The sequence below is a fragment of the Zea mays genome, chromosome 9 (assembly GCF_902167145.1).
Source record: "Zea mays cultivar B73 chromosome 9, Zm-B73-REFERENCE-NAM-5.0, whole genome shotgun sequence".
Classification (NCBI taxonomy): Eukaryota; Viridiplantae; Streptophyta; class Magnoliopsida; order Poales; family Poaceae; genus Zea; species Zea mays.
Genome location: NC_050104.1, coordinates 139979539 through 140122982, shown reverse-complemented (window position 1 = coordinate 140122982; position 143444 = coordinate 139979539). Strand labels below are relative to the sequence as shown.

The 143444-nt window shown below is 50.9% G+C and overlaps 3 protein-coding genes, 2 long non-coding RNA genes, 1 other non-coding gene and 3 pseudogenes across 12 annotated transcripts; 5 read left to right on the top strand and 4 right to left on the bottom strand.

Annotated features, from left to right (window-relative positions):
* The first annotated feature begins 4586 nt into the window (after positions 1 to 4586).
* LOC103639202 (uncharacterized) lies at positions 4587 to 5569 on the top strand. Its single transcript, NM_001369597.1, has 3 exons — positions 4587 to 4781; positions 4880 to 5032; positions 5100 to 5569. Exons 1-3 carry the CDS (start codon positions 4688 to 4690, stop codon positions 5384 to 5386), a joined length of 534 nt encoding a protein of 177 aa, NP_001356526.1. The 5' UTR covers positions 4587 to 4687; the 3' UTR covers positions 5387 to 5569.
* Positions 5570 to 5863: 294 nt separating this feature from the next.
* Positions 5864 to 7049, top strand: LOC109942426 (uncharacterized; annotated as a pseudogene). The gene is made up of 3 exons (NR_161413.1): positions 5864 to 5942; positions 6035 to 6677; positions 6773 to 7049. The product of NR_161413.1 is annotated as an uncharacterized protein (transcript).
* A 117-nt stretch (positions 7050 to 7166) lies between these two features.
* On the top strand, positions 7167 to 9219 carry LOC118473405 (uncharacterized). The gene is made up of 2 exons (XM_035962694.1): positions 7167 to 7435; positions 7541 to 9219. The coding sequence occupies exons 1-2, from the start codon at positions 7352 to 7354 to the stop codon at positions 8258 to 8260; spliced, it is 804 nt and encodes a 267-aa protein (XP_035818587.1). The 5' UTR covers positions 7167 to 7351; the 3' UTR covers positions 8261 to 9219.
* A 1512-nt stretch (positions 9220 to 10731) lies between these two features.
* Positions 10732 to 12453, top strand: LOC103639201 (BTB/POZ domain protein pseudogene; annotated as a pseudogene). 2 transcript variants are annotated; one of them, NR_161414.1, is made up of 3 exons: positions 10732 to 10832; positions 11046 to 11153; positions 11490 to 12453. The product of NR_161414.1 is annotated as a BTB/POZ domain protein pseudogene, transcript variant 1 (transcript). The 2 variants fall into 2 exon arrangements; NR_161415.1 differs by having other exon boundaries at positions 10750 to 10832; positions 11046 to 11369; positions 11490 to 12450.
* A 2720-nt stretch (positions 12454 to 15173) lies between these two features.
* On the top strand, positions 15174 to 43130 carry LOC103639200 (2-oxoglutarate dehydrogenase pseudogene; annotated as a pseudogene). 2 transcript variants are annotated; one of them, NR_163183.1, is made up of 12 exons: positions 15198 to 15710; positions 15786 to 15904; positions 15992 to 16118; positions 16447 to 16673; positions 16751 to 17083; positions 17212 to 17292; positions 17399 to 17532; positions 17653 to 17825; positions 18567 to 18632; positions 19365 to 19436; positions 42594 to 42665; positions 42934 to 43130. The product of NR_163183.1 is annotated as a 2-oxoglutarate dehydrogenase pseudogene, transcript variant 1 (transcript). The 2 variants fall into 2 exon arrangements; NR_163184.1 differs by lacking the exons at positions 42594 to 42665; positions 42934 to 43130 and having other exon boundaries at positions 15174 to 15710; positions 17212 to 17825; positions 19365 to 19555.
* A 50076-nt stretch (positions 43131 to 93206) lies between these two features.
* On the bottom strand, positions 93207 to 93674 carry LOC103639198 (uncharacterized). Of its 2 annotated transcripts, none has more exons than XR_559295.2 (3): positions 93558 to 93674; positions 93369 to 93461; positions 93207 to 93279 (listed from the first exon to the last, which is right to left on the bottom strand). It is a non-coding gene; the product is annotated as an uncharacterized lncRNA (long non-coding RNA). The 2 variants fall into 2 exon arrangements; XR_559296.2 differs by having other exon boundaries at positions 93272 to 93290.
* Positions 93675 to 94117: 443 nt separating this feature from the next.
* Positions 94118 to 95286, bottom strand: LOC103640333 (ribonuclease J). The gene is made up of 2 exons (XM_020544201.2): positions 94836 to 95286; positions 94118 to 94587 (listed from the first exon to the last, which is right to left on the bottom strand). Exons 1-2 carry the CDS (start codon positions 95266 to 95268, stop codon positions 94118 to 94120), a joined length of 903 nt encoding a protein of 300 aa, XP_020399790.1. The 5' UTR covers positions 95269 to 95286.
* A 2128-nt stretch (positions 95287 to 97414) lies between these two features.
* LOC103639197 (uncharacterized) lies at positions 97415 to 113935 on the bottom strand. The gene is made up of 3 exons (XR_559294.1): positions 113924 to 113935; positions 111059 to 111062; positions 97415 to 97642 (listed from the first exon to the last, which is right to left on the bottom strand). It is a non-coding gene; the product is annotated as an uncharacterized lncRNA (long non-coding RNA).
* Positions 113936 to 135848: 21913 nt separating this feature from the next.
* Positions 135849 to 135921, bottom strand: TRNAA-CGC (transfer RNA alanine (anticodon CGC)). Its single transcript has one exon. It is a non-coding gene; the product is annotated as a tRNA-Ala (tRNA).
* Between the last annotated feature and the right edge of the window lie 7523 nt (positions 135922 to 143444).

The window sequence follows — 143444 nt, the reverse complement described above, 5'->3', positions numbered from 1 at the left end:
GCATTAGCCCTACTAACTAGATTAGATGGTGTGTCATATAAGTTCGTTTTTCAAATTTAATGAAGTAGTATTATGTTTCATATGTTGTATTATAAGTGTAATTATCGAATTTAATAAAATAATTTATTTTTTATAATAAAACTAGTTGTAAATCTATGAGAAATAAAGTAACCATCCAAACAAAGATCTAAAAAATAATGGTGAATTATCACATTTTACAAACCAAACATTCCATAGAAGATCGACTTTGAGTCATTGAGTGGACATCTGATGGCAAATAAGAGCGATTTAAAATAGTCAATCTGAGATGCTTTCCAAACCATAATAACAATATGAGTAATTGTGATTATACCCTTTTCTAGCATTGTAATTGTGATTTTCCCCTTTGTTTTTCAATTTTATGATTTTACCCCTAAAACGAAGCTATCGTTTGCCCTTCCCTCTTAACCACTGCACGTTAGTGAAAATCAGAATTAGTAATTAAAAATAACAAATAAGGGGTAAAATCATAATTGCAAGTGAGAGAATGGTATATCATAATTAACCCTAAAAAATGTTGATTTTTTGGGTTAATTGTGATTATACCCTTCTCTCACTTTGCATTTATAATTTTACCCCTCGTTTTTTTAACGGTGTTAAGGGGGAGCAAATGGGGGCTTCTTTTTTCAAAACTGGCGGAGCAAATGGGGGCTTCTTTTTTTTCAAAACAGGTGGGTAAAATCATAAAGTTGAAAAACAATGGATAAAATCACAATTGCAAGGTCAGAGAATGGTATAATCACAATTGTCCCTAACAATGTATACCCCTATTTAGAAGTAATATTATGAATATTCTCTCTATATGTTTTTTCGTGTCTTTGATAGTCTTGTAAGATTTGTTTTCTAGACTTTAGTAATTTATCATAATTTCATTTGCATGAAGAAAAATCATTCATAATAGAACTACCATATCTTGAATTGTAGAGAGCAATGTGGTCTCTCTATTAATATAGAGAGCAAGAAAGATAATTTTTGATAGTGAAATAAACCAAGAGTGGTTTATTAAATCTATTGGGGCTTTATTTCTGGTCTATTTTCTAATTGTATGATAAAAAGTCTTATAGAGAGTATCCTGAAGAGGCTCTTATAGCTCAAGAAAACTTGTAAGTTTGATTAGTTATTTGGATTAGTTTATCAATATGCAGATATGTAGGTTTGACTTTAAATTAGTTGCCTCAACCCTCAAGTAGCATTTGGGCTTGGATTGTGTTGTGGACTATCCTAGGTATGAGGGTGATGATGCAAGAGGAGCACATGAGTGAGTCAACCAAATAGTTTATCTCTATGGTCTAACTAGATGAAAGCAAACAATTAATTACATTGTTTTGCACCCATTGATTCTAGCTAGAGGAGGGTTGATTTACTAGTACGACCAAGCTAAATGGGACAAGCAAATCAATTGTGCTATTAAGGATTATCTTGTGAAGACAAATTAGTTTCGTTAAAACTTAGACAAATGCTTGGTTTTGTGATCAAGCCAATAACTAATTTGTCTATTATATGGGGCCACATATATTATAAAGATTTGTATATTGAAATATACTTATGTAAAATATTGTTTTGTAACAAAACTTAAATAGAACACATATTTTAAAAAATAAATCACACCGAAAAACTGTAAACTCAAAAGTGCAACATCTGAAGCAATCAATCACAATATGTCACCTTAGCAATATTGTTAGGGATAACAAAACCAAAAATGTCATAACTATTTTAATCACTAGAACCAAGTTGATGACTAGTTAGACATGCCATTTTCAGACATGGCCAAAGTTTTACCACAAACCAAACGAGAGAAAAATTTTAAGGGCGGTGCAAAAAACTTGGCCACCTAGAATCCTAAACCCAATAACCTTTCAATTTGGTTCACATCCCTTCAATCCAACACATGCTAGATTGAGTTATGCATTTTAGCTCTCATGTATTCACGTATTGCTTTCTAGATATCTCTAGATTATATGTGCTTTTGTATAACTCTACATCTCTTCTTTCGACCTAATAACTACAGCTATGAGTCAGGGGAAGAATGACTAGTGATGTTGGATGAGTGGCACCGGTGGAGATATTCATCTTTTCTCTATTCGGAAGGCCAATGATTTGGTTTCAATACCATCCAAAAAACCGTCAAACTGGGAGACACACACACTTTGTTTCTTAGAAAATCAATATGAATAGTTTTTGTTGGCTTAGATGCCTTTTTAATGATGACTATGCTCCATCTATGGTTCGAGTCTTCTTAATCAGCTGTTGTTAGCACTAGAGGCCAAAGACATCAAGATCAAGAACTCCCCTATTCCCATCGAGATTTCCCATGGTTCGGTAGTTACCTCTAAAGCTTGTGTTTGGTTTTGGTAATTAAGAAAACTAGTAGACTAACCTATATTATTAGTGGTGTGATTAAGATATGTTAAATCCACACCATGAAAGAAATAGGCTTGAAGGTGGATAAATTGATATTTTTAAAAATGGAGCAAGCTCTTACATGGAAACAAGAATCAAAGAAACAAAAATCAAGTTGTGAAGGCAAAGGTATAAATAGAAATTTAATTTTACTAGTTAAGATGTAATAGAGCATGTGATCAGGTTCAGGATAGATAACCATACTATTAATTGGGAAACTCTAATTAACAAACATGATTATCTAGTCTCTACCCCTTAAACCCACCAGTTAAAAACTAAGCTACGTACACCACACAAATTATCCCACACACTCATGCCCTAGCTAAATACACCCAACGTATTAACTCCAAAATAATCCCACTGTCAAAACCAACATACTGGATCATTTAATTTTTCTAATCTCTCTTACTGAAACGCATCAGACGGCCAGCCTTTAGTGGATCATCTCAACGCACGCACTCTCACGCAGAAACGCACTCGCACTCGCTCGTGCCTTTCTCCCCAGCCTGGCCCCGTGAAACCGCCCCATCAGCCGCCAACAACGACGGTTCTGCCGCTGCCAAATCCTCCACAGACGCGCTCGCAGGCCTCAGCACCTGCCCACCCCGCTTGAACGCGCCTACATCACGGCGACCGCCGCCGCCGAGGCCGGCAAAACCTAATCCCAGGAGCTTCCCACCCCGCCCACGCCTTCGACAGCTCACGCTCGCGCTGCTCCACAGCCTGACGCCGGACTACGACGACGAGGACCTTGCGCCAGTGAGATGGGGATGCGAAAGTACCCCAGCCGGCACCGTGTCCACTGCCGCAAGCTGCCGGCACTGGTGCTTCCATTGCTGACGATCTAGAAGTACAAGCACGGTATGACCCTTTTCTGTGTATTGTTCTAGCACGACTGGTTGTGTGATTTATTCCATTTACCTGGTGAAGTAGTCCCATGAATCCCTTAATTACTTTGTTTGGTGTTCGTAAGTGATTGAAAATGTATAGAGATGCAAGCAACTCATGGTATTCTATTGTAATAGAGTTACTGTCTAATTTTTTATTTCATATTTATTTACTCAATTGTGTGCATTTGCTTTTACAGTACGATGTAAAGATCTTCAGCCTGAGATTATTCAGAGACAAATGTTACATTGAGATTTTTCCTGTTGTTGAGAAATCTATAATAGGTAATGTTTATTTTTCTAATTTAATTATTATCAATTTAATTCTGAGTAGCCATAATATCTGCTAGCATGATGTCTCTGTTTAAAGGCCTAGAATTATCTGATGAATGTGCTACTGTTTGTTTCCAATGGGTCACAAATATTCATTTTTATTGAAGGTAGGAAAAATCTGTGTCTGTCATGTTTATATTGAATACTAGGCATATGCTTGGTTCATTTATATCTGCTAATCTTGGCTCAATGTTGTGTACTGTTGACCGGCACTTTATTCTTGCATTTAACGTGGTTTGCGAAGAAAACATGGCTTTAGTGACACTTCTGCATTTTTAGCATGTTCTTTAGATTCCAAGATATAAGATTTCTTTGCCATATACATTCACTTCGTTGATCTTACAACGCACTGTATATGCAAGGGTGCGCCAGCCGGATGCATTATGACTAACGGTTGATGCATTTATTCTTAACATTTAGCTTTTCAGGTTACAGGAACATTTCATATTATTACTGTTGATTAACAAACAAAGTGTGATCTGTTGATCGTGATTCGGAATTTCTAACGACTTACCTGTTGTAAGGTTCCAAATAATTGTGATCGCCAAACAAAATGGGACGGAGTACACTTACAAATATAACTAATGAGAATAACAAAGGTTCATACTGCTATGTTTTCGTTTAATACTAATAATATCGAGCTATTTAATTATGAAATCTGCGCCCACAAACAGTGCGATCTGATGACGAAGAACGTAAGAGGGATGAGAGGAACAGAAAACAAAGAGAATACTATGCACGAAGAAAGGTTGATGAAACCACAGAAGAAAGAGATGCAAGAAATAAAATGATGCGTGATTATCGCGCGAGGAAGAAGGCTGAGACAGGTATCCCCTATGAATAATATATTCTATCGTTTTTTTTGCTCGCCCGGACAGTCCCAACTTTATTGTTTTGGATCTTCGATCGTAATGCAAGCTCCTGGAGGGGACAACACACATGTGGCACGGGCTGAGACACCGTATACTACGAGATTCTTGTTGCAGACACCATGTTCAACAATTTCTCAGGCATCCGGATTGCAATACATGGACTCGACTGGTCCCAGTGATCCTATGGAGTACACAATGGGAACAAGACGACAGACTGCGCTTACTAATATATCTAACCAAATTATCACAGGTTCATGCATAATCAAACCAAGTAGCATAATGTTTTCATTTATTATTTATTATTACTGATGTCGAACCTTTTTTGCAAATATATGTTCCCACAACCAGGTCCGTCCGATGAACATGAGCGTCATCGGGAGGAGAGGAATAGAAAACAACGAGAATACCGTGCAAGAAGAAAGGCTGAAGAAACCAACGAAGAAAGGGAGGCGAGGAATAAAAGAATGTGTGATTATCGAGCGATGAAGAAGGCTGACACAGGTACTTCCTGCCCATAATTAACATTGTCCTATTTTTTAGTTACTAATACTCATTCTTCCTGTTGTAGTACTATACTCGCCTAGACAGACACAGGCTTATGCTACTGGATCTTCGATCGTAATACAAACCAACACACAGATGGCAGAGCCGGTAACGCCTGTTGTTGCGAGGGGCTCTTTGCACCAACTGCCAACATCAGTGGAACCATTTTCAACCAACTCACAGGTGACAGAGCCGGTAACGCCTGTTGTTGCGAGGGGCTCTTTGCACCAACTGCCAATATCAGTGGAACCATTTTCAACCATTTCTCAACCTTCAACCTATAATCAATCCGGTAGGTATTCGTTGTTATAATTACTATTTACATAATTTATTAATTTGATTTCATTTTGTCTTCAGCAATTACTGCATCTACCATGGGCAATCTCATAATGAACCGAGCGAGGTACATCAATATGGATGATGCAGATAGAGAAATTCTACTGCATAAGCGACGTGAATACAAAAGGTTGAGACAATGTGTACAAGACGACACGATAACTGGTGAGTACAAGTGAATCATTCAAAAAATTAATGTGTCTCCTCTTAAGGCTTACCATGGCTTTCTATGATGCCAGACACTCTATCAGGTGCTCCATTATCAATCCATACACAGCAACATATTGTTCATGACACACCTACCCATGAACCTGAATTGAGAGATTATAATACTGTATTAATTGAGCCTACACAACCAAGCCTAGAAGGCCATATGGGTATAATATTCGATCTGCACATTCGTTATTTACCTTTACATCATTAACACATTTCTAATGTTTGGTTTACACATCAGAGCATCCAATAACACCACATGATTTCAATATTGCTCAACATAATGAATATACTAGAAGTCGGGAATTTCATGGAGAAGGTAACCATAAATTATGATTTATATTATTTTACCCAGAAATGTTCATTTCTGTTTTTAATAACTGCAAATAGTGTATTTGTTTTTTAACACAGATGATGCATTTGAATCATATCGTCTGCTTGGGTACTCCAGTCATACCGAAGATCCATATGACTATGTCTACCATAAGTTGCCAGATAGACACCATGTTCTGCGAAAAATACCTGATTGTTGTTATTGCGGAGCCATGAAATTTGAATTTGAGCCACACGGAATGTGTTGCAGAAAGGGAAAGATTAAAGTGCACATACCTGATGTTCCTACTGAGTTGAAAAGGTTGTTCACCAGTCAGGGAGATGACGATGCAAAATATTTTAGAAAAAACATACGGTACTTCAACTCTCATTTCTCCTTCATCAGTCTTGGAGTTACATTGGACCGATGAGTTAGCACAGCAGCTAATACGGGTATATATACATTTCGTGTCCAAGGTGCCTTGTATCATCGTCTCGACCATTTAGTGCCCGGTTCTCAAGGCCCTCGTCATTTGCAACTTTACTTCTATGATACAGAAGATGCTACATTGGCCCACAGGACACGGAGATCACCAGACCTTGATATTAATATCATTAAAAATATCTTGACAATATTAGAGGGAAATCCATATGTACAAACTTTCAATAGACTTGGATCCATTCCAAATCTAGATGACTATGTTATTGAACTCAACACTAATGTAACGCCTGACCAACGAAGGTACTTGACTATGCATCACATTTCTTTGTTGTTTACTTGCAGCACATTTCTTTTTGTAATACATGATTTTAACATGTTTATTCTACATAAATAAGGTACAATGCGCCCACTGCCTCACAAGTTGCTGCTATTTGGTTCGAAGGAAATGACCCACAAAGAAGTTTTGATAGAAGTGTGATCATATATGCTACAGGAGATCGCCCTACATGTATCAAAGCATACCATGGTTGTTACGACCCATTGGCATATCCATTATTTTTTCCTCGGGGCCAAACTGGCTGGAATCGGTTTATGCCATACAATGAAACCCCTACAGTAAATGCTACATTCAATGCTCCTGACCACAATGATACTCGATCTGTTAATAATGAACATACAAGTACGTAAATAATTGTCTTTGCACATGTCATGGATCAGGGAGGAAGTATATAGCAGTCTATAAACGTTCATGGATTATTTGGATAATGGCTAATATAATTTACAATCATGCAGCTCATTATTATTTGGATGAAGACAACCAACAAGATGACTACGACATTTCGAATGGAGGAGTGATTCAATCTGCAAGGTTTGTGACAGCAAGGGAGTATTACTGTTTCTTAATACAAGCTAGAGAGGGGGTTTTTAATATCTTGTTATTTGGAGGGTGACTTTTCCAACAATGGGTCGTTGACATGTATATCAAGATTGAGTCTATGAGGCTTGACTGGTACTCTAACCCTGTTAACCAGGAAATTATACGGGCTGAACTATACCAGGTGAGTGATACTTATGACTACAACTTTTATTGTTTGGAGGGCTACTCTTCTCATATTTTTTGTTTATGCTTTATTATAATTTTATATTGTGTTGCACCCTCATAGGGTCTTGTGGATGTAATTTCTGCCGGGGAGAATAGAGCTTCAGAGGTTGGCAAGAGAATTGTTTTGCCTCGTACATTCCAAGGGGGTGATCGTGATATGCAGCAAAGATTTCTTAATGCAATGGCTATTGTCCAACGTCTTGGGAAACCAGATTACTTCATCACAATGACTTGCAATCCATACTGGGAGGAGATTACAAACAATCTTCTACCTGGCCAGACACCACAAGATAGACCAGAGCTGGTTACAATGGTATACAGGGCCAAATTACGAGACATGAAAGATCTATTGATCAAAAAAGCATATTTTGGCCAAGTTGCGGGCTATGTGCATGTTACCGAGTTTCAGAAAAGGGGATTGCCACATGAACATATTCTATTGATAATGAACCTACACAATAAGTTGACAAGCCCAGATGCATATGACAAAGTGATTTGTGCAGAGATACCAGAGAAGGATAAATACCATGTTTTGCATAATCTGGTCATCAAGCATATGCTACATGGACCTTGTGGAGTTTTAAATAAAAAGTGTCCTTGTATGGTCAATGAAGAGTGTCGTTTTCGCTATCCTCGACAATTCTGTGCTGCAACTCAACAAGGAAAGGATTCATACCCTTTGTATAGGAGGAGAGATGATGGGCGTCGTGTAAAGGTAAGAGGATGTGTGTTAGATAACAGGTGGGTGGTTCCATACAATCCTGGATTGCTTATGAGGTAATAACTGCCACATAAATGTTGAAGCTTGCTCAAGCATCAAAGCCATTAAGTACATGTGCAAATATGTTTACAAAGGCCACGATCGTGCATCATTCTCAGTTGACCCTGCTCATAAGGAAGATGGAGTAATCAATGAGATTCGGCAGTACAGGGATGCCAGATACATATCCCCACCTGAAGTTGTACATAGGATTCTTGGTTTTCCATTGTTTGGTGTCAATCCATCTGTTTTGCAACTCCAATGCCATTTACCAGGTATGCAGTCTGTTATTATTGACGAGACAACTAAACTACAAGACATTGTCAATGAGCCAACTTCTTCTATGACAACACTCACAGAGTACTTCACTAAGAATCGTGCTGATAGTTTTGCAAGGACATTATTGTATAAAGATTTTCCAGAATACTACAGGTGGATTCATGGTAGCAAGCGCTGGCAGAGATGAAAACAAAGGGGACAGATTGGTCGAATTGTGTATGCACACCCTGCTGAAGGGGAGAGATATTTCTTGAGAGTACTTCTAAATCATGTTAGAGGTGCATACTCATTTGAGGATTTAAGAACATTGGGTGACATCACATGCTCAACTTTCAGAGAAGCATGCGAAAAAAGAGGACTCATAGAGGCTGACATGTCCCTTGATGACTGCTTGAGTGAGGCTGCAACCTTTCAAATGCCACCTGCTCTGCGAAGGTTATTTGCAACAATTCTTGTATTTTGTGAGGCCACTAATGTACGTGGACTGTGGGACAAACACAATGACTCAATGTCTGAAGATTATAACCGAGACAATCCTAAATTGACATGCGTACAACAAATGGTCCTTAAAGACATTCGGGAGTTGGTTCGGTCGATGGGGAAGGATATCAAATCTTATGATCTTCCTGAGATTAATGATACAGGTACTTTCCTCCATTGTAAGCAAATGATTGTACTTATTGCAAATTAAGGGGTATATAAATAACTGTTTCTGAACTTGGTGCCTTTAGCAAAGTTCAACTTGGTGTGCTATATAGATCAATATTCATATAATTTTTTCAATTAACCATTAAGTTTTATTATGAGTACCTATTCCTTTATGATAATTAGGTGAATTTTGCAATGATATAATGAGAGAGCTCAGAGAGGAACTTGGTATTGGTGTGGATCAAGAACATTTGGATATATATACATGTCTTAACAATGAACAGCGTGTAGGATTTGATGAAATCATAGATCACGTACTTAATAAAAAAACCAGTTGTTTTTTGTGGATGGTCCAGGAGGAACGGGTAAGACCTTCCTATATAAGGCACTACTTGCTAGAGTACGTTCAGAGGGATTAATAGCAATTGCTACTGCAACTTCGGGTATAGCAGCGTCCATATTGCCCGGAGGACGCACAGCACACTCAAGATTCAAAATCCCTATTAAACTCGCTGACAATAGCACATGCAACTTCACAAAGCAAAGTGGCACTGCGGAATTACTTCGCACAGCGTCCCTAATTATCTGGGATGAAGTTGCGATGACAAAGCGTCAAGCAGTTGAGTGCCTTGATAGGTCCCTACAAGATATTATGACATGTTCTTTGCCATTTGGTGGAAAGGTTATAGTATTTGGTGGAGATTTTCACCAGGTGCTTCCTGTAGTGACACGTGGTACAAGAGCACAAACAACGGATGCCACATTGCAGAGATCTTATTTGTGGGATAGTATAAGGAAGATACGTTTGACTATGAACATGAGGGCTCAATCCGATAAATGGTTTTCGGAATACCTCCTTAGAATTGGTAATGGAACTGAGGAGACTATTGGATCTGATTATGTGCGTCTTCCAGAAGAAATTGTGATTGGCTATACAGACACTGAAGATTCAATAAACAAGCTCATTGTAGATGTCTTCCCGTCACTTGAGGAAAATGCAAGATCAATAGCTTATATGAGCACGCGTGCCATCCTTTCAACCAAAAATCAGCATGTGGACCAACTCAATGCAAAGATGATTGATAAATTTTTGGGCAATGGAAAAGTTTATCATAGCTTTGACTGTGTCGATGATGATTCTAGAAATAACTATCCTATTGAGTTTTTGAACTCCATGACTCCAAATGGTTTGCCCCCACATGTGCTCAAAGTAAAAATCAATAGTCCAGTGATTCTTCTCCGCAATCTTGATACTAATAATGGCTTGTGCAATGGAACAAGACTCATGGTTAGAGCATTGCAAGACAATGCAATTGATGCTGAAATTGTTGGTGGTCACAATGCGGGTACAAGGGTGTTCATTCCTCGGATTCCAATGTGTCCATCAGATGATATTTCTCTTCCGTTTAAGTTGAAGAGGAAACAATTCCCTATCCGCTTGAGTTTTGCTATGACCATAAATAAAGCACAGGGGCAAACCATCCCAAATGTTGGCATCTACCTGCCAGAGCCTGTGTTCTCGCATGGACAACTTTATGTGGCATTGTTGAGGGGTGTGTCAAGACAAACTACTAGAATTCTGGCTAGGCCAAAGAAGGAATTAGATCCCACAGGGAAGAGCACCAAGAATATTGTGTATAAAGATGTCCTCAACTGCTGACAATTGGTAAGTCCATGCAAATAGCACATATGTTTCCTATGTTTGAATAATCCGCGTGTTATATTTTTCGATGAATATTTGTGTGTTCCTGCCAATACTGACAATATTACTTTCATGGTGTCTCCACGTGTTAGCTGCATCATTTTTACATGTTATTTGGCCTTTTCTTGTGGAGCTCCAGCTGCAGGGTCTAATTGGTGCTCCTTTTCCTCTCTATAGTGCAGATTACGATGTCCATACCAAGATCAGCTGGGAATGCTGAAAGATGTGCTTACATTATTGCACTCTGAAAGTTATGCATACATGTCTCATGGTACAATTATATAGGTATACATATTAATCTCATGCTTTGTAACCTCTATGATTGATATAATAATTTTCACTTATTTTTTACTGTTCATCGAATAACCTGCAGCTACTTAATAACTAGTATTGCTATGTATGAGATACACTCGGATATCTAGCAGTACATTGCGACAATGAGCATTTTTCGGTAGGGAAATGTCAGAATAATTTCTTGCAGGGACTGATATCATGTGCTTGGTAGGTAGTAGGTTCTATCCTGTTGGAGTGCAATTTGTCTGGAATATATGTTCAGTGCCATAAGGAACTTTATATTCATGTTAAGATCTAAATTTGTCTACCTCATGCTTCTTTGTGCAGCTCGCTAGCAACAGATTTAACTCTGAAAAAAATCCCCTCAAATTGTCTAAGGAGGAGCAGGAGCCGGCTTTGAGGGCAGTTCTTATGATGCTTCTCTCTCCTAGCCAATTCATTTTCTCTGAGGCAAGTTCTAAATTTCTGGAAGCTGTTCTACCATTAGGCAATGAATATATGAACATGTTCATGTCATCACTAGAATCGAATGTTACCAGAAATCTTACGACATCTTTTGACTGTGTCAAGATCATGACCAACCTCATGAACATAGCATGCTTGTTGGTAGTACAATCTAATTATAGTCTCAACAAAAGGAGTGCTGTAGATGTATTATCCAACATTATCAAGGAATGTCTGCACGATCATTTGTACATTACGAGATCAAACTTTGCTTCACATCTGCAATTTTGTTTTGATGGAAGTTCATGCTGCTATCTCTCTGAAGAGTGGGAGGGTGAAAATATTGTTTTATTTTATGGTCTCGTAGTATTGTTTAATCTGCTGAAGAGTGACAACTTTATTTGTTTCCACTGTAAAAGAAAGTTAGATGCGGGGATTGTGTGCCATGAATGTAGAGATCATTACAACGAAGGTTTGGTTGGAGTCCTTAAACAAGCCTTGTGTCAGAACAAGAGCCCAGGGCCCAAGTCTTATATTGCACATATACTGAGTATGTTTGGCCTCTGTGGTTTTCCAAGCAAGCTAGGAGGAAATATGAGAAATGTTTTGTGTGACAGTGAGTTAGTTGATCTGGAACTGTTGCTTGCAGATGGTGAATCTCTAAGTGCTCATGCGGCTATCCTATCAGCAAGATGTCCTAAATTATTACCATCTGAAAAAACTTTTGTCCGTGCTACAAGATGCAATATGCTCTGCTTGTTCTAAGTCCACACAATTAAGAATGAGGTTATGTTGATTATTTAATTAGCGTTATCAAATTAGGCCGTGGAGACTCATGCAAGATATAATTCTTCTCTTCTTTTTGTTGTTGAACACATAATTATTATCTCATTTTCACGCACTAAGAAGTTTTGGTTGTTTTCAATTATAATATGTCAGGTATTTAATTAGCATTACCAAATTAGGCCGTAGCGTTAGCACGGGTAACTAACTAGTACCATTAGGTGTTTGGTCTAATGCATTTACACTTAAGCCTAAGTGACATGGCGATGAGCCAGCAAAAATGATTCTAAAAACAATTAAAAATGCTAACTCAGTGTTTACATATTTGGCAAAACATCTGAGACTTGGCATGCTTGCAAAGAGGGAGTGAAAGGATCAATATGCAAGAGGGAATTAGACTTCTCTAAAATTTCTTCAATAGATTAAGTTTATTAATGAGTCCACTTCACCCCTTGTGTATAGAAGCATTTGTATCTAACAATCAATAGTTTTATATCCTAAATTCCAATCCTATACTAGCACGGTATTTATAGACATGCAAATACTTGAACATAATTGATCATAAGTAAATGCTTAAAGTAAAGTAAGGATAAAAATGTTTCAATATTTTCCCAAGATATCAAAGAGTCAAACTAACCAAAACCAATTGCACAAAATATGAAAATTAAGATCTCTACTTCTATAGCATTGCTCGGGAATCTGCAGTGGTTTAAGCTCTCTACTTCTGAAAATTAAGCTTTCTACTTATATAGGAATTAAGAAAGAGATCAAACTAAAAACATAAAAAACAACTAGTAGCTCTATGCTTTGGAAAAGTTCCTATATATAGTATACAAGAACAAAAATTAGATAAAATAGACACTCAAAACTTCAAAAAGTAATTAAAATGGTGAACTGCCTAAGTGAGCACAATAGTGCAGCGTTCACTATCAGCACTACTAGGCGGATCCCAGCATTGCACGGTTGTGGCATTGATGCTCCACACGAGCTTGTGCTACGCTATATGCCTACATGCCAGCTGCCAACTGTCCAAACCAAAGCTATAAATAATGAGCCAAATGAACTCCAATCGTGTTTAAATTTTGCATACACTTGCACATGTAAGTTTCAAAAGTGTTTATAAAATTTAAGCTACAATGCTTCAATCGTAGATTAAAAAATACGCTCTTAACGTGAGGTTTTCTCAAAATTGGTCAAGAGGTTGAATTCTTATGTTTTAGATGCATCTCCTAAAACCACTTGGTGGAAATAATCCTTATAGGCCCTTGCATATTTCTGTCCAACCCAAAAGTCCTGAAGAATCTATATTCAAAAGACCCAACAAAAGATCGAAGAGAGGAGGAAATGAAGAGAAAATCCAAAGAAAAACTTCAAGATCTCAATGGAGCACGGAAATATATCTCAGTTCATCATGAACCACCATGGTAATGGGCCACTCTTTGTAGATCTCAAGTTACACAGCTAAAACATATGCATATCTTTGTAGTAGTCTAGAGGGAGAGACCTACAAGAGAGAGCCTAATAAGTAAAGCACTAGATAGATGCTAGAGAGTTGACTAGTTGGAGGTACCACTCCTTTTATTTATAGAGGCTATTATACATTCCTGATATACCTCTAGATTTTTAGTGCTAAACCACTTAGCCAAAGGTATAATGGTCCAACTCTCAAATTTGCTTCGCCTCGATGCAACTTTCATAATAGCTCCACGTGTAGTATCTGATTCTCATCATAACCGTACCCTAGGTTTTGAGGCCAAAACCACGAACCCGTAGTCTGATGGTTTTGAGGCTCAACCATAAAATCGCCAAGACGGAGTACTCCATACACGCCCCACGTCCTATACACGTGTCATGTCAATCCTTGATCATATCGGTGACACGATTCGCTCTGTCATATATGTTCTCATGTCTGTCGGTATCCCTAGGTATATACCACCGCAAGTAGTCACCTAGTTTCTTTAGTCCCTCATCCTCCACCACTCCTAGTCTATCTGTACGAAGTCGCATAACCTTCATCTGTGCACCCAGCGGTGGGTCCAGAAATAGATGAAAATGGGGGCTGAATTATGTATTGGAGAGACTAAACATGGCCCCACAATATGAATTAATGGAACCATTGTGGAGAGGATGCGCGAATTACATGGACATGTAGCTTGTTACCATCATGGATTAGCAATTATGGAGCTTTCTTTCAATGACTATGCTAATAAAATTACTATAAAATAGTATAGAGTAACAACTTTGTCAAGATATAAAACTAAAATTCTAATAGAAAAGGGGCTAAAAAATCATCACTGCAACGTCGACTGCGTGGCGACTGAAAACGATAAACGGTGCCATGTGTGCTTCTTCTTCACCTTCTTAGCACACTGCAGGGAGCGGCGCCACCTCGAGTTCGACTGCGTAGACGCAAAACAAAGATCAAATAGATGTGCGTACGTAGCGGGCTAACGGCTACTCACATAGAGGACATGTTCACTTTATAGATCATCTTTGTGATATGGCAGATTAGTTGGTCGGACAGAAATGGCAGAAGTTGAAAGAGCAGAGTTCTGAGTAGACACGGTCTGTTGGACCGGGGCTGGAGCCCCGGCAGCCCCGGTCCTGGATCCGCATCTGTGTGCACCACAAACTAAGAGACATGTTGCACATACTCAGGGTCGTCCCGAGCCTAGTGCAAATGGAGCGACGGCACGGGGCCCCTAAATTTTTAGGGCCTCAGTTTTTTAAATTTTCTGAATATCTCTACTACTACTTATGTGAGTAGTGTAGGCGTCCACACAATCGCGGTTCTACCGCTCCGCTCATGCCCGCGGCCGAACCCTCCCCCGCATCCCACAGCCGCCGACGCTCACCTTCCATCCTCCCCGCAGCCCGCAGCCGCCAACGCTCACCTTCCATCCCCGCGGATCCCACGCTCCCTCGGGCGCTCCTTCCGCGCCCGCCCACAGATCTCCCATCGACGTCGATGCTCTGCGATTAAGCCCAGCTAAACTCGCGCGGTTTGGCTTTGGCGCAGCGCTGGAGCTCTCGAGACGCTCGCTTGGCGCCGAAGCGGACGAGGAGCAGTTGTCGGCGTCCGCTGCCGTGTCCTCAGCTCCGCCATCTCCTTCTCCAGCTCGACGATCCTCTGCTTCCTGCTCGTGAACTCCAGCGCGGCAGCGTCGAGCTCGGCGCACAGCCACCCGTTCTCGGCTTCCACCCGCTCTGCGGTGTCCCTGCACCTCTGGAGCTCGGTCTTCTTGGCCGCGAGCTCGGCCTCCAGGACTGCGCCAAAGCCAAACTGCTACTGCTACAACTCCGCCGTGCTCTCCATGGAAGGTTCGCCCAAATCGACAGAATCTATGGTCTCCAGTTTCTAAAAGTTGGAATCTCAGCTTCTAGAGCCTGTTGCAGCTTCTGCGCCTAGATCAACAGCGTTCGGCCGCTGGTGCCCGGCGCTAAGCTCCACGCCGTCATCGAGCGTGGCACAGTGATTCCGTCCTCGACCTCCCCTTCCTCTGCAACATGTCCAGGTAATTTGGAAGCTCATCGTCCGGTGCTGGAAATCCCTGTGCCCGTACATCTAAAACATATCTCTATTCCTCTCTCTGTCTGTCTAGGACCGGGAACTAGTAGTGGGAGGATCACCGTCCACCGTCGAGCGTCTGCAAGGCAAATCAGATCAACCACCACATCGGAGTGAAAAGTCTGCGCCACTCTGCCTCACACAGCCAAAAAATGTATCAGGTAACCCTATCACTATTGGTTTATATTGTTTTTGTATGTTATTTTTACATTTTCCCATAAGTTGGTACTTGACACATTTGCAGCTCTTAATTCACTCTTATTTTTTATAAGCTGGCTGCGCTTGTGCATATATTTCTGCTAACTCATTGTCCAATTTCTTATGCTGTTCTGTTTTGTTGTTTCTTGGAGGAAAGCTAATTAAGTTGGTTGTTTTAGAACTAACAAAAGAAATAAAAACATATCTTGTTCTCTCTATCTCCCCCCTCCATTCTCACTGTGTTTAGCGCGTTGCTGAACCCTGATGACCGATGAGCATTATCTGTGACAGGTGATTAAGAACCATCCCAGCTCATTGAAGCTTTATGAGCAGAAACTGCTAGGAACGAGTGAAGTCATGAAAGAAGATGTCCAGAGGATCCATGACAAGGTGAACCGAATCTTGAACGAAGAGTTTGCTAAGAGCAAAGACTACGTTCCCAACAAGAGGGATTGGCTCTCAGCTTACTGGACTGGCTTTAAGTCACCAGAGCAAATATCACGTGTTCGCAACACTGGGTAAGAACACTGTCTTTGTTGATTTCACTTTAGCGTCTCCTAATCAACTATTGGATGTTGAAATGCCATTTATGCAGAGTGAAGCCTAAAATACTGAAACGTGTAGGTCAGGCAATTACTACACTGCCTGAAAACTTCAAACCACATAGAGCAGTGAAGAAGATTTTTGAGCTGCGTGCAGCTATGATAGAGAGTGCTCAAGGAATTGATTGGGCTGTTGCCGAAGCCCTGGCCTTTGCAACACTTATAGTGGAAGGCAATCATGTTAGGCTAAGTGGACAGGATGTGGAAAGAGGAACTTTCAGCCATCAGCATGCAGTTCTGCATGATCAGGAAACTGGAGCAAAGTACTGCCCACTTGACCATGTTGCAATGAATTAAAATGAGGAGCTATTTATTGTTAGCAACAGGTAAGTTTGCTTATGGATCTACCAAATCCCTTTGACAGAGACTAGTTGTCTCTTTGACACTGTAGGATAAAGGTTTACCTATCTAGGAAGTGTTCTATTGTTGATCCTTACTGTATTGATTTTAACAGAGACTAGTTGGAGCTTCATTGTTGATTTTTGCAAATAAGCAAGACATGCAAGGAGCTCTAAAACCAACTGGAATCACGAAGGTAAGCGAACTTCAGTCATTTATTATATGCATTAGAGACATGTTTTCCTATCTATGACATCATTTTTAACTTGTACTATGTTTTTCCGGTCCTCATGGTTGCCAAGATTTTACTTAGTTCGATGTGGGAGCAAAAGGATATGCCAAATTGAATGTAGTTTCATCAATTATGCTCAATTATGGATGTTCAGAGGCATCCAATTTCAGTGTGTACTGCAATACTTGGGTCCACCTGTACTTGGTAGATGTTCTGCATTTTGTTTTCTTATAAATTAGATTTGGCTTCCATTATGTTGTTCTCTTTCGGAACAGTCACTCTCTGATAGCTCATCGCCGCCTGGTTCTCCCGCCGGTACACAAGGTTTAAGAAGCGCTCCGCGGACTTCCACGGCCGCGCCGCCGATCTCGTCCACGGCCTCCGGGGCACGGCGATGCCCAGGAGACAGGCCCTCAAGGAAGAGCAGTGCAGAGAAGAGAAAGGTATCTCGACTATTCCAAAGCACAAGTATGCATCCAAAGCCTGTTCCCCAAAAGGTGCGTGAACTTTGTTCTTGATTTTGTCAGACTAAATGTGGGTGAACTTTGTACTACAGTTTTTGTTTAAATAAACTTTGGACTGTTTAAATTACGGATGCATCCAACCACTGTTTTTGTTTAAATATATCTGACAAAATGTTTATTTACTGTTTGTTGATACACGACCAGATGCCCAGTTGAGTTCACCCAAAAGGTTTATTACAACACGGAAAAATCTCAGATAAAATGATTTTTATTTAAATTTACAACACGAAAAAATCTGAGATAAAATTATTTTTATTTAAATGAACTTTGTACTGCAGTATTTACAGACATATTTTGGCACCTGGTCGTTTACTGTTTTTGTTTTACTGGTAGCTACTGCTATTACTATCTTTTGGGTGAAGTGAATCAGATTTTTGTTTAAATGAACTTTGTACCGTTTAAATTACTGATGCATAGTTTTGCAAACTTAAACAATATGTATCTTGGATTTAAATGAACTTTGTACTGCAGTTTTAACAGACATATTTTGGCACCTGGTAATGCAGTTTCTGTTTTACTAATAGCAACTCCTATTAGTATATGAATCAGTGACCAAAACATGTGATTTGAGCAACTAATGTGATGATTATAGTTGTTGTCTGCAGATTTCCCCATGTTAAACTAATTTGCAGAAAACAACTATATGATACCTATTGTTTTTATTGTTATGATTTCTTCTTATTTGTTGTCCAATTACAAATAGAAATTGTGCAGGATCGAAAGGAACTTCAACCTGAACCAGCGAGAGTATCGATACAAAGACTGTTTGAAATCTTCTAGGTAACATAAATCATGACTTCGAATATATTGTATTGTAACTTTTCAAATTTTCTTGTTTTTTTAATGGTACCGCAATTATTGTGCTATTGTGAATAAACCACTTGTGATGTTGTTTTGCTCAGTTTTTTCGTGTTGTAAATAAATCATTTTATATTATAATGTGTCACAATAATTTACTGATAACTACTATGATATTGCTTTACTGAAGGAATTTAGTTACCTTCAGATGAAGCTTTGTTATTACAAAATGCATTGCAGAGATGGCAACTAGGTTATTTAAAACCAAAAGATTTCCCCATGTAAACTGAGTTCCTCCAGGTACTGTTTTGGAGACATGCACATTGGGGTTCAGTATGAGCCTTCTATGTTTGCATGTGCCTCAATCGAAACAGTATAATACCTATGTCTGCAGAACACTGAATTCAACATTGCAACTAAGATTAAGCTCATAAAATAGAAATATATTGTGTTCTTTGTTATCCAATTTATTTTACTGTTATGTTTAGAAAAATTCTATGTTGAGAAGATGATTTGCCACGAGGATGCTATCACTTAACTTTTAATGAGGCTTTGTTTTTTTTACAAAAGCCATTACTTACCTTCAGATGAGGCTTTGTTCATTCTTTTATTTCCCCATGTTAATCTAATTTGCACATCACTAAACAATATGATACCTATTGTTTTTTATTGTTACTGATTTCTTCTTATTTTTTTTTGTCCAATTACCTATAGAAATGACATCGAATGGAACTTCAAGCTGAACAAGCGAAAGCATCTATACAAAGACTGTCTGAAATCTTCTAGGTAACAACAGCCATGACTTCGAACATATTGTATTCTACCTTTTCAGATTTTCTTGTTTTTAATGGTATCACAATTATTGTGCTATTGTGAATAAACCACTTGTAATGCTGTTTTGCTCAGTTTTTTCGTGTTGTACATAAATCATTTTATATTTATACTGCGTCACAATAATTTACTGATGTGCAAATATGATATTGCTTTACTGAAGGGACTCCTGTTAGTTTACTGATAACTACTATGTTCTTGCTTTACTGAAGCAACTCCTGTTAGTTTACTGATAATGTCGGGGACCATAATTAGGGGTACCCCCAAGACTCCTAAACTCGGCTGGTAACCGCCATCAGCACAAGCTGCAGAGGCCTGATGGGCGCAATTCAGGTCAAGGCTCCGTCCACTCAAGGGACACGATCTCGCCTCGCCTGAGCCCAGCCTCGGGCAGGAACAGTAGACCCAGGCAGATTCACGCCTCGCCCGAGGGCCTCCTCAAGCAACGGGCGCACCCTCGACTCGCCCGAGGCCCAGTTCGGGCAGGCTTCGCAGTGAAGCAACCTTGGCCAGATCGCCTCGCCAACCGACCGTATCGCAGGAGCATTCAATGCAAGGATCGCCAGACACCTTATCCTGACGCGCGCTCCTCAGTCGGCAGGACCGAAGTGACCGCAGTCACTTCACCCCTCCACTGACTGACCTGACAGGAAAACAGCGTTGCTTGCCCCGCTCCGACTGCTGTGCCACCCGCCAGAGTGAGGTTGACAGCAGCCGAGTCTAGCCTCAGTCGCCATAGGAAGCTCTGTCTCGCCCGACCCCAGGGCTCAGCCTCAACCTCGACCTCGGAAGACGGTCTCCGCCTCGCCTGACCCCAGGGCTCGGCCTCGACCTCGACCTCGGAGGAGTCACCGCCTCGTCCGACCTTGGGCTCGGGCTGACCACGCCACAGGGGGGTACATCAATACCCTACCCCTAGCTAGCTCAGGCTACGGGGAACAAGACCGGTGTCTCATCTGGCTCGCCCCAGTAAAACAAGTAATGATGACACCCCGTGTGCTCCCGTGACGACGGCGGTTCTCAGTCCCCTACGGAAGCAAGGAGACGTCAGCAAGGTCCCGTCAGCCCCAACAGCTGTGCTTCTACAGGGCTCAAGCACTCCTCCGATGGCCACGACGCCACATGCACAGGGCACTAGCACCTCTCCGACAGCCACGTCGGCATGTACATAGGACTCTGGCTCCTCTCTGCTGGACACGTTAGCATATTGCTACACCCCCATTGTACACCTGGACCCTCTCCTTACATCTATAAAAGGAAGGTCCAAGGCCCTCGTACGAGTGGGTGGCCACGCGGGAGGACGGGCTGACGAGCAGGCTCTCCCCCTCCCTCACGAACGCTTGTAACCCCGTACTGCAAGCACATCCGCCCTGGGCGCAGGATAACACGAGCCGCGGTTCCCTTTTCCCCCCTTGTGTTCCATCTCGCGCCGACCCATCTAGGCTGGGACACGCAGCGACAATTTACTCATCGGTCCAGGGACCCCCTGGGGTCGAAACGCCGACAGTTGGCGCGCCAGGTAGGGGCCTGCTGCGTGTTGACGAACAGCTTCCCGTCAAGCTCCAGATGGGTAGTCTCCAGCAACCTCTCCAGCCCGGGACGTTGCTCCGTTTCGGGAGTCTCGAGTTCATGTCCCTCGACGGCAGCTACGACATGGTACTCCTTCCTCCGCCTCGCGACAGCGACAATGGTGGTCGTCAACCCGCCCGGCGGCGGCGGACTCGATGACGTCTTCCCCCCATGGCGGAAGAGCAACATCCAGGTCTGTCCCGCCACCCTCCTCGCCGCAGGAGAAGGAGGCGGGGCAACCGTGGCCAAGCAGGAGGTGGCATCTCATCGGCCGTCAAGCGAGTCAACGGCGCCGGCGCCCCCGCGGGGGACACGTCTGGCGTTGACCTCGCGCCTGCGACGACGACGAGCACCGTTTCCCCGCAACACGCTAACCCCAAGCGGACAGATGACGCCAGCACTCTCGTGGAGGACTTGCTGGGTGTTAGCCTCGTACCTGAGATAACGGTGCAGTCCGTCTCCAATGCGACTTCGTCACCGTCCATCGATCGAGAGGTACCGTCCGTTTTCCACCCTGTGCCTTTTAGATTTAGCTTCAACCCACCAAGCGACCCCGCTTCGGTGGACGCTTTCATAAAGGCATATCCAAACCTTTCGGGGTACCATATGTGGTCAACCTGGGACCGACCGACGACCGTCTCGACCTATAGGCCCCCGGGTTCCGAGGAAGATGACGAGCCTGACTCCGGTTGGGATTTCTCCGGGCTCCGTGCTCCTAGTGCCATGCGGGACTTCATGACCACATGTGACTACTGCCTCTCCGATTGCTCCGATGATGGACACAGCCTTGACGACGAGGGCTGTGGCCCAAGTCACGAATGTTTCCACGTCGATCTAGGGGGTCTCGACGAAGGCAACCACCTTGGTATGCCGGAGGACGACGATCCCCCTAGGCCTGCGTCTCGCGTAGACATCCTTCGAGAGCTAGCTGTGGTCCCAGTCCCTGCGGGGGGTCAGGACACACAACTCGAGCAAATCCGCGAGATGTAGGCCAAGCTCGACAAGGAAGCAGGACAACTTGTGCAGCTCCGACAAAACATCGGGCAGGAGTGGGCAGGCCGAGCGCTAGCCGGAGAAGCGCGTCATCAGGCCCAGGACGTCCAGCACCGCATCGCCGACGATGCCAGGGCAAGGCTGCCCCCGGCTTCCAGTGGGGTCGGCCAGAACCTAGCTGCAGCGGCAATACTACTCCGGGCGATGCTGGAGCCATCCACCACCGAGGGGCGGCGTATCCAGGGAGAACTCAAGAATCTCCTGGAGGATGGCGCGGTCCGACGGGTCGAAAGCTCTGCCTCCTGAAGGCAGGGGTACCCCCCGGAGCATCGCGCTGCGACTTCCCGATTCATGCGGGAAGCCTCGGTCCACACCGGGCGCACGCAGGACGGAACGCCTGCAGCCCCAGGTCGCCTCGGCAACGAGCACCACCGCCGCGACCGTCGAGCCCACCTCGATGATAAGGTGCGCCGAGGCTACCACCCCAGGCGTGGGGGACGCTACGACAGCGGGGAGGATCGGAGCCCCTCGTCCGAACCACCCGGTCCGCAAGCTTTCAGCCGGGCCATACGATGGGCACCGTTCCCGACCCGGTTCCGGGCCCCGACTACCATCACTAAGTACTCGGGGGAAACAAGGCCGAAACTGTGGCTCGCGGACTACCGGCTGGCCGGCCAGCTGGGTGGAACGGACGATGACAACCTCATCATTCGCAACCTCCCCCTGTTCCTCTCCGACGCCGCCCGGGCCTGGCTGGAGCATCTGCCTCCTGTGCAGATCTCCAACTGGGACGACCTGGTCAAAGCCTTCGCTGGAAACTTCCAAGGCACATATGTGCGCCCTGGGAACTCCTGGGATCTCCGAAGCTGCCGCCAGCAGCCGGGGGAATCCCTGCGGGACTACATCCGGCGATTTTCGAAGCAGCGCACCGAGCTGCCCAACATCACCGACTCAAATGTCATCGGTGCGTTCCTCGCCGGTACTACTTGTCACGACCTGGTGAGCAAGCTAGGTCGCAAGACTCCCACCAGGGCGAGCGAGCTGATGGACATCGCCACCAAGTTCGCCTCTGGTCAGGAGGCGATTGAGGCTATCTTCCGGAAGGACAAGCAGCCTCAGGGACGCCAACAGGAGGACGTCCCCGAGGCGTCCGCCCAGCGCGGCACGAAGAAGAAGGCCAAGAAGAAGTCGCAAGCGAAACGCGACGCCGCCGACGCAGATCTTGTCGCCGTCGTCGAGCACAGGAACCGTCGGAAGCCTCCCGGAGGGCCAACCTGTTCGACAAGATGCTCAAGGAGTCATGCCCCTATCACCAGGGTCCCGTCAAGCACACCCTTGAGGAATGCATCATGCTTCGGCGCTACTTCCACAAGGCCGGGCCTCCGGTGGAAGGTGGCAAAGGCCATGACAATGACAAGAAGGAGGGCAACAAAGCAGAGGAGTTCCCCGAGGTCCATGACTGCTTCATGATCTACGGTGGGCAGGTGGCGAACGCCTCGGCTCGGCACCGCAAGCAGGAGCGCCGGGAGGTCTGCTTGGTGAAGGTGGCGGTGCCAGTCTACCTAGACTGGTCCGACAAGCCCATCACCTTCGACCAAGACGACCACCCCGACTGCGTGCCGAGTCCAGGAAAGTACCCGCTTGTTGTCGACCCCGTCATCGGCAACGTCAGGCTCACCAAGGTCCTCATGGACGGAGGCAGCAGCCTCAACATCATCTACGCCGAGACCCTCATGCTCTTGTAGATCGATCTGTCCATGATCCAGGCCGGTGCGGCGCCCTTTCACGGGATCATCCCCGGGAAGCGCGTCCAGCCCCTAGGACAACTCGATCTGTCCGTCTGCTTCGGGACTCCCTCCAACTTCCGAAAGGAAACCCTCATGTTCGAGGTGGTCGGGTTCCGAGGAACCTACCATGTCGTACTGGGAAGACCATGCTACGCCAAGTTCATGGCCGTCCCCAACTATACCTACCTCAAGCTCAAGATGTCGGACCCCAACGGGGTCATCACTATCGGATCCACATACCGACACGCGTACGAATGCGACGTGGAGTGTGTGGAATACATTGAGGCCCTCATCGCCGACCTGGAGAGCCTATCCAAGGAGGTGCCAGATGCGAAGCGCCACGCCGGCAACTTCTCGCCAGCAGAGGCGGTTAAGTCCATCCCTCTCGACCCCAGCAACGACGCCTGCAAGCAAGTCCGGATCGGCTCCGAGCTCGACCCCAAATAGGAAGCAGTGCTCGTTGACTTTCTCTGCGCAAACGCTGAGGTGTTTGCATGGAGTCCCTCGGACATGCCCGGCATACCGAGGGATGTCGCCGAGCACTCGTTGGATATCCGAGCTGGAGCCCGACCCGTGAAGCAGCCTCTGCGTCGATTCGACGAAGAAAAGCGCAGAGCCATAGGCGAGGAGATCCACAAGCTGATGGCTGCAGGGTTCATCAAAGAGGTATTCCATCCCGAATGGCTAGCCAACCCTATGCTTGTGAAAAAGAAAGGTGGGAAATGGAGGATGTGTGTAGACTACACTGGTCCAAACAAAGCATGTCCGAAGGTTCCCTACCCTCTGCCTTGCATCGATCAAATCGTGGATTCCACTGCTGGGTGCGAAACCATGTCATTCCTCGATGCCTATTCAGGGTATCACCAAATCAGGATGAAAGAGTCCAATCAGCTTGCGACTTCTTTCATCACATCTTTTGGCATGTACTGCTATATTACTATGCCATTTGGTTTGAGGAATGCAGGCGCGACATACCAAAGGTGCATGAACCATGTGTTCGGAGAGCACATCGGCCGAACGGTCGAGGCTTACGTCGATGACATCGTAGTCAAGACGAGGAAAGCCTCCGACCTCCTCTCTGACCTTGAAACAACATTCAAGTGTTTGAGAGCGAAGGGCGTGAAACTCAATCCCGAGAAGTGTGTCTTCGGAGTCCCCCGAGGCATGCTCCTGGGGTTCATCGTCTCCCAGCGGGGCATCGAGGCCAACCCGGAGAAAATCGTGGCCATCATCAACATGGGGCATATCAAGGACTTGAAAGGAGTACAGAGGGTCATGGGATGCCTGGCGGCTCTGAGCCGCTTCATCTCGTGCCTCGGCGAAAGAGGCCTACCCTTGTACCGCCTCTTAAGGAAGACCGAGCGCTTCACTTGGACCCCCGAGGCCGAGGAAGCCCTCGGGAACTTAAAGGCGCTCCTTACAAGCGCGCCCATCCTGGTACCCCCCGCTGCGGGAGAAGCCCTCTTGATCTACGTAGCCGCAACCACTCAGGTGGTCAGCGCCGCGATCGTAGTCGAGAGACGAGAAGAAGGGCATGAATTGCTCGTCCAGAGGCCGGTCTACTTCATCAGTGAAGTGCTATCCGAGACCAAGATCCGCTACCCACAAATTCAGAAGCTACTGTACGCAGTAATTCTGACGCGGCGAAAGTTGTGGCACTACTTCGAGTCTCATCCGGTGACTGTGGTGTCATCCTTCCCCCTGGGAGAGATCATCCAGTGCCGAGAGGCCTCGGGTAGGATCGCAAAGTGGGCAGTGGAGATCATGGGCGAGACGATCTCGTTCGCTCCTCGGAAGGCCATCAAGTCCCAAGTCTTGGCGGACTTTGTGGCTGAATGGGTCGACACCCAGCTTCTAGCAGCTTCGATCCAACCGAAACTCTGGACCATGTATTTCGATGGGTCGCTGATGAAAACAGGAGCGGGCCTGCTCTTCATCTCACCCCTCGGAAAGCGCCTCCACTACGTGTTGCGCCTCCATTTCCCGGCGTCAAACAATATGGCCGAGTATGAGGCACTGGTTAACGGGTTGCGCATCGCCATCGAGCTAGGGGTTCGGCGCCTCGACGCTCGTGGCAACTCGCAGCTCGTCATCGACCAAGTCATGAAGAACTCCCACTACCATGACCCAAAGATGGAGGCTTACTGCGACGAGGTTCGGTGCCTGGAAGACAAGTTCTACGGGCTCGAGCTCAACCACGTCGCCCGACGGTACAACGAGACTGCGGATGAGCTCGCTAAAATAGCCTCGGGGCGGACAACAGTTCCCCCGGACGTCTTCTCCCGAGACCTACATCAACCCTCCGTCAAGACAAACGACACGCCTGAGCCTGAGGAGGCCTCGGCCCAGCCCGAGGCACCCTCGGCCCCCGAGGGTGAGGCACTGCGCGTCGAGGAAGAGCGGAATGGGGTCGCGCCTAATCGAAACTGGTAGACCCCGTACCTGCAATATCTCCACCGAGGAGAGCTACCCCTCGACAGAGCCAAGGCTCGGCGACTGACGCGGCGCGCCAAGTCGTTCGTCTTACTGGGTGACGAAAAGGAGCTCTACCATCGCAGCCCCTCAGGCATCCTCCAACGATGCATATCCATCGCCGAAGGTCAGGAGCTATTGCAAGAAATACACTCGGGGGCTTGCGGTCACCACACGGCACCTCGAGCCCTCGTTGGAAACGCCTTCCGACAAGGTTTCTACTAGCCCACCGCGGTGGCCGACGCAACTAGGATTATACGCTCCTGTCGGGGTGTCAATTCTACACAAGACAGACACACCTGCCCGCTCAGGCCCTGCAAACAATACCCATCACCTGGTCGTTTGCTGTCTGGGGTCTGGACCTCGTTGGTCCCTTGCAGAAGGCACCCAGGGGCTTCACGCACCTGCTGGTCGCTATCGACAAATTCTCCAAGTGGATCGAGGTCCGACCCCTAAACAGCATCAGGTCCGAGCAGGCGGTGGCATTCTTCACCAACATCATCCATCGCTTTGGGGTCCCGAACTCCATCATCACCGACAATGGCACCCAGTTCACTGGCAGGAAGTTCCTGGACTTCTGCGAGGACCACCACATCCGTGTGGACTGGGCCGCCGTAGCTCACCCCGTGATGAATGGGCAGGTGGAGCGTGCCAACGGCATGATTCTGCAGGGACTCAAGCCGAGGATCTACAACGATCTCAACAAGTTCGGCAAGCCATGGATGAAGGAACTCCCCTCGGTGGTCTGGAGACTGAGGACGACGCCATGCTGAGCCACGGGCTTCACGCCGTTTTTTCTAGTCTATGGGGTCGGGGCTATCTTGCCCAAAGACTTAGAATACGGTTCCCCGAGGATGAGGGCGTACGATGACCGAAGCAACCAGACCAGCCGAGAAGACTCACTGGACCAGCTGGAGGAGGCTCGGGACATGGCCTTACTACACTCGGCGCGGTATCAGCAGTCTCTGCGACGCTACCACGCCCGAGGGGTTCGGTCCCGAGACCTCCAGGTGGGGGACTTGGTACTTCGGCTGTGGCAAGACGCCCGAGGGCGTCATAAGCTCACTCCTCCCTGGGAAGGGCCATTCATCATCACCAAGATTTTGAAGCCTAGAACATACAAGCTGGCCAACAGTCAAGGCGAGGTCTACAGCAACGCTTGGAACATCCGACATCTACGTTGCTTTTACCCTTAAGATGTTTTCAAGTCGTTCATATACCTCGTTCTCTTTACATACACAAAAAGAGTCTAACCATCAAGGAAGGGTCAGCCTTGCCTCGGCAAAGCCCGACCCTCCCTCGCGGGCTAGAAGGGGGGAACCCCCTCTGCGTCAAAATTTTCCTCAGAAAAAGTCTTTCTGCCAGAACATCTTTTCGCGCTCTTCGACTACTTCGATAGCGGGATCCTGAAAACGACGGAGTACACGTAAGCGGCAAGGCCGACCGAGCCGTGGGACTCCTACGCCTCCGGGATACGGATACCTCACTCATCACCTTCTGTGATAAGTAACTCACGCTCGGATAAGCGATTCTGCTGACCGAACAAGTCTTAACGCTCGAAAACTTTTTTGCCAGAACGATTTTTCGTGCCTTCTCGACTATATCGATAACAGAATCCTTCGGACGAGTAAGAGTACACGTAAGCGGCGAGGCTGACCGAGCCGAGGGACTCCTATGCCTCCGGGATACGGATACCTCACTCATCACCTTCCATGATAAGTAACTCTCGCTCGGACAAGTAATTCTGCTACCGACAAACAAGTCCTGATACTCGAAACAAGAGGAAAAGAAACGCAGCTTTATAACACGACAATGATATGTTTGGGCCTCGGCGGCTGCAAAAGACATACGCAAGCTACAGATGAACTGTTCCTACAGGTTCAGTCATCAACAGAGGGAACAACAGCACCCTCGGCGTTGTTTCCACCTTCGGCGGGATCTGGCCCAGCCTCGGACGGCGACACGGGCAGAAGGACCTCCACCTCGAAGCAAGATGTCAGCACCGCGCCTGGGCCATCGCCGCCAGGGTCTCCTCTAGGGTCCTGGCCCAGGCAAACACCTCGACCGGCTGCTCCGTAACCTCGGCCGGCTGTCCCCCGAGGACATCAGCCCGGCTCATGGCCTCGGCAGCATAACTCCGAGGATGGTCTCGCTCACGGATGACCCGGCCAGGCTCCGGCCTCCGCTGCTGCACCTCCTCGGCCTGGGAAGTCGCCTGCTCCTGGGCCGACGAAGCCCCTTTTCGAGCCGACTCCGCCTCTGTCCATGCTGACACCGCTACCTCCGGATCCGGCTCATCGCAGAGCAGCCGAGGGTTCCTTAACTGAGCAAGAGAAGCCTTGAGTGGCAAGGCCGACCGAGTCGAGGGACTCCTACGCCTCCGGGATACGGCTACCTCACTCGTCACCTTCCGCGCAAAGCAACTCACACTCGGTTAAGCGGCTCAGCTAGTCGACAGGCGAGTCCCAATACTCGAAACAAGGGGAAGACACGGCTTCACGCCCGAATACACAGATGTTCAGGCCCCGACAGCCGCAATGAACAAACACCGGCACTCAAGGTGCCATTACAAACGGAACTCCGGTTCCACTCCCGCAGGTATGAACAACCCCCCACATCGGAGGGCCTGCGGGACGACAAATTCCAGGTGGCTCGCCGCCGCCCGCTCCGTCAGCAGCGACAACGACCTCCGCTCCGGGCGGCTAAACAGCAGCAGCGATGACCTCAGGGCAGACGCTGCTACGACAAAGCCCTCACCTGCATCCCCACTCGGGGGCGAGGACAAGCTATCAAAGCCAAAGAGCCGGAGGTCAGTCCGCGGGGGGGGGGGGGCGACGGTCTCGTTGGCGGAGAAGCCTTCTCCGGCTGCCACCACCTCAGCACCGACGACGGCAGCCACCTGCCCACCGGCAGATCCCCACTCAAGTCCTCTCGAGCGGGCGAGCATCGACCTCCACACGGAGGCGTCGTGCCAGAGTGAGGGCAGGACAACCCAAGAACACGAACGCCGCCCTAGCGGTGTGCGACGTCTTGGGCGGTCCCCCGGTGCGCGCGGCGCAACAGCCGCCCGTACGGCGGGCAGATAGCCACGCTCCGCCCAGTGGTGGGAGATGGCACCGGAAGCTGAGCCAGCGAGCCAAACACGCTGGAGCTGACGACGCTTGCGGCCGACCGGCCCCGCGTTGTCGAAGTCTGCCCCCTCCGCTAGGCTGGTGAGAGCCCTCTCCTCTGAATGCTGAAGGAAGAGGTGGCCCGCCGGCCCGTACGGGAGGTAGAGCTCCGGCTCAGCTCGCCCCCCGCCCCAGCAAGGATGATGAAGATCCTTGAAGCTGAGGGCGGGGCAGAGGCCGCAGCCCGGCTTGCTTCTCCCCACCATCGAACTGGTGGTCACCGTCTTGGGTGACCATTGGTGAGGGGATGCAGCCGGGCTGCCTGATGAAAATCCTTGAAGCCGAGCAATGGCTGAAAGGTGCCAACCTCCGCGAAGTTGCGCTCCTCCAACAGCAGCAAGGCGAAAGCAACGCGGGTGCTCCCCATCTGGGGGCTTGGAAGGAGGAAGGGCACAATGCATGAGGGGAGTGCGAAGGCGTGGCTACCACCCAGGAGGTCGATCCCTTTTTAAAGGCGACTCTCCCCACTCGTGTCCTCAGGCGTCACGGACTAAGTCTTCACCAACGCGCTCTAGGGTCCTCCCCCTACGACACGGGGGCTGGGTCCCACGCATCATGCGAGCTGGCCCGGGACAGAAGAAGCCAAACCGCCGTGCGCGGAGCATGTAACCGCCCAGCGGTTACAAGCACTCCTCCATTTTCGCCTAAACCAGCGGGTGAAAGGGCGGACCGCCATGCAGGTGGCATGCAACTACACCATGGAGACGCACCCCTTCGACTTTGACGCATCCAGCATGGAGTCCTAGGCCCACACGTCATGTAACCGGCGCACCGGTTACTACGTGCGAAAAACTGCACCGCCACTTACGCCAATGCCGCGCCTTCTCGACTGCGGAACCGGTGCCGCAACTCGAGGCAACCCCGCGCATGGACCAACAGTGCCAGCCGAGCACGTCGGTCACGGGTCAGTCAGCCGCGAGAGAAGGCGCGACGGTCGATATGGCCAAAAGTGGGCCGATAGTCGTGGCGGCAGCAGGCGAGCGGAAGCGGCGGTCAAACCATCTGCAGGCTCACGTCCCCTCCTGGAGCAGCAGGGGAGCCCTCTCCCAAGGCGTGAAGACGACACGCCCATGTTCCGTCCCTCGAACGGCTTGTGCAACGACTGCCTAGCGAACCACCCGTCCCGTCGCATTAACTTCGCGGCAGGGCAGGCGACACCTTTGGCAGGCGAAGCGGGTGACGCTTCACCTCCGCCATGATGACCGCGTCAAAAAAGGTGCGCCACGCCGTTTAATTTCGTATCCTTTTCCTCTTCCCCTTTCTCTCTCTTGCTATAGGGACCGGGAAAGGGGATACCCCGAAAGGGATCCTTCTCCGCGAAGGAAACGGGCCCCGAGCCCTCTTACTGATCAGGGGTTCGAAGGCTAGCGCCTCGGAAGGGTTCGACAGCCGCCCCAGAGCACTCCGGCTTCAGGCTCAGTACTGATCAGAGGTTCGAAGGCTGGCCCCTCGGAAGGGTTCGACAGCCGCCTCAGACCACTTGGGCTCCGCGCCCACTACTGATCAGGGGTTCGAAGGCTGGCCCCCCAAAGGGTTCGACAACCGCCCTAGAACACGCAGAGCGAGGGATGACTCTGGGTACGTCCGATACATGGCCAAGGCTCGGGCTACGCTCCCGAGGTACCCTAGGACATTTCCGAGACCAGCAGGAGCGATTCTTTAAAGGAATCCCATCAGAGGGAGGCATCGAGCCCTCGGACCCTATCAAACGGGACCGGGTCTGGCAAATCACCTGCAGGTACTTTTGGAGCGAGCCTCTGGGCCACTAGCCGACCCTTATCGAACGGGGCATGGGCGTCCACTCGGATCACCCGTTAGCAACTCACTGGAGACACCATGTTTGGCGCCCTCTGAGGGCAACATGGCGCTTTCCCCCCTCCTCCTTGCGGAAAGGCGACGAAGGGGCGTATGATAAAAGCCGAGTCAGTCCTTGACCGTCCTCTCGCTCTATGCAGAGGCTCGGGGCTGCTCTCGCAAACCCAGCTCTGGCCAAACCGTTGACAGCGTCAACATACCAGCCCGAGAACTCGGAACCTGACCATGCACCCGGGCTACGGTAAGATCGCATGAGGGAACAACCAGACCGGCCGAGGCATCACGAAAGGCATTAAGACCTCGGAGGAGTCAAACCACTCCTTCGAGGCCTCGGGGGCTACACCCGGCGGGTGCGCTCGCGCGCACCCACCGGAACAAAATGTAACCGAGAAAGGCCGGTCCCCTTGCAAAAAATGCTACAAAGCCTCCAAGCAAGTACCAACAGTCCCTTTGAGGATCGGGGGCTACTGTCGGGGACCATAATTAGGGGTACCCCCAAGACTCCTAAACTCGGTTGGTAACCACCATCAGCACAAGCTGCAGAGGCCTGATGGGCGCAATTCAGGTCAAGGCTCCGTCCACTCAAGGGACACGATCTCGCCTCGCCCGAGCCCAGCCTCGGGCAGGAACAGTAGACCCAGGCAGATTCACGCCTCGCCCGAGGGCCTCCTCAAGCAACGGGCGTAGCCTCGACTCGCCCGAGGCCCAGTTCAGGCAGGCTTCGCAGTGAAGCAACCTTGGCCAGATCGCCTCGCCAACCGACCATATCGCAGAAGCATTTAATGCAAGGATCGCCTGACACCTTATCCTGACGCGCGCTCCTCAGTCGGCAGGACCAAAGTGACCGCAGTCACTTCGCCCCTCCACTTACTGACCTGACAGGAAAACAGCGCCGCTTGCCCCGCTCCGATTGCTGTGCCACTCGCCAGGGTGAGGCTGACAGCAGCCGAGTCCAGCCTCAGGCGCCATAGGAAGCTCCGCCTCGCCCGACCCCAGGGCTCGGCCCCCGCCTTGGCCTCGAAAGACGGTCTCCGCCTTGCCCGACCCCAGGGCTCAGCCTCAACCTCGACCTCAGAAGACGGTCTCCGCCTCGCCCGACCCTAGGGCTCAGCCTCGACCTCGACCTCGGAGGAGTCACCGCCTCACCCGACCTTGGGCTCGGGCTGACCACACAACAGGGGGGGTACATCATTACCCTACCCCTAGCTAGCTCAGGCTACGGGGAACAAGACCGGCGTCCCATCTGGCTCGCCCCGGTAAAACAAGTAATGATGACACCCCGCGTGCTCCCGTGACGATGGCGGTTCTCAGCCCCCTACGGAAGCAAGGAGACGTCAGCAAGGTCCCGTCAGCCCCGACAGTTGTGCTTCTACAGGGCTCAAGCGCTCCTCCGACGGCCACGACGCCACATGCACAGGGCACTAGCACCTCTCCGACAGCCACGTCGGCATGTACATAGGGCTCTGGCTCCTCTCTGCTGGACACGTTAGCATATTGCTACACCCCTCATTGTACACCTGGACCCTCTCCTTACATCTATAAAAGGAAGGTCCAGGGTCCTCGTACGAGTGGGTGGCCGCGCGGGAGGACGGGCTGACGAGCAGGCTCTCCCCCTCCTTCGCGAACGCTTATAAACCCCTACTGCAAGCGCATCTTCCCTGGGCGCAGGATAACACGAGTTGCGGTTCCCTTTTTTCCCCCTTGTGTTCCATCTTGCGCCGACCCATCTGGGCTGGGACACGCAACGACAATTTACTCATCGGTCCAGGGACCCCCCGGGGTCGAAACGCCGACAGATAACACCTGCTCAGAAAAACCTAAACCCTATCGGGAATGGAGACGCTCTCGGCGAAGCAAGAGGGCACGGTGGACGTGAAGCTGAAGCCGACTTCTAACCAATCCAACTCGTAGGCGGGCGGGGAGCGGATGTGCCAACTAGAAGAGTGTTCTCTCTCGGCGCTTGCTTGACAAACGTGTGTTATTAACCGTTGTATATAATGTTATTAATTAACGTCCTTTATTCCCTGATGCTTCTGTTGTGGCTCACGTTCTCAACTTTGTATCTGATGATGAAAGACCAGATGTTTTCTTGCAGTTTTCGAAAAAGTCTTCTAGAGACAACTTAATTTTGATTAACAACACAACACATGGCCATACATGATATTGTTGCACTATTTTTCCGGTTGCAACACACTTGTATCTACCTAGGATTCTTTTGTCCTTGTCTTACATATTTATATCGTTAATATAATTTTAGTGTTACGGTGATATTTTGTCACTCGGAATTTGCATATCATAGCAATGTTTGTCGTTCTGTATCTATGTTTTATACTAATTTTTAACTTTCGTGGCAACGCACGGGCACATACTGTCGGCGTTTCGACCCCGGGGGGTCCCTGGACCGATGAGTAAATTGTCGCCGCGTGTCCCAGCCCAAATGGGTCGGCGCGAGACGGAGCACGAAGGGGGGGTGAGAAACAGCAAAAGGGGAAACCCGCGGCCTTCGTGTTGCCCTGCGCCCAGGTCGGGTGCGCTTGCAGTAGGGGGGTTACAAGCGTCCGCGAGGGAGAGTGAGAGAGACTGTCCGCCAGCCCGTCCTACCACGTGGCCAACCTTCTCGTACGAGAGCCCTGGACCTTCCTTTTATAGGCGTAAGGAGAGGGCCCAGGTGTACAACGGGGGGTGTAGCAGTGTGCTAACGTGTCTAGCAGGGAGGAGCTAGAGCCCTAAGTACATGCCGTCGTGGCAGTCGGAGAGGTTTTGGCACCCTGTTCATGTGATGTCGTGGCCGTCGGAGGAGCGCTTGAGCCTTGTGGAAGTACAGCTGTCGGGGCTGTCAGATCCTTGCTAACGTCTCCTTGCTTCCGTAAGGGGCTGAGAGCCGCCGTCGTCATGGAGCACGTGGGGTGCCATCATTACTTGTTTACCGGGGCGAGCCAGATGGGACGCCGGTCTTGTTCCCCGTAGCCTGAGCTAGCTAGGGGTAGGGTAATGATGGCCTTCCCTATGACGTGGCGGGTCCGAGCCCGAGGTCGGGCGAGGCGGAGGCTCCTCCGAGGTCGAGGTCGAGTCTGGGCCCGGGGGTCGGGCGAGGCGGAGTTCATCTTCCGATGTCGAGGCTGAGTTCGGGCGAGGCGGAGTTCGTCTTTGCCCGAGGTAGGGCTCGGGCGAGGCGGGATCGTGTCCTTTGAGCGGAGGCTTGGCCTGAAGCGCGCCCATCAGGCCTTCGCAGCTTTGTGCTGATGGGGTTTACGAGCTGAGATTAGGAGTCTTGGGGGTACCCCTAATTATGGTCCCCGACAGTAGCCCCCGAGCCTCAAAGGGAGTGTTGATACTCGCTTGGAGGCTTTTGTCACACTTTTTTGCAAGGGGACCGGCCTTTCTCGGTTGCGTTTCGTTCCGGTGGGTGCGCGCGAGCCCACCCGCCGGGTGTAGTCCCCGAGGCCTCGGAGGAGTGGTTTGACTCCTTCGAGGTCTTAGCGTGTTTCGTGATGCTTCGGCTGGTCTGGTTGTTCCCTCATGCGAACTGGTCGTAGCCCGGTTGCATAGTCAGGTTCCAAGTTCTCGGGCTGGTATGTTGACGCTGTCAACGGTTTGGCCGGAGCCGGGTTTGCGAGAGCAGCCCCCGAGCCTCCACACAGAGCGAGAGGACGGTCAAGGACAAATTCGGCTTTTTTCATACGCCCCTGCGTCGCCTTTTCGCAAGGAGGAGGGGCGGAAAGCGCCATGTTGCCCTCGGAGGGCGCCGAACATGGTGTCTCCAGTGAGTTGCTAGCGGGTGATCCGAGTGGACGCCTGTGCCCCATTCGATAAGGGTCGTCTAGTGGCCCAGAGGCGTGCTCCAAAAGTACCTGCAGGTGATTTGCCGGACCTGGTCCCGTTTGATAGGGTCAGGGGGCTCGATGCCTCCCTCTGATGGGATTCCGTTACAAAATCACTCCCGCTGGTCTCGGAAATGTCCTAGGGTACCTCGGGAGCGTAGCCCGAGCCTTGGTTGTGTATCGAACGTACCCAGAGTCATCCCTCGCTCTGTGTGCTCTGAGGCGGCTGTCAAACCCTTCGGGGCCAGCCTACGAACCCCTGATCAATAGTGGGCGCGGAGCCCGAGTGGCTTGAGGCGGCTGTCAAACCCCTCCGAGGGGCCAGCCTTCGAACCTCTAACCAGTGGTGGGCGCGGAGCCCGAGTGCTCTGAGGCGGCTGTCGAACCCTTCCAAGGGGCCAGCCTTCGAACCTCTGATCAGTAGGGGGCTCGGAGCCCGAGTGCTCTCAGGCGGTTGTTGAACCCTTCCGAGGGGCCAGCCTTCGAACCTCTGATCAGTAGGGGGCTCGGGGCCCGCTTCCTTCGTGGAGAAGGATCCCTTTCGGAGTATCCCCTTTCCCGGTCCCTGTAGCAAGAGAGAGAAAGAGGAAGAGGAAAAGGATACGAAATCGAACGTCGTGGCGCACCTTTTTTGACGCGGTCATTATGGCGGAGGTGAAGCGTCGCCTGCTTCGCCTGCCAAAGGTGCCGCCTGTCCTGCCGCAGAGTTAATGCGACGGGACGAGTGGTTCGCGGGGCAGCCGTTGTGCGTGCGCGAGCCGTTCGAGGAACGGAACACGAGTGTGTCGTCTTCACGCCGTGGGAGAGGGCTCTCTCGCTGTCCCAGGAGGGGACGTGAGCCTGCAGACGACTTGACCGCTGCTTCCGCCCGCCTGCCGCCGCCATTACTGCCGGCCCACTTTTGGCCATATTGACCATCGCGCCTTCTCCCGCGGCTGACTGACCCGTGATCGATGCGCTCGGTTAGCACTGTTGGGTCATGCACAGGGTTGCCTCAAGTCGCGGCACCGGTTCCGCAGTCGAGAAGGCGCGGTATTGGCGCAAGTGGCGGTGCAGCTTCTCGCACGTAGTAACCGGCACGCCAGTTACATGACGTGTGGGCCTGGGCCTCCACGCTGGATGCGTCGGAGTCGAAAGGGTGTGCCCCCTTGGTGCGGTTGCATGCCGCCTACATGGCGGTCCGCCTTTTCACCCGCTGGTCTGGGCAAAAGTGGAGGAGTGCTTGTAACCGCTGGGCAGTTGTACGCTCCGCGCGCGGCGGTTTGGCTCCTTCTGTCCTGGGCCAGCTTGCATGACGTGTGGGACCCAGCCCCCGTGTCGTAGGGGGAGGACCTTGGAGCGCGTTGGTGAAGACTCAGCCCGCGACGGCTGAGGACGCAAGTGGGGAGAGTCGCCTTTAAAAGGAGGGTGACCCCCTTGGATGGCAACCATGTCTTCGCACTCCCTTCATGCATCGTGTCCTTCCACCTTCCGAGCCCCCGGATGGGGAGCGCCCGCGGTTCTTCCGTCTTGTCGTCGTTGGAGGAATGCAGCTTCGCGGAAGTTGGTACCTTTCAGCCATCGGTCGGCTTCAAGGATTTTCATCAGGCAGCCCGGCTGCATCCCCTCGCCGGTGGTCACCCAAGACGGTGACCACCAGTTTGATGGTGGGGAGAAGCGAGCCGGGTTGCGGCCTCCGCCCCGCCCTCAGCTTCAAGGATCTTCGTCATCCTTGCTGAGGCGGAGAGCGAGGCGAGCCAGAGCTCTACCTCCTGCACGGGTCGGCTAGCCACCTCTTCTTCCAGCTCCTGGGGGTGGAAACCGTCCTCCAGCTCCGCGGAGGAGGCGCCCTCCAGCCATGCCGGGGAAGGCAAACTGTTGCTGCCCAGCCAGGGTGCAACATTCCGTCCTCTGTCCTCGCTCTCGTGGCGAGGACGGGAGTGAGGACCTGCCCGTGCGCTTTGGGGCGGCCGGCGCTCGCTGGTGCGATGTTGGCGGACAGGTGGTCGCCGCCTTCGGTGCTGAGGTGGTGGCAGCTGGAGAAAGCTTGCACACCGTCTAGACCGTCAGTGCCACCTACGGACCGGCCTCCGGCTCTCTGGCTTTAATATCTGGTTCTCGTCCCTTGAGTGGGGACGCAAACGAGAGCCTTCCGGCAGCAGCGCCCGTCCTGGGACCATCGCTGCTGCTGCAGAGGTCGCCGACGAGTCACCAGGAGTTTGTCGCCCCGCAGGCTCTCCGATGTGGAGGTTGTTCGTACCCGCGGGGCGGAACCGAAGTTCCGTTTGTAATGGCACCTTGAGTGATGGTGTCTGTTCATTGTGGTTGTCGGGGCCTAAACATGTATTTTGGCGTGAAGCCATGGTTCGTCCTCATTTCGAGCACTAGGACTCGCCTGTCGGCTAGCTGAACCGCTTAACTAAGTGTGAGTTGCCTCGTGCTAAGGTGACGAGTGAGGTATCCGTATCCCGGAGGCGTAGGAGTCCCTCGGCTCGGTCAGCCTTGCCGCCCGAGACTTCTCTTGCTTAGTTAAAGGAACCCTCGGCCGCTCTGCGATGAGCCGGAGCCGGAGGCAGCGGTGCCAGCATGGACAGAGGCAGAGTTGGCTCGAAAAGAGGCTTCGTCGGCCGGAGCTTGGCCGGGCCGTCCACTGGCGGGACCGACGCCGGAGTCGGGTTGCCGAGGCCACGAGCCGGGCTGATGTCCTCGGGGGATAGCTGGCTGAGGCTATGGAGCGACCGGTCGAGCCGTCTGCTCGGGCCGGGTTCCTGGAGGAGACCTCGGCGACGATGGCCCAGGCGTGGTGCCAATAGGTTCCTTCGGGGTGGAGATCCTTCGACCGTGTTGTCGTTCGAGGCTGGGTCGGATTCCGCCGAAGGTGGAGTCGACGCCGAGGGTGCTGCTGCTCCCCCACTGATGTCTGATCCTGCAGGAACAGTTTATCTTGTAGTGTGCGTATGTTTTTTGCGGACGCAAAGGCCCAAACGTATCGTCGTCGTGTTGTAAAGCTGTGTTTCTTTTCCCCTTGTTTCTAGTATCTGGACTTATTTGTCGGTAACAGAATTGTTTGTCCGAGCGAGAGTTGCTTTTCACGGAAGGTGATGAGTGAGGTATCTGTATCCCGGAGGCGTAGGAGTCCCTCGGCTCGGTCGGCCTTGCCGCTTACGCGTACTCTTACTCGTCCGTAGGATTCTGTTATCGATATAGTCGAGAAGGCACGAAAAATCATTTCGGCAGAAAAGTTTTCGAGCCTTAAGACTTGTTCGGTCAGTGGAATCACTTATCCGAGCGTGAGTTACTTATCACAGAAGGTGATGAGTGAGGTATCCGTATCCCGGAGGCGTAGGAGTCCCTCGGCTCGGTCGGCCTTGCCTGCTTACGTGTACTCCATCGTTTTCAGGATCCCACTTTCGAAGTAGTCGAAAAGCACGAAAGATGTTCTAGCAGAAAGACTTTTTCCGAGGAAAATTTTGACGCAGAGGGGGTTCGCCCCTTCTAGCCCCCGAGCGAGGGTCGGGCTTTGCCAAGGCAAGGCTGACCCTTCCTTGATGGTTAGACTTTATTGGGGTATGTAAACGAGGTGTATGAACAACTTGAAAACATCTTAAGGGTAGAAGCGACATAGCTGTCAGATGTTCCAAGCGTTGCTGTAGACCTCGCCTTGACTGTTGGCCAGCTTGTATGTTCCGAGCTTCAAAATCTTGGCGATGATGAATGGCCCTTCCCAGGGAGGCGTGAGCTTGTGGCGCCCTCGGGCGTCTTGTCGCAGCCGAAGCACCAAGTCGCCCACCTGGAGGTATCGGGACCGAACCCCTCGGGCGTGGTAGCGTCGCAGGGACTGCTGATACCGCGCCGAGTGTAGTAAGGCCATGTCCCGAGCCTCTTCCAGCTGGTCCAGTGAGTCTTCTCGGTTGGTTCGATTGCCTTGGTCGTCGTACGCCCTCGTCCTCGGGGAACCGTATTCTAAGTCTATGGGCAAGATGGCCTCGACCCCATAGACTAGAAAGAACGGCGTGAAGCCCGTGGCTCAGCTTGGCATTGTCCTCAGACTCCAGACCACCGAGGGGAGTTCCTTCATCCATCGCTTGCCGAACTTGTTGAGGTCGTTGTAGATCCGCGGCTTGAGCCCTTGCAGAATCATGTCGTTGGCACGCTCTACTTGCCCATTCGTCATGGGGTGAGCTACGGCGGCCCAGTCCACCCGAATGTGGTGATCCTCGCAGAAGTCCAGGAACTTTCTGCCGGTGAACTGGGTGCCGTTGTCGGTGATGATGAAGTTCGGGACCCCAAAGCGATGGATGATGTTGGTGAAGAACGCCACCGCCTGTTCAGACCTGATGCTGTTTAGGGGTCGGACCTTGATCCACTTGGAGAATTTGTCGATGGCGACCAGCAGGTGCATGTAGCCCTCGGGTGCCTTCTGCAAGGGACCGACGAGGTCCAGACCCCACACAGCAAACGGCCAGGTGATGGGTATTGTCTGCAGAGCCTGAGCAGGCAGGTGGGTCTGCTTCGCATAGAATTGACACCCTTGGCAAGTGCGTACAATCCTAGTGGCATCGGCCACCGCGATTGGCCAGTAGAAACCCTGTTGGAAGGCGTTTCCAACAAGGGCCCAAGGTGCTGCGTGGTGACCGCAAGCCCCCGAGTGTATTTCTTGTAATAACTCCTGACCTTCGGCGATGGATATGCATCGCTGGAGGATGCCTGAGGGGCTGCGGTGGTAGAGCTCCTTTCCGTCCCCCAGCAAGACGAACGACTTGGCGCACCGCGCCAGTCGCCGAGCTTCGGCTCGGTCGAGGGGCAGCTCTCCTCGGTGGAGATATTGCAGGTATGGAGTCTGCCAGTCTCGATTAGGCGGGACCCCATTCTGCTCTTCCTCGACGCGCAGTGCCTCACCCTCGGGGGCCGAGGGTGCCTCGGGCTGAGCCGAGGGCGCCTCGGGCTGAGCCAAGGGCGCCTCGGGCTGAGCCAAGGGCGCCTCGGGCTGAGCCGAGGGCACCTCAGGCAGGGCCGAGGCCTTCTCGGGCTCAGGCGTGTCGTCGGTCTTGACTGAGGGTTGATGTAGGTCTCGGGAGAAGACGTCCGGGGGAGCAGTTGTCCGCCCCGAGGCTATCTTAGCCAGCTCGTCCGCAGTCTCGTTGTATCATCGGGCGATGTGGTTGAGCTTGAGCCCGTAGAACTTGTCCTCCAGGCACTGAACCTCATCGCAGTAGGCTTCCATCTTCGGGTCGCGGCAATGGGAGTTCTTCATGACTTGGTCGATGACAAGCTGCGAGTCGCCACGAGCGTCGAGGCGTCGGACCCCTAGCTCGATGGCGATGCACAACCCGTTAACCAGAGCCTCGTACTCGGCCACATTGTTGGACGCCGGGAAATGGAGGCGCAGCACGTAGCGGAGGTGCTTCCCGAGGGGTGAGATGAAGAGCAGGCCCGCGCCCGCTCCTGTTTTCATCAGCGACCCGTCGAAAAACATGGTCCAGAGTTCCGGCTGGATCAGAGCCGCTGGAAGCTGGGTGTCGACCCATTCAGCCACAAAGTCCGCCAAGACTTGAGACCTGATGGCCTTCCGAGGGGCGAACGAGGTTGTCTCACCCATGATCTCCACTGCCCACTTTGCAATCCTACCTGAGGCCTCTCGGCACTGGATGATCTCCACCAGGGGGAAGGATGACACCACAGTCACCAGATGAGACTCGAAGTAGTGTCGCAACTTTCGCCGCGTCAGAATTACCGCGTACAATAGCTTCTGGATTTGCGGGTAGCGGATTTTGGTCTCGGACAGTACTTCACTGATGAAGTAGACCGGCCTCTGGACGGGCAATGCATGCCCCTCTTCTTGTCTCTCAACCACGATCGCAGCGCTGACCACCTGAGTGGTAGCGGCGACGTAGATCAAGAGGGCTTCTCCGGCAGCGGGGGGCACCAAGATGGGCGCGCTGGTAAGGCGTTTGACCAATGTGCTCTCCGAACACGTGGTTCATGCACCTTTGGTATGTCGCACCCGCATTCCTCAAACCGAATGGCATAGTAACGTAGCAGTACATGCCAAAGGGTGTGATGAAAGAAGTCACGAGCTGGTCAGACTCTTCCATCCTGATTTGGTGGTACCCTGAGTAGGCATCGAGGAAAGACAGGGTTTTGCACCCAGCAGTGGAATCCATGATTTTATCGATGCGAGGCAGAGGGTAGGGAACCTTCGGACATGCTTTGTTCAGACCAGTGTAGTCTACACACATCCGCCATTTCCCCCCTTTCTTTCTCACAAGCACAGGGTTGGCAAGCCATTCGGGATAGAATACCTATTTGATGAACCCTGCAGCCATCAGCTTGTGGACCTCCTCGCCCATGGCTCTGCGCTTTTCTTCGTCGAATCAGCGCAGAGGCTGCTTCATGGGTCGGGCTCCAGCTTGGATATCCAGCGAGTGCTCGGCGACATCCCTCGGTATGCCAGGCATGTCCGAGGGACTCCACACAAAAAATTCGGCATTCGCGCGGAGAAAGTCGACGAGCACTGCTTCCTATTTGGGGTCGAGCTCGGAGCCGATCCGTATCTGCTTGGAGGCGTCGTTGCTGGGGTCGAGAGGGATGGATTTGACCGTCTCAGCTGGCTCGAAGTTGCCGGTGTGGCGCTTCGCATCTGGCGCCTCCTTGGAGAGGCTCTCCAGGTCGGCGATGAGGGCCTCGGATTCGGCGAGGGCCTCGGCGTACTCCACGCACTCCACGTCGCATTCGTACGCGTGTCGGTACGTGGAGCCGACGGTGATGACCCCGTTGGGGCCCGGCATCTTGAGCTTGAGGTAGGTGTAGTTGGGGACGGCCATGATCTTGGCGAAGCATGGCCTCCCGGCACTGCATGGTAGGTTCCTCGGAACCCGACCACCTCGAACGTGAGGGTTTCCTTTCGGAAGTTGGAGGGAGTCCCGAAGCAGACGGGCAGATCGAGTTGCCCAAGGGGTTGGACGCGTTTCCCGGGGATGATCCCGTGAAAAGGCGTCGCGCTGGCCCGGATCGAGGACAGATCGATCTGCAGGAGCACGAGGGTCTCGGTGTAGATGATGTTGAGGCTGCTGCCTCCGTCCATGAGGACCTTGGTAAGCCTGATGTTGCTAATGACGGGATCGACAACGAGCGGGTACTTCCCTGGGCTCGGCACGCGGTCGGGGTGGTCGCCCTGGTCGAAGGTGATGAGCTTGTCGGACTAGTCTAGGTAGACTGGCGCCGCCACCTTTACCGAGCAGACCTCCCGGCGCTCTTGCTTGCGGTGCCGAGCCGAGGCATTCGCCACATGCCCACCGTAGATCATGAAGCAGTCGTGGACCTCGGGGAACTCCTCTGCCTTGTGATCCTCCTTGTCGTTGTTGTGGGCTCGGCCACCTTCCGTCGGTTATTGTTCATTCTTTTATTTCCCCATGTTAATCTAATTTGCACATCACTAAACAATATGATACCTATTGTTTTTTATTGTTACTGATTTCTTCTTATTTTTTGTCCAATTACCTATAGAAACGACATCGAAAGGAACTTCAAGCTGAACAAGCGAAAGCATCTATACAAAGACTGTCTGAAATCTTCTAGGTAACAACAACCATAACTTCGAACATATTGTATTCTACCTTTTCAGATTTTCTTGTTTTTAATGGTATCGCAATTATTGTGCTATTGTGAATAAACCACTTGTAATGCTGTTTTGCTCAGTTTTTTCGTGTTGTACATAAATCATTTTATATTTATACCGCGTCACAATAATTTACTGATGTGCAAATATGATATTTCTTTACTGAAGGGACTTGTTAGTTTACTGATAACTATTATGTTCTTGCTTTACTGAAGCAACTCCTGTTAGTTTACTGATAACAACTGCTCAGAAAAACCTAAACCCTATCGGGAATGGAGACGCTCTCGGCGAAGCAGGAGGGCACAGTGGACGTGAAGCTGAAGCCGACTTCTAACCAATCCAACTCGTAGGCGGGCGGGAAGCGGATGTGCCAACTAGAAGAGTGGTCTCTCTCGGCGCTTGCTTGACAAACGTGTGTTATTAACCGTTGTATATAATGTTATTAATTAATGTTCTTTATTCCCTGATGCTTCTGTTGTGGCTCACGTTCTCAACTTTGTATCTGATGATGAAAGACCAGATGTTTTCTTGCAGTTTTCGAAAAAGTCTTCTAGAGACAACTTAATTTTGATTAACAACACAACACATGGCCATATATACATGATATTGTTGCACTATTTTTTCGGTTGCAACACACATGTATCTACCTAGGATTCTTTTGTCCTTGTCTTACATATTTTATATCGTTAATATGATTTTAGTGTTACGGTGATATTTTGTCACTCGGATTTTGCATATCATAGCAATGTTTGTCGTTCTGTATCTATGTTTTATACTAATTTTTAACTTTCGTGGCAACGCACGAGCACATACCTAGTAAATAGTATAAAAAGACAAAATTTGTTTATTATTTTGTAAAATCTTGACTTTAAAATAGATAATATGAGAGGACAAGAATACGAGAATAGATCAAATATAAAAGGGTATATTTTAGATAGTTTTTATCTATATATATTATAGATCCCATGGCCTATTTTTATGTTTTGCACCGGGGCCCAAAAAACTTAGAGACGGCCCTGCACACACTCATGCCTCAATTAGTCCATGTGACTCAACCAATACGCTATTTCGTTGACAATCACTCGTCATAAACTTAAACCACGCATATTAATCTTGTGAGTGTAGCATCCGTAGATTGTTTAGCTAGGAGAGTACTCTGGTGAGCGGTGTATAAATCGTGCTACGCGGGATGCATCCTGCTAGACGGTTGATGCCACAGATTCAACATCAAACGAAAGAAATTGCTTAACATACTACAACCCAGTTGCGCGTATCGCTATATATATCCCCTTCCATCAATCGGTGCGCGAATATATATATGATGATATGGAGGATATAAAGAAGACATCAAGATTCTACAGTTTTTCTTTTCTTCTCTTTTAAAGTAAATAGAAGATTGTGATGCATGCCGCCGTGAGCTCATGCAACAAGATATGACACTTGATTGGCGGCAGCTAGCACGCGCGGCACTTCCGTTGAACTTTGTTTGGATGTCGGAATGATGTGCTGGCAAAAAAATATGTATATATGCATCTAGCCAATATTAACTGCTAACATATATATTTTGTTTTTCATATCAAGTACAAAGATATGATGGATGGATCGGTGCAGCCAGCCTATAGAGAACAAGGACCGCGCACATACGTACAGAGAAACCTTATGTAAATAAATAATGCACGCTACGTACAAATCTACACGGCGTACGTACGCGTGCTCGACCTGCTGTGTTTCCGTCGTGAAATCGGAAACCATATCGTAGGAGAAAATTCCCGCCGTACGTTGAGGTTCAGCATATAGGATGATAAGTTCCTCCTCCTACCAGTAGTCCTGGCCGTAAAGCAAGCTCTCTGCAGTCTGGTGGTCGTCGTCGTACTCGAACACGCCCTGGAACGGCGGCGGCGGCGGCTCGGCCACGGCGGCGCCATCATACTCGGGCGTTCGTCGTCGGACCGGCCCGGCGTTCGTCGTCGTCGTCGGCGACAGAGCGCGGGGTCCCGCCGCAGCAGCCGCCGCCGCGGCGGCCGTCTCTGTCGGCGTCGCCGTCGGGGAGACGACGCGTTGGAAGGAGGAGTAGCTGTAACAGGCGCCGTCGTCGAGGTCGAGGTCGTGGTCGGCGACGTTGGAGTCGCGGCCGGTGAGCTCCTGCACGACGGCGCGGAACTCCTCGGCGCTGGCGGTGAGCTTCATGGGGCTGGAGATGTACACCACCTTGATCCCCTTGCCGCCGCCGCCGCCGTTCTGCCTCCCCTGCTTCCTCCGTGCGTGGTGGTGGTGGTGCGCCGGCGGCGGCTTGGCGATGGTGCCGTTGTGGCTGTGGTGCCCGTGCTGCACGCCCAGGCCCAGCCGCTTATTGCTGTCCATGTTCTCAGCTAGCTTGTTGTTATCCGTTGAACGTATAGTACGTGCGTGCGTGCGATCGATGATATGGTGGCGGCGGCTGGATCAAGTGAAGCTGCGCGCTGCTGATGCTGGTGGTTAATTGGTTGGAACCAAATAAATAAAGCAGCTGCCGCCCCTGCATGGTGGCCGGGTCTCTGGTTGCCCGCGCTTTATATAGGCTGCGCCTGTGTGCGCGCCGAACCTGTTTTCTTTTTGCCCTCTTCCATTCCAGGGCAGGTGATAGCTAGCTTCTGTTCCTGGCTGATGAGACGAGATCTGATTCTGTGCTGCTGCGGCGGTGGGGGTGGACTGGCCCCGTGCGGGTTCCGGGAATCTGCAGTGGTTTTTCTAGGAGGGGACTATATTGGGGCACATGCGGGTTTTTTTGTTGTTGTTTCGGCCGGGCCGATGGAGAATTATACATACCGCAATTAATTTTCTACTGTGTGAGTGTGACGGCGGCTCCTTTAATTCGCTGAGCGTGGATTGCGATTGCGAGAGCTGGTGGTGTGAGATGAGATCGACGGGGGCCTCGCATTGATGCGCAAGACAGAAGGTTCCTGGAAGAAAGGGGCGCAGGAGATGTTGACATGCATCATCAATCAAGGCGATGCTAGCTACCGCTTTCGTTTGATTATTACTGATGCTTGTGGTCGTGGTCTCGTGGAGGAGCTAGCAGGGAGGACGATGAGCACTACTGTCGCGTATGTACGAGCCCACCAACACCAAGCAAGCAAGAGTCGCCGGTCTTTGCCTCTCTTGCGGTCCATGCACGACTCCGATCCATCCATCCACGCGCCTCGCCCTCGCGCGCGGGATGAGGAGGACGATCGGTAGTAGAGTAGATCTAGATGTCCTCGTTGGAGTCCGGAGAGGCGACTTCTGATGGGATCATCGACGTGTCGTCAGCGCATGTTCACATTTTGGAGTTGTACTAGAGAAACATGGGATCGAACGCGCGTGTGCGCTGCGATTTTTCCGCGCCAAGCAAATTAATCTCCAGGATGAGTGAGAGGCGCATCATCCTGCGGAACCGTGCTGAGTGTGCATGCATCTATCGTCAACACACGCACGGCCGGGATGAGAGTCGTTCCTTGCTCTTTTAACTACATACATCTCTGTCGATTTCAGTTGTCACCTCACGATCGAACCGCGAGATGATCCAAATGAATGGAGCGCGCGCGGCCTGATCGGAAGACCTACGACTCGCTGGCGTTGCGTGTGTCCGTGCTGTCATGCTGACATCATGTTGTCTGAGGTCCATGCATTCTTTTTTTTTATGTACAATTGTACATACATATTTTGTGCTCTCCGAGCGAGTCTCTGGTCCGTATTACCGCCTCTATATATGTTCACAAACTAATTATTTGAACCCGATGACTTTGATCTACGACATATATAGTACACAGACACAACTGTACCGTGTTTCAGGTGCATGCATCCGTACGTTTCATATATTATCTTCTCTCTGACCCGTATCATTGTATGTCGTTCACACTACTCTCGCTATCAATCAATTATGAATGCGATTAATTATACACGATCTTACCGTTAATTAAGGCGCACGTACATGCGTTTTATATGTATTCAACATTAATTCAAACTGTCGATATGTAGTACTACTAATAATAGTTAAAAGATTAGACTGGGCTGCTCACCTCATTCTGGTGGCATGACTTGATTACTTATAGGTACGATTTACAGGATAAGCTCAGCATAATTTCAGGGATAAGCCCCCGTAACAGACTATGTGTTTACATGCTAATCTAAACTGATATAGCTATAAACTAGGATGTTGTTACATATCTTGATACACGCTAACAGCCCCCCGCAATCTTAACCGGTAGCCACAAGGTTGAGAGTGGGTCTTAGTCGCTGCAACATTTGTTTAGTAGCTCGCTTGGTGAAGATATCTGCAATCTGATCTCCTGAAGCAATATGTCGAACATCCAGATTTCCTAATGCAACCTTCTCTCGAACAAAATGGAAATCCACTTCTATATGCTTGGTACGAGCATGGAACACAGGATTAGAACTCAAGTATGTAGCACCCAAATTTTCACACCACAAAACAGGCGGTCTTGACTGCATAACATGCAATTCCTTCAGCAATGATTGTATCCACGTTGCTTCAGCTGCACCATTTGCTAAAGCCTTATACTCGGCCTCTGTAGAAGATCGTGATACAGTTGGTTGCTTGCGAGCATTCCATGAGATAAGGTTTGGCCCAAAGAAAATGGCATAGCCTCCAATTGAACGCCGATCATCAATGCATCCCGCCCAGTCTGCATCGGTGAAGATGCTTAGTAAACTAGATCTTGATGGTCGTAATGACAATCCAGTATTCAAAGTTCCTTTTACAAACCGGAGTATGCGCTTGACAGCCTCCCAGTGCAGGACCGTGGGTTTGGAGAGGGAATTGACATACTTTGTTAACTGAGAATGACAAGTCAGGTCGTGTGAGAGTAAGGTATTGAAGAGCCCCCACTGTACTCCGATAGACAAAAGCATCCTTGTCTGTAAGAGGTTTCCCAATTGCTCTGGATAATTTTTCAGTGGCACAAAGAGGAGTGGCAGCTGACTTACAGTTTTCCATATGAACTCGACTAAGAATATCTCTAGCATATTTCTGTTGAGTGAGTGTCATGCCCCCAGAATTGTAAGTCACTTCAATACCAAGAAAGTAATTTAACTGACCTAGATCCTTCACAGGAAAAGAGACTGAGAGTTGCTGCAGTAATTGCCTTGTTGCTTCAGGAGAGGAGCTGGTAATGACGATATCATCAACGTACACAAGCATGAACATGGTGATGTCGTTGGCCAAGTAGATAAACAAAGAAGAATCAGCAACTGAAGAAGAAAAACCAAGCTGGTAAAGGCGTTCACTAAGTCGAGAGTACCACGCCCTAGGGGACTGTTTCAGACCATAAATGGGCTTGTGAAGCTTACAAACATAGTCAGGTCGAGAGGCATCTTGAAAACCCGGAGGCTGTTGCATGTATGTTGTGTCATCAAGAAAACCATGAAGGAAAGCATTGCTGATGTCAATTTGCCTGGTGTGCCATCCACGAGAGACTGCAAGGGAAAGAACGAGACGAACAGTAGCCGGTTTAACAACCGGACTAAAAGTTTCATGGTAATCTATGCCATACTGCTGTGTGAATCCCCGAGCAACGAGCCGAGCTTTTAATTTGTCAATGGAGCCATCATGATGTTGTTTGACACGAAAAACCCACTTACAACTGATAATATTTTGACCAGGGGGTTTAGGAACCAGAGTCCAAGTGTTATTCTGCCGAAGGGCTAGAAATTCATTCTGCATAGCCTGACACCATTTGTCATCAGCCAGGGCTGTTTTATATGACGAGGGTGTAGTAAAGAAAGCCCGTCGACTTGGATTATAAAGGATAGTTCCATCAGCATGAATCCGAGGCTTGTGAATATTATGCTTGGATCGAGTTACCATTTGTGGAGCTGCAGCATCAATACCAGATGGAATGGATACAAAAGTTGACTCTTCTGCCACAACTTTAGGGGGTGCAGGCGCAGCAGATGGTGAAGCCAAGCAATTTGTTGGTGAAATGGAATGCTGCTCAGTGTGTGGTGGTGGAACATCGTCAGTTGCACTGGAGTGTTGATCGACAGCAGCAGGTGGGTCATCTGAACAGCGACTACCTGTAGAACCTGAAACAGTGGCAAAAGGAGGCTCGAGCGAGCCATTAGGTAGCAATAAATCAAGTCTATAATGCTGCATATGGTCATTGGAAATAGCTGGTTCTTCAGAAGGAAACAAGGAAGAAGTGGAGATAGAATCAGAGGGTGTGGAAGATGAGGCAAAAGGAAAAACGACTTCATCGAACACAACATCTCGAGAAATATAAATTCGGCCGGAAGATCGATCTAAACATTTGTAGCCTTTGTGCATAGAGCTATAGCCCAGAAACACACACTGGGTGGATCGGAAAGCTAGTTTTTGACTGTTGTAGGGGCGTAAGTTTGGCCAACAGGCACAACCAAATATACGCAAAAAATTGTAGTTAGGTGACTCATGAAACAAAGCTTCCATAGGGGAAGAATTCTGAAGCACACGGGTGGGCATGCGATTGATGAGATAGCATGCAGTAAGGAAGGCTTCATCCCAAAACCGTATAGGAAGGGACGAGTTGGCGAGAAGAGTAAGACCAGTTTCGACTGTGTCTGTGCTTGCGTTCTGCTACGCCGTTTTGTTGGGAGGTATGTGGACAGGTAATTCTATGATGAATGCCCTGTCGTGTAATGTGTTGAGAGAGGCGACGGAATTCGCCTCCCCAATCGGACTGAAGAGTGCGGAGTTTGCAATTAAGCTGGCGTTCAGCATGCGCTTAAAATAGATGAAAGGCATGCTCAACATCAGATTTTCGTTTGAGAAGATAAATCCATGTGAAACGACTGAAATCATCAAGGAAACTAACATAATATTTAAAACCACCAACGGATGTAACAGCTGGCCCCCAAACATCGGAGTGGACTAGTTCAAGAGGGGGAGAGGTTACATGCTTTGATTTTTGAAATGGCAATTGGTGAGCCTTGGCGCGTTGATAAGGATCACAGACTCTAGATGACTGACGCGGTGTACACGCTAACTTATTGGACTTGACAATAAAGTCGACGACGCTAAAGGATGGATGACCAAGCCAACAGTGCCACAGATCAGAGGAAACTGAGTGGCTGGACAGAGCAGCATGGCGGGACATAGGTGATGAAGATTTAGAGCATGGCACCGGGTACAGACCATTGAAGCTTTTACCGCGTAGAAGTGTTCTCCGTGATTTTTGATCCTTGATACAGAAAAAGGATGGGTGAAGTTCCACAAATGCATCATTATCATGAGCTAATTTTTGAATGGACAGAAGATTCTTACGAACACTAGGAACATGTAAAATATTGTGAAGATAGAGTGGACGTGAGGAACCAGGTATTAATGAGTGACCAATATGAGCAATAGACAAACCTGATCCGTTAGCCACCTGAACTATGTCTTTGCCAGTGTAACGTTCATGTAGACTGAGTTGATCAAGGTCGTTGGTCAGATGATCATTGGCACCACTGTCCAGATACCAATTTGTGTCGACCGAGTAGGAAGGAGTCACAGCGGCATTCACTTGACGCTCACGAGTATCGTCAGGCTGATACGCATGATTGAAACGCTGCCTGCAGTGTAGCGCATCATGACCATATATGTTGCATACCTGACATGTTGGCTTAGGTCCGCTACCGCCACGTCCAGAGTTGTGACCGCCGCCACCGCTGCCACGGCCAGAACCGCCTCGTCCACGGTTCTGGCCACCATGGCCACCACTACGAGTGTTGAAGGGATGGCGAGTAGCAGCATTCGCCGAGGAATGGATCTCACCAGTGGAGGTGTAGCGTTGGAGACGAGCTTCGGCACTCAGAAGATGAGCGAAGAAGGTATTGAGATCCATCGATGTATCACGCAGGGCAACAGTCGTGACGAAGGACTCAAAATCAGAGCCCAACCCGGCCAACATGTAGCCGAGGACTTCTTCATCAGAAAGGGGGTGACCCAAAGAAGCCATGGTGTCAGCATACCCCTTCATCTTCTGGAAGTACGCAGCGGCTGTGAGATCTGCCTTCTTGGCGTTGGAAAGCTGATAGCGAACCTGCATGATCTGGGCACGATTTTGGGAGGAGAACATAGCGTGCAACGCAGACCAGGCAGCAACAGCACTGGTGTGCTGGGTCATTTGGCCTAGCATTTCTTCAGACATGGATGCAAGGAGTGCAGAAAGAATGAGTTGATCAAAGGCGAAACAACGAAGGTAATCTGGGTTGGGAACCTGAAGAGCATCGGCTCCAGTTCCGGTGGTGATGACCGGAGTCGGTGGTGGAAGCGAGCTATCAACATGGCCGAACAACTGATGAGCACGAAGGATCGGCGTGACTTGAGCTTTCCACAGGAAAAAATTGGTGCGGGAGAGACGGATGGTGATGGCGGTGCTGAGGGAAGGAGCAGAGGTAACGCCTGAGAAGCTGCTGTGTGTAGTGGTTGTTGACATGGCGAGGGAGGATGGAAGGAAGAATGGATCTTGGCTCTGCGATACCAAGTTAAAAGATTAGATTGGGCTGCTCACCTCATTCTGGTGGCATGACTTGATTACTTATAGGTACGATTTACAGGATAAGCTCAGCATAATTTCAGGGATAAGCCCCCTAATAGACTATGCGTTTACATGCTAATCTAAACTGATATAGCTATAAACTAGGATGTTGTTACATATCTTGATACACTCTAACAATAATCAATCATTAGGCCAATATCCTAATTCCTAAATCGGCCCAGCCCTTTGGGGAACAGTATACTGAGTACGTGTAGTATACGTGGCAATTTTAATTTGCTACCATTCACGTCATCAGTCCTCTCGACTGCATATGATATATGTACTAAAATAATCAATGATGACACGACACACGAGTACATAGGCCATCTATTTCACTGGTAGGAGTATATGAATTCCTTAATCAGTCCTCTCACTGCACTCATAATAATAGACTTTAGCTAGCTAGGGCAAACACCAAGTACAAGCTATATATATAGAGAGTCATCTATATTGAAATGACTCCGTACGTACGTAAATGAGAATTTAGAGAGTGTGTTTAAGAAAGACTTTTCAAGGCACACACAGTAAGAAAAATCACTAACCCAACTTATTGCATCTTATAAAAAAAAAGTTTAGCCCATGCAAACGGTCCCTAAGTCAAAATAGACAATGCTTAGAAGTAAATAAGAAATGGCTTTCTGGTCCAAGATTGCGTCTCCATTTGCCACATATTTGTAGTTAAATAGGCACCAGCTGCAAGGTAGTTTCTGCTGGTTGTCCCGTCTCCCTGCTCACGTGAATGCGAGGTCTGAAATTAACGTTCGCTCAAAGACGATTATTGTCTCCTGCTTGATTTGAGCGTCGACTCCGATCCGTGTGGCATCCAGTTCATACTTGGTTCACGCGGCGCCTAGCTGATATGATATGTACTGGTCGTGGGCGGAACGAAAAATTCAGCAGAATTCTACCGTGCCAATTGCAACAAATAATAATCCAGTAAAAGCCGATGCCAGCACGGCAGCTACATATTGGACACGGACGGTCGCAGCGGGTGGCGTGTTGGCACTTGGCAGCGCAGATATAGCCAAGCAAGAGTGACGCCACCGTCCTCCGTCATGCCGATAAGGTAATCAACAACATCCGCGCGCGGACGATCGATCGTGAGCAAACGTGCGTTGTCCCGATCTCTATTCATATACTGAAATTGTCTTTCCTACGGCCACACCCCACTCATATATAATCTAAGTCTCTTTGCGGTGGCGGTGGTTCCCAGGCCGGCGGTGGCGGCCCCCGATCCAGAAGGCGAGCGGCGGCAGCGCCTTTGTGCGGTGGCGGCGGTTCCCAGGCCGGCGGTGGCGGCCCCCGATCCAGAGGGCGAGCGGCGGCAGCGCCCTTGTGCGGTGGCGGCGGTTCCCAGGCCGGTGGCCGCAACTCCATTACCTCGACGCGCGGTGGCGGAGGTTCCTCGATCCACAGCGGGCCCTTATGCGGGCAAGCGGCAGCGTCCCCGAAGCTCCGAGGAGGCGGCACTTCCATGGCCGGCGAGCAAGCGACGCCCGTCGACGTGCGAGTAGCGACGGCGACGCATGAGGCGCGATGTTCGAGCGAGCGACGTCACGGAAGGCGCGAGATGCGCGCAGCGATGATCACGCGTGACATCCTCCGATCCGGCGCAGTTTTCTTTTTTGATTATTGTGTTTTATGCCTACCACATGTACTATTTACGCTAAAAACTGTAAGATTTTATGCTTGAACACGGAGTTCGTATATCAGTTTACTGCATGCACATTGGAAAGACAATTCCTTAATTTATGTTGTTCGTAATTTGCACGCATGCAATGGAAACTCCCACGATTTTGCCATAATTTTTGGATCTGTATAAAAATAGAAACCGCATGCATGCGGCTGCCATAAATTTAGGATCTGTCATAAAAATAGGATCGTAATAGCAACCTACTATAGCTATCAACCTCTCATTGACTCGGTATTTACGCTTATAATTGAGGGATCTTATGCTCAAAACTTAAGGTTTTTACGCTTCACCCGGATATGCGTCCACCAGTGAACAACATGCCAGTTTTTTTACGCACAGTAAGGAATTGCATAAGTACCTACACCGTGTCGTATAATTTGTTTCAATATACATCATAAATTAGTTCTAATGCGTTTAGCTACATGACTGTTGGAGGGATCCTATATTTATGAAGAAAATAAAACATTAAATGCGATTTTTTGTTTCTATGCATGCAATTCATTTCCTTTTATTGCATATTCTTTCCATCATAAATTCGTGTGCATACAGCTGGTAACAGATTTTTACGCAGTATACCCAATTGCATAATTATCTACACAGTGTAGCATATTTAGTATCACTATATATCATAAAATATTAATTACGAGTCTAACTGCATTGCTGTTGCAGCGATCCTAAATTTATGGAGGAAATAAAGCATTTAAAATAGAAACTGTCACACATATTTTCCTAAATTTACGCGTATGCAAGGGAACGTGTTTGACTCATGCATGCATTTTGCCATAATTTTTGGATCTGTATAACCGCATGCATGCGGCTGCCATGTTTTTCGAATCTACCATAAAAATAGGATCGTAATAACAACATACTAGAGCTATCAACATCTCACATTGGCTCGATATATACGCTTATAATTGAGGGATTTTATGCTCAAAACTTAAGGTTATTACGCTCCAACCCGGAGGTGTGTCACACCCGGTTTTAAAAGGCAAACCGAATGCGAACCATGTACGTGCCAGGATCAGTTATTCACGTACACAGCAGTTACATAACATGGACATCATCACACAATGCTCTAAATAGGATTAAAAGGGAATAATAGTTGATTACATCATACGTCTGAGACGTCCATATAGTTCTTACAATAAATCAAAGTGCGGAAAAGAAATGTAGATAAACGCGGCCTTCACAGGCAGCCGACTGGGGGTTGCCGCTAACTCACACCTAGAACTCGTCGTAGTCTTGGAACTCCTGGAAGTCTCCTTCCACAGCTTCATCTTCGCCTGAGCAGTGGTTGCAATGCTGACAACATGGGGGGGTTTGGTGTGTAGAGCAAGGGTGAGTACACATCAACATACTCAGCAAGCATCCTGTTTGGCTGTAGTGGACTAGCTTTATGTGGGGATAAGTCAAGCAGTTGCTTTTAGTTGGTCAGATTATTATTTACTAGTAGAAAGCCAAGTTTTAGCATTACCCAAGTTATTAACCCGATGTACCCTTTCCAGACGGAAAGAATACCACTTACCAGCACCATAGTCATAACCAAAACTATCAATCTCATAACCACCTGTACCAAAGTATCTCTGATCAAGTACCACTAATCACTGGAGCTCCCTTGGCCGCTCATAACCGTGAGCACGGCTGATATATCAGTTTTCAAACACTCTGCAGAGGTTGTGCACTTTACCCATAAGCCGTGATTCCCTCTTGCCTCGGGCCGATCAAACCCTTAAACACTACCAAGGTGAATAGGCAGGGTTTCACTACGTAGCCTTTACAAAGATTCCTCGGGGCTGTAGCCGCCCGTTAGGTTTCCTAAATGTACCGCACTCCTCCCCAAGGGACAAATCAACCTTGGCAGAGCGAGCCGCATACACCGAGCCCCATTGACGGCACGACGGCGAAGCGAACTACACCCCAGATCCTCTAATTATTCAGCTAAGGGCACCCCATTCCACCCTCATGGTTGCACTGTTTTCCTGGGCGGTCATCCATAGAACAGGTCCTTACGGAGAGGCACTCGAGAAACCGCTCGAGCCCCCTTGAATACCACAAGTACAACATCATAATAAGAGAAGGGAAAACAGCGTATCATAGATAATCTCATCATGTTCATTGATTAGAGTTGAGCAATAGCATAAAGCTAAACAGTAATAATCCAACCCAAATAGGTAAACAAGGACATGGATAACAAAAGCTAGTCAATCCTTAGGTATAAATGTGTAATGCGGGAGGTGAATTAAAGAATGAGTAGGACAGAGATAGGTCAAAGGACACTTGCCTCCACCAACCGACTGCTGCTCAGGGGCTTCTCCCGCGAGTTCCTCGGGCTCTTCAACCGGATCGTTCTCTATGCGATTGCAAACATACATACATCCACACATTTAATACAAAAGAACAGTACACCATACAATAGAATGCAATAAGTAAACAGACGTTCTATGCGGGTTCGCGAGTACGGTTAAGAGAGAAAGAGGAAAAGACAGTCGAGAAACGATCATGTTACATGATTATAAATTAACCACTCGCTTAATGGAAGGAAATTTAATGTAGACACTATGTTTAGCATAAAGTAAAGTCATGTTTCATGTCTAATTATTATAAGCGGGTGGAGATAAATAAAAAGAATGGTCGCGTGGCGAGACGCGCGACAAAGCTCTATAAAACAAATTAAAAAGTTAACGACTCGTCGTGCGACCGAGCACGCAACGAGACACTTCGCCTTAGTTACGAGAAGACGTTAAGCGTTGCGCGACGAAGCGCACGACGGCATACGTCGACTAAACTGAGTCCAAAGTGGAACGTCGCGTGAATACACACGCGGCGTTACACCTTAAACAACCTGAAACAAAAATGGATCGTCGCGCGACGAAGCGCACGACGCAACACAAGATATAATCTGAATTTAGACAAATCCGTCGCGCGGCGAAGCGCGCGACGCAACACGCTAATTAACGAATAATCACCGCGAGCGCGGGCGAGCGAAGATACGGTTGGGCGAGGCCGGGACGGGGAAACGGGCGGCCGAGCCGGGGGCCGGGGCGGTTGAACCGGCCAGGGGACGGTTGAACCGGCCAGGGGTGGCCGAGCCGGGCGGGCACGGGGCAGGGTGCGAGGGCGGCCGAGCTGGGTGGCGGGATCGCCACCGCGCGCGGGGAGGGGCGGGGAGCGCCGCCGGGCGGGCACGGGCGAGCGGGCGCCGCCGCGGGCGAGCAGGGGCGGGCGGGATCGCCGCCGCGGGTCGGGGAGGGGCGGGCGCCGCCGCGCGGGACCGGGGTGGAGGGCGGGCGCCGCCGCGCGCGAGGGGAGGGGCGGGCGGGACCGGCCGCGCCGGGGGAGGGGCGGGGAGCGTCGCGCGGGGCCGGCAGGGGCGGGCGGGACCGGCCGCGCCGCCGGCGAGCGGGGACGGGCAGGGGCGCGCGCGGGCAGGGGAAAGGGAGGGCGCGCGTGGGGAGAAGAAGGGGAGGGAGAGGGAGAGAGAGAAAGAGAAGGGGAGGGGAGGGGAACTCACCTAGGGGTCCAAAATCCGGTGATCGCCGTCTCCAAACCCTAGGGCACCACGGGGAGAGGAAGGTGGGAGAGGGAGAGGAGAGGTTGTTTGTGCGGGAGATCCAAATGAGAGAGAGAGAGAGAGGAGAGGGGGGCGCATGGGGGGTTTGGGCGCCAGGGGCGCGCAGGCCGGGGCGGCTGGGCTGGGCTGGACTAGGTTGGGCCGGGCCACTTCGCGGATCGAAAACCCACGACGAGCGCGGACCACTAAACGGACTTAAAACGCGAATCAAAATCCGGAACAGAACGAGACGAACCCTCAACCTCAGACAAAGAAATGTGCTTCGGCATGATGCAACACCCATGACACTTAGGTTTTGGTTTATACATGACACGGACACCTGCCGCTATACTGGTTTGAAATTGGGAAGAAGGAGCAAACGGGGAAAGAGAAGAGAGAGTAACGCCCGAATTTGGTGAGAGAAAAGAAGAAAAAATTCTACCCCCAAATTCAGGGCGTTACAAACCTATCCCCCTTAAAAGAATCTCGCCCTCGAGATTCAGGGTTGGCTAGCAAAGAGCTCAGGGTATTTAGCCATCAGATCATCTTCACGCTCCCAGGTTGCTTCTTCCTCAGAGTGATGATTCCATTTGACTTTGCACATTCTGATGGTCTTCCTTCGGGTGACTCTGTCTGCAATCTCAAGGATTTGCACTGGCTTCTCAACGTAGGTCAAGTCCTCCTGGACTTCAAGACCTTCCACTGGCAACTGCTCTTCTGGCACACGCAAGCACTTCTTCAACTGAGACACATGAAAGACGTCATGCACAGCAGACAAATTCTCTGGCAAACTGAGCTGATAAGCCACTTCTCCACGTCTTGCAAGAATCTGATACGGACCAATGTAGCGGGGTGCTAGCTTGCCTTTCACTCCGAATCTTCTGACTCCTCTGATCGGTGACACTTTCAGATAGACAAAGTCTCCGACTTCAAAACTCAGCTCTCTTCTTCTTGTGTCTGCATAGCTTCGCTGCCTTGATTGCGCTATCTTCAGATTCTCCCGGACCATCTTGATGTTCTCTTCGGCTTCAAGCAAAATGTCTGGCCCAAACACTTGCTTCTCTCCAGGCTGATCCCATTGCAACGGAGTTCTACAATTCCTTCCATAGAGCGCCTGAAATGGTGACATCTTCAAACTGGCCTGGTAACTGTTGTTATAGGAAAACTCTGCATAAGGCAATCTCTTGTCCCATCCGGACTGATCTTGCAACGCACAGGCTCTCAACATATCTTCAAGAATTTGATTGGTCCTTTCGGTCTGACCATCCGTCTGCGGATGATAAGCTGAACTGAAATTCAGATGCGTGCCCAAGGCTTCATGCAACTATTGCCAGAAGTGAGAGGTGAACTGCGTTCCTCTGTCTGACACTATCTTCTTTGGCACACCATGAAGACAAACGATCCAAGACATATACAATTTTGCCAATACTGCGCTGCTGTAGTTGGTCTTGACAGGTATGAAGTGGGCTGACTTGGTCAAGCGGTCCACTACTACCCAAATGGAATCGTAGCCGGCTCGAGTGCGAGGCAATCCGACTATGAAATCCATACCGATTTCATCCCATTTCCACTGAGGGATCTGCAACGGTTGCAACAATCCAGCAGGTCTCTGGTGCTCTGCCTTAATTCTTCGACAACTATCGCACATAGCCACATGCTCTGCGATTTCCCTTTTCATTCCGTACCACCAGAATTTCTTCTTTAGATCCTGATACATCTTCTCGCTGCCAGGGTGAATCGAATAAGCTGTCTCATGAGCTTCCTTAAGGATCAACTCCCGAATAGACTGGACATTGGGAACACACAAGCGGTCTTTGAACCATATCACGCCTTCTGCATCTTCTCGAAAATCTTTGCCTTTGCCATCTAGAATCAGTCGCCGAATCTCACTGATCTTCTCATCATTCTTCTGCGCTTCTTTGATTTCGCGCTCCAAGGTAGGTTCCAACTCGACTGTGACTCCTCGCGAATTGTTCAGAAATCCGAGACTCAACCTGTCAAACTCCTTGGCCAACTCATAAGGCATCGGACAAGCGACCATCAGATTGACTTGACTCTTTCTGCTCAAAGCATCTGCCACTACGTTTGCTTTGCCTGGATGGTAATGAATTTCCAACTCATAATCTTTGATCAACTCTAACCATCTTCGTTGCCTCATGTTCAATTCTGACTGAGTGAATATGTACTTCAGACTCTTGTGGTCTGTGTAAACATCGCATTTCTGTCCATACAGATAGTGCCTCCATGTCTTCAGTGCGTGAACCACTGCTGCCAACTCTAGATCATGGATTGGGTAATTCTTCTCATGAACCTTCAACTGTCGGGACGAGTAAGCCACAACTCTTCCCTCTTGCATCAACACGCATCCCAAACCTGTGTAACAAGCATCACAATACACCGAGAAGGGCTTGTGCACATCAGGCAAGACTAGGACAGGCGCTGTAGTCAACTTCTCTTTCAGCGCTTCAAAGGCCTCTTGGCATTTCTGGGTCCACTTGAACTCAACCTTGTTGCCTAGCAACACTGTCATAGGTTTCGCAATCTTCGAAAACCCTTCAATGAATCGCCGATAATATCCGGCCATTCCAATGAAACTCTTGATTCCTCAAGCATCTGTTGGCGCTTTCCAGTTCAGAATGTCTGCCACTTTCTTCGGATCCACAGCCAATCCTTCCTTGTTGATTATATGACCCAAGAACAGGACTTCATTGATCCAGAACTCACACTTGCTCAACTTTGCATACAACTGGTGCTCTCGCAATCTCTGCAACACCATTCTCAAATGATCTGCATGCTCTTCTTCGCTTCGAGAGTAAATCAGAATGTCATCAATGAATACCACCACAAACTTATCAAGATAATCCATGAATACACTATTCATCAAGTTCATAAAGAACGCTGGCGCATTGGTCAAACCAAAAGACATCACTGTGAACTCATACAACCCATACTTGGAAATGAATGCCGTCTTCGGAATGTCCGAAGGTCGGATCCTGAGCTGATGATAACCTGACCTCAGATCAATCTTGGAGAACACACTGGCTCCTCTCAACTGGTCGAACAGATCTTCTATTCTGGGCAAGGGATACTTGTTCTTGATCGTGACTTCATTCAAAGCTCGATAATCGATGCACATCCTCTTGGTGCCATCTTTCTTTTCCACGAACAAGATAGGGGCGGCCCAAGGCGAGGTGCTTGGCTGAATGTAACCTTTCTCTGACAGCTCATCAATTTGCTCCTTAAGCTCAACCAACTCTGGTCCAGATATTCTGTAAGCTCTCTTGAAGATAGGGGCGGTTCCAGGAAGAAGCTCTATGGCAAACTCAACTTTCCGCTCTGGTGGCATACCCGGTAAGTCCTTTGGAAACACATCCGGGAACTCGGACACAACCTTGATACTCTCAATCGGGTCTGCTTCACTGCTGTCAACAGCTAGCTGATAACAACTTCCTTTCTTTGGCTCAGGCGGGACTAACTCGGTCACCACTTCCTCTCCTAGTGGAGACACCAACTTGATTGTCCTTTTATCACAACTGATAACTGCCTGATACTTATCTAGCCAATTCATCCCTAGGATGACATCTATTCCCTGAGTACCCATTACTATAAGGTTGGCGGGAAACGCTATCCCCCTTATTTCCACACTTATATTCAAACAAATGCTATCGGCTCGAATTCTACCACCGGCTGAGTCAATTTGAATGGGGTTTGACATGGTAGTAATTGGAAGATTATGTGCTTCTACCCATGATGCAGTAATGAAAGAATGCGTTGCTCCAGTATCAAATAACACTTCTGCAATACGAGAGTCGACTGGGAACATACCTACTATCATGCCGGGGGTCTCCTGAATTGCTTCCGCCTCCAAGTGGTTCAGTCTTCCATGATTATAGCGCGGCTGAGGGCGATTGCCTGCTCCAGGCTGAGACACATTCTGCTTTGCTGGGGCATTGGGGCCTGACTGCTGCTGGGCTGCCTTCTTCGGGCATTGCATCACCCAGTGGCCTTGCTCTCCACAGTGGAAACATGCTATGTTTCCAACCTGAGCTGGTGCTGCCTGATTGCTCTGCTGGGCTGCTGGGGCAGGAAGACGAGGTGCCTGCTGATTCTGCTTCTGAAACTGACCTCCTGACTGATTGCTCTGACGGTTCTGGTACTGATGCTGAGGATACTGCCTTTGGAACTGCTGATGCTGAGGTGGACGCTGGTTCTGCCTGAACTGCTGAGGTTGATTGCCTGAGAAACGAGGACGACTGCTGCTTCCAGGCTGGGGTCCACTGATCTTGCGCTTATGATCTTCCATCTCCTTGCGCTTCCTTTCTGTCATGATTGCTCTATCAATCAGGTGCTGGAATGTCGGGAAAGTGTGATTCATCAGTTGGTACTGCAGAGGGTCAACCAAGCCCCTCAGGAAACGGTACTGCCGCTTGGCGTCGGTGTTGACATCTTCAGGAGCATAGCGAGACAATTGCAGAAACCTGTCTCGGTACTCACTGACAGACAACGACCCTTGCTTGAGGGCCAGGAACTCCTCCTTCTTCACTGTCATCAGACCTGCAGGTACATGGTACTGACGAAAGCTACTCCTGAACTCTTCCCAGGTGATGGCGTCAGGGTGGGCATGGGTGGCGAGGTAAGACTCCCACCATGACTGGGCTGCTCCTCTCAACAGACGGGGACCATACAGAACTTTCTCCCTGTCATCGCACTGAGCGGTATGCAACTCGCGCTCCACAGTGCGCAGCCAATCTTCAGCATCCATGGGGTCAGAAGAATGAGCAAACGTTGGTGGATGACCTCTCATGAATTCAGCACGCTTGTCTCTGGGCATCTGAGGCATCTGAGGCTGAGGTGGGGCCTGCTGCTGTTGCTGCTGCTGCTGCTGAATGGCGGCCAAAGTCTGACCGATGGCTTGAACTGCCTGAGTCTGCATCAGAAACATCTGCTCGATGGACATCGGGGGCGGGGGCGGCAGGTGCTGCTGCTGGGGCACCTCATCCTGCGGAGCGGCTCGCTCCTGCTGAGCACGCCTTCCTCCTCTGCGCCTGTTCTCTGACATCTGCAGAATGCAACCACACATCAGAACTGATCTGGCAAATCTTGCAGCATAAGGAAAGAGAATAGAATTCTTCAACAGCACTGAACAGATGAGCATCTTCACTGATCTCCAACACAGACCACACAGCTTCTCAGATAAAGAGGAAAGTGGAATAAAAGGTTTCCCAACTATATAACTAACTTTATTAACATAATAGGTAAACCAAAATGCAGGGGATACCCACACTCTGGTGCCAATCATTACAAAGATCCAAACCAAACATAGTTCATCATGACAAACATAAATGCACAGGATATAGCAAACCACCCTGTCTAACTAAGACTAACTAAGACCGAGACTAATGCTAAGACTGAAGCTTCTATGTATATATATTTCGTATTAATTACAAGATCCAACTCTAACGATCTATGGTTCTAGAGTTATCTTGGTCTTGCAGTCGGGGTTGCCATAAGACTGGTGTCCACGCTGAGGTGAGCGGTACGGGTGCTGAGTCCCGACGGGAGTGGGGGAACCACCATCCAAGTGACAACGTTCCGCGCGCTCAGCCCGCAGCAGGGCGATCTCAGCACGAGCCCTACTCAGCTCGTCTAGTGCATGGTCCAGCTCCGTGTTTAGCACGGCGGCTAGGTTGACTGTGCTGCTCAACCTAGGATTGCCCTCACCGACAGGTGAAACAATCACGCCTCCTGTGCTGCCAGATGGACGGCGGGGGTAATACTTCAGGTCAAGACCGTCAGCTGCCCCTCCGAAAACCGAGCAGTAGTGCGAAAGCGCACGCCGTGCAGCATCTTGCATGGCTGCCTCAGCTGAGTCCCGCTCAGAGATAGAATAGTGCTCTGAGCAGACCTCAGCACCCTGGAGACTGTTCTCCGGGCAGCGCACCAAGCAGGTTGCCTCCCAGCGGTCTGGGTAGACCCCGCGACTGTGCTGGTAGACCACACAGCGATACTCGACGGACCAAGTATGTCGGTCAAATGCCCGACGTAGCAGGGTGTCGAGCGCATCGTGGAAGTGACACCCGCGAGCAGCGTCGCGAGTGATGGGTCGAGCAACCCATCCTTCCGGCTCAAGGTTAGCAGAGAAGTCGGTGTCGTGGCTCGAGCTGTCGTCGCCATCTCCGTCGTCTGGGTCTCCTCCAGCAGCTACTCCAGAAGCTGGGGCGCCCAGCGGTGGTGCAGGGGGCGGCTCCAGAGGAAGCACAGGGGAGCAGCTCCTCACAGACTCTATCTCCTGGTGGAGCGAGAAAGAAGAGCCCTGCTGCTCCTGCTCCTGTCGTCGACGTTCCTGCTCCTCATGCAGGCGGTGGTGTAGTCTCTCCAAGTGGCTGGACTGTCCGGCCACGGGACGGCGAAGCGGACGCTCAGCAAGGCGGGAGGTTAAGAAGGGGATGACTGACTTTCGTGCAGTGTGTCTAAGTCGAGCCATCTATAAAAGACATCGCAAGCAAAAGGGTGAGAACAGAATTAATATGACCAGCAAATAATGAATCATAAGTAAATGAAGGATTAGAATAAAACATGATTTTCAGCAAGGTATAATATATAGTAGAACATAGGTTTGGTCGGTATGACCCACTTTTGAAGGGATGTCAAAGTCAAGGCAGAGACAGAGGTCTATAGTCCTTAGAACGACCATTCTACTCTAGGTTAGCGGTCCTACAGTCAGCACGGCTTTGATACCACTTATGTCACACCCGGTTTTAAAAGGCAAACCGAATGCGAACCATGTACGTGCCAGGATCAGTTATTCACGTACACAGCAGTTACATAACATGGACATCATCACACAGTGCTCTAAATAGGATTAAAAGGGAATAATAGTTGATTACATCATACGTCTGAGACGTCCATATAGTTCTTACAATAAATCAAAGTGCGGAAAAGAAACGTAGATAAACGCGGCCTTCACAGGCAGCCGACTGGGGGTTGCCGCTAACCCACACCTAGGACTCGTCGTAGTCTTGGAACTCCTGGAAGTCTCCTTCCACAGCTTCATCTTCGCCTGAGCAGTGGTTGCAATGCTGACAACCTGGGGGGGGGGGTTTGGTGTGTAGAGCAAGGGTGAGTACACATCAACATACTCAGCAAGCATCCTGTTTGGCTGTAGTGGACTAGCTTTATGTGGGGATAAGTCAAGCAGTTGCTTTTAGTTGGTCAGATTATTATTTACTAGTAGAAAGCCAAGTTTTAGCATTACCCAAGTTATTAACCCGATGTACCCTTTCCAGACGGAAAGAATACCACTTACCAGCACCATAGTCATAACCAAAACTATCAATCTCATAACCACCTGTACCAAAGTATCTCTGATCAAGTACCACTAATCACTGGAGCTCCCTTGGCCGCTCATAACCGTGAGCACGGCTGATATATCAGTTTTCAAACACTCTGCAGAGGTTGTGCACTTTACCCATAAGCCGTGATTCCCTCTTGCCTCGGGCCGATCAAACCCTTAAACACTACCAAGGTGAATAGGCAGGGTTTCACTACGTAGCCTTTACAAAGATTCCTCGGGGCTGTAGCCGCCCGTTAGGTTTCCTAAATGTACCGCACTCCTCCCCAAGGGACAAATCAACCTTGGCAGAGCGAGCCGCATACACCGAGCCCCATTGACGGCACGACGGCGAAGCGAACTACACCCCGGATCCTCTAATTATTCAGCTAAGGGCACCCCATTCCACCCTCATGGTTGCACTGTTTTCCCGGGCGGTCATCCATAGAACAGGTCCTTACGGAGAGGCACTCGAGAAACCGCTCGAGCCCCCTTGAATACCACAAGTACAACATCATAATAAGAGAAGGGAAAACAGCGTATCATAGATAATCTCATCATGTTCATTGATTAGAGTTGAGCAATAGCATAAAGCTAAACAGTAATAATCCAACCCAAATAGGTAAACAAGGACATGGATAACAAAAGCTAGTCAATCCTTAGGTATAAATGTGTAATGCGGGAGGTGAATTAAAGAATGAGTAGGACAGAGATAGGTCAAAGGACACTTGCCTCCACCAATCGACTGCTGCTCAGGGGCTTCTCCCGCGAGTTCCTCGGGCTCTTCAACCGGATCGTTCTCTATGCGATTGCAAACATACATACATCCACACATTTAATACAAAAGAACAGTACACCATACAATAGAATGCAATAAGTAAACAGACGTTCTACGCGGGTTCGCGAGTACGGTTAAGAGAGAAAGAGGAAAAGACAGTCGAGAAACGATCATGTTACATGATTATAAATTAACCACTCGCTTAATGGAAGGAAATTTAATGTAGACACTATGTTTAGCATAAAGTAAAGTCATGTTTCATGTCTAATTATTATAAGCGGGTGGAGATAAATAAAAAGAATGGTCGCGTGGCGAGACGCGCGACAAAGCTCTCTAAAACAAATTAAAAAGTTAACGACTCGTCGTGCGACCGAGCACGCAACGAGACACTTCGCCTTAGTTACGAGAAGACGTTAAGCGTTGCGCGACGAAGCGCACGACGGCATACGTCGACTAAACTGAGTCCAAAGTGGAACGTCGCGTGAATACACACGCGGCGTTACACCTTAAACAACCTGAAACAAAAATGGATCGTCGCGCGACGAAGCGCACGACGCAACACAAGATAGAATCTGAATTTAGACAAATCCGTCGCGCGGCGAAGCGCGCGACGCAACACGCTAATTAACGAATAATCACCGCGAGCGCGGGCGAGCGAAGATACGGTCGGGCGAGGCCGGGACGGGGAAACGGGCGGCCGAGCCGGGGGCCGGGGCGGTTGAACCGGCCAGGGGGCGGTTGAACCGGCCAGGGGCGGCCGAGCCGGGCGGGCACGGGGCAGGGTGCGGGGGCGGCCGAGCTGGGTGGCGGGATCGCCACCGCGCGCGGGGGAGGGGCGGGGAGCGCCGCCGGGCGGGCACGGGCGAGCGGGCGCCGCCGCGAGGCGGGGAGGGGCGGGCGCCGCCGCGCGGGACCGGGGTGGAGGGCGGGCGCCGCCGCGCGCGAGGGGAGGGGCGGGGTCGGGCGCCGCCGCGCCGGGGGAGGGGCGGGCGGGACCGGCCGCGCCGGGGGAGGGGCGGGGAGCGCCGCGCGGGGCCGGCAGGGGCGGGCGGGACCGGTCGCGCCGCCGGCGAGCGGGGACGGGCAGGGGCGCGCGCGGGCAAGGGAAAGGGAGGGCGCGCGTGGGGAGAAGAAGGGGAGGGAGAGGGAGAGAGAGAAAGAGAAGGGGAGGGGAACTCACCTCGGGGTCCAAAATCCGGTGATCGCCGTCTCCAAACCCTAGGGCACCACGGGGAGAGGAAGGTGGGAGAGGGAGAGGAGAGGTTGTTTGCGCGGGAGATCCAAATGAGAGAGAGAGAGAGAGGAGAGGGGGGCGCATGGGGGGTTTGGGCGCCAGGGGCGCGCAGGCCGGGGCGGCTGGGCTGGGCTGGACTAGGTTGGGCCGGGCCACTTCGCGGATCGAAAACCCACGACGAGCGCGGACCACTAAACGGACTTAAAACGCGAATCAAAATCCGGAACAGAACGAGACGAACCCTCAACCTCAGACAAAGAAATGTGCTTCGGCATGATGCAACACCCATGACACTTAGGTTTTGGTTTATACATGACACGGACACCTGTCGCTATACTGGTTTGAAATTGGGAAGAAGGAGCAAACGGGGAAAGAGAAGAGAGAGTAACGCCCGAATTTGGTGAGAGAAAAGAAGAAAAAATTCTACCCCCAAATTCAGGGCGTTACAAGGTGCGTCCACCAGCGAACAACATGCCAGATTTTTTACGCAGTGTAACGAATTGCATAAATACCTACTCCATGTAGTATAATTTGTATCAGTATATATCATAAACTAGATTTAATGTGTTTAGCTGCATGGCTATTGGAGGGATCTTATATTTATGAAGGAAATAAAACATTAAATACGATTTTTGTTTCTATGCGTGTAATTCATTTCCTTTTATTGCACATTATTTTCATCATAAATTCGTATGCATGCAGTTGGTAACAGATTTTTACGCAGTATATCGAATTGCATAATTATTTACACAGTGTAGCATATTTAGTCTCAGTATATATCATAAAATGGTCCTTATGCATCTAGCTGCATGGCTGTTGCAGCGATCCTAAATTTATGGAGGAAATAAAGGATTTAAAAATAGAAACTGCCGCACATATCTTTCCTAAATTTATGCGCATGCATTGGATCGTGTTTGACTCATGCATGCATTCCTTTTTTTTGCGCTAACAGACGTGGGGCAGGTGGCGTACCCGACAGCCTGGTTGGGCGCGCTGGTTGAACCAGTTTGCAGGGGTGGTCGGCCTGGGCTTCCTTTAACTATTGGAAGCCCAGGGCTCCCGTTATACCTGCCCATATATATATATATATATATATATATATATATATATATATATATATATATATATATATATATATATACACTAGATGAGTGCTCGTGCATTGCAACGGAAGTATATAATACCACGATAAATGTGTGTTATATTGTTAGAAGATAATATTTTGTAATTCATTTGTGATCCTAGCCATACATAAATTTTGTTATAGTTAGGTGCATGTGCGTTGCAACGACATATAAAATATTCGACAAAATGTTAGTGCACAATGATTACATAAAAACGAACATTATATTTATTATCGAGCTCAATATCACACAATTTTTTTATAACAATCAATACATAACTAAACAAAGTCTAAAGATGATGACTTTTTTGTACACAATCCTTACTACTATAAAAGCACGAGTTTTCGTGCGATCCATCTATATGGTAAAAGTGTTTGTTGAACATCGTGCTAGAACTGTGGTAGATAGCGAAGAAATTAAAGCGAGGGGGAAGGAGAGGGGTACCTGTTTGGCGAGCGATAGTCTGACGAGCTGAGGATCTCCTAATTGAAGACAGAGAAGTTGAGGGCGAGCCTGATGGGGTGCATGGGCGGCAGCTCTTTGATGGCAATGTCGTTTATATTAATTAAACATGGTTAGAAGAGGAGATAATTGTATGTTGCGACAACATACAAATCATTTAAAGAGGTTTGCAATTGTTCATCCCGGTCGGTTTGGATATTAAGTAAGCCCTAGTCTCTAAGACTGTCCTAGTCTTAGATTTGAGACTCCCACCGGCCACCAAATTCCAATGAGGTGATTGGTTCCAGAAACTCGTGGAGTTTCTCTGTTGTACTCATCGGCTTCATTTACTGTCCATGGGGGGATCACAGCATACTGAGCCGAGACCGCAGCCTACTTGCAATGCAATCGAGGCTTCGTTCAATGCACTTCCTGAAAGGGAAATGTGCCCTTGGGCCATTTCTAAGTATTTTGGTGATTGAGTGCCAACACAAGTGCTTAAATGTGAATCTATACCCATGGGTGGACATAGTGCAAATCAAGAGTAAAGGTATGTTTCTAAGCCTTAGTACATTGTTTTGAAGACTAATGTATTGTGTCTAAGTGCTTGAAACAGGAGAAATCGAGTCAGAGAAAAGTTGGCTGTGTACAGCCAAAAGGCTGTTCGGTCTGGAGCACCGGACTGTCCGGTGGTGCACCGGACAGTGTCCGGTGCGCCAGGTTGCCTCGAGCGAAGTGGCCGCTCTCGGGAATTTGCCGACGGCGTACGGCTAAAATTCACCGGACTGTCCGGTGTGCACCGGACTGTCCGGTGAGCCAACGGTCGGCCGGGCCAACGGTCGGCCGCGGAATCAGTGCGCGACACGTGGTCGGGCCAACGGTCGGAAGGGGGCACCGGACTGTCCGGTGTGCACCGGACTGTCCGGTGTGCACCGGACTGTCCGGTGTGCACCGGACTGTCCGGTGCGCCAACGGCTCCCAGATCTGCAACGGTCGGCTGCGCCGTTTAAGGAAAGAAATCGGGCACCAGACAGTGTCCGGTGTGCACCGGACTGTCCGGTGCGCCCGAAGACAGAAGGCAAGATTAGCCTTCCAGAATTGCTCTCAACGGCTCCTAGCTGCCTTGGGGCTATAAAAGGGACCCCTAGGCGCATGGAGGAGCACACCAAGCATTCCTACAACATTCCTAAGCACCAAGACATCGATTCCACGTATTTGGTTCATTGTGATAGCATCTAGAGCTCTTGTTGAGTTGTGGATGAAAGGGAATTAGGCTTACACCTAGTCCCTAATTAATTTTTGTGGTTGAATTGTCCAACACAAATCTATTGGACTAACCAGTTTGCCCAAGTGTATAGATTATACAGGTGTTAAAGGTTCACACTCAGCCAATAAAAAGATCAAATTTTGGATTCAACAAAGGAGCAAAGGGCCAACCAAAGGCACCTCTGGTTTGGCACACCGGACTGTCCGGTGTGCCACCGGACAATGTCCGGTGCACCACCGGACATGTCCGGTGCACCAGAGGACTCCAACGCAAACTCGCCACCTTCGGGAATTTCCAGAGGCACTCGCGCTATAATTCACCGGACTGTCCGGTGTACACCGGACAGTGTCTGGTGCGCCATGGAGAAGCGGCCTCAGGAACTCGCCAGCTTCGGGAAACTCCAACGGCTAGTCCGCTAAAATTCACCGGACTGTCCGGTGTACACCGGACTGTCCGGTGCGACTCCGGAGCAACGGCTACCTCCGCGCCAACGGCTACCTGCGGTGCATTAATTGCGCGCGCAGCGCGCGCAGAAGTCAGGCGCGCCCATACTGGCACACCGGACAGCAAACAGTACCTGTCCGGTGTGCACCGGACACCCAGGCGGGCCCACTAGTCAGAAGCTCCAACGGTCAGAATCCAACGGCAGTGATGACGTGGCAGGGGGCACCGGACTGTCCGGTGTGCACCAGACTGTCCGGTGCGCCATCGAGCAGACAGCCTCCCAACGGCCACTTTTGGTGGTTGGGGCTATAAATACCCCAACCACCCCACCATTCATTGCATCCAAGTTTTCCACTTCCCAACTACTACAAGAGCTCTAGCATTCAATTCTAGACACACCAAAGAGATCAAATCCTCTCCAAATTCCACACAACGCCATAGTGACTAGAGAGAGTGATTTGCTTGTGTTCTTTCGAGCTCTTGCGCTTGGATTGCTTCCTTCTTTCTTGATTCTTTCTTGTGATCAAACACTCACTTGTAATTGAGGCAAGAGGCACCAATTGTGTGGTGGCCCTTGCGGGAATTTTGATTCCCAAGTGATTTGAGAAGAGAAGCTCACTCGGTCCGAGGGACCGATTGAGAGAGGGAAGGGTTGAAAGAGACCCGGCCTTTGTGGCCTCCTCAACGGGGAGTAGGTTTGCAAGAACCGAACCTCGGTAAAACAAATCCGCGTGTCACACTCTTCATTTGCTTGCGATTTGTTTTGCTCCCTCTCTCACGGACTCGTTTATATTTCTAACGCTAACCCGGCTTGTAGTTGTGATTATTTTTGAGAATTTCAGTTTCGCCCTATTCACCCCCCCTCTAGGCGACTTTCAATTGGTATCAGAGCCCGGTGCTTCATTAGAGCCTAACCGCTCGAAGTGATGTCGGGAGATCACGCCAAGAAGGAGATGGAGACCGGCGAAAAGCCCACTACAAGCCACGGGAGCACTTCATCGGAAGAGTCCCGCACCAAGAGGAAGGAGAAGAAGAAGAGCTCCTCCAACAAAGGAAAGGAGAAGAAATCTTCTTCGCACCACAAAGAAAAGAAGGAGAAATCTTCCTCCCACAAACCACATCGGAGAGGAGACAAGCACAAAAGGATGAGGAAAGTGGTCTACTACGAGACCGACACTTCATCAACATCGACCTCCGACTCCGATGCGCCCTCCGTAACTTCTAAACGCTAAGAGCGTAAGAAGTTTAGTAAGATCCCCCTACATTACCCTCGCATTTCTAAAAATACACCTTTACTTTCCGTCCCATTAGGCAAACCACCAACTTTCAATGGTGAAGATTATGCTAGGTGGAGTGATTTAATGCGATTTCATCTAACCTCACTCCACAAAAGTATATGGGATGTCGTTGAGTTTGGTGCACAGGTACCATCCGTAGGGGATAAAGACTATGATGAGGATGAGGTGGCCCAAATCGAGCACTTCAACTCTCAAGCGACAACAATACTCCTCGCCTCTTTAAGTAGAGAGGAGTATAACAAAGTTCAAGGGTTGAAGAGCGCCAAGGAGGTTTGGGATGTGCTCAAAACCGCGCACGAAGGAGATGAGCTCACCAAGATCACCAAGCGGGAAACGATCGAGGGGGAGCTCGGTCGGTTCCGGCTTCGCAAAGGGGAAGAGCCACAACACATGTACAACCGGCTCAAGACTTTGGTGAACCAAGTGCGCAACCTCGGGAGCGTCAAGTGGGACGACCACGAAATGGTTAAGGTTATTCTAAGATCTCTCATTTTCCTTAACCCCACTCAAGTTCAATTAATTCGTGGTAATCCTAGATATACTAAAATGACCCTCGAGGAAGTTATCGGGAATTTTGTAAGTTTTGAGTGCATGATCGAAGGCTCAAGGAAGATCAACGAGCTTGATGATCCATCCACATCCGAAGCTCAACCCGTCGCATTCAAGGCGACGGAGGAGAAGAAGGAGGAGGCTACACCAAGTCGACAACCTATAGACGCCTCCAAGCTCGACAATGAGGAAATGGCGCTCGTCATCAAGAGCTTCCGCCAAATCCTCAAACAAAGGAGAGGGAAAGACTACAAGTCCCGCTCCAAGAAGGTTTGCTACAAGTGTGGTAAGCCCGGTCACTTTATTGCTAAATGTCCATTATCAAGTGATAGTGACAGGGGCGACGACAAGAAGGGGAGTAGAAATGAGAAGAAGAGGTACTACAAGAAGAAGGGCGGCGATGCCCATGTTTGTCGGGAGTGGGACTCCGACGAAAGCTCTAGCGACTCCTCCGACGACGAGGACGCCGCCAACATCGCCGTCACTAAGGGACTACTCTTCCCCAACGTCGGCCACAAGTGCCTCATGGCAAAAGACGGCAAAAGGAAGAAGGTTAAATCCAACTCCTCCACTAAATATGAATCGTCTAGTGATGATAATGCTAGTGGTGGGGAAGATAATCTGCGTATCCTTTTTGCCAACCTTAACATGGAACAAAAAGAAAAATTAAATGAGCTAATCAGTGCCATCCATGAAAAGGATGATCGCTTGGACTCCCAAGAGGACTTCCTAATCAAGGAAAATAAGAAACATGTTAAGGTTAAAAATGCTTATGCTCTAGAGGTAGAAAAATGTGAAAAATTGTCTGGTGAGCTAAGCACTTGCCATGAGACCATCAACAACCTTAGAAATGAAAATGCTAGATTAATTGCTAAGGTTGATTCACATGTTTGTAATATTTCAATTCCCAATCCTAGAGATAATAATGATGACTTGTTTGCTAGGATTGAAGAATTAAACACTTCTCTTGCTAGCCTTAGAGTAGAAAATGATAATTTGATTGCTAAGGCTAAAGATTTTGATGTTTGCAATGTCACTATTTCCGATCTTAGAGATAAAAATGATATATTACATGCTAAGATCGTTGAACTTAATTCTTGCAAACCCTCTACATCTACCATTGAGCATGTCACTATTTGTACTAGATGTAGAGATATTAATGTTGATGCTATTCATGATCACATGATTTTAATTAAGCAACAAAATGATCATATAGCTAAACTAGATGCTAAAATTGCCGAGCACAACTTAGAAAATGAGAAATTTAAATTTGCTTGTAGCATGCTTTATAATGGGAGACGCCCTGGCATTAAGGATGGCATTGGTTTCCAAAAGGGAGACAATGACAAACTTAATGCCCCTCCTAAGAACTTGTCTAACTTTGTTAAGGGCAAGGCTCCCATGCCTCAGGATAACGAGGGCTACATTTTGTACCCTGCCGGCTATCCTGAGAGCAAAATTAGGAGAATTCATTCTAGGAAGTCTCACTCTGGCCCTAATCATGCTTTTATGTATAAGGGTGAGACATCTAGCTCTAGGCAACCAACCCATGCTAAGTTGCCTAAAAGGAAAACTCCCGGTGCATCAAATGATCATAACATTTCATTTAAAACTTTTGATGCATCTTATGTTTTGACTAACAAATCCGGCAAGGTAGTTGCCAAATATGTTGGGGGGAAACACAAGGGCTCCAAGACTTGTGTTTGGGTACCCAAAGTTCTTGTGTCTAATGCCAAAGGACCCAAAACCATTTGGGTACCTAAAGTCAAGAACTAAACTTGTTTTGTAGGTTTATGCATCCGGGGGCTCAAGTTGGATACTCGACGGCGGGTGCACAAACCACATGACAGGGGAGAAAAGGATGTTCTCCTCATATGAGAAAAACCAAGATCCCCAAAGAACGATCACATTCGGGGATGGAAATCAAGGTGTGGTCAAAGGACTGGGTAAAATTGCTATATCACCTGACCATTCCATTTCCAATGTTTTTCTTGTTGATTCATTAGATTACAATTTGCTTTCCGTATCCCAATTATGTCAAATGGGCTACAACTGTCTATTCACTGATGTAGGTGTCACTGTCTTTAGAAGAAGTGATGATTCAATAGCATTTAAGGGTGTATTAGAGGGTCAGCTATACTTGGTAGATTTTGATAGAGCTGAACTCGACACATGCTTAATTGCTAAGACTAACATGGGTTGGCTCTGGCACCGCCGACTAGCCCATGTTGGGATGAAGAATCTTCATAAGCTTCTAAAGGGAGAGCACATTTTAGGATTAACAAATGTCCATTTTGAGAAAGACAGGATTTGTAGCGCATGCCAAGCAGGGAAGCAAGTTGGTACCCATCATCCACACAAGAACATCATGACGACCGACAGGCCGCTTGAGCTACTCCACATGGATCTATTCGGCTCGATTGCTTACATAAGCATCGGCGGGAGTAAGTATTGTCTTGTAATAGTGGATGATTATTCTCGCTTCACTTGGGTGTTCTTTTTGCAGGAAAAATCTCAAACCCAAGAGACCTTAAAGGGATTCTTGAGACGGGCTCAAAATGAGTTCGGCTTAAGGATCAAGAAAATTAGAAGCGACAACGGGACGGAGTTCAAAAACTCTCAAATCGAAGGCTTCCTTGAGGAGGAGGGCATCAAGCATGAGTTCTCTTCTCCCTACACACCACAACAAAATGGTGTAGTGGAGAGGAAGAATCGAACTCTATTGGATATGGCAAGAACCATGCTTGATGAGTACAAGACTTCGGATCGGTTTTGGGCGGAGGCAGTCAACACCGCTTGCTACGCCATCAACCGGTTATATCTACACCGAATCCTCAAGAAGACATCCTATGAACTCCTAACCGGTAAAAAGCCCAACATTTCATATTTTAGAGTTTTTGGTAGCAAATGCTTTATTCTTGTTAAGAGAGGTAGAAAATCTAAATTTGCTCCTAAAACTGTAGAAGGCTTTTTACTAGGATATGATTCAAACACAAGGGCATATAGAGTCTTTAACAAGTCCTCAGGACTAGTTGAAGTTTCTTGTGACGTTGTGTTTGATGAAACTAACGGCTCTCAAGTAGAGCAAGTTGATCTTGATGATATAGGAGAAGAACAGGCTCCATGCATAGCGCTAAGGAACATGTCCATTGGGGATGTGTGTCCTAAGGAATCCGAAGAGTCTCCACATGCACAAGATCAACCATCCTCCTCCACGCAAGCATCTCCACCGACTCAAAATGAGGTTGAAGCTCAAGTTGATGAAGTAGAAGAACAAGAAGATGAGCCACCTCAAAAAGACGGCAATGATCAAGGGGGAGATGCAAATGATGAAGACAAGGAGGATGAAGAACCAAGACCGCCACATCCAAGAGTCCACCAAGCAATACAACGAGATCACCCCGTCGACACTATCCTCGGCGACATTCATAAGGGGGGTAGAGGAAGCACTACAAGATTCGGATTGGGTGGTGGCGATGCAAGAGGAGCTCAACAATTTCACAAGGAACGAGGTATGGCACTTGGTTCCACGTCCTAATCAAAATGTTGTAGGAACCAAATGGGTCTTCCGCAACAAGCAAGATGAGCATGGTGTGGTGACAAGGAACAAAGCTCGTCTTGTGGCCAAAGGATACTCCCAAGTCGAAGGTTTGGATTTCGGTGAAACCTATGCACCCGTAGCTAGGCTTGAGTCAATTCGCATATTATTAGCCTATGCTACTTACCATGGCTTTAAGCTTTATCAAATGGACGTGAAAAGTGCCTTCCTCAACAGACCAATCAAGGAAGAGGTCTATGTTGAGCAACCTCCCGGCTTTGAAGACAGTGAGTATCCTAACCATGTCTATAAGCTCTCTAAGGCGCTTTATGGGCTCAAGCAAGCCCCAAGAGCATGGTATGAATGCCTTAGAGATTTTCTTATCGCTAATGGCTTCAAAGTTGGCAAGGCCGATCCTACTCTATTCACTAAAACTCTTGACAATGATTTGTTTGTATGCCAAATTTATGTTGATGATATCATATTTGGGTCTACTAACGAATCTACTTGTGAGGAATTTAGCAGGATCATGACACAGAAATTCGAGATGTCTATGATGGGGGAGTTGAAGTATTTCTTAGGATTTCAAGTAAAGCAACTCCAAGAGGGCACCTTCCTTAGCCAAACGAAGTATACTCAAGATATTCTAAGCAAGTTTGGGATGAAGGATGCCAAGCCCATCAAGACACCCATGGGAACCAATGGGCATCTCGACCTCGACACGGGAGGTAAGTCCGTGGATCAAAAGGTATACCGGTCGATGATAGGTTCCTTACTCTATTTATGTGCTTCTCGACCGGACATTATGCTTTCCGTTTGCATGTGTGCAAGATTCCAATCCGACCCTAAGGAATCCCACCTTACGGCCGTAAAACGAATCTTGAGATATTTGGCTTATACTCCTAAGTTTGGGCTTTGGTACCCTCGGGGATCCACATTTGATTTGATCGGTTATTCGGATGCCGATTGGGCGGGGTGCAAAATTAATAGGAAGAGCACATCGGGGACTTGCCAGTTCTTGGGGAGATCCTTGGTGTCTTGGGCTTCAAAGAAGCAAAATTCGGTCGCTCTTTCCACCGCCGAAGCCGAGTACATTGCCGCAGGTCATTGTTGCGCGCAATTACGTTGGATGAGGCAAACCCTGCGGGACTACGATTACAAATTAACCAAAGTTCCTTTGCTATGTGATAATGAGAGTGCAATCAAAATGGCCGACAATCCCGTCGAGCATAGCCGCACTAAGCACATAGTCATTCGGTATCATTTTCTTAGGGATCACCAACAAAAGGGAGATATCGAGATTGCTTACATTAATACTAAAGATCAATTAGCCGATATCTTTACCAAGCCACTTGATGAACAAACTTTTACCAAACTTAGGCATGAGCTCAATATTCTTGATTCCCGCAACTTCTTTTGCTAGTTTGCACACATAGCACACAAGTATACCTTTGATCATATCTCTTTTGTATATGCTATGACTAATGTGTTTTCAAGAGTATTTCAAACCAAGTCATAGGTATATTGAAAGGGAATTGGAGTCTTCGGCGAAGACAAAGGCTTCCACTCCGTAACTCATACTTCGCCATCACTCCAAGCAACTCTCTATTCTTTGGGGAGAAATGAGCATCAAAGAAAAGGACTTCGTCTTTGGGAGAGAGTAAGAGCCCAAAGCTAAAGGACCGGACTTCGCCTTTGGTATAATCTTAACTCATTTATTTATGACCAAAGGGGAAGATAGCACTTCAAGGGCTCTAATGATTCCGTTTTTGGCGATTCATGCCAAAAAGGGGGAGAAATGAGCCCAAAGCAAAAGGACCGCACCACCACCGATTTCAAAAACTTAGTGTTGAATATTTATCAATTGATTTTCCTATTTGTGTTCAAAAAGGGGGAGAAAATAGTATTTCAAAATGATATATCAAAACCCTCTTGAACACTAAGAGGTGGATCTCTTCTAGGGGGAATTTTGTTTAGTCAAAGGAGAAGCATTTGAAACAAGGAGAGAAGAATTTTAAAATCTTGAAAATGCTTTGCATAATCTTATTCATTTACCTGTGACTATTTGCAAAAGAACTTTGAAAAGGATTTCCAAAAGAGTTTGCAAAAACAAAACATGTGGTGCAAGCATGGTCCAAAATGTTATTTAAGAAAGAAACAATCCATGCATATCTTGTAAGTATTAATATTGACTCAATTCCAAGCAACCTTTACACTTACATTATGCAAACTAGTTCAATTATGCACTTCTATATTTGCTTTGGTTTGTGTTGGCATCAATCACCAAAAAGGGGGAGATTGAAAGGGAATTAGGCTTACACCTAGTCCCTAATTAATTTTGGTGGTTGAATTGTCCAACACAAATCTATTGGACTAACCAGTTTGCCCAAGTGTATAGATTATACAGGTGTTAAAGGTTCACAATCAGCCAATAAAAAGATCAAATTTTGGATTCAACAAATGAGCAAAGGGCCAACCGAAGGCACCTCTGGTTTGGCACACCGGACATGTCCGGTGCACCAGAGGACTCCAACGCAAACTCGCCACCTTCGGGAATTTCCAGAGGCACTCGCGCTATAATTCACCGGACTGTCCGGTGTACACCGGACAGTGTCCGGTGCGCCATGGAGAAGCGGCCTCAGGAACTCGCCAGCTTCGGGAAACTCCAACGGCTAGTCCGCTAAAATTCACCGGACTGTCCGGTGTACACCGGACTGTCCGGTGCGACTCCGGAGCAACGGCTACCTCCGCGCCAACGGCTACCTGCGGTGCATTAATTGCGCGCGCAGCGCGCGCAGAAGTCAGGCGCGCCCATACTGGCACACCGGACAGCAAACAGTACCTGTCCGGTGTGCACCGGACACCCAGGCGGGCCCACTAGTCAGAAGCTCCAACGGTCAGAATCCAACGGCAGTGATGACGTGGCAGGGGGCACCGGACTGTCCGGTGTGCACCGAACTGTCCGGTGCGCCATCGAGCAGACAGCCTCCCAATGGCCACTTTTGGTGGTTGGGGCTATAAATACCCCAACCACCCCACCATTCATTGCATCCAAGTTTTCCACTTCCCAACTACTACAAGAGCTCTAGCATTCAATTCTAGACACACCAAAGAGATCAAATCCTCTCCAAATTCCACACAACGCCATAGTGACTAGAGAGAGTGATTTGCTTGTGTTCTTTCGAGCTCTTGCGCTTGGATTGCTTCTTTCTTTCTTGATTCTTTCTTGTGATCAAACACTCACTTGTAATTGAGGCAAGAGGCACCAATTGTGTGGTGGCCCTTGCGGGAATTTTGATTCCCAAGTGATTTGAGAAGAGAAGCTCACTCGGTCCGAGGGACCGATTGAGAGAGGGAAGGGTTGAAAGAGACCTGGCCTTTGTGGCCTCCTCAACGGGGAGTAGGTTTGCAAGAACCGAACCTCGGTAAAACAAATCCGCGTGTCACACTCTTCATTTGCTTGCGATTTGTTTTGCTCCCTCTCTCACGGACTCGTTTATATTTCTAACGCTAACCCGGCTTGTAGTTGTGATTATTTTTGAGAATTTCAGTTTCGCCCTATTCACCCCCCCTCTAGGCGACTTTCAGTGGACTCATTGAGTTGTGTTGCGAGCTCTTGTTGCGACTTGTGTGCGTGCTGTTGCTCTGATTTTGAGTCTTGTGTGCGTTGCTAGTTTCTCCCTTACTCTGTATTTCTTTGTGAATCTTAAGTGTAAGGGCGAGAGGCTCCAAGTTGTGGAGATTCCTCGCAAATGAGATATTGAAAGGCAAAGCAAAACACCGTGGTATTCAAGTTGGTCTTTGGACCGCTTGAGAGGGGTTGATTGCAACCCTCGTCCGTTGGGACGCCACAACGTGGAGTAGGCAAGCGTTGGTTGGCCGAACCACGGGATAAACCACTGTGTCATCTCTGTGATTGATCTCTTGTGGTATTATGTTTTACTGAGACTCCTTTCTAGCCACTTGGCAATCATTGTGCTAACACTTAACAAGTTTTTGTGGCTATAAGTTTAAGTTTTTACAGGATCACCTATTCACCCCCCCCCCCCCCCTCTAGGTGCTCTCAATTGGTATCAGAGCCATTCTCTTCAAGAAAGGGACTAACCGCCCGAAGAGATGGATCCTAAGGGGAAGGGAATCGTGATCAACGACAAGGAAAAGGAGTCCTTCGTCAACGAGCCAAAAGATGACAAATCCAACGACTCTGGCTCGGGCCACAGACGTAAAGATGGGAAGAAGAAGAAGACAAGACGTATCAAGGAGATCGTCTACTACGACAGCGACGAGTCTACTTCTTCCCACAAGGACGACGACTACGACAAACAAAAGACGGTTAACTCAAACTTTTCTTTTGATTATTCGCGCATTCCACACAGCTCAAATGCTCATTTGCTCCCCATTCCACTTGGCAAGCCTCCTCACTTTGATGGAGAGGACTACGGATTTTGGAGTCACAAAATGCGTACACACCTATTTTCTCTCCATTCAAGCATTTGGGAGATTGTGGAAAGTGGAATGAAATTTGATAGCTCGGATAGTCCTTCGTTTATTAATGAACAGATCCATAAAAATGCACAAGCTACTACTGTGTTGCTAGCCTCTTTGTGCAGGGACGAGTATCACAAGGTGAGCGATTTGGACAATGCCAAGCAGATTTGGGACACCCTCAAGATCTCTCATGAGGGGAATAATGTCACCTTACTCACCAAGATGGAGTTGGTGGAGGGCGAGCTCGGACGATTCGCGATGATAAGGGGCGAGGAGCCGACGCAAACATACAACCGGCTCAAGATCCTTATCAACAAAATAAGGAGCTACGGAAGCACGCGATGGACGGATCACGACGTCGTCCGCCTAATGCTAAGGTCATTTACCGTTCTTGATCCTCATCTCGTGAACAATATTCGTGAGAATCCCAGGTACACGAAGATGACGCCCGAGGAGGTACTCGGAAAATTCGTAAGCGGGCGGATGATGATCAAGGAGGCAAGATACGTGGACGACGCCTTGAATGGACCGATCAACGAACCTCAACCCCTTGCTCTCAAGGCAACAAGAAGCAAGGAGGCGCTACCTAGCAGGGTGGCACAAATTGAGGCGGCCGGACTTAATGATGAAGAGATGGCCCTCATCATCAAAAGATTCAAGACGGCGCTTAAAGGTCGCAAGGGATAGCCAAGCAAGACCAAAGCCAAGGGGAAGCGTTCGTGCTTCAAATGCGGTAAGCTTGGTCATTTTATTGCTAACTGTCCCGACAATGATAGTGATCAGGACCAAGGGAACAAGAGGGAGAAGAAGAAGAATTATAAGAAGGCAAAGGGCGAGGCTCATCTTGGCAAGGAGTGGGATTCGGACTGCTCCTCGTCTGACTCCGACAATGAGAGACTCGCCGCCACTGCATTCAACAAGTCATCCCTCTTCCCCAACGAGCGTCACACTTGCCTCATGGCTAGAGAGAAGAAGGTAATCACTCGTAATGATGTCACTTATGATTCTTCTAGTGACGATGAGTCTAGTGATGATGAAATAGATTACTCTAGTTTGTTCAAGGGATTGGATAGAAATAAAATTGATAAAATCAATGAATTGATTGATGCCTTGAATGAAAAGGATAGGCTTTTAGAAAAGCAAGAGGATTTGTTGTATGATGAACATGATAAGTTTGTAGAGGCACAAAAATCCTATGCTTTAGAAGTTAAAAGAAATGAAGTGCTTTCTAGTGAATTATCTTCTTGTCATGAAAACATTGCTACTTTAAAGAGTGTTAATGATGACTTAAATGCTAAACTAGAAGTAGCTAGTAAATCAACATCTTGTGTAGAAATTGTTGAAACGTGCACTAGGTGTAAAGATCTTAATGTTGATACTTGTAGTAAACATCTAGTTTCAATTTCTAAATTGAATGATGAAGTGGCTAGTCTTAATGCTCAACTTAAGGCTAGCAAAAGCGAATTTGATAAGCTAAAATTTGCAAGGGATGCCTACACGATTGGTAGACACCCCTCAATTAAGGATGGACTTGGCTTCAAAAGGGAAGCCAAGAACTTAACAAGCCATAAGGCTCCCATTCCCGCTAAGGAGAAAGGGAAGGCCCCTATGGCTACTAGTGCTAAAAAGAACCATGCCTTTTTGTATCATGATAGGAAAAATTCTAGAAATGCTTTTAGAAGTTATGATGCTTTTGATTCACATGCTTATGATTCTTATGCTATGACTGCTTCTAGTTCTCATGTTGTGCATGATAGAAAGGTTGTTATTCACAATATGCCTAGGAGAAATGTTGTTAATGCTCATAAGAAAGTTCATGGACCTTTTACAATTTATCATGCCCTAAATGCTTCCTTTGCTATTTGTAGAAAGGATAGGAAGATAGTTGCTAGGAAGTTAGGGGCAAAATGCAAGGGAGACAAAACTTGCATTTGGGTCCCTAAGGATATTTGCACTAACCTTGTAGGACCCAACAAGAGTTGGGTACCTAAGTCCCAAGCCTAAATTTGCCTTGCAGGTTTATGCATCCGGAGGTTCAAGCTGGATTATTGATAGCGGATGCAACCATATGACGGGGGAGAAGAAGATGTTCACCTCCTACGTCAAGAATAAGGATTCCCAAGATTCAATTATATTCGGTGATGGGAATTAAGGCAAGGTAAAAGGGTTAGGTAAAATTGCAATTTCTAATGAGCACTCCATATCTAATGTGTTTTTAGTAGAGTCTCTTGGATATAATTTGCTATCTGTTAGTCAATTATGCAACATGGGGTATAACTGTCTATTTACAAATGTAGATGTGTCTGTCTTTAGAAGAAGTGATGGTTCACTAGCTTTTAAGGGTGTATTAGACGGCAAACTTTATTTAGTTGATTTTGCAAAAGAAGAGGCCGGTCTAGATGCATGCTTAATAGCTAAGACTAGCATGGGCTGGCTGTGGCATCGCCGCTTAGCACATGTGGGGATGAAGAACCTTCACAAGCTTCTAAAGGGAGAACACGTGATAGGTTTAACTAACGTGCAATTCGAAAAAGATAGACCTTGTGCAGCTTGTCAAGCAGGTAAACAAGTGGGAGGAACGCATCACAGCAAGAATGTGATGACCACTTCAAGATCCCTGGAGCTGCTGCATATGGACCTCTTCGGACCTGTCGCCTATCTGAGCATAGGAGGGAGTAAGTATGGTCTAGTTATTGTTGATGACTTTTCCCGCTTCACTTGGGTGTTCTTTTTGCAGGATAAGTCTGAAACCCAAGGGACCCTCAAGCGCTTCCTCAGGAGAGCTCAAAATGAGTTTGAGCTCAAGGTGAAGAAGATTAGGAGCGACAACGGGTCCGAGTTCAAGAACCTTCAAGTAGCGGAATTCCTTGAGGAGGAAGGGATCAAGCACGAGTTCTCCGCTCCCTACACGCCACAGCAAAATGGTGTGGTAGAGAGGAAGAACAGGACGCTCATCGATATGGCGAGGACGATGCTAGGAGAGTTCAAGACCCCCGAGTGCTTTTGGACGGAAGCCGTGAACACGGCTTGCCACGCCATCAACAGGGTCTACCTTCATCGCCTCCTCAAGAAGACGTCGTATGAGCTTCTAACTGGTAACAAACCCAATGTATCTTACTTTCGTGTATTTGGGAGCAAATGCTACATTCTAGTGAAGAAGGGTAGAAATTCTAAGTTTGCTCCCAAAGCTGTAGAAGGGTTTTTGTTAGGTTATGACTCAAATACAAAGGCGTATAGAGTCTTCAACAAATCATCGGGTTTGGTTGAAGTCTCTAGCAACGTTGTATTTGATGAGACTAATGGCTCTCCAAGAGAGCAAGTTGTTGATTGTGATGATGTAGATGAAGAAGATGTTCCGTCGGCCGCTATACGAACCATGGCGATTGGAGAAGTGCGGCCACAGGAACAAGATGAACGAGATCAACCTTCTTCCTCAACTATGGTGCAACCCCCAACTCAAGACGATGAACAGGTTCATCAACAGGAGGCGTGTGATCAAGGGGGAGCACAAGATGATCATGTGATGGAGGAAGATGCGCAACCGGCACCTCCAACCCAAGTTCGAGCGATGATTCAAAGGGATCATCCCGTCGACCAAATTCTGGGTGATATTAGCAAGGGAGTAACTACTCGATCTCGATTAGTTAATTTTTGTGAGCATTACTCCTTTGTCTCTTCTATTGAGCCTTTCAGGGTAGAGGAGGCCTTGCTAGATCCGGATTGGGTATTGGCCATGCAGGAGGAACTCAACAACTTCAAGCGCAATGAAGTTTGGACACTGGTACCTCGTCCCAAGCAAAATGTTGTGGGAACCAAGTGGGTGTTCCGCAACAAACAGGACGAGCACGGGGTGGTGACGAGGAACAAGGCTCGACTTGTGGCAAAAGGTTATGCCCAAGTCGCAGGTTTGGACTTTGAGGAGACTTTTGCTCCTGTGGCTAGGCTAGAATCAATTCGTATCTTGCTAGCATATGCCGCTCACCATTCCTTCAGGTTGTTCCAAATGGATGTGAAGAGCGCTTTCCTCAACGGGCCGATCAAGGAGGAGGTGTACGTGGAGCAACCCCCTGGCTTCGAGGATGAACGGTACCCCGACCACGTGTGTAAGCTCTCTAAGGCGCTCTATGGACTTAAGCAAGCCCCAAGAGCATGGTATGAATGCCTTAGAGACTTTCTAATTGTTAATGCTTTCAAGGTTGGGAAAGCCGATCCAACTCTCTTTACTAAGACATGTGATGGTGATTTGTTTGTGTGCCAAATTTATGTCGATGACATAATATTTGGTTCTACTAACCAAAAGTCTTGTGAAGAGTTTAGCAGGGTGATGACGCAGAAATTCGAGATGTCGATGATGGGCGAGTTGAACTACTTCCTTGGGTTCCAAGTGAAGCAACTCAAAGACGGCACCTTCATCTCCCAAACGAAGTACACGCAAGATCTGCTAAAGCGGTTTGGGATGAAGGACGCCAAGCCCGCAAAGACTCCGATGGGGACCGACGGACACACCGACCTCAACAAAGGAGGTAAGTCCGTTGATCAAAAAGCATACCGGTCAATGATAGGGTCGTTACTTTATTTATGTGCTAGTAGACCGGATATTATGCTTAGCGTATGCATGTGTGCTAGATTTCAATCCGATCCTAAGGAGTGTCACTTAGTGGCGGTGAAGCGAATTCTAAGATATTTGGTTGCTACGCCTTGCTTCGGGCTCTGGTATCCAAAAGGGTCTACCTTTGACTTGGTTGGATACTCAGATTCCGACTATGCTGGATGTAAGGTCGATAGGAAGAGTACATCAGGGACGTGCCAATTCTTAGGAAGGTCCCTAGTGTCGTGGAACTCTAAGAAACAAACCTCCATTGCCCTATCCACCGCTGAGGCCGAGTATGTTGCCGCAGGACAGTGTTGCGCGCAACTACTTTGGATGAGGCAAACCCTCCGGGACTTTGGCTACAATCTGAGCAAAGTCCCACTCCTATGTGATAATGAGAGTGCTATCCGCATGGCGGAAAATCCTGTTGAACACAGCCGCACAAAGCACATAGACATCCGGCATCACTTTTTGAGAGACCACCAGCAAAAGGGAGATATCGAAGTGTTTCATGTTAGCACCGAGAACTAGCTAGCCGATATCTTTACCAAGCCTCTAGATGAGAAGACCTTTTGCAGGTTGCGTAGTGAGCTAAATGTCTTAGATTCGCGGAACTTGGATTGATTTGTAGCATACATGTGTTTATGCCTTTGATCATATTCCTTTTTTTGCATTTTGTTGTTTATTGTGGTGCACAAGTTGTACACACACTCCCTGGACCTCACAAGTCCGTTGCAAAGTGATGCACAGTTTTAGGGGGAGACGTGTTGCAACTTGACCCTTTGAGACTAACCATTTGTTTGAGTTTGATTGTTTTAGTCTCAAAGAAGGTTTGAAAGGGAAAGGTGGACTTGTACCGTGAAAGACTTCCACTGCACTCCGATGAAAAGAATAATTTCTCCAAGTTCATCCTGTAACTCTTATTGCCTATTTGCTCTTAATTTAAGATTTTGGTGAGGCAATGGGGTTAATGGGCCAAGATTGATCCCGTTTTGGTGCTTGATGCCAAAGGGGGAGAAAATAAAGGCCAAAGTGATAAATGGATCAGCTACCACTTGAGAGATTTTGAAAACAGTAGAATAGAGCTTTTGGTTTGTCAAATCTCTTTTGTTGTCTCTCTTGTCAAAAGTTGACTTCTTGTGGGGAGAAGTATTGATTATGGGAAATAGGGGGAGTTTTTGGAATCTTGAATCATTTTTCTTTGGAAAACCTCTCTTGATGTCTCTACAAGTGGATTTGACTTAGAGATAGGATTTTGAGGTTGATTTGAAAAACAAACCAAGTGGTGGCAAAGGATGATCCATATATGCCAAAACTGAATCAAAATAAATTTGAGTTTTTATTTGAAGTGATATTGCACTTGTTCTAGTTGCTTTATGATGTGTTGGCATAAATCACCAAAAAGGGAGAGATTGAAAGGGAAATGTGCCCTTGGGCCATTTCTAAGTATTTTGGTGATTGAGTGCCAACACAAGTGCTTAAATGTGAATCTATACCCATGGGTGGACATAGTGCAAATCAAGAGTAAAGGTATGTTTCTAAGCCTTAGTACATTGTTTTGAAGACTAATGTATTGTGTCTAAGTGCTTGAAACAGGAGAAATCGAGTCAGAGAAAAGTTGGCTGTGTACAGCCAAAAGGTTGTTCGGTCTGGAGCACCGGACTGTCCGGTGGTGCACCGGACAGTGTCCGGTGCGCCAGGTTGCCTCGAGCGAAGTGGTCGCTCTCGGGAATTTGCCGACGGCGTACGGCTAAAATTCACCAGACTGTCCGGTGTGCACCGGACTGTCCGGTGAGCCAATGGTCGGCCGGGCCAACGGTCGGCCGCGGAATCTGTGCGCGACACGTGGTCGGGCCAACGGTCGGAAGGGGGCACCGGACTGTCCGGTGTGCACCGGACTGTCCGGTGCGCCAACGGCTCCCAGATCTGCAACGGTCGGCTGCGCCGTTTAAGGAAAGAAATCGGGCACCAGACAGTGTCCGGTGTGCACCGGACTGTCCGGTGCGCCCGAAGACAGAAGGCAAGATTAGCCTTCCAGAATTGCTCTCAACGGCTCCTAGCTGCCTTGGGGCTATAAAAGGGACCCCTAGGCTCATGGAGGAGCACACCAAGCATTCCTACAACATTCCTAAGCACCAAGACATCGATTCCACGCATTTGGTTCATTGTGATAGCATTTAGAGCTCTTGTTGAGTTGTGGACTCATTGAGTTGTGTTGCGAGCTCTTGTTGCGACTTGTGTGCGTGCTGTTGCTCTGATTTTGAGTCTTGTGTGCGTTGCTAGTTTCTCCCTTACTCTGTATTTCTTTGTGAATCTTAAGTGTAAGGGCGAGAGGCTCCAAGTTGTGGAGATTCCTCGCAAACGAGATATTGAAAGGCAAAGCAAAACACCGTGGTATTCAAGTTGGTCTTTGGACCGCTTGAGAGGGGTTGATTGCAACCCTCGTCCGTTGGGACGCCACAACGTGGAGTAGGCAAGCGTTGGTCTTGGCCGAACCACGGGATAAACCACTGTGTCATCTCTGTGATTGATCTCTTGTGGTATTGTGTTTTACTGAGACTCCTTTCTAGCCACTTGGCAATCATTGTGCTAACACTTAACAAGTTTTTGTGGCTATAAGTTTAAGTTTTTACAGGATCACCTATTCACCCCCCCTCTAGGTGCTCTCACTTCCTCTTCCTTGACACTGGCTTGGACGATGGAGTGACACACCCAACCTCCGTGTTGGCTTGATGGCCATCCTGGCACTCAGATGTCACCACGGACTCGCTTCTGCTGTCTTCTTTGTCGCCGTCAGAACTCTTCTTCACTTTGCGGCGGGTTGCTTTCTTCACCTTAGCTTTGGTGCTCGTTTCACCATCCTCGGGCCTCTCATTGGCATTCGGGCTATCATGATTGGAAATGCATGAGCTTTCAGATTTAGCAGACAGCGACTTCTCTTTGCCAGCTGGGCTTGAATCCTCTGAGTTATCTGATGATGCTCGATGTGTCGCAATTAAAAAGTGTGCCACAGATTTGTACCCAAGTTCAACCACCTGCACGAAGGAAGATGCCAGACTGTCAGGATTGTTGGATCTTTGACAAATTGGTACATACATACTACCAACATTAGAACCAAATATGCATACTACCTACATTGGATCCACTCCATTATTTTTCCTAGCCACCAAGTAGGTTAGGCATAGGCTACAAACAACCTAAACAAACGCATGATCCACAAACATAGATAATATTTTACGCTATGCCAGCTTCAATTAGCAGTTTGTGCCTTTCAAAGGTAATAGGGGATAGTATGTTATTAGATATACCTTCCTATAGGCAGAACCAGTAGGTAACCATCCTTTCTTGGTTCTGCATATGCTGCAATTACAGATACCACGACAAACTGGACATATCCAGTTAGGATTCTTCTTAACTTCTAACACGTTCTCACCATACCTGCAACAGCCAGTGTCAATTATTTTCTGCTAAGGGAACTTTAAATGCGTTTAAGTAGCATAGACCCACAACTGAATTTCTCACAAAATCAGTTAAGTACATTTTATATATATATTGCAACCCAGATCCTACAGGTGCCAAAAAAATCAAAGAAAAAACTTGCAGCTTTAGCATCAGTAAATTTGTTTAATTTGTGAACCGTGAATTGGAAAGTTTCTGTTATATTTTTTATAATCACAGATAAGTCCATCTAGTGTCATAAATCAGGAAAAAAAATTGGACTAACAATGTCTGAAAATATAGCTTCTCAAATGAAAAGAGTTGTGATAGTTTTATTGTAAGTCTAAATATTTTCAGTCTTGTGTGGGCAATCTACATAAAACATTAGATATCAATTGTGGACAAGAAGACAATTGTCGGGGACCATAATTAGGGGTACCCCCAAGACTCCTAATCTCAGCTGGTAACCCCCTATCAGCACAAAGATGCAAAGGCCTGATGGGTGCGATTAAGTCAAGGCTCGGTCCTCTCAAGGACACGATCACACCTCGCCCGAGCCCAGCCTCGGGCAAGGGCAGCCGACCCCGGAGGATTTACGTCTCGCCCGAGGGCCCCCTCAAGCAACGGACACACCTTCGGCTCGCCCGAGGCCCAGTCTTCGCCAAGAAGCAACCTTGGCCAAATCGCCACGCCGATCGACCGTATCGCAGGAGCATTTAATGCAAGGATGTCCTGACACCTTATCCTGACGCGCGCCCTTTAGTCGACAGAGCCGAAGTGACCGCAGTCACTTCGCCGCTCCACTGACCGGTCTGACAAGAGGACAGCGCCGCCTGTGCCGCTCTGACTGCTGTGCCACTCGACATAGTGAGGCTGACAACAGCCAAGTCCGGCCTCGGGCGCCATAGGAGGCTCCGCCTCGCCCGACCCCAGGGCTCGAACTGGGCCTCGGCCCCGAAAGACGACGAACTCTGCCTCGCTCGACCCAAGGGCTCGAACTCGGCCTCGGCCCCGGAAGACGACGAACTCCACCTCGCCCGACCCCAGGGCTCGAACTGGGCCTCGGCCCCGGAAGACGACGAACTCCGCCTCGCCCAACCCCAGGGCTCGGACTCGGCCTCAGCCCCGGAAGACGACGAACTCCGCCTCGCCCGACCCCAGGGCTCGGACTCGGCCTCGGCCCCGGAAGACGACGAACTCCGCCTCGCCCGACCCCAGGGCACGGACTCGGCCTCGGCCCCGGAAGACGACGAACTCTGCCTCGCCCGACCCCAGGGCTCGAACTCGGCCTCGGCCCCGGAAGACGACGAACTCCGCCTCGCCCGACCCCAGGGCTCGGACTCAGCCCTGGCCTCAGCCGACGGTCTCCGCCTCGCCCGACCCAGGGGCTCGGACTCGACCTCGACCTCGGAAGACAGACTCGATCCCGACCTCGGAGGAGCCTCCGCCTCGCCCAACCCAGGGCTCGGACCGACCACGCCACAGGAGGGGCCATCATTACCCTACCCCTAGCTAGCTCTGGCTACGGGGGACAAGACCGGCGTCCTATCTGGCTCGCCCCGGTAAAACAAGTAATGATGGCGCCCCGCGTGCTCCATGACGACGACGGCTCTCAGCCCCCTTACGGAAGCAAGGAGACGTCAGCAAGGATTCGACAGCCCCGACAGCTGTCCTTCCGCAAGGCCCCAGCGCTCCTCCGACGGCCACGACATTACACGAACAGGGTGCCAAAACCTCTCCGGCTACCACGACGGCATGTACTTAGGGCACTAGCTCCTCTCTGCTAGACACGTTAGCACACTGCTACATCTCCCATTGTACACCTGGACCCTCTCCTTACGCCTATAAAAGGAAGGTCCAGGGCCCTCTTACGGAAGGTTGGCCGCGCGGGGAGGACGGGACGGCGCGCGTGCAAGCCTCTCGCTCCCTCCCACGCGGACGCTTGTAACCCCCTACTGCAAGCGCACCCGACCTGGGCGCGGGACAAACACGAAGGCCGCGGGTTTCCCCTTTTACGCCTGTCTCCCTCTGGCTTTCCCCCCTTCGCGCTCTGTCTCGCGCCGACCCATCTGGGCTAGGGCACGCGACGACAATTTACTCGTCGGTCCAGGGACCCCCCGGGGGTCGAAACGCCGACAACAATACATAGATTGCTTGCTCGGCCAGTTACCTAAATCCACGTTGTGGGTGGCGAGCATGATGGAGGCGGACCCCGACGCATGCTGTCGAAGAGGAAGGCGACGCAGCTATTGTAGCAGTCGTGGGTCTCCTGGACGCGGTCGTGCTCGAATGAAGGCACGCCGAGGCAGAGGCTTGCTGATCTAGGGCTTTTGTAGGACCTAGGGTTAGTGTCGGAGATTTGGTGGCTGTGCTTCCTTCGCTCACGTTTGTGGCCGATGCGGGTGGAGCGGCAGCCGCGGGTGGGTTGGAGATGCCGCCCATGTCGCGGATGCGGGTGGAGCGGCGCCGAAGCACGTGCATCTGCAGCCGCAGGTGGGTCGGAGGAGCGCGGAGGTGGGGGCGAGGCGGGGGTATGGCCGGGTCTCTGCAGCCTTGGGTGGGTAAGGGGACAACGAAGGGGGAGGCGAGGCGTGCACTACAGCTCTGAAGCTCTGAGCGGGAGGCGAGGCAGCGCACGACCGCACAACCACACGGGTGAACTGGCGGCTGCAGTGGCCACGGCGGGATTTGCGGGCACGGGTCGACCATGGTGTGCGGCATGTGTCGGGCGGGCATTAGGGCGGTTCGCGGAGGTCGCGGCGGCTGCTGCAGCAGCCGCAGCGGGATTGCGGCGTGCGAGCGGGCAGTTCGCGACGGCCGCGGCGGGATTGCGGCGTGCGGGCTGGATGGCGGGCGGGAGTGCGGTTCGCAGAGGTCGCGGCGGGATTGCGGCGTGCGGACGGGCAGTTTGCGGCGAGCGGGTGGGCGTAGGTAGGCGGGTGGGGGCAGTCTACAATAGGTTCTTAATAGTTAGTAGAGATTAAGTAACACAGACCCACAAATGAATTTCTCACAAAAAATCAGTTAAGTACATTTTATATATATTGCAACCCAAATCCTACAGGTGCCAAAAAATCAAAGAAAAAACTTGCAGCTTCAACATCAGTAAATTTGTTTTAATTTGTGAACCATGAATTGGAAAGTTTTTGTTATTTTTTTATAATCACAGATAAGTACATCTAGTGTCATAAATCAGAAAAAAAATGACTAACAATGTCTGAAAATATAGCTTCTCAAATGAAAAGAGTTGTGATAGTTTTATTGTAAGTTCAAATATTTTCAGTCTTGTGTGGGCAATCTACATAAAACATTAGATATCAATTGTGGACAGGAAGACAATACATAGATTGCTTGCTCAGCCAGTTACCTAAATCCACGTTGTGGGTGGTGAGCATGATGGAGGCGGACCCCGACGCATGCTGTCGAAGAGGAAGGCGGCGCAGCTGTTGTAGCAGTCGTGGGTCTCCTGGACGCGGTCGTGCTCGGGTGAAGGCACGCCGAGGCGGAGGCTTGCTGATCTAGGGCTTTTGTAGGACCTAGGGTTAGTGTCGGAGATTTGGTGGCTGCGCTTCCCTCGCTCACGTTCGTGGCCGATGCGGGTGGAGCGACAGCCGTGGGTGGGTTGGAAATCCCGCCCATGTCGCGGATGCGGGTGGAGCGGCGCCGAAGCACGTGCATCTGCAGCCGCAGGTGGGGGCGAGGCGGGGGTATGGCCGGGTCTCTGCAGCCTCGGGTGGGTAAGGGGACAACGAAGGGGAGGCGAGGCGTGCACTACAGCTCTGAAGCTCTGAGCGGGAGGCGAGGCAGCGCACGACCGCACAACCACACGGGTGAACTGGCGACTGCAGTGGCCACGACGGGATTTGCGGGCACGGGTCGACCATGGCGTGTGGCATCCGTCGGGCGGGCGTTAGGGCGGTTCGCGGAGGTCGCGGCGGGATTGCGTCGTGCGGACGGGCAGTTCGCGGCAGGCGGGCGGGCGTAGGTAGGCGGGCGGGAGCAGTCTACAATAAGTTCTTAATAGTTAGTAGAGATAGCACCGGTTCTCAACCGATACTAAAGACTTTCGATGGATGTTTTCTAAAACATAAATGGTACTACTTCTGTCCTAAAATAATATTTGTTTTAGCTTTTATTTTTATGTTTATATTTAATTGTATATTAATGAATATATGCATATGTATATAGCATATACACCAAGTATTATATGAACCCAACAAATAGCCAAAACAGATTTTATTTTCGTACGGAGGGAGTACTTGACAGCTAAACATGACGTTATATTTTTAAAATTTATGGATACTTGCTATGTACCAGATAACATAAGATATGAATCTTATTGTTCGTTTTTACTTGTATAAAATTTATCGTGTTTTGTATATATATATATAGGACCGGTCGTTAGCACACGGCTACACTACAACTACTAGTAGCAGCAGCAGACAGGAAGCCACGGTTGGAACGCGACGGGAATTTAGTCGCGCGCGGGCGATATCGAGGTCGAGAGAGACAGACACGGATGACATCTGCTGCCTGCTGGGAATCTATCCACGCGATATATAGATGGTGATCGAGGGGAATTACATTGGAATGACGAAGGCGACGGGCAAACTCAAATTGACCGGCCGGCCAACCAGCGCCAGCACGCACGAGCAAACGACGAACTGAAACTGGCCTAGCCTGATCTTCCCGCGCGACCTGACCCGCCTGTCCTGTAGCGTAACGATCGATCGGTCATGCTGGACTAGTGGCCCGGCCGGCAGCATTTCTACCCTTAGTCAAGCCGGCACGGTTCCTGTCCCGCGCAGGCGCAGCAAGACCATCGAAGGTCTGGACTCTGGAGCCGAGGACACATCAGCTTGCTCGCGCGTGTGTATGAAGTATGAACCCTGCCTCGTGCGCATGCAGGACCAGCTAGAAGACCAGAGCAAGCACAAAGGCGTGAGCGGACCATGGACGCGCTGCGCGCGTATCCCTGTCGCAGTAGCAGCATGGAATAATGGCATTCCACTTCCTGCTCTTTCCATGATCGAATCCTCATTTGTACGCATAGATTCCCGTTCAGATATCCGCGCGTAGACTTGGGCCACATCGGATCAAGGAAGAAGCTAGCTAGCGGGCGGGCGGTTGGGCGTTCGTCATGGTTCGGATCACATGTGTGTATCAATCGCGCACGTGTGCATATATCCGTTCCGTCGACGTCGACAGCAAGGTGCGTATAACGACTTCATTGATCTCGAGAATCTGCCAATCAAATCTTTCAAAAGATACTTGTAGGAATAAGAATAGGATTTACAAAGGTGCATTACTGCATTTACAGATGTGGATGTGTGTGTATACGATATGGACTTATGTATACTGTATAATTTTTTTAAAACAAACTAGCGAACTGGAGGTAGGAGTTTGTTACTTGTTAGGCCATGCATGCCGTGACGCCCCTGAGGACGATGCCTTGATTAATCAACTGCTGGTTGGGTACATATATGTACGTGTCAGGCGCACCACAGGGGATCAAATGGTTTAATTCGATTAATAACACGCGCTAGCTGCCCGTTACAAATTAAAGGCAGGTCAGTCAACCAGTCAAGAGGTTGATTGCTAGGACTCACTAGCTTCTCAAAAACCATTCCACATGAGGATCTGTCAAAATCTTCACACACAGGGGCTGCCGGCTGCAGAGTCTTGTCCAGTAACAACGCATCCTTTATATGTAACTAGGTGAGTGCCCGTGCGTTGCAACGGAAACATATAATACTATAGTAACTTATATACAAAATGTGTGTTATATTAAAAGCGAGCGCAAAATAATGACAAACAAGAAAAACACAAACACTGAATCAAGAGCAGTCATATTTCATGAGGCTATGGTTCACAGCTTTCCAGAGGCTTGGGGTCGAAAAGATAAACATAGGTAAATTCACCCTCGATATACAACTTCAACTTTCTACAAGGAAATGTTGCTATACGAACCCTGTACATCCACCAGATGAAAATTCTTGAGACAACTGCCACATAAACTACTCTATGCAAAAGGTCCATGTACATCACCAAAAGACTGCTTTTGGAACAGGCTGCCTTCATATCCTGTTCATCTGCAGTTTGAAAGCATTCTCAGCTTTAGTTCAGACATACTTCAGGACATTAAAAAAAGATGATCCTAATACTTACCATCCATTTTCAATTAACAAGGAGGTTACTCACCATTCATCACATGTAAAAAGTATTCCCAGCTTTAGTTGTAAATCCTCACATGCTTCTCAAAAGAATGGCGGTTCTGTAATTGCTCTAGTATCATAATCAGAATATGTTCAACTTTTATGCAACAGTGAAGTCTTTTAATGTGAGCATTCTTAAGCATGATACCTGGTTGTTGCCTAAGTAGGACCTTTTTGGGGTAGTGGTTGTATGCTCCAATCCAAGGTGTTGTTCCCAACCTCCATAAACAGGTCTCTGTTTCTAAAACAATACCAGGAAAAGCTTATACAATACTTCAATGTTACAATGAATGTTCTTGCGAAAGGATTCTTTCGCCAAAAGGAAAACGTATCTCACATGGAATCTGTTCATTACAATATCTGAATCTTGGAGGTATTCTGGCTTACTGAATGTAACATGAGCAAATTTCCACTGGTGAAAGAAACATAACATCAGATATTATCCATTATAAGAGGAAACTATGGTAAATAATAATGAAATAAAACATTAGTAACCAGCATGCCCATTTAAGTTTAATTTAAATCAGACAATGAAGAATGAAGTTGAAAAACAAATCAAATGGTTACTACACAATAATTAGTTATTGGAATAGATAAAAAAGGGCAGACCCAGTGCAAGAGGCTCCCACATAAGTGGGGACTGGGATAGATAGAGATGCTTAAATGACCAGCATGCCCTTTGGTTGCCATTTCCCCTTGCTGCGATAGGATCCTATCCATGACCGAGAAATACAGCCACGTCTTCATGCTCTCCGCGTCCTTCTTGCTTTCATGCCAACGACAGAGAAATTACCGATGTCAGACATTGCAACCGCAATCTGAAGCTATCTTGCTTCGTTCTACAGACGGAGCAAAACAACCTTCTGTACTTGCTTTCCGGTGGTGGTTTTTTAGAACTCAGAAGAAACAGAATTTATCCCTAACCTCGTATTTCTGAACTAACGATGTCCAAAGCGATTTGCACTGTGCCGGAGTACGACTTATTCCTTGCTTCAACATGTTGTCGGAAATCTCCTCCCACAGGACCATTCTTCCTTTCACGCTCTGAAATCTCTCATTCATCTCGCCATGCATCTGTATTAAGCTCTTGATTTCCTCAGGTTTCCACTTGTTCTTTTTTGAAGATTTAGCTGGAGCGGGAGTTGACTGGATTGATGAGTCCTTACCCATTATGCCAATCTTGCCGAGATTTTGCTTCTTCCCCCCATTGACAATCCGTGCAATTTTAACAGCTATAGGAGATTTGAATGACTCCCATAAGTGCTCCAATGTTTTAGGCTGATGTAAATCTGAAGAGAAGAATGCTTCACCATTGGAACTTGTGGTTGCATCATCCGGTGTTGTTCTCGTGGCCTCAGGAAGGGTTTCTGTGTAACGAAAGTAGTGACAGGGTCAACACAGTATCAGACGATGAAAGGCATGCGACTATGCACATCCATATGAATTTAATGGAAAACTAAAAAGCCAATACATCATGAGACGGTTGATGCCCGTTTGAGTGTAGGACTATATCTGCCATGCAGACCACTCTAAAGTTTCAAGACATGCTATGCAACACCTTATTCGAAGATACTATAGAATTAGAGTGATTCATAAGACAATCAGTTACGAGTACCTTCAGCATCCACCTCTGGGTTGTCTGGGTGTGTTTTATAACTGCCTTCAAGACTCATAGCTGGACTCCTGCTCAGATGGCTAGTAGCTGAGGAAGGTTCAAAATTTCTAGATGATTTAGCATCGAGGTGTTTTGAGAAACTTGTTGTGGTGTTCTCCATAGCAACCGCAATGACATCAGGCCTCTTCTCACTATACTTCCGTACCATTTTCCTCAAGATTTCAGCTACCATCCTCTCCATGTGACTAAGTGGATAATTCACAGGACAGCTTGACAATGCAGCATGAGCTGCTTTGTAGAGTGCGTCCAACAATCTTCCATTATCAAGCCATAGACATCTTGTAGTAATCTTAAATTTTCCTTTCAAACCAGTCTGCGTTAAACCATGTTCCTTCTGAGGTCGGAAGATCTCCATGCTGCAAAGGAGTAACATGTAAAATGTTTAGGTGCACCAAACAATACTATATATGGTTTACCATTTTGACTATCACAAGGTTCGACATAAAATCACTATCATTTCACATGCGAGGAGAAATTTTTGCTGAAGATAAACCTAGAAAATACTCCAAAACTGTACAAGAAACTACCCGACAAAAATAATGCCATCAGATGCGATTCTTAGTCTCTCATCAATGCAGAGATCAGTGGATGTACCAAAAGCCTTATCACCATCACTATACATGAGCTGTAATATCATATATCATGTTAGATATCATAACTGCAAAAGATAGAAAAAATGATGTGTAAAATAAATGGTTCACCTGAAGATCCTCCTTCCCTAATGAAACAAACCCATTGGACAAAACTCTTCTGTTTCTTAGATGCGATACACCAAGCATTTCTCCATTTTTTATTACCTGCAATTATAGAAGCAATCTAAGAACCCTATCAATGCTAACAAATATGAGCTTTGCTGTATTATGGCAATGCAAATAATACTTGGATTTAAAAAAAATACAGATCAAACAAGGTTCTTTGTGAATACTACACTGCTACTATAGTCCTACATTTCTTACTGCTTGTTGAAATTCAATACCCACTGCAGACTAAGAAACATGCACATATTCTCTCCGTTGGCATACAAATCCAGAGCACCAAGTTACTGAGATTACTTACAGTTATGTGCCGTATGCCAGTTGATCTTCCAAGTGATTCATGTTCTTTGAGAAATAGGAGTTCTCCATGAACAGGCAAGAAATGTTATGGTTTAACAATCCGAAGAACTTCCTCTTGCAAATAATAAATCAAAGGCCTCTTGTCATCTTAAGGCAACAGCACAACACCATAAAACAAGTAGAACGAAAATTTACCAGCTCCTCTCGGTAGGCATGCCTAGAGGTATGCAGGCCAGAATCTTTACCCATGATAATTTTTGGGCCAAGATCAGTGAGACGATCCATCATCTTCATTACCCGTGTCTCATTTCTAGGAATAACCTAAAAAGAAAATATATGCAGGACAATAAATTGAAATGCTAACTTCCAAAATAAAAGCATTTTTTGTGTGTAAGGTGGCATTCACATTTTGGAATTATTATAAAGATTAAGGAAAAAGTACATAACTAATTCCATATGTTTTTTCACTACTTTTTTAGAACATTGAAGGAGATATGCGAATCATTTCATTAAGAAGAGAGAGAAAAATAGATGGGAAGGTAAGCCCCGAGTACAAAATTGGTTGGGCCAAGAACATTGCAAAAGTCCACCAACAACCAACTGTTCAGTATAAAAAAAAGTTGACCTGCAGAGACAGCCCTCGGGTATTGTATTAAGAAGAGTTTCTCATACAGATTGAGAAACCTTCTAGACCCCTGCACCATAGCCTTGTGAAAATGGCCACAACCAGGGGTATAGGACAGATGAGGGGGTTTATTTAACCCTAATCTGAAATTCGCTCCCATAGAAAGTCGAACTCAGGACTTGAAGAATGCTACTCAGCACCTAACAAACTCAGCTAAAGGCCCTTTAGCGCATGTTCAGTATCATACATAAATGCTACATTAGTTTGCAATGTTTAACACTCGTAGTACTTTTGGTATCATTTTCCGGGCATTATCTTGACTAAAAGCGAATAATAATTTGTACAAGCCTTCAAATATGAAAATAATTTCCTTCATAATATAAGCAAATCCTGTTCGATACAGCTGCCACCCGTCAGCATTAAGAGCACCCACTTATGTGAATACATAACCAATATAAAACAGGCCTAGATAGCTAACATGTATAACAACTCCCATGTGACTAATCTCAAATATCGTGAAAGCTATCAGGAAAATAAAATGAAAGATAAATAGAAATACCTTAGCTGAATAAAGAAAGACATCCTCTTTTGATAGTTTAAGAGCATGACTTCCCCCATAAGATGCAAGATTCAGAGCTGCACGTGGCTCTCCCTGGCAAAGTTGAATAGAGAGATGCAAGAGTTTTAAGGTGGCTGCTAAGAACAATTGAAAAATTGAGGCCTATAGCATGTATGGTACGGCAAAAAAGAGAATGCCTTCTCAAGCAATCCTGCGCAGCCGCAGATCAGTAGGAAACTGTACCAATAAATAGAGAAGCAAACAGTAATCCCTTCTTAGGCATACCACCCCTGGACTCCTTATATCCCATGCTCTGTTGAACATCCGGTGCATCCATGGTACGGCAAAAAAGAGAATGCCTTCCTGCGCAGCCGCAGATCAGTAGGAAACTGTACCAATAAATAGAGAAGCAAACAGTACCCAAACTATAGTCTCTCAAGCAATCCTGCTATTATTCATACAACATCTGATCGAACCCCCCGAAGCCTGAAACCACTGATCCAATCATCTGCATAGGAACATTCCACAGCATTCAGGTGCCTCCAGTTCAAGCAGCTTCATGGCAAGTGAACAGCCATGGTTCTTGACAAGGGTCGTGCCAGATATGGATAGTAGTTCTCAGCTTCCTCTCCAGAAATGGCAGAGTGTACTACGCAGTTTATGCACCACAAGGAGGTTTTCCCAGGAAGAAAACAATACAAAAAAGGTTGGATTTTTACCAAGAGGTCAGCGGATCTTTGTGCTCAATTAAGCAGTAAAACCTAGCTTGTCTGCCTGCAGTTTACCTCGATTCGGATGGTGGGGATCTCGATTTTGGCCGCACGACGTTTGCGCCGCCAGCTCCCTCGAGTCCGAGGCAACCGCGACGGGCTCTCCGCGCGATGTGCAGCACAGGTCCTCCGCGCGACTGGTGTTGCTTTACATGCAACTGCGCGATGTGCAGCACAGGGAGGCCGCGCGACTGGCGAGGCTGTCCGCCGAGGGGCAGGCCACCGGCGAGTGAGGAGCTCGCAGATCCAGGACGCAGCGAGCAGTAATGGCGGCGAGGAGGGGGCGACAGTGGTAGAGGAGAGGAGGTGCGCGACTGCCTGCGGGATGAGGAGTAATGGTGCTGGTCAGCCGTGGGGATGAGAGCTCGCCGGCCGGGATGAGAGCGACCGCGCGAGAGCCGCCGCGCCAGAGCCTTGCGACCGACGGAGAGCCTGCGTGCGGGCGTCTCTAGGTTTTTTGCTAAATGGGTCGTATACACTTGAATTGATAGATGGGCCTCAAATAGGTCAGCCAAATAAATTCCATCTTCTCTACCGCAGCGCAAATAAGTGGTACCATATCGGCCAGCAAAAGAGAGCGGTAGCAACTTATAAACGTGCCTGCTACAAACCAGATTGAACAACTTATAAAAGAAAGCAATCAGCTCTTGTAATCAGTTAGTGGTATTGTGAACATGTGTCAAATTTTTGCGCGCGCAGATGGACGATCCAGATTGAACAACAGCGATGCGGATGGACGCTCCAGATTGAACGAAGGCAGAACGGCAGGCTACCCTTAGAGCCTTAATAAGTAGTAGAAGTCGGAAGATCGAATACCGTTATACCCTCCAACCATGCTGAGGAGCAGCACAAAAGGACCCCAGGAGGAGCACGCGCACGCGAATTCCCAATTCTTGTATTTACGATGGAACAGTGGGCTGTCCATGTTGGGCTGTGCGGTTTGGTTTCCAGCCATGTGGGCTGCGTGGAGTGCGAGACATAACTAAGGGCCCGTTTGGCACAGCTCCAGCTCCTGATTCTAAGCGAGAATCTGGAGGAGCCGTGCCAAATGGGTATTTTTTTTAAACCGATTCTCGTGTGGAGCCGAAAGATCGGGAGTCGTTTTTGTGAAGAAAGGTGGGATCTAAAAAAATCTGCTCCACCATCCCTTAAAACAGCTCCTCAACCAACCAAATATGTACCTCCCCTTAAAGTTTGATCGAAATTACCCGCAATTGCCATTGGACAAAAACATAACGAGCCAATTTATGGATTAAACATTTGAGACCATTTTATGCACTACTATGATGGAAATATTTATATGTTATTGTTTCATAATTTTTTTCCGTATATGCATCCTACTTATTGGTTTGTAACAAAGTTGAACTGCAAAGGGTAAAACAGACAATCGCCACAGACCACCAACTTTCAGAAGACAGGAATCAGTTTACTTGCCAAACGGTTTTAAAAATGATTCTGATTCTCTAGAAGAATCAGGAGGATTAGCTCCTCACGAGGATCAGGATCTGGAGCTAAAGAAGCAGGAGCTGGAGCTTTGCCAAACGGGCCCTAAACTTGGTGTATACCACTGGGATCATCATGGATGGAATACAACGACAAACCTTACTCGCTATTCCTATTTTTCTTCCTTCACAAGCTTCCCTTCCTCTCGTCCTCCCCTAGCTGCTTCTAAGTTTCTAACAATGGGTATCAGAACGGCGATCCTTGGCTGTAGTGCTATCGTCCCAGGGTGATGATCGGCGCGGGATGGACGACAGTGGTCGTGCTAAGTCTGCGGACGGATGACAAATGGACCACCATTAAAGCTTACCGCCATGCGCGGTTTGATCTCTGGTCATATTGTCAGCGAGGAAAATCTAAACCTCTTGGTTGGCATGGACCTTTCAAAATATATGACCTTCTCACTTCATCTTGTACATTTATATTATACTCATCAATTTGTCTTCTTAATGCTGGATCTGCAACTATTTCATCTGGATTAAATGCCCTTCCAACATTTGACTGATCTGAAATTCTTGTTTGCGCGATTGGCATATCATTGACATTATTATTATCCTGACCACCAATTGCGGACCCCCTTGAAAGTGGCTGAAAAAATCTCCTCATTTCACTAGTACAGAGAAACTCTATAGTGGCGGTCGTAAACCTATTTTTAGTGGTGTTTTTCGTAACCGCCAGTACTAGGGGCCAGTAAAAATCATCTGGCGGTCGGCGTAATAAAACCGTCAGTGCAAATCATTTTCAGGAAACATAAAACAGATTTTAAAAATAATAAAAAATTTATTTTTATTAGGGGGCCTCAGCCCACCCACACGTCTCGGCAAGTCGCGGCATTTTTTACGCAAAATTCGCGCGCTACGCGGTTGTTAGTAATCGAACCATCAACCTCACCCTCGAACGTACCCTCCACTACCACTCCATTTATGACATGTTTTGTATCTAGTTTGTAGTTGTTTTGTCCACATATTACAACTATTTGAGTGTAAATTGCTTATTTGAGACCCTAAACGAATTTAAATACAAAAGTTGTCAACTACAAAGTTAAATAACTTTTGAAGTTCTACAACTTTTATTTTGACACTTTTTTCATCCGAGGTAGTTTGCAAAATTTGAATTTTAAATTTGACATACTTATATTCAATTTTTGAGAACCGAAATGAGTTCAAATTAAAAAGTTGTCAACTACAAAGTTTCATAACTTTTAGAGATCTACAAGTTTTATTTTGGTGGTTTTGTCATACGAGGTCGTTTGAAAAAACTCGAAAAATTAAGGATAAAATTGATTTCTAATGGTGGTTCCTTAAGAAAACTGTCACTAAAAATCGATTTCTACAGGCGGATCCTTAAGAAAACCGCCACTAAAAATCATGGATTTTTACATGCGGTTTTCTTAAGGAATCGTCTGTAGAAATACGATTTTTAGTGGCGGTTTTCTTAAGAAACCGCCACTAAAAATAGCACAGTCGGTGGATAACCGAATCCGTCTGTAAAAATATATCATCCCACAGGCGTTGAGCCTTTTTCTACTAGTGTTTATCTAAACAAAGAGGAGTAATAATCAATCAACATATCAGCTACTTATAAATTTATCTAATCCATTTATTAGTCATACAAGATTGCAAATCTACTTATACGCTTGTCTGTTTAGTGCTAACTGCTAAGTGTCTAAGTGCTTACCTTCGTGGCTGCTTGCCTGCTTGTCTTCTTGGCTAATTGGCTTCTTCTGTTCTTCAGAACATGCACCGAGCCAGCGGCTAGGAATAGGAGGTGGACGGGCTGCTTGCCAGCGGCTAGCAATACGAGGTGGATAGTCTCACGGGGACAGCAGCCGACAGCCGGAAGCCGGACAGCACGCTGGACGGGGACAGCAGTGGCGGCGGCGGCCGATGGCAGATTCTGCTCCTAGAAACCCACGGCAAACTGAGCGGCGACCGGCGGCCAAAGAAGTAAAGCTAACAGGCCTCGATCCCTTAAATGCTCAAACTCAGGCCTCAAATGCAGTTAGCTAACGGGCCTAAAGACTCAGTTTATTTTGGCCCATCATACATTTTATTATTTATACACTTTTACAGTAAACAATACTATACATATAAATAGTTTCAAAATTTCAGGGGGGGCCATGGCCTACATTGCCCCCCCTGTACGTCTGCCTCTGCTAGGAATAGGAGGTGGATGGCCTCACGGGGACAGCAGCCGACAGCCGGAAGCCGGACAACACGCTGGACGGGGACAGCAGTGGCGGCGGCGGCCATCTGCGAAACGGAGCGGCGGCCGGCGGCAGATTCTGCTCCTAGAAAACCACAGCAAACTGAGCGGCGGCCGGCGGCCAAAGCAGTAAAGCTAACAGGCCTCGATCCCTTAAATGCTCAAACTAAGGCCACAAATGCAGTTAGCTAACGGGCATAAAGACTCAGTTTATTTTGGCTCATCATACATTTTATTATTTATACACTTTTACAGTAAACTATACTATACATATAAATAGTTTCAAAATTTTAGGGGGGCCATGGCCTACATTGCCCCCCTTGTACGTCCGCCTCTACTAGGAATACGAGGTGGACGGCCTCAGGGGGACAGCAGCCGACAACCGGAAGCCGGACAGCACGCTGGACGGGGACAGCAGTGGCGGCGGCGGCCGTCTGCGAAACGGAGCGGCGGCCGGCGGTAGATTCTGCTCCTAGAAAACCACGGCAAACTAAGCGGCGGCCGGCTGCCAAAGAAGTAAAGCTAACAGGCCTCGATCCCTTAAATGCTCAAACTCAGGCCTCAAATGCAGTTAGCTAACGGGCCTAAAGACTCAGTTTATTTTGGCCCATCATACATTTTATTATTTATACACTTTTATAGTAAACAATACTATACATATAAATAGTTTCAAAATTTCAGGGGGGCATGGCCTACATTGCCCCCCTGTACGTCCGCCTCTGCTAGGAATAGGAGGTGGATGGCCTCACGGGGACAACAGCCGACAGCTGGAAGCCGGACAACATGCTGGACGGGGACAACAGTGGCGGCGGCGGCCGTCTGCGAAACGGAGCGGCGGCCGGCGGCAGATTCTGCTCCTAGAAAACCACGACAAACTAAGCGGCGGCCGGCGGCCAAAGAAGTAAAGCTAACAGGCCTCGATCCCTTAAATGCTCAAACTCAGGCCTCAAATGCAGTTAGCTAACGGGCCTAAAGACTCAGTTTATTTTGGCACATCATACATTTTATTATTTATACACTTTTACAGTAAACAATACTATACATATAAATAGTTTCAAAATTTCAGGGGGGGCCATGGCCTACATTGCCCCCCCTGTACGTCCGCCTCTGCTAGGAATAGGAGGTGGATGGCCTCACGGGGACAGCATCCGACAGTCGGAAGCCGGACAGCATGCTGGATGGGGACAACAGTGGCGGCGGCGGCCGTCTGCGAAACGGAGCGGCGGCCGGCGGCAGATTCTGCTCCTAGAAAACCACGGCGAACTGAGCGACGGCCGGCGGCCAAAGCAGTAAAGCTAACAGGCCTCGATCCCTTAAATGCTCAAACTGAGGCCTCGAATGCAGTTAGCTAACGGGCATAAAGACTCAGTTTATTTTGGCCCATCATACATTTTATTATTTATACACTTTTACAGTAAACTATACTATACATATAAATAGTTTCAAAATTTAGGGGGGCCATGGCCTACATTGCCCCCCTGTACGTTCGCCTCTGCTAGGAATATGAGGTGGACGGCCTCACGGGGACAGCAGCCGACAGCCGGAAGCCGGACAGCACGCTTGTCGGGGACCATAATTAGGGGTACCCTTAAGACGCCTAATTCTCAGCTGGTAACCCCATCAGCATAAAGCTGCAAAGGCCTGATGGGTACGATTAAGTCAGGGATCAGTCCACACGAGTGACTCGATCACGCTTCGCCCGAGCCTAGCCTCGACCAAGGGCAGCCGACCTCGAGAGACTTCCGTCTCGCCCGAGGCCCCCCTTTTTAACGGCGGACACACCTCCGGCTCGCCCGAGGCCCTGGCTTCGCTTAGAAGCAACCCTGACTAAATCGCCGTGCCGACTGACTAGGTTGCAGGAGCATTTAACGCAAAGGTGGCCTGACACCTTTATCCTGACACGCGCCCCCCAGCAGAGTCGAAGTGACCGCCGTCACTCCACCGCTCTACTGACCAGTCTGACAGAAGGACAGCGCCGCCTGCGCCACTCCGACTGCAGTGCCACTCGACAGAGTGAGTCTGACAGGCAGTCAGGCCTTGCCAAAGGCGCCATAGCGAACTCCGCTCCGCCCGACCCCAGGGCTCGGACTCGGGCTAAGACCCGGAAGACGGCGAACTCCGCTCCGCCCGACCCAGGGCTCGGACTCGGGCTAAGACCCGGAAGACGGCGAACTTCGCTCCGCCCGACCCCAGGGCTCGGACTCGGGCTAAGACCCGGAAGACGGCGAACTCCGCTCCGCCCGACCCCAGGGCTCGGACTCGGGCTAAGACCCGGAAGACGGCGAACTCCGCTCCGCCCGACCCAGGGCTCGGACTCGGGCTCAGCCCCAGAAGACGACGAAACTCCGCCTCGCCCGACCCAGGGCTCGGACTCCGCCCTGGCCTCGGCCGAACGACCTCCGCCTCGCCCGACCCGATGGCTCGGACTCGGCCTCGGCAACAGAAGACAGACTCAACCTCGGCTTCGGAGGAGCCCCCACGTCGCCCGACCTAGGGCGCAGGCCCGCCACGTCAACAAGAAGCGCCATCATCATCCTACCCCGAGCCGACTCGGGTCACGGAGAACAAGACCGGCGTCCCATCTGGCCAGCTCCGCCAGATGGACAATGATGGCGCCCCACAAGCTCTATGACGACGGCGGCTCTCAGCTCTCTTACGGAAGCAGGGTGACGTCAGCAAGGACTCGACCGCTCCAACAGCTGTCCCTCCGCCAGGCTCCGTCGCTCCTCCGACAGCCACGACATCACGCCAGTAAGGTGCCAAGACCTCTCCGGCTGCCACATTGGCATGTACCTAGGGCGCTAGCTCTCTCTCCGCTAGACACGTAGCACTCTGCTACACCCCCCATTGTACACCTGGATCCTCTCCTTACGACTATAAAAGGAAGGACCAGGGCCTTCTTAGAAAAGGTTGGCCGCGCGGGGACGAGGACGAGACAGGCGCTCTCTTGGGGCCGCTCGCTTCCCTCACCCGCGTGGATGCTTGTAACCCCCCTACTGCAAGCGCACCCGACCTGGGCGCGGGACGAACACGAAGGCCGCGGGATCTCCACCTCTCTCACGCCCGTCTCCGGCCACCTCGCCTCTCCCCCCTTCGCGCTCGCCCACGCGCTCGACCCATCTGGGCTGGGGCACGCAGCACACTCACTCGTCGGCTCGGGGACCCCCCGGTCTCGAAACGCCGACAGTTGGCGCGCCAGGTAGGGGCCTGCTGCGTGCTGACGAACAGCTTCCCGTCAAGCTCCAGATGGGCAGTCTCCAGCAACCTCTCCGGCCCGGGACGGTGCTCCGTTTCGGGAGTCTTGAGTTCATGTCCTTCAACGGCAGCTACGACATGATACTCCTTCCTCCGCCGCGTGACAACGACAATGACGGCCGACAACCCGCCCGCCGGCGGCGGAATCGGCGACATCTTCCCCGCGTGGCGGAAGAACAACATTCGAGCTCGCTCCGTCCTCTCCCCCGCCAACGGAGGAGGAGGCGAGGCAACCAAGGCCAAGCGGGAGGCCGCGCTTCGTCGGCTGTCGAGCGAATCGACGTCCCCAGCGCCCCGACGGAAGGCACGCCGGGCGTCGACCTCGCGTTCGAGACAGAGGCAGGCGCCGTCCCCCCGCGACACGCTGATCCCGAGCAAGAAGACGACGCCAGCGCGCTCGCGGAAAGCCTGCAGGATGTCGCCCTCGTACCTGAGATGACGGTGCAACCAGTCCCCGATGTGACTACGTCGCTCCTCGTCGACCAAAAGGTACCGACTAACTCCCATCTTATGTCATTTCGACTCGGCCTCAACCCGCCAAGCGACCTCGCTTTGACGGGCGCTCTCTTTGAGGCGAGTGCAACCCCACTGGGGTTTCGTATGCGGTCGCCGTGGGACCGATTGACGGACGTCTTGACCTACGGGCCCTCCGGGTCCGAGGAAGACGACGATCCCAGCATCTGTTGGGATTTCTCTGGACTTGGCAACCCCAGTGCCATGCGGGACTTCATGACCGCATGTGACTACTGCCTCTCCGACTGTTCCGACGAAAGCCGCAGCCTTGACGACGAGGGCTGCGGCCCAAGCCGCGAATGTTTCCACATCGAGCTAGGGGATCCCTCCGAAGGCAACCATCTCGGCATGCCGGAGGACGGTGATCTTCCTAGGCCGGTGCCTCGCGCCGACATCCCGCGGGAGCTAGCTGTGGTCCCCGTTCCGGCGGGGGGTTACGACCCACAACTCGAGCAAGTCCGCGAGGCGCAGGCCAGGCTCAACGAGGGAACAGGAGCGCTTGAGTCGATCCGTTGGGACGTCGGGCAGGCATGGGCGGGCCAACCCCCGGTCGGAGAAATACGTCACCTGCCCCAAGGTCTCCAGCGCCGCGTCGCCAACGATGTCAGGGTCAGGCCGCCGCCCGCATCCAGCGGGGTTGGTCAGAACCTGGCAGCCGCAGCGATGCTCCTCCGCGCGATGCCGGAGCCATCAACCACCGAGGGTCGGCGAATCCAGGGAGAGCTCAAGAATCTTCTGGAAGGCGCTGCGGCCCGACGGGCCGAGAGCACTGCCTCCCGAAGGCAGGGATATCCCTCGGAACCTCATGCCGCGACTTCCCGATTCATGCGGGAAGCCTCGGTCTACACCGGGCGCACGAGTAACACCGCGCCTGCGGCCCCGGGCCACCTCGGCAACGAGCACCATCGACGCGACCGTCGGGCCCACCTCGACGAAAGGGTGCGCCGAGGTTACCACCCCAGGCGTGGGGGACGCTACGACAGCGGGGAGGATCGGAGTCCCTCGCCCGAACCACCCGGTCCGCAGGCCTTCAGTCGGGCCATCCGACGGGCGCTGTTCCCGACCCGGTTCCGACCCCCGACTACTATCACGAAGTACTCGAGGGAAACGAGACCGGAACTGTGGCTCGCGGACTACCGCCTGGCCTGCCAACTGGGTGGGACGGACGACGACAACCTCATCATCCGTAACCTCCCCATGTTCCTCTCCGACACTGCTCGTGCCTGGTTGGAGCACCTGCCTCCGGGGCAGATCTCCAACTGGGACGACTTGGTCCAGGCCTTCGCCGGCAATTTCCAGGGCACGTACGTGCGCCCCGGGAATTACTGGGACCTCCGGAGCTGCCGGCAACAGCCGGGAGAGTCTCTCCGGGACTACATCCGGCGATTCTCGAAGCAGCGCACCGAGCTGCCCAACATCACCGACTCGGATGTCATCGGCGCGTTCCTCGCCGGCACCACTTGCCGCGACCTGGTGAGCAAGCTGGGTCGCAAGACCCCCACCAGGGCGAGCGAGCTGATGGACATCGCCACCAAGTTCGCCTCTGGCCAGGAGGCGGTTGAGGCTATCTTCCGAAAGGACAAGCAGCCCCAGGGCCGCCCGTCGGAAGAGGCTCCCGAGGCGTCTACTCGGCGCGGCGCCAAGAAGAAAGGCAAGAAGAAGTCACAATCGAAACGCGACGTCGCTGACGCGGACCTTGTCGCCGCCGCCGAGTACAAGAACCCTCGGAAGCCCCCCGGAGGTGCTAACCTCTTCGACAAGATGCTCAAGGAGCCGTGCCCCTACCATCAGGGGCCCGTCAAGCACACCCTCGAGGAGTGCATCATGCTTCGGCGTCACTTCCACAGGGTCGGGCCACCCGCTGAGGGTGGCAGGGCCCGCGACGACGACAGGAACGAAGATCACCAAGCAGGAGAGTTCCCCGAGGTCCGCGACTGCTTCATGATCTACGGTGGGCATGCGGCAAACGCCTCGGCTCGGCATCACAAGCAAGAGCGCCGGGAGGTCTGCTCGGTGAAGGTGGCGGCGCCAGTCTACCTAGACTGGTCCGACAAGCCCATCACCTTCGACAAGGCTGACCACCCCGACCATGTGCCGAGCCCGGGGAAATACCCGCTCGTCGTCGACCCTGTCATCGGCAACGTCAGGCTCACCAAGGTCCTGATGGATGGGGGTAGCTGCCTCAACATCATCTACGCCGAGACCCTCAAGCTCCTGCGCGTCGATCTGTCCTCCGTCCGGGCAGGCGCTGCGCCCTTCCACGGGATCGTCCCTGGGAAGCGCGTCCAGCCCCTCGGGCGACTCGACCTCCCCGTCTGCTTCGGAACGCCCTCCAACTTCCGAAGGGAGACCCTGACGTTCGAGGTGGTCGGGTTCCGAGGAACCTACCACGCTGTACTGGGGAGGCCATGCTACGCGAAGTTCATGGTCGTCCCCAACTACACCTACTTGAAGCTCAAGATGTCGGGCCCCAACGGGGTCATCACCGTCGGCCCCACGTACAAACACGCGTTCGAACGCGACGTGGAGTGCGTGGAGTACGCCGAGGCCCTCGCCGAGTCCGAGGGTCTCATCGCCGACCTGGAGAACCTCTCCAAGGAGGTGCCAGACGTGAAGCGTCACGCCGGCAACTTCGAGCCAGCGGAGACGGTTAAGGCCGTCCCTCTCGACCCCAGCGGTGACACCTCCAAGCAGATCCGGATTGGGTCCGGGCTCGACCCCAAATAGGAAGCAGTGCTCGTCGACTTTCTCCGCGCAAACGCCGACGTCTTTGCGTGGAGTCCCTCGGACATGCCCGGCATACCGAGGGATGTCGCCGAGCACTCGCTGGATATTCGGGTCGGAGCCCGACCCGTCAGGCAGCCTCTGCGCCGATTCGACGAGGAGAAGCGCAGGGTGATAGGCGAGGAGATCCACAAGCTAATGGCAGCAGGGTTCATCAAAGAGGTATTCCATCCCGAATGGCTTGCCAACCCTGTGCTTGTGAGGAAGAAAGGGGGAAATGGCGGATGTGTGTAGACTACACTGGTCTCAACAAAGCATGTCCAAAGGTTCCCTACCCTCTGCCTCGCATCGATCAAATCGTGGATTCCACCGCTGGGTGCGAAACCCTGTCCTTCCTCGATGCCTACTCAGGGTATCACCAGATCCGGATGAAAGAGTCCGACCAGCTCGCGACTTCTTTCATCACGTCGTTCGGCATGTACTGCTATGTCACCATGCCGTTCGGTTTGAGGAATGCGGGCGCGACGTACCAGCGGTGCATGAACCATGTGTTCGGCGAACACATCAGTCGCACAGTCGAGGCCTACGTCGATGACATCGTAGTCAAGACAAGGAAGGCTTCCGACCTCCTCTCCGACCTTGAAGTGACATTCCGATGTCTCAAGGCGAAAGGAGTCAAGCTCAATCCTGAGAAGTGTGTCTTCGGGGTGCCCCGGGGCATGCTCCTGGGGTTCATCGTCTCCGAGCGAGGCATCGAAGCCAACCCGGAGAAAATCGCAGCCATCACCAGCATGGGACCCATCAAGGACTTAAAAGGCGTACAGAGGGTCATGGGATGCCTCGCGGCCCTGAGCCGCTTCATCTCACGCCTCGGCGAAAGAGGTCTGCCTCTGTACCGCCTCTTAAGGAAGACTGAGTGTTTCGCTTGGACCCCTGAAGCCGAGGAAGCCCTCGAGAACCTGAAGGCGCTCCTTACGAAGGCGCCTGTCTTGGTGCCCCCAGCTGATGGAGAAGCCCTCTTGGTCTACGTCGCCGCCACCACTCAGGTGGTTAGCGCCGCGATTGTGGTTGGGAGGCAAGAGGAAGGGCATGCGCTGCCCGTTCAGAGGCCAGTCTACTTCGTCAGCGAGGTACTATCCGAGACCAAGATCCGCTACGCACAAGTTCAGAAGCTGCTGTATGCTGTGATCCTGACGAGGCGGAAGTTACGACACTACTTCGAGTCTCATCCGGTAACTGTGGTGTCATCCTTCCCCCAGGGGGAGATCATCCAGTGCCGAGAGGCCTCGAGCAGGATCGCAAAGTGGGCGGTGGAAATCATGGGCGAAACGATCTCGTTCGCCCCTCGGAAAGCCATCAAGTCCCAGGTGTTGGCGGACTTCGTGGCCGAATGGGTCGACACCCAGCTGCCGACGGCTCCGATCCAACCGGAGCTCTGGACCATGTTTTTCGACGGGTCGCTGATGAAGACAGGAGCCGGCGCGGGCCTGCTCTTCATCTCGCCCCTTGGAAAGCACCTACGCTACGTGCTGCGCCTCCATTTCCCGGCGTCCAACAATGTGGCCGAGTACGAAGCTCTGGTCAACGGGTTGCGGATCGCCATCGAGCTAGGGGTCAGACGCCTCGATGCCCGCGGTGATTCGCAGCTCGTCATCGACCAAGTCATGAAGAACTCCCACTGTCGCGACCCGAAGATGGAGGCCTACTGCGATGAGGTTCGGCGCCTGGAAGACAAGTTCTCCGGGCTCGAGCTCAACCACATCGCTCGGCGCTACAACGAAACCGCAGACGAGCTGGCTAAAATAGCCTCGGGGCGAACGACGGTCCCCCCGGACGTCTTCTCCTGGGATCTGCATCGACCCTCCGTCAAGATCGACGACGCGCCCGAGCCCGAGGCACCCTCGGCTCAGGCCGAGGCGCCCTCGGGTCGGCCCGAGGCACCCTCGGCTCAGCCCGAGGTACCCTCGGCCCCCGAGGCCGAGGTACTGAACGTCGAGGAGGAGCTGAGCGGGGCCATGCCTGATCGAAACTGGCAGGCCCCGTACCTGCGATATCTCCGCCAGGGAGAGCTACCCCTCGACCAAGCCGAGGCTCGGCGGGTAGCACGGCGCGCCAAGTCGTTCGTCTTGCTGGGCGACGAGGAGGAGCTCTACCACCGGAGCCCCTCGGGCATCCTCCAGCGATGCATCTCCATCACCGAAGGTCAGGAACTCCTGCGGGAAATACACTCAGGGGCTTGCGGCCATCATGCAGCGCCTCGAGCCCTTGTCGGGAATGCTTTCCGGCAAGGCTTCTACTGGCCAACGGCGGTGGCTGACGCCACTAGAATTGTCCGCACCTGCGAAGGGTGCCAATTCTATGCGAAGTAGACCCACCTGCCCGCTCAGGCTCTGCAGACGATACCCATCACCTGGCCCTTCGCTGTATGGGGTCTGGACCTCGTCGGTCCCTTGCAGAAGGCGCCCGGGGGCTACACGCACCTGCTGGTCGCCATCGACAAATTCTCCAAGTGGATCGAGGTCCGACCCCTGAACAGCATCAGGTCCGAGCAGGCGGTGGCGTTCTTCACCAACATCATCCATCGCTTCGGGGTCCCAAACTCCATCATCACCGACAACGGTACCCAGTTCACCGGCAAAAAATTCTTGGATTTTTGCGAGGATCACCACATCCGGGTGGACTGGGCCGCCGTGGCTCATCCCATGTCGAATGGGCAAGTAGAGCGTGCCAACGGCATGATTCTACAAGGGCTCAAGCCTCGGATCTACAACGGCCTCAACAAGTTCGGCAAGCGATGGATGAAGGAACTCCCCTCGGTGGTCTGGAGCCTAAGGACGACGCCGAGTCGCGCCACGGGTTTCACGCCGTTTTTTCTGGTCTACGGGGCCGAAGCTATCTTGCCCACTGACCTGGAATACGGCTCCCCGAGGACAAGGGCCTACGCCGATCAAAGCAACCAAGCTAGCCGGGAAGAATCGCTGGACCAGCTGGAGGAGGCTCGGGACAGGGCCTTACTACACTCGGCGTGGTACCAGCTGTCCCTGCGACGCTACCACGCCCGAGGGGTCCGACCCCAAGACTTCCAGGTGGGCGACCTGGTGCTTCGGCTACGGCAAGACGCCCGGGGAAGGCACAAACTCACGCCCCCCTGGGAGGGGCCATTCGTCATCGCCAAAGTTCTGAAGCCCGGAACATACAAGCTGGCCAACAACCAAGGCGAGATCTACGGCAACGCTTGGAACATCAAACAACTACGTCGCTTCTACCCTTAAGATGTTTTCAAGTTGTTCATATACCTCGCACCTACGCAAAGTTTAGTCATCAAGGAAGGGTCGGCCTAGCCTCGGCAAAGCCCGACCCTCCCTCGGGGGCTAAAAGGGGGGAGACCCCCTCTGCGTCGAATTTTTCCTCGAAAAAGGATCTCTTTTTAGCAGAATTTCTTTCGTGCTCTTTGACTGCTTCGAAAAGCGGATCCTGGAAACGACGGAGTACACGTAAGCAGCCAAGGCCGACCGAGCCGAGGGACTCCTACGCCTCCGGGATACGGATACCTCACTCATCACCTTCTGCGATAAGTAACTCGCGTTCGGATAAAGTGATTCCGCGGACCGAACAAGTCTTCACGTTCGGAAGCTCTTCTGCCGAGACGGTCCTTCAAGCCTTCTCGACTGAATCGGTGATAGGGCCTCATGGACGGGCGAAAGTACGCGTAAGCGGCAAGGCCGACCGAGCCGAGGGACTCCCACGCCTCTGGGATACGGATACCTCACTCATCACCTTCCGCGAGAAGCAACTCTCGCCCACACAAACATCCCTGTTACCGACGGAAAGTCCAGATGCTCGAAATAAAAGGAAAAGGAGACGCGGCTTTACAACGAAGCGAGGGTGTGTTTTCTGGCCTCGGCGGCCGCAGAAGGCACACGCTACAAGACAATCTGATCCTGCAGGTTCGGGTCTTCACGCTAAAGGGGGCCGTACCACCCTCGGCATCGACGACGCCTTCAGCAAGGTCCGACCCAGCCTCAGACGGCGACACGGTCCGGGGACTTCTCCGGGAATCCGGCCCGAGCAGGCGGCTCGGCCGGTTACCCCTGGGGCCTCGGCCAAGCATCTTCCAAGGGCGCCAGCCCGACCCGAGGCCTCGGGTGATCGACTCCGGCGTCGACCCCCGCTGATGGGCAACCCGGCTAGGCTCCGGCCAACCAGGTTCCCATTTTCGAGCCAACTCCGCCTCTGTTCGTACTGATATCGCTACCCCCGGCCTCGGCTCATCGAAGAGCGGCCAAGGGGTCCCTTTAACTAAGCTAGAGGAGCCTCAGACAACAAGGCCGATCGAGCCGAGGGATTCCTACGCCTCCGGGATACGGATACCTCACTCGTCACCTTGACACGGGGTGACTCACGCTTGGTGAAGCGGTTCAGATAATCAACAGGCGAGACTTAGTGCTCGAAAATGAGGAAAAAACACGGCTCCGTGCCGAAATTACATACATGTTCAGGCCTCGACAGCCGCAATGAACAAACACACTGGCGTTCAAAGTGCCATCACAAACGGAACTCCGGTTCCGTCCCCGCGGGTACGAGCGGCCTCGGGCCTGCGGGGCGACGATCATCGGGAGGCTCGCCAGTGACCTCTGTGGCAGCAGCCATGGTCCCGGGCGGACGCGGCCACTGGGGGGCTCTTGTTCGCGGTCCCGCTCAAGGGACGCGGACCAGCCATCAAAGCCAAAGAGCAGGCCGCTCCCAAGCGCTCCGGCAGATCCTCGCTGCCGTCCTCGCTGCGAATGCGAGGGGAAGGACGGAATGTTGCATCCTAGCTGGGCAGCAACAGTTCGCCTTCCACGGCATGACTGGAGGACGTCTCCGTCGCAGCACGGGAGGGCGATTGCCACCACCAGAAGCTGGAAGAGGAGGTGGTCCGCCGACCCGCGCAGGAGGTAGAGCCCCGGCTCGCCTCGCTCCCCGCCCCAGCGAGGATGACGAACACCCCCGATACTGGGGCGGGATCACAGCCTGGTTTGCCTCTCCCCATCCAGGAGCTGGAGGTCACCGTCTTGGGTGACCGCCGGCGGAGGGGAGCAACCAGGCTGCATGATGAAAATCCTTGAAGCCGAACGATGGCTGAAAGGTACCAACTCCCACGGAGTTGCGTTCCTCCGACGAGGAGGCGGAAAGACGGCGGGTACCCCCCATCCGGGGGCTTGGAAGATGGAAAGACGCGACGCATAAGGGAGGGAGAAGACATGGTTGCCTTCCGAAAGGGGTCGCCCTCCTTTTAAAGGCGACTCTCCCTACGTGCGCCCCCAAACGCCACGGGCCGAGTCTTCTCCAACACGCTCCAAGGCCCTCCCCTGCGGCGCGGGGGCTGGGTCCCGCATGTCATGCAAACCGACTCAGAAGCAGAAGAAGCCAAACCGCCGCGCGCGGTGCACATAACCGCCCAGCGGTTACAAGCGATTCCCCACTTTCGCCCAGACCAACGGGCGGGAGGGGCGGGCAGCCATGCAGGCGGCATGCAACCGCGCCAGGTGGACGCGCTTCTCCGACTTCTGACGCGCCGGCTTGGAGGCCCGGGCCCACACGTCGCGCAACCAGCGCGCCAGTTGCTGCATGCAAGCAACCGCACCGCCACTTGTGCCACCGTCGCACCTCCTCGGTTGCGGAGCCTATGGCGCGACTCGAGGCGACCCAGCGCACGACCCAGCAGCGCCAGCCTGGCGCGTTGGTCAAAGCGGCCGAAAGTGGGCCGGCAGTAATGGCGGTGGCAGGCGGGCGGGCGCAGCAGTCACGTCGTCAGCCAGGCTCACGTCCCATCCTGGGACAGCAAGAGAGCCTCCTCCCACGGCGTGAAGACGGTGCACCCGTGATCCGTTCCTCGAACGGCTCACGCACGCGCAACGGCCGCCCCGCAAACCACTCGCCCCGTCGCATTAACTCTGCGGCGGGACAGGCGGCGCCTCTGGCAGGAGAAGCGGACGACGCTTCGCCTTCGCCGTAATAACCACGTCAAAAAAGGTACGCCACGTCGTTCGATTTCGTATCCTTTTTTCCTCTTTCTCTATCTCTTGCAACAGGGACCGGGAAAGGGGGATACCCCGAAAAGGATCCTTCTCTGTGAAGGAACCGGGCTCCGCGCCCATTACTGATCAGGGGTTCGAAGGCTGGCCCCCGAAGGGTTCAACAGTCGCCTCATATCGCGTGGGCCCGACACCCACTACTGGTCAGGGGTTCGAAGGCCGGCCCCCCGAAGGGCTCCATGGCCGCCTCAGGCTACTCGGGCTCCGCGCCCATTACTGATCAGGGGTTCAAAGGCTGGCCCCCGAAGGGTTCAACAGTCGCCTCAGATCGCGTGGGCCCGACACCCACTACTGGTCAGGGGTTCGAAGGCCGGCCCCCCGAAGGGCTCCATGGCCGCCTCAGGCTACTCGGGCTCCGCGCCCATTACTGATCAGGGGTTCGAAGGCTGGCCCCCGAAGGGTTCACAGTCGCCTCAGACGCCGAGCGAGGGATGACCAGGGGTACGTTCGATACATAACCGAGGCTCGGGCTGCGCTCCCGAGGTACCCTAGGACATTTTCGAGACCAGCGGGAACGATCTTGTAACGGAATCCCATCGGAGGGAGGCATCGAGCCCTCGGACCCCGTCGCCAGGGGACCGGGTCCGGCAAATCACCCGCAGGTACTTTTGGGCGTGCCTCTGGGCCCCTAGCCGACCCCCAACGAACGGGGCACGGACGTCCACTCGGATTACCCGCTTGCAGCTCACCGGAGACACCATGTTCGGTGCCCATCGAGGGTAACATGGCGCTCTCCCCCCCTCCTCCTTGCGGAAAGGCGACGTAGGGGCGTATGTAAAAAAGCCGAGTCTGTCCCTGATCGTCCTCTCGCCCTGTGCAGAGGCTCGGGGGCTGCTCTCGCAAACCCGACTCCGGCCAAACCGTTGACAGCGTCAACATACCAGCCCGAGAGCTTGGGCCCCGACCGTGCACCCGGGCTACGGCCAGTTCGCATGAGGGAACGACCAGACCAGCCGAAGCATTACGCAAGGCATTAAGACCTCGAAGGAGTGTAACCACTCCTCCGAGGCCTCGGGGGCTACACCCGGCGGGTGCGCTCGCGCGCACCCACCAGAACAAAATGCAACCGAGAAAGGCTGGTCCCCTTGCAAAAAAGTGCGACGAAAGCCTCCAAGCGAGTGCTAACACTCCCTTCGAGGCTCGGGGGCTACTGTCGGGGACCATAATTAGGGGTACCCTCAAGACGCCTAATTCTCAGCTGGTAACCCCCATCAGCATAAAGCTGCAAAGGCCTGATGGGTACGATTAAGTCAGGGATCAGTCCACACGAGTGACTCGATCACGCTTCGCCCGAGCCTAGCCTCGGCCAAGGGCAGCCGACCTCGAGAGACTTCCGTCTCGGCCCGAGGCCCCCCTTTTTAACGGCGGACACACCTCCGGCTCGCCCGAGGCCCTGGCTTCGCTTAGAAGCAACCCTGACTAAATCGCCGTGCCAACTGACTAGGTTGCAGGAGCATTTAACGCAAAGGTGGCCTGACACCTTTATCCTGACACGCGCCCCCCAGCAGAGCCGAAGTGACCGCCGTCACTCCACCGCTCTACTGACCAGTCTGACAGAAGGACAGCGCCGCCTGCGCCACTCCGACTGCAGTGCCACTCGACAGAGTGAGTCTGACAGGCAGTCAGGCCTTGCCAAAGGCGCCATAGCGAACTCCGCTCCGCCCGACCCCAGGGCTCGGACTCGGGCTAAGACCCGGAAGACGGCGAACTCCGCTCTGCCCGACCCAGGGCTCGGACTCGGGCTAAGACCCGGAAGACGGCGAACTCCGCTCCGCCCAACCCCAGGGCTCGGACTCGGGCTAAGACCCGGAAGACGGCGAACTCCGCTCCGCCCGACCCCAGGGCTCGGACTCGGGCTAAGACCCGGAAGACGGCGAACTCCGCTCCGCCCGACCCAGGGCTCGGACTCGGGCTCAGCCCCAGAAGACGACGAAACTCCGCCTCGCCCGACCCAGGGCTCGGACTCCGCCCTGGCCTCGGCCGAACGACCTCTGCCTCGCCCGACCCGATGGCTCGGACTCGGCCTCGGCAACAGAAGACAGACTCAACCTCGGCTTCGGAGGAGCCCCCACGTCGCCCGACCTAGGGCGCAGGCCCGCCACGTCAACAAGAAGCGCCATCATCATCCTACCCCGAGCCGACTCGGGTCACGGAGAACAAGACCGGCGTCCCATCTGGCCAGCTCCGCCAGATGGACAATGATGGCGCCCCACAAGCTCTGTGACGACGGCGGCTCTCAGCTCTCTTACGGAAGCAGGGCGACGTCAGCAAGGACTCGACCGCTCCAACAGCTGTCCCTGCGCCAGGCTCCGTCGCTCCTCCGACAGCCACGACATCACGCCAGTAAGGTGCTAAGACCTCTCTGGCTGCCACATTGGCATGTACCTAGGGCGCTAGCTCTCTCTCCGCTAGACACGTAGCACTCTGCTACACCCCCCATTGTACACCTGGATCCTCTCCTTACGACTATAAAAGGAAGGACCAGGGCCTTCTTAGAGAAGGTTGGCCGCGCGGGGACGAGGACGAGACAGGCGCTCTCTTGGGGCCGCTCGCTTCCCTCACCCGCGTGGACGCTTGTAACCCCCCTACTGCAAGCGCACCCGACCTGGGTGCGGGACGAACACGAAGGCCGCGGGATCTCCACCTCTCTCACGCCCGTCTCCGGCCACCTCGCCTCTCCCCCCTTCGCGCTCGCCCACGCGCTCGACCCATCTGGGCTGGGGCACGCAACACACTCACTCGTTGGCTCGGGGACCCCCCGGTCTCGAAACGCCGACAACGCTGGACGGGGACAGCAGTGGCGGCGGCGGCCGTCTGCGAAACGGAGTGGCGGCCTGCGCCAGATTCTGCTCCTAGAAAACCACGACAAACTGAGCGGCGGGCGACGGCCAAAGAAGTAAAGCTAACAGGCCTAGATCCCTTAGAGCATCTCCAAGAGATCCTTAAAATCCTGCTTCCAATCCTTATTTTAGGAAAAAGGATGAGAGCACCTAGAGGGGGGTGAATAGGTGATCCTGTAAAACTTCAAACTTAATGCCACAAAACTTGATTAGTAGTCAGCACAATTAAAGCCAAGTGGCTAGAGAGAAGTTCTTGCAAGACACGATAACCACAAGAGGATCAATCACAGATAGACACAGTGATTTATCCCGTGGTTCGGCCAAGTTCAACACTTACCTACTCCACGTTGTGGCGTCCCAACTGACGAGGGTTGCAATCAACCCCTCTCAAGCGGTCCAAAGACCCACTTGAATACCACGGTGTTTTGCTTTGCTTTACTATATCCCGCTTGCGAGGAATCTCCACAACTTGGAGCCTCTCGCCCTTACACTTTGATGTTCACAAAGAAGCACGGAGTAAGGGAGGGATGAGCAACGCACACAAGACACAAAATCAGAGCGACAATACGCACACAAGTCACAACACGAGCTCTCAACACAGCTCAAAGAGTTCTCTACTCAAATGGGGCTTTAGTTGCTATCACAAAGAATCGAATGCGCGGAATTGAAGTCTTGGTGCTTAGTAATGCTTAGAGAATGCTTGGTGTACTCCTCCATGCGCCTAGGGGTCCCTTTTATAGCTCCAAGACAGCTAGGAGTCATTGAGAGCATTCCAGGAAGGCAATTCTTGACTTCTGTCGTCTGGCGCACCGGACAGTCTGGTGCACCACCGGACACTGTCCGGTGCAGATTTCTTTCCTTCTTTGGCGAAGCCGACCGTTGGCGGTTCAGAGCCGTTGGCGCACCAGACACTGTCCGGTGCACACCGGACAGTCCGGTGCCCTCTTCTGACCGTTGGCTCTGCCACGCGTCGCGCGCGGATTACGCGGCCGACCGTTGGCTGGGTCGACTGTTGGCTCACCGGACAGTCCGGTGATTTATAGCCGTACACCGTCGTTGAAGTCCCGAGAGCAGCCAGTTGACAGACGCCAGCCTGGCGCACCGGACACTGTCCGGTGCACCCAGACCGAGCAGCCTTTTGGCTGTACACAGCCAACTTTTCCAAAATTGTTCCTCCTGTTTCTAGCACTTAGACACAATACATTAGTCTTCGAAATAATGTACTAAGTCTAGAAACATACCTTTAATCTTGATTTGCACTTCTTGAGTCCTTGGCACAATTTAACACTTAGGCACTTGTGTTGGACACTTAATCACCAAAATACTTAGAAATGGCTCAAGGGCACATTTCCCTTTCAAAAAACACGCCTCGAACAGATACGTATCTAGAGTCCCAAAACTCCCGCACGCGTAAAGAACCTCGTACATGGCGCAAATTCCCGCAGGCGTACGCGCTTCCAAAACAAGCTAGTTTCCGATTCCCGCGTGATTTTGCTCCTTTCGCGCCATCGTCAGCCACCCGCTTTGCTTGATTTCGCACCATCGATGGCTTGCGCGCTTGGCTACTTGCTTGTGCATCCGGTCAGTCAGGCACCTGCTTTACCCAAAGTCGTAGCTGAGCATTTGGCCAGCCTAAATTGTAGTTGAGCATCCGAGATTCAAGCAAATGAGATACGTGAGCAGCTGAGTATGCACTGCGACGACGATGTAGAATGTTGGATGCTTGGGAGGCGGCGCAGGGAGATTCGTGCGATGGCATCTACTGATCTATATATGGCAGTTGTGGGACATGTACATTTAGATTTTGAGAAAATCTTAGGAGCTGTTGGAGACAGAACCCACAGATTGAAATTAAGAGATTTAGGGAGATCCTAATTCATCTGTATTGGGAGATTTATTTTGGAATCTCTTGGAGATGCTCTTAAATCCTCAAACTCAGGCCTCAAATGCAGTTAGCTAACGGGCCTAAAGACTCAATTTATTTTGGCCCATCATACATTTTATTATTTATACACTTTTACAGTAAACTATACTATACATATAAATAGTTTCAAAATTTCAGGGGGGCCATGGCCTACATTGCCCCCCTGTACGTCTGCCTCTGCTAGGAATAGGAGGTGGATGGCCTCACGGGGACAACAGCCGACAGCCGAAAGCCGGACAGCACGCTGGACGGGGACAGCAGTAGCGGCGGCGGCCGTCTGCGAAACGGAGCGGCGGCCGGCGACAGATTCTGCTCCTAGAAAACCATGGCAAACTGAGCGGCGGCCGGCGACCAAAGCAGTAAAGCTAACAGGCCTCGATCCCTTAAATACTCAAACTTAGGCCTCAAATGCAGTTAGCTAACGGGCCTAAAGACTCAGTTTATTTTGGCCCATCATACATTTTATTATTTATATATTTTTACAGTAAACTATACTATACATATAAATAGTTTCAAAATTTCAGGGGGACCATGGCCTACTTTGCCCCCTGTGTGTCCGCCTCTGAGCGGAATAGGAGGTGGACGGCCTCACGGGAACAGCAGCCGACAGCCGGAAGCCGGACAGCAAGCTGGACGGGGATAGCAGTGGCGGCGGCGGACGTCTGTGAAACGGAGCGGCGGCCGGCGGCAGATTCTACTCCTAGAAAACCACGGCAAACTGAGCGGCGGCCGGCGGCCAAAGCAGTAAAGCTAACAGGCCTCGATCCCTTAAATGCTCAAACTCAGGCCTCAAATGCAGTTAGCTAACGGACCTAAAGACTCAGTTATTTTGGCCCATCATACATTTTATTATTTATACATTTTTACAGTAAACTATACTATACATATAAATAGTTTCAAAATTTCACGGGGTCCATGGCCTACATAGAAAAATGCTATAAGGACTACCGTAGTGCTGAATCGGTGCAACTCAATGCCATCCACAGCTGCGACCTGCCCGTGGCCTCGGTAGTTCCCTCCGACATCACGTCGCTCAGAGTGCCGGAAACTATTCTACGCCGGTGTCTGCTCTCCTACGGCCTACGGCCTCGCCATCAGGTTTTGGTGCAGTGGTCTCAGTGACCGGCTTCTATGGCCACCTTGGAGGATGAAGACAAGCTGCGTCGCGACTTTCCTTCGGCGCCGGCTTGGGGGGTTACACCCTCCATCTCCAACCATGCTGAGGAGCATCACAAGGCCCCTAGGAGGAGCACGCGCGCACATGAATTCCCTGTCCGTATTGGACTGTGCGGTTTGGTTCCGAGCGTAAACTTGGTGGTGTATGCCACTGTGTGGGGATCATCATCGAATACAACAACAAGTCAACAAACATGTTACTCGCTATTACTATTCTTCTTCCTTCCCAAGTTTCCCTTCCTCTCATCCTCCCCTAGCTAGCCGCTTCTAACAAATACCTGCACGGACTTCCTTCGAAGCATCACTGGGTCATACATGGTGGCAATATATAAGAACACCAGCTAAGCTGTAGCCTGCCGAGTGCCGACCACGGAGCGAGCCACTAATCAGTACTACGCGCGCACGCATGACATGCATGAGCTACGCGCCTACTCCGCCAACACGTGGCTGACCCCGGCCTTGCACACGCGCGCGCAGACACATCTCTTCTCCTGTCCATCTGAAGCCGAGGAAAGCGACGCACCGCGCAGCACGCGCGACACTTTCGTCCATTTCCATCTCTCGGTCTCCTCCCCCCATATCGATCAAAGTCGGCCATCGACCGGCCGTGGTAGGACGTTCCTGTCCCCTGTCCGATGCTTCCGATACGCTTCGCTAGCTGTTTGTTTCACATCGTTTGCTGCTCCTCCTGCGTCGCGGCGCGCAGCTACATACTAGTCGCATCGTCGACGACAGTGCATGCCTGGTCACGATCAGCTGCTCAAATAAGACGTCCGGACCGTACCAGCGGAGACCGTCTCCTCCTCTGACCGCATTTTTTGTCAACCGCCGCCGACGGGATCGAAGCAGCTAGCGACTAGCACGGGTTGATGTCCTCCTCGCTCTCAGGCGAACGAATTTATTTGGACACATACATGAATGGCAAGAGCAAGCAGTTTAAATGGATATCAATATATCCATGAATAGTGTTGGCACTTGTTTTTGACTCCTTAGGGTATCAAAACAAGACAATAAACAATGAGATTGAATCTTACACTACCGGGAACCGGAGCTTTGCCGAGTGCAATTTATCGGATACTCGGCAAAGCATTCTTTGTCGTTACCGATATACAGTTCACGCAAGACTTCTTTACCGAATGTTTTTTATGCTTTACCGAGTGTCTGAAGCATTCAACAAAGCAGCTGTGTCTGATAGTGTTACCATTAAATTCACCTTCTTTGAGGAGACGGTTGGATTTTAAAGATGAGGGTGTGACAATAATTAATAAGGACGGTATTAACAAAATAGTAATTTGAAGAATGTAAATATGAACATCAAACATATCACGTAATCTCATAAATTAAACATTGCTTACTTACTTCATCGTTTTTCAATACTAAATCAGAGATTACATTTGTACCTTCGACTTTGTGAGGCTTACAAGACGAAGGAAGAATTACAACTTCATAGATGAGAGATGCCCGTACTTTCCCCGATCGGAAAAGAGTGTCCCAATACATGACATTGTTTCTCTATTTATAGACACAGAGTATAACTTTAATAAAATTACATCTTCAAGCCTATACATTTGAGCTATTTAGCATGGTAAAGATGAGGACGTCTTTTCATTTCATCGTCTTGGCGAGCGAGTCCGGGAAGACTTGCTTCGGCTTTAACTGGCTTGCCCCTTGTCCTTTTACGATAGTATCTCGAAGCTTGTTTCTTTCTCTATGACCGATCCGTTCGCAAATGTTTTTATAAGTGTCGGGGACCATAATTAGGGGTACCCTCAAGGCTCCTAATTCTCAGCTGGTAACCCCCATCAGCATAAAGTTGCAAACGCCTGATGGGTGCGATTAAGTCAGGGATCAGTCCATTCGAGGGACTCGATCACGCCTCGCCCGAGCCTAGCCTCGGACAAGGGCAGCCGACCCCGGAGGATTTCCGTCTCGCCCGAGGCCCCCCTCCAGCGGCGAACATATTTCCGGCTCGCTCGAGGCCCTGCCTTCGCCAAGAAGCAACCCTGACCAAATCGCCGCACCGACCGACCAAATCGCAGGAGCATTTAATGCAAAGGTGGCCTGACACCTTTATCCTAACGCGTGCCCCCAGCCGGTAGAGCCGAAGTTACCGCCGTCACTTCGCCGCTCTACTGACCGGCCTGACAGAAGGACAGCGCCGCCTGCGCCACTCCGACTGTGGTGCCACTTGACAGAGTGAGACTGACAGGCAGTCAGGCCCTGCCGAAGGCACCATAGGAAGCTCCGCTTCGCCCGACCCAGGGCTCGGACTCGGGCTAAGTCCCGGAAGACGGCGAACTCCGCTTCGCCCGACCCAGGGCTCGGACACGGGCTAAGTCCTGGAAGACGGCGAACTCCGCTCCGCCCGACCCAGGGCTCGGGCTCAGCCCCAGAAGACGACGAACTCCGCTCCGCCCGACCCAGGGCTCGGACTCGGGCTCAGCCCCAGAAGACGACAAACTCTGCTCCGCCCGACCCAGGGCTCGGACTCGGGCTAAGTCCCGGAAGACGGCGAACTCCGCTCCGCCCGACCCAGGGCTCGGACTTGGGCTCAGCCCCAGAAGACGACGAACTCCGCTCCGCCCGACTCCAGGGCTCGGACTCCGCCCTGGCCTCAGCCGACGGCCTCCGCCTCGCCCGACCCAGGGGCTCGGACTCGACCTCGGCCACGGAAGACAGACTCGACCTCGGCTTCGGAGGAGCTTCCACATCGCCCAACCTAGGGCGCAGACCAGCCACGTCAACAGGAGGCGCCATCATCACCCTACCCCGAGCTGACTCGGGCCGCGGGGAACAAGACCGGCGTCCCATCTGGCTCGCTCCGCCAGATAGGCAATGATGGCGCCCCACATACTCTGTGACGACGGCGACTCTCAGCCCCCTTACGGAAGCAAGAGGACGTCAGCAAGGACTCAACCGCTCCGACAGCTGTCCCTCCGCCAGGCTCCATCGCTCCTCCGACGGCCACGACATCACACCAGCTGGGTGCCAAAATCTCTCCGGCTGCCACAACGGCATGTACTTAGGGTGCTACCTCTCCTCCGCTAGACACGTAGCACTCTGCTACACCCCCCATTGTACACCTGGATCCTCTCCTTAAGCCTATAAAAGGAAGGACCAGGGCCCTCTTAGAGAGGGTTGGCCGCGCGGGGACGAGGACGAGACAGGCGCTCGCTTGAAGCCGCTCGCTCCCTCTCCCGCGTGGACGCTTGTAACCCCCTACTGCAAGCGCACCCGACCTGGGCGCGGGACGAACACGAAGGCCGCGGGATTCCCACCTCTCTCACGCCGGTCTCCGGTCGCCTCGCTTTCCCCCCTTCGCGCTCGCCCTCGCGCTCGACCCATCTGGGCTGGGGCACGCGACAACATTCACTCATCGGCTCAGGGACCCCCGGTCTCGAAACGCCGACAGTTGGCGCGCCAGGTAGGGGCCTGCTGCGTGTTGACGAACAGCTTCCCGTCAAGCTCCAGATGGGCAGCCTCCAGCAACCTCTCCAACCCGGGACGGTGCTCCGTTTCGGGAGTCTTGAGTTCATGTCCCTCGACGGCAGCTACGACATGATACTCATTCCACCGCCGGGCGACAGCGGCAATGGCGGCCGACAGTCCGCCCGCCGGCGGCGGAATCGACGACGTCTTCCCCGCATGGTGGAAGAACAACCTTCGAGCTCATCCCGCCCTCCTCCCCGCCGACGGAGGGGAAGGCGGGGCAACCAAGGCCAAGCAGGAGGCAGCGCCTCGTCGGCTGTCGAGCGAGTCGACAGCACCGACACCCCAACAGGGGGTGCACCGGGTATCGACTTCGCGCTTGATACGAAGACGAGCGCCGTCTCCCCGCGACACGCAAATCCCGAGCAAGCGGACGACGCCAGCATGCTCACAAAAAGCTTGCTGGACGTCACCCTCGTACCTGAGACGACGGTGCATTCAGTCCCCGACATGACTTCATCACCGCCTGTCGACCAAGAGGTACTGACCGATTCTCATCCCACGTCATTTGGATTCAGCCTCAACCCACCTAGCGACTTCGCTTTGGCGGGCGCTCTCGTAGAGGCGAGTCCAAACCTTCTGGGGTTTCGTATGCGGTCACCTTGGGACCGGCTGACAGGCGTCTCGACCTACGGGCCCTCCGGGTCCGAGGAAGACGACGAGCCCAGCTTCTGTTGGGATTTCTCTGGACTTGGCAACCCCAGTGCCATGCGGGACTTCATGACCGCATGCGACTACTGCCTTTCCGACTGTTCCGACGGTAGTCGTAGCCTCGGCGACGAGGACTGCGGCCCAAGCCGCGAATGTTTCCACGTCGATCTAGGGGGTCCCACCGAAGGCAACCATCTCGGCATGCCGGAGGACGGTGATCTCTCTAGGCTAGTGCCTCGCGTTGACATCCCACGGGAGCTAGCTGTGGTCCCCGTTCAGGCGGGGGGCCATGACCCACAGCTCGAGCAAATCCGCGGGGTGCAGGCCAGGCTCGACGAGGGAGCAGGAGCGCTTGAGCCGATCCACCGGGACGTCGGGCAGGCATGGGCGGGCCAGCCTCCGGCCGGGGAAATACGTCATCTACCCCAGGGCTTCCAGCACCGCATCGCCGACGACGTCAGGGTCAGGCCACCACCCGCATCTAGTGGGGTCGGCCAGAACCTGGCTGCAGCAGCAATGCTCCTCCGCGCGATGCCGGAGCCGTCAACCACCGAGGGGCGGCGAATCCAGGGAGAGCTCAAGAATCTCCTGGAAGGCGCCGCGATCCGACGGGCCGAGAGCTCTGCCTCCCAAAGGCAGGGGTACCCCTCGGAACCTCATGCCGCGACTTCCCGATTCATGCGGGAAGCCTCGGTCTACACCGGGCGCACGCGCAACACCGTGCCTGCGGCCCCGGGTCGCCTCGGCAACGAGCACCATCACTGTGACCGTCGGGCCCACCTCGACGAGAGGGTGCGCCGAGGCTACCACCCCAGGCGTGGGGGACGCTACGACAGCAGGGAGGATCGGAGTCCCTCGCCCGAACCACCCGGTCCGCAGGCCTTCAGCCGGGCCATCCGACGGGCGCCGTTCCCGACCCGGTTCCGACCCCCGACTACTATCACAAAGTACTCGGGGGAGACGAGACCGGAACTGTGGCTCGCGGACTACCGTCTGGCCTGCCAACTGGGTGGAACGGACGATGACAACCTCATCATCCGCAACCTCCCCCTGTTCCTCTCCGACACCGCTCGTGCCTGGTTGGAGCACTTGCCTCCGGGGCAGATCTCCAACTGGGACGACCTAGTCCAAGCTTTCGCCGGCAATTTCCAGGGCACGTACGTGCGCCCCTGGAATTCCTGGGACCTCCGAAGCTGCCGACAGCAGCCGGGAGAGTCTCTCCGGGACTACATCCGGCGATTCCCGAAGCAGCGCACCGAGCTGCCCAACATCACCGACTCGGATGTCATCGGCGCGTTCCTCGCTGGCACCACCTGCCGCGACCTGGTGAGCAAGCTGGGTCGCAAGACCCCCACCAAGGCGAGCGAGCTGATGGACATCGCTACCAAGTTCGCCTCCGGCCAGGAGGCGGTCGAGGCTATCTTCCGAAAGGACAAGCAACCCCAGGGCCGCCCATCGGAGGATGCCCCCGAGGCATCAACTCAGCGCAGCGCCAAGAAGAAGGGCAAGAATAAGTCGCAAGCGAAACGCGACGCCGCCGACGCGGACCTTGTCGCCGCCGCCGAGTACAAGAACCCTTGGAAACCCCCCGGAGGTGCCAACCTTTTCGACAAGATGCTCAAGGAGCCGTGCCCCTATCACCAGGGGCCCGTCAAGCACACCCTTGAGGAGTGCGTCATGCTTCGGCGCCACTTCCACAGGGTCGGGCCACCCGCGGAGGGTGGCAGGGCCCGCGACGACGACAAGAAGGAAGATCACCAGGCAGGAGAGTTCCCCGAGGTCCGCGACTGCTTCATGATCTACGGTGGGCAAGCGGCGAACGCCTCGGCTCGGCACCGCAAGCAAGAGCGCCGGGAGGTCTGCTCGGTGAAGGTGGCGGCGCCAGTCTACCTAGACTGGTCCGACAAGCCCATCACCTTCGACCAAGCCGACCACCCCGACCATGTGCCGAGCCCGGGGAAATACCCGCTCGTCGTCGACCCCGTCATCGGCGACGTCAGGCTCACCAAGGTCCTCATGGACGGAGGCAGCAGCCTCAACATCATCTACGCCGAGACCCTCGGGCTCCTGCGTGTCGATCTGTCCTCCGTCCGAGCAGGCGCTGCGCCCTTCCATGGGATCATTCCCGGGAAGCGCGTCCAGCCCCTCGGACAACTCGACCTTCCCGTCTGCTTTGGAACACCCTCCAACTTCCGAAGGGAGACCCTGACGTTCGAGGTGGTCGGGTTCCGAGGAACCTACCACGCGGTGCTGGGAAGACCGTGCTACGCGAAGTTCATGGCCGTCCCCAACTACACCTACCTGAAGCTCAAGATGCCGGGCCCCAACGGGGTCATCACTGTCGGCCCCACGTACAAACACGCGTTCGAATGCGACATGGAGTGCGTGGAGTATGCTGAGGCCCTCGCCGAGTCCGAGGCCCTCATCGCCGATCTGGAGAGCCTCTCGAAGGAGGTGCCAGACGTGAAGCGTCATGCCGGCAGCTTTGAGCCAGCGGAGACGGTTAAGTCCGTCCCCCTCGACCCCAGCGGCGACGCCTCCAAGCAGATCCGGATCGGCTCCGGGCTCGATCCCAAATAGGAAGCAGTGTTCGTCGACTTTCTCCGCGCGAACGCCGACGTCTTCGCGTGGAGTCCCTCGGACATGCCCGGCATACCGAGGGATGTCGCCGAGCACTCGCTGGACATCCGAGCTAGAGACCGACCCGTCAAGCAGCCTCTGTGCCGATTCGACGAGGAGAAGCGCAGAGCCATAGGTGAGGAGATCCACAAGCTAATGGCGGCGGGGTTCATCAAAGAGGCAAAAGGCGTCAAGCTCAATCCCGAAAAGTGTGTCTTCGGGGTGCCCCGGGGCATTTTCTTGGGGTTCATTGTCTCCAAGCGGGGCATCGAAGCAAACCCAGAGAAGATCGCGACCATCGCGCAGCACCCCGAGCCCTTGTTGGGGACACCCGGGGGCTACACGCACCCCTGGGAAGGGCCGCTTGTCATCGCCAAAGTTCTGAAGCCCGGAACGTACAAGCTGGCCAACAGTCAAGGCGAGGTCTACGGCAACGCTTGGAACATCCAACAGCTACGTCGCTTCTACCCTTAAAATGTTTTCAAGTTGTTCGTATACCTCGCTCCCACGCAAGTTTTAGTCGTCAAGGAAGGGTCAGCCTTGCCTCGGCAGAGCCCGACCCTCCCTCGGGGGCTAAAAAGGGGGGAACCCCTCTGCGTCAAGATTGGGGAACCCCTCTGCGTCCAAAATTTTCAATCAAAAAAGGGTTTTGCGTTCCCCCGGCTATGTCGGAAGCAGGACCCCAAAGAGCGAACGCGGGTGCATGTAAGTGGCAAGGCCGACTGAGCCGAGGGACTCCTATGCCTCCGGGTTACGGACACCTCACTCGTCACCCGCCACGAAAAGTGACCCCTACTTGGGAAAGCCACCCTGTTACTAACAGGCGAAGCCGGACACGCAAAATGAAAGGGAAAGGAGTACGACTTCATGCAACGGTAACAAAGTGTTCAGGCCTCAGCGGCCGCAGAAAGACACACGTGCATCCAACAGAAACTGTTCCAACAGAGTTAGGCGTCGCCTCGGGAAGGAGCCGCGCCTTCGGCTTTGTCCCCACCTTCGGCAAAGTCCATCCTGGCTTCCGAAGACGGTGCAGGTGGGAGGATCTCTGCCTCAAAGGTGGTCGCCAGCACTGCGCTCGGACCCGCGGCGGCCGCATCGAGCCTCTGGACTTCTGCCAGGGCGGCTTCATCTTCGTCGGGAAGGCAATACCCCTCGCTGACCCGCTCCAGGTCCACAACATAGTGGGAAGCGAGCACGGCGAAAGCCCGCCTGACGTCGTGGTGTAGCGCCTCGCGGAGTCTGCCGCGCACATGATCGCCCAAGACTTGAAGGCGACTTTGAGGGGAGCTTCCTGAGGGGACGTCGCCGGAGCCAAGGACCCGGCAAAAGTCCGAGACGGCCTCGGACATGGCCACGTGGTCGGCCTCCCTCTGCTTGGCCGCCCCGGCAAGCGCCTTGGCGGACTCATCAAGGGCGGATTCGAGCTCTACGAACAGCCAGAAGAAAGATCTCAAACACAAGCAGAGGAAACAAGCAGGAACAAAAACCGAAGATGGCCAAGGCGTACCTCCGGCTCGGGCACGCTGCTCCGAGGCTGCGACCTCGGCCACGGCTAGGTCGACTGCAAGGGTTTCAGCCCGGCTTTCGGCCTCGGCAGCACGACCCCGAGATTGGTCCCGCTCCTTGACGACCGGTCGAACTCCGACTGCTGTTGTTGCGCTTCTGCGCGCGCCGCTGCCGCCTCGGCTCTCAGATCGGTGCAGAGCAACCGAAGGTCCGCCACCTCGGCACCCTGCTGAGAGAGGCGCGCAATAGCCCCAGCGAGCGAGGTCCTCAGGGATCGCAGCGAGCCCCAGACGTCGACCTCGCGGCGGATGAACGACGACTTGGCGGCGCTCAGACCCGTCAGATCCTGAGGGAAGGAAGCGGGGCGTCACGAAAGACGCCTTGGTCATGAAAGAGAAAAGGTATGCCTGAAACCGTTACCTGGAGGATTTTGGGGATGTCCCTGCAGAAAACCTCCAGCGACGACCGGAGCGACCCCACCGTTGCTTCGGCACACTCGCGGAGCTCGTCCCAGGACTGGTCCTCCCGTTCATCGTCGAGAACAAAGACGGGATCTGAGGCCTCACGGGTCCGGAACCGGAGCAACTGGCGCCGGCCCTCGGAGCTCCGCCGCACAGTGACGAGGCTGCCGCCCGGCGGGACGGATCGCGTCTCCACGCCCCCTCTTCCGAGGCACCGAGCGCCGACGCCTCAGCCGTCTCAACGTCGGCAGCGACCGGTCGCTCCCCGACTGGGACGGCAGCGACTTCAGTAGCAACAGGTGCCGGCATCGCCGGCACGTCCGGTGGGCCCGGGGCCACGTCCGCGTCAGCCGCCTCCCCTATCACAATGGCCGCCTCAGTAGAAGAGCTAGCCTCGGGAACCCGCTCCACGGCGACTGGTGCCGCCTGAGCCCCCTGCTGTGGAGCACCTTGCGAGAAGGTCAGCTGAACGGCAAGGCCCGAAGCGGCGCTGGCCGTGCAAGCCGGCGCCGTCTTAAGGGCCTTCCGGGGTGCCAGGTCGGTCAGGCCATGGCTTCGCTTGCTGAGGGAAAAAGAAAAATCACGGCCGGGACATACGAATGAAAAGCCAGGACGAAGACATTCCAAGATACTTACCCGCTCCGGGCCATGATCAACCGTGCCTGGGGGAGGTCTCTCGGATCTCGACCCCTGGAGCCGCCGCCGAGGTCCGCTTCGCCGGCAGCTTCGGCACCACCCTTGCTTTGGGCGCCCTGGACGCCCGGGGGGCGGACTGCCCAGGCACTGCCACGGCGACCTGAGGGTCGCTCCCCTGCACTGCCGGCGTGGGCGGCGGCTCTCGGGGAGCAGACGCCTCGGCCTGGCTCCCCGGGGTCGCCTCAACTCCTCCAGCCGAGGGGTCAAGTACCCTCTCGGATTGCCCCCGCCCCTCGGGCCGGGACCCCGGCGTCCCGACTCCGGGGACTGACGGCATCAGCCCGCTCGGGGGCTGGCTTGACGGCTCCTGGCCTAACCCCAAGCCAGGGCTAAGGCCAAGGCGGGCAGCCATGTCGTCTTCCTCGTCATCATCTTCATCATCGTCGTCGTCGTCGGGCGTTTTCGGCGACGGCTCCCTCGGGAGCCCCTCCCTCTCCTGCCGGCGACGAAGCTTTTCCAAGGCGTCTCGAGCCCGCCTCCGCTCGCGGGCCCGGGCCTTCTCCGCGTCCTTCTTTTTCTTCTTCTCCTCCGCGGCAACCCGCTGAGCTGCTCGGTCCACCGCATCCTGCGGGACCCGTGGCAGGGAAGGCTTGTGCCACCCCACCTCCTGAAGAAGGGGGAAAATCCCAATCGTAAGAACCAGGAGCAACCCGATGCAAGAGAAAGGAAGAAGCGGACACTCACCAGAGTCACGCACCCTTGGTCTGGGCGCATCAAAAGCTGGGAGAAGGCGCTGGGGTCCGGTTTCCCCAATGCGACGGACACCTGCCCGTGGAGGACGTCGAAGGGAAGATGATCAGAGGACATCCGCGAGCCCTCCAAGTCAGCCTCCGGTGTCATCTCCCAAAGCGACAGCCGTCGCTCCGCCAAGGGAAGCACCCTTCGACGGTGGATGGCGGCAATCACTCCCGCAGCGGTGAGTCCCCCCTTCCGCAACGCCTCCAAGGCCTTGAGAAGGGGTTCGAGGTTCTTTTGTCTTTCGTGCGGGGTCACGTGGCGCCAAGCATCGGCGGTGGTGGTGACTACTCGCTGGGAGAACGGCGGGAGCAACTCGCCGTCATTCCGGAGGTAGAACCACCGGCGCTGCCACCCCTTGTTCGAGGACGCGAGGATGACGGGAATATACAGCGACGCCCGCGACTGCCTCAGCAGGAGGGTGCAACCGCCGGCCCGCACCGCTGCGCGGACCTTCCTCTCCCCCGTCGGCGAGGCAAAAAGCTCTGCAAAAAAGAGATGGGTCCACAAATCCCAATGGGGGGCGATCCCCAAATACCCCTCGCACACCGCTACGAAGATGGCAGCCTGCGAGATGGAGTTGGGGCTGAGGTTGTGCAACTCCACCCCGTAGTGGTGCAGGATCGCCCGCATGAAGCGGCTCGCCGGCACACCAAATCCCCGCTCGTGGAAGGAGACGAAGCTCACGATGTACCCCGGCGGTGGGGACGGAGCGGCTCCGCCCACGGGGGGAATCCATTCCGGTCGCTGCTCATCGGTGAGAGGGCGAAGTAAACCCTCGCCAACAAGATCCTCCAGATCACTCGCCGTCACCGTGGAAAAAGGCCATGGGTCGCGCGGCGAGATGATGGTCACCCGGTCAGCCATCACCGAGCGGAAGGGGTGGCGGCGCAAGGGACAGGGAGGGCGGTTTCCTCTTCTCTGGCTAAGTCTCTCGGGTTGCGAAAACCTAAGAGGAAGGCAGGAAGCGGAGCAAAGAACCATCGCCAGACCCTCTCCCGAGTATATAAAGACCAAGGCGAGACCGGTTCAAACGTTCCGCCCGGACCGGACGTGGGATTCAAAAACGCAAAGCGAAACAGCCGTTCCCCGAACGGCTCGCGCACGCGCAACGGCCGCCCCGCGAACCACTCGCCCTGTCGCATTAACTCCGCGGCGGGACAGGCGGCGCCCCTGGTAGGAGAAGCGGGCGACGCTTCGCCTTCGCCATAATGACCGCGTCAAAAAAGGTACGCCGCGTCGTTCGATTTCGTATCCTTTTCCTTTTTTCCTCTTTCTCTCTCTTGCAACAGGGATCGGGAAAGGGGATACCCCGAAAAGGATCCTTCCCCGTGAAGGAACCAGGCTCCGAGCCTCCCTACCGATCAGAGGTTCGAAGGCTGGCCCCTCGGAAGGGTTCGACAGCTGCCTCAGATCACGTGGGCCCTACACCCACTACTGGTTAGAGGTTCGAAGGCCGGCCCCCCGGAAGGGTTCAACGACCGCCTCAGGCTACTCGGGCTCCGCGCCCACTACTGATCAGGGGTTCGAAGGCTGGCCCCCGAAGGGTTCACAGCCGCCTCAGACACAGAGCGAGGGATGACCATGGGTACGTTCGATACATAACCAAGGCTCGGGCTGCGCTCCTGAGGTACCCTAGGACATTTCCGAGACCAGCGGGAACGATCTTGTAACGGAATCCCATCAGAGGGAGGCATCGAGCCCTCGGACCCCGTCGCCAGGGGACCGGGTCCGGCAGATCACCCGCAGGTACTTTTGGGCGTGCCTCTGGGCCCCTAGCCGACCCCTAACGAACGGGGCACGGACGTCCACTCGGATTACCCGCTTGCAGCTCACCGGAGACACCATGTTCGGCGCCCATCGAGGGCAACATGGCGCTTTCCCCCCTCCTCCTTGCGGAAAGGCGACAAAGGGGCGTATGTAAAAAAGCCGAGTCTGTCCTTGATCGCCCTCTCGCCCTGTGCAGAGGCTCAGGGGCTGCTCTCTAAAACCCGGCTCCGGTCGAACCGTTGACAGCGTCAACATACCAGCCCGAGAACTTGGGACCCGACCGTACACCCGGGCTACGGCCAGCTCGCATGAGGGAACGACCAGACCAGCCGAAGCATTACGCGAGGCATTAAGACCTCGAAGGAGTGAAACCACTCCTCCGAGGCCTCGGGGGCTACACCCAGTGGGTGCGCTCGCGCGCACCCACCGGAACAAAACGCAACCAAGAAAGGCTGGTCCCCTTGCAAAAAAGTGCGACGAAAGCCTCCAAGCGAGTGCTAACACTCCCTTCGAGGCTCGGGGGCTACTGTCGGGGACCATAATTAGGGGTACCCTCAAGGCTCCTAATTCTCAGCTGGTAACCCCCATCAGCATAAAGCTGCAAAGGCCTGATGGGTGCGATTAAGTTAGGGATCAGTCCATTCGAGGGACTCGATCACGCCTCGCCCGAGCCTAGCCTCGGACAAGGGCAGCCGACCCCGGAGGATTTCCGTCTCGCCCGAGGCCCCCCTCCAGCGGCGAACATATTTCCGGCTCGCTCGAGGCCCTGCCATCGCCAAGAAGCAACCCTGACCAAATCGCCGCACCGACCGACCAAATCGCAGGAGCATTTAATGCAAAGTGGTCTGACACCTTTATCCTGACGCGTGCCCCCAGCCGGCAGAGCCAAAGTGACCGTCGTCACTTCGCCGCTCCACTGACCGGCCTGACAGAAGGACAGCGCCGCCTGCGCCACTCTGACTGCGGTGCCACTTGACAGAGTGAGACTGACAGGCAGTCAGGCCCTGCCGAAGGCACCATAGGAAGCTCCGCTTCGCCCGACCCAGGGCTCGGACTCGGGCTAAGTCCCGGAAGACGGCGAACTCCGCTCCGCCCGACCCAGGGCTCGGACACGGGCTAAGTCCCGGAAGACGGCGAACTCCGCTCCGCCCGACCCAGGGCTCGGACTCGGGCTCAGCCCCAGAAGACGACGAACTCCGCTCCGCCCGACCAAGGGCTCGGACTCGGGCTCAGCCCCAGAAGACGACGAACTCCGCTCCGCCCGACCCAGGGCTCGGACTCGGGCTAAGTCCCGGAAGACGGCGAACTCCGCTCCGCCCGACCCAGGGCTCGGACTTGGGCTCAGCCCCAGAAGACGACGAACTCCGCTCCGCCCGACTTCGGGGCTCGGACTCCGCCCTGGCCTCAGCCGACGGCCTCCGCCTCGCCCGACCCAGGGGCTCGGACTCGACCTTGGCCACGGAAGACAGACTCGATCTCGGCTTCGGAGGAGCTTCCACATCGCCCAACCTAGGGCGCAGACCAGCCACGTCAACAGGAGGCGCCATCATCACCCTACCCTGAGGTGACTCGGGCCGCAGGGAACAAGACCGACGTCCCATCTGGCTCGCTCCGCCAGATAGGCAATGATGGCGCCTCGCATACTCTGTGACGACGGCGGCTCTCAGCCCCCTTACGGAAGCAAGAGGACGTCAGCAAGGACTCAACTGCTCCGACAGCTGTCCCTCCGCCAGGCTCCATCGCTCCTCCAACGGCCACGACATCACACTACCTGGGTGCCAAAATCTCTCCGGCTGCCACAACGGCATGTACTTAGGGCGCTAGCTCTCCTCCGCTAGACACGTAGCACTCTGCTACACCCCCCATTGTACACCTGGATCCTCTCCTTACGCCTATAAAAGGAAGGACCAGGGCCCTCTTAGAGAGGGTTGGCCGCGCGGGGACGAGGACGAGACAGGCGCTCGCTTGAAGCTGCTCGCTCCCTCTCCCGCGTGGACGCTTGTAAACCACTACTGCAAGCGCACCCGACCTGGGCGCGGGACGAACACGAAGGCCGCGAGATTTTCCCACCTCTCTCACGCCGGTCTCCGGCCGCCTCGCTTTCCCCCCTTCGCGCTCGCCCTCGCGCTCGACCCATCTGGGCTGGGGCACGCGACGACATTCACTCGTCGGCTCAGGGACCCCCGGTCTCGAAACGCCGACAATAAGAGTACCTGTAATATTTAGAAATGCACCAGAAAACACTTGTTATCTTGGTGTTTTGAGGGCCTCCGAAAGAAGTCCCCAACAAATAGTATATCTTATGATATTTATAAAGATCCTTGTTTTTGTAATTGACTATATCTTAGGCACACAATATAATTATTATTTTTTGGACACGGAAATCACAAAAGTAAGTTCAAATGAATATCAAATTTATACCCGCGAACTGTATATGTTGTGAGATATTTCCATAGAGATCCTCGCTTTCGTAATAGACTACGTACATAAAATCTAAAATAATCGTAATCTAAAAGTAAGGTAAAAGTCGAGCGAGCATAAGTAGGAGTTTAGAACTAAGTTGTTGGCATTTACATGCACGTAACCAACATAAAACACATGACAAAACTTCACATCTTGCGAACACACCAGCTTCTCTTCGCTTCTCAACAAAGTTCATGGTAACGGCAGTTAATAATAATGATAACGGCTGACAGAACTCTGGAGGACAGTAGGACACTGGACATTAATCAGCACAAACCTAACTAATCCGTCCCTGTCATGATGAACGACGGTGAACATGTCGATGACTGCATTTGCGTGGCATGCCGCACGCGCGCAGGCAGACCTTCTAGAAGCCGCAGGCAGAGAGTTTTTTTTATAGCAAACTAAGGCCCCGTTTGGTTCCATTAATTGGTCCTAAGACTAAAGTTTAGTCTAAGGACTAACCATATCCTGTTTGGTTGTATAGACTAAACAAATTCTAAATACATTAAATGCAACATATGAAGATCAAAATACCATTTTTCTTGTTTCACACCAGTTTTCTAGGCAAGAGTAATTGGAGCAAATGTTGCTCTTTAGTCCCTTTTAGCACTTATGTGAGGGATTAGAGACTAAAGTTAATCAGTCCCTACTTTAGTTATTCTATTTGGCAAAATAGAGACTAAACGAGACTAAAAACCAGAGAATCCTCTAACTGAACGGAGCCTAATTATAAATATAGTTGGTAAATATAGTTGGCCGTGACTCGAGAGACTGAGGATCGGTGAAAACGGGTGCCATGCTCAATGCCGGTGGCGAAAGCTGTTACAACCCAGACGCCGGAATGGGCATATTTGCGCGGATCCTTAGCCCATGACTAAAAACTGGTGCTATCTGCAGTCGGTTCCATTATATCAATGCCGTAATCTAGAGTTCTACGGCCCACCATTTTCTGGCGACCAGCAAAATGGGTTTTTCCTTCTCGTGCTTCATTCACTGCTACGATTCGGATCGTCTCAGCTCTGTGTGGCTGGACCCTAAACCATCTCGGGTGAAGCCACCAGCTTCTGGTGAATTTTGATCCAGGAGCCCAAGTTACCTTGCTCCTGTGCCCAAACGCCAGCCAGCTAGGGGTGGTAATGGACTATAAACTTTACACTGCAAATTTTAAGGATCGAATCGGATTAGGGTCGGGCTCTATTCTTATTCATTTTTGAACTAATATTATTTAAGGGCCTTAAATTTTGTGAAGAGGGATTTGGATCGTGATCCATTACCACCCCTACAGCCAGCCAAGAACGGAAAAAGTAATTAAAGAACACCCAAAATTTTAAAAAATATGGAGGTGCGGGGAATCGAACCCCGTGCCTCTCGCATGCGAAGCGAGCGCTCTACCATATGAGCTACACCCCCAGTCATGCTACAACAACTACTATATTATATCTATTCAAACATTTCAATCATGTAAAACATGGAACTCCACGTTACAGGCACACATAACATATGTGTTGTAAACAAAATACATCTATTTGCATTATTAGACATACAATTTACGGCTTAGAGATTAATTATGTGTCGCGAGTGCGTAAAGTTTTCAAAAAATGTCGGTAGCAACGATCTTCTCTCTTTGATGTGTCGCTTCTGTTTTATACTAGTCGGTTGCCCGTGCGTTGCGACGGCTTACAACAATACCCAAATAAACTATCCATAAAAAAAAATTCAAGATTTTTTATTTATTGTCTTCGCTCTCTGTATAATATATTTTTTGATTTGGCTAACTGATGTTATTGTTTACTCCATATAATATGTCTTGGTACAACACGACCAATGAAGTGAGCGAGTAGAAGAGAGTTCACAACGATTGACTGAATGAACAAAGATTATAAAATGACATAATTCCATCATACAGAGATCAAATAAGAGAAAGTTTGTGAGGTCAAGTTTCTAAAATAAGTCCCATGAAGTCAAACTTATAAAAAGGATAGATCAAAATATGAAGTGATTGATAAAGTCAAGCATCAATAAAAACTGGATGCGCTCCATATAAATTATGTTACTTCGTAGCAATTACTAATGTTTAAAACCATCAAATAACCTTTCATTCTGCTATTAGTGTGACAAATCATTGCTGCTCCATCCAATTCAGCAACCTCAAACACCATGTAGTCACTACACCAAAATCATACACTTCCTACGGTTTTTTAAATTCCTACAACTTTTATAACAAACCGTAGGAAATAAATAACTTCCGAGAGGCAACTGGTACCTCTAGGAAATAAACAAAACTTCCTACGATTTTTTATAAAAGCTGTCGGAAGTTAAACAACCATAGGAACTTAACTAACTTCCTACGACCTCCTCTAGGAAGTTAGGTTTCATCCGTTCACAAGCCAATAGAATAGCTAACTTTCTACAACTGGCTCTAGGAAGTTAGCTGCCCAGTTAACTTCCTACGACATCCTCTAAGAAGTTAGGTTTGAGTTGTTGACCAGTCAACCGTAAACATAACTTCCTACGGCCTTCTCTAGGAAGTTAGCTGGGTAGCTAACTTCCTACGGCCTCCTCTAGGAAGTTAGGATTCAGCTGTTGACTAGTCAAACAAAAATCTAACTTTCTACGGCTGGCTCTAGGAAGTTAGGTGGGCAGCTAACTTCCTACGGCCTCATCTAGAAAGTTAGGTTTCATCTGTTGACCGGTCAAACGAAAATCTAACTTCCTACGGCCGGCTGTAGGAAGTTACTTAACTTCCTAGAGGCCAAGTACAAACTCTAGAAAGTTACCTAACTTCTTACGACTTTACTCTAGAAAGTTATGTTTTTTAATTTTTACCTCCCTCAATCTTATCTCTTCTCCCTCTTCTCTCACCTTTCACAAAATCTCTCTGTCTCACGCGCGCCCTTCTCCCACGCATGGCCGGCTCCGCCCCCGGCCCCGCCGCCCCCGATCGCGCCGCCCCTGGCGGGCCCCGCCCCGACCGCCGCCCACCTCGGCTCTCCCGCCCCTGACCGCGCCCCACCTCCGAGGAGCCTGCCCCGGCCGCCACCGCGGCCGCCGTCCCGCCCCCGACCGTGCCCTGCCCCCGTGGAGCCCGCCCCGGCCGCCGCCGGTTTGGATTTGGAGCTTGTGTTTCACGACCAGAGCGCGACACCGACAGACATCTTCCCCTCCCTTGACGAGCATGTGCCTTGCTTGCTGGTTCGAGCACAGGAGCATCCTCGTCGAATCGAAACATCTAGGCTAAGGAAAACGATGTTTTGATTCTGACTGAAACCTTGCAGCGGCGACAAGGCAGGGGCCCATCCCAACCCAAAGTCGTCGTGTCGTCCCCAACCAAGGTTGTTGCTAGCCACGTTCGTTCAACTGGACGCCGAGCCAGGAACGCTCCTCTCCCCCTGGCGCAGTTGGCACGAAGCTTCTGTCTGGTCTCAGATTCCCCTGCCGCACCAACAGGAGGTCACCGCCGATGCGCGTGCGCGCCGGTGCCACACACCCCGCACGCGCGCGTACGTCGTCGGTGCTGCTGGCTGCCTGCTCTCTGCTCCTCCTCCGTCCGGGTCTCCTCACCTACCTGCTCATCATTCGCAATGCCAGTGAACCGCACCGGACGGCGCCGCGCAGGTTGGACTCGATGCGCGCACGGGTGGAGCGTCACGTCGCGCGCTAACCCCCCCCAGTCGAATCAGCAGCACCAGGGGGCAGGTGCAGTGCTCTCGATCAACGTGTTGGCGTCCGTGGGGTGGCCTACAGGCTGGCTGTGGGCTCTGCTGACCTTGTGGATCGCATGGTTCCCATGGTCCTCCTCCCTGTGCCGCACATTGCCATTGCACGAGTGCGACGGCGTGCCTGCTCTGAGGCCGCGGGCTGACGCATGATTCACCGGTACTAGTGCACGACCGCTAATTACTCCACCCACTCCCTCCCCTGCTTTATGTTTTGCTACCTTCAGTTGTAGTAGGGGTCCGTCCGGGGAGAACTACAATGCCAATTAAATGTTGTATCTAACTAGTCAATACAAATGTATGAAATGAGTGGAAATGAAACAAATTGCTCTCGAGGGTGGTTTCAAATGTCTTTGGATATGAGTTGATATTGGAGGGTCTTCACGGGCCCGGAAGCCGTGGAGAACTAGTTGGGTCCCCCTCCTAAAGAACCAGTTGATAGGGTTGAGATAATAGCAACTGGAGATGGGTAAGAGTATCCTTGTTTTGTTCTTATGTCTTACACTATTACACGATTACATTTTGTATTTGATAATTGTTCTTGTGCTGTTAGGGCTTGGGTGGATAGTAGTTTCATTGGCACAGGTCGTCGAAGGCAAGTAAAGAAAGTGTTGGGCAACATATGTCGTATGAAATGGCCTGGATTGGTGATAGAGGATGGTAAGGAGGTCCCTGTCACAAGATGGGATCAATATGCCCTTGCAATAAATGTGCAACATGGGAATGCACAAGCTGTAGTTTGGCACGACTTTTGGGTATGTTAAATTTTTTTGTTAAGTTGTAATCTCGATAGGAATGCGACAAGTTGTAATTTTTTGTTAAGCTATCACATTATTGATTTTGACTATGCTTCTTTTTTTAGAAACATTACAAGTTGCCTAAAGGAGATACTCATACAGAACACGCACACTCCGTGTTCCATAGGAATGCGGCAAGTGTTGTTGGGGATATGATGTACTATGCTTGAATTCAGGTGATTAGTCAAGCCATGTTTGGTAGTGAAGGGCGACGTCCAGAGAGTAAGAACGAGGCGACACAGTATGGACTCGATATGACTAAGCAACAATATCTTGAGGTAATGGATGTTTTTGCTTGTGTTGAAAAAATTTCCATTGCTTCTAGATATTACAGTTACTTATAAATGAATTGTGTTCATGCAGCATTCGATTCCATGGATAGCTGCCAATGATGCTGCTTGGCATGCGTTATGTCGTTACAGGGCTTCGGCTGAATTCAAGGCGAAGTCTGTGTGACACAGTTCCAATCGTGGAACCGAGTCGTATCACAGGTATGGAGGTGATGATCACTTTCATTTGGCAAAACGAATGGTAAGTATAGTTTAAGCCATTTTCGTTTATTGTAGTTGACTTGCTGTAATTTCTGGTTATAGTGTTTGTCAAATGTACATACAGGAAGCTAGCACTGGTGCAGTGCCCAGTGATGTTCAAATATACCTTAGGGGCACAGAGGACTAGATCCTGCAAATCTAGATGTGTTGTGCAGCCAAAAGGCAACAGATCGTGTGGTGAGTGTTTGGAAATGTTTGGTAGGTTCTGTTTATATGGATTTTTGTTTGTAAGATTGCATTGTTCTTTTGTATGAGGCTGCATATGGCGAGGCGATGTCTAGTCAGCACGGACCAAACTATGACTTGAGGACCTCACCTATTGATCCTCAGGCTGTGTATGCAAGTGGTGGAAAAGCTCATGGAAGGTGAGGACTCTACATATCTTATATTGTTTCATTGGTTGAGTGCAATACATGTATTCTTAATCATGTCGTGATGTTACTTATTTTGTAGGTACACAATGTTTGCTAACGTCATCGACTCAAGCCAGGTGAGGGTTCAGCGTGGAGGTTCATCAAGGTCTGCTGCTCGTAACTCCCGTCGCTCCACTCAAGATCCAGTAGAAGTGGAGCAACTGCAAGAAGAACTTAGGCGACATCAGGATTACTTGAAGCAACAAGCTGCACAACATGAATATTATGCTACACAGATTCAGCAACAGCAAACACTCATACAAGTAAGTTCAAAAGATAATATCTTTCACTTTAAGATATGTATTGATTTAAAACGATGATGTGAATGAGTTCGACAAATTTGTAGCAACTAGCACAGGCCCAAGGGATACACGTCCTGGTGCCCCCCCCACCTCCCGTTCATTATCCTTTGTCTTCACCTCCACCTATACCTGCATCTCCATCTACCGAACATCAGGTATGCATATTCATCATCATTTACTTGTTGTTATTTATATTATGATGTAAAACAGCAAATGTAATTTATACATGTATATTAGACCCCTCCAGCTACCTTGCCGACACATGAACAAGAGGACGGGTTAGACTTTGTCGAAACCCTCTTCAATAGTGGAGGTATCGACCATCACTCTTCACTGTAACCCGATGGTGATCGGCGACCGTGAGCTTCCATGTTATTGCGTTCTGACACTTGAGACTTTTATTATGACTATGTATGAGATATTGTCTTTTATTAGTACTGGATGATGATATGTGTCTTATTATGACTATGGATGAGACTTTTGTGATGTAATTGATGAGACTATGGATGAAACTTTTGTGATGTAATTGATGAGACTATGGATTTAAATATTGTTATGTGATTGTGTGTGAGATGTTTTATGCGAAAATATGTTGTGCTATATAGCTGTTGATATATTTGTTATGTTGTGAAATGTGGTGTAAAATATAAACAACATTTGTAATGCTGGTCAAATTAACTTCCTAGGGATACAGTAAGCCGTAGGAAGTTAGCCAGCTAACTTCCTAGGGGCTACAGTAAACCGTAGGAAATTAGTCAGCTAACTTCCTAGGGGCTACAGTAAGCCGTAGGAAGTTAGTCAGCTGACGGCGCTGACGGCGTGAAACTACTAACTTCCGAGAATCTACTAACTTCCGAGAGGCTTATTAAGCCGTAGGAAGTAACTTCCTAGAGCCCTCTAGGAAGTTAAGCTAACTTCTGACAAAAAAATTTCGAGAGCCAAACTTCCGACGGGATGGCTTAACTTCCGAGAGTTTCGCTAACTTCCTAGAGTTTAGGCCTAACTTCCTAGGGTTTAGGCTCTAGGAAGTTTACTATTTTGGTGTAGTGAGTCCATTGCGCCAATGTGGTCTCAGAAACGACCTAATGTTTGCGAGAGCCAAGAACGCCGTGCCGTGCTTAGGCTGTAGCCTCGGCCCGTAGTGCTGGCCCGACACGATTATTTTTTTATTTTACAAAAAAAACGTGTATACCTATATACAATTTATATTCAATATTAAAAACATCTTAGTGTGATGTTCTACTGGTTAGACAGTTTCATCTAGTGTCTCCCGCCCTTCTTTCATTAGGGCATTGGTTCGAACCCCACCTCATACACTATTTTTTAATATTTTACGTCGATTTAATTAAATGGATCGACGGGCTAACGAGCTGGCCCGACACAGTTAGTAGACCGGCATGACGTGCCTGTGCCATGGTTGTGGCCCGCGTGCATCTAGCTCGTGTTGGGCGTCGTTTGTCATTTATAGATATGCAACGGATTAATTTAAAATAGCTGTGAGGGGTTATTTGTAAAAAAATGACGCACGACGACCGTTGAAACTGATGCTTTAAATATAGTATAGATAATCAAATCAGATTCCTTGATTTTTAATTCTTTTATTTGAATCTTATCAAAAAAATCTTGCATTCTAAATTATTATTTGTTCTCATTGTTTATCAACCTATCCTTGAAAATCTTCTTGGGAATTTTTCTATCTATTCTAGAGTTTTTTCCCTATTCTTATGTGAGCGTATCTAGTTTTAGATTATTCCAAATGTATTTTTCATGAACTCTAAATACTTTATTTAAGTTTCTCATGATCTAAAATATCTCTATAAATTTTCTTGGAATTTTTGGACCCTCTGGAGTGTTTTTTGACCTTAAATACTAATTATATGTTTTTTAAAATTATTAATTTCGAAAAATAATAAATCTATCTGCTCAATTTATCGTCAAATTATAAATTGAGAGCACCTAGAGGGGGTGAATAGGTGATTCAACTAAAAACACATTAGAGATAGAATGCTCGGATGTGATGGCTATCTTGTCCAAACCTTTGACCTTGCCTTGATTCCCATCTCCAAAGATGATCGTATCCTGGGAATCCTTGTTCTTGACGTAGGAGGTGAACATCTTCTTCTCCCCCGTCATATGGTTTGTGCATCCGCTGTCGATAATCCAGCTTGAGTCCCCGGATGCATAAACCTGCAAGAAATTTAAACTTGGGTTTTAGGTACCCAACTCTTGTTGGGTTCTACAAGGTTAGTCACAACAGTTTTTGGAACCCATATGCAAGTTTTGTCTCCCTTGTATTTGGATCCCAACTTCCTAGCAACTACTTTTGCATTCTTGCATAAAAGTACAAAAGAAGCATTGCAAGCATGGTAAACAGTAGTAGGACCATTGCACACTCTCCTAGGCGCATGAGACACAACATGATTATTCCTAGGCCTATTTCTACCATAAGCATAAGTAGAGCTAGAAGCAATCATAGCATGAGAAATATGATAACCACGTAAAACAACATGATCATAGCATCTATCATCATGAGCACGACTAGTAAATTTCCTATCATAAACATAGGCATGATTCCTTTGAGGACTACTAGCCATAGGGGCCTTCCCTTACTCCTTGTTGAGAACGGGAGTCTTTTGGCTTGTTGAAGAGAGACTCCTTCTCCTTGTCGTTGACCACCATCTCCTTACCCTTAGGATCCATCTCTTCGTGTGGTTAGACCTTTAAATGAAGAGTACGACACCGATATCAATTGAGAGCACCTAGAGGGGGGTGAATAGGTGATCCTGTAAAATCCAACACTAAATAGCCACAAACTTGATTATAGAAATATTAGTGTGAGTTAATCAAGTTGCTATGAAGCGGTCTCTTGCGAACAAAACAGTAATAGAGAAAAGCAGTATAAGAGACACGCAATTTTTATTCCGTGGTTCGGCTAAGTAACAATTGCCTAATTTCACGTTGTGGCGTCCCAATGGACGAGATTTCCACTCAACCCCTTTCAAGTGATGCAATGATCAACTTGAATACCACGGTCTTTTCCTTTTGAGTATTCTTCCCGTTTGCGAGGAATCTCCACAATTTGGAGCCTCTCACCCTACAATAGAGATCACGAAGAAGCACAAGAGTAAGGGAGGAAAAGCAACATACACAAGAC

Bases quoted from the DNA above. Each gene is read 5' to 3' on its own strand.
- LOC103639202 (NM_001369597.1), top strand. From the start codon at position 4,688: ATGGACTCGACTGGTCCCAGTGATCCTATGGAGTACACAATGGGAACA. The intron at 4,782-4,879 runs GTTCATGCATAA...TCCCACAACCAG, and splicing joins ATCTAACCAAATTATCACAG to GTCCGTCCGATGAACATGAG. The intron at 5,033-5,099 runs GTACTTCCTGCC...TTCCTGTTGTAG, and splicing joins GATGAAGAAGGCTGACACAG to TACTATACTCGCCTAGACAG.
- LOC118473405 (XM_035962694.1), top strand. From the start codon at position 7,352: ATGTATATCAAGATTGAGTCTATGAGGCTTGACTGGTACTCTAACCCT. The intron at 7,436-7,540 runs GTGAGTGATACT...GCACCCTCATAG, and splicing joins TACGGGCTGAACTATACCAG to GGTCTTGTGGATGTAATTTC.
- LOC103640333 (XM_020544201.2), bottom strand. From the start codon at position 95,268: ATGTTACTCCTTTGCAGCATGGAGATCTTCCGACCTCAGAAGGAACAT. The intron at 94,588-94,835 runs GTACTCGTAACT...TTCGTTACACAG, and splicing joins CCCAGAGGTGGATGCTGAAG to AAACCCTTCCTGAGGCCACG.